At 41.1% G+C, this 125,213-nt stretch overlaps 3 protein-coding genes across 5 annotated transcripts; 2 read left to right on the top strand and 1 right to left on the bottom strand.

Moving 5' to 3' along the window:
* Window positions 1–11,433: 11,433 nt before the first annotated feature.
* LOC131233409 (uncharacterized) lies at window positions 11,434–13,980 on the top strand. Of its 2 annotated transcripts, none has more exons than XM_058230107.1 (6): window positions 11,434–12,005; window positions 12,113–12,248; window positions 12,347–12,464; window positions 12,564–12,600; window positions 12,707–12,938; window positions 13,025–13,980. In XM_058230107.1, the coding sequence occupies exons 1-6, from the start codon at window positions 11,790–11,792 to the stop codon at window positions 13,090–13,092; spliced, it is 807 nt and encodes a 268-aa protein (XP_058086090.1). In that variant the 5' UTR covers window positions 11,434–11,789; the 3' UTR covers window positions 13,093–13,980. The 2 variants fall into 2 exon arrangements, with proteins under 2 accessions (XP_058086090.1, XP_058086089.1); XM_058230106.1 differs by having other exon boundaries at window positions 11,437–12,005; window positions 13,045–13,980.
* A 9,488-nt stretch (window positions 13,981–23,468) lies between these two features.
* LOC131233587 (MAP3K epsilon protein kinase 1-like) lies at window positions 23,469–78,468 on the bottom strand. Of its 2 annotated transcripts, none has more exons than XM_058230360.1 (25): window positions 78,212–78,468; window positions 78,025–78,137; window positions 77,778–77,912; window positions 77,154–77,174; window positions 76,493–76,566; window positions 76,129–76,219; window positions 75,964–76,047; window positions 55,275–55,376; window positions 53,696–53,827; window positions 52,792–52,863; window positions 52,467–52,567; window positions 48,818–48,932; window positions 48,147–48,572; window positions 40,476–40,802; window positions 39,293–39,340; window positions 34,883–35,062; window positions 34,691–34,774; window positions 34,489–34,580; window positions 34,300–34,383; window positions 29,606–30,504; window positions 28,152–28,555; window positions 27,926–28,060; window positions 24,697–25,103; window positions 24,447–24,561; window positions 23,469–23,946 (listed from the first exon to the last, which is right to left on the bottom strand). In XM_058230360.1, the coding sequence occupies exons 2-25, from the start codon at window positions 78,082–78,084 to the stop codon at window positions 23,770–23,772; spliced, it is 4,365 nt and encodes a 1,454-aa protein (XP_058086343.1). In that variant the 5' UTR covers window positions 78,085–78,137; window positions 78,212–78,468; the 3' UTR covers window positions 23,469–23,769. The 2 variants fall into 2 exon arrangements, with proteins under 2 accessions (XP_058086343.1, XP_058086344.1); XM_058230361.1 differs by having other exon boundaries at window positions 39,293–39,337.
* A 43,495-nt stretch (window positions 78,469–121,963) lies between these two features.
* Window positions 121,964–122,536, top strand: LOC131232306 (uncharacterized). The gene has a single exon (XM_058228543.1). It carries the CDS (start codon window positions 121,964–121,966, stop codon window positions 122,534–122,536), a length of 573 nt encoding a protein of 190 aa, XP_058084526.1.
* Window positions 122,537–125,213: the final 2,677 nt, after the last annotated feature.

Below are 125,213 nucleotides of genomic sequence, written 5' to 3'. Positions count from 1 at the left end.
ATGATAGGGACGTCCAAAACCGGGAGGGATCATTGACGGTCGAAAGGGGTGGTGTACCGTTAATGGGTTGGCTTGACTGGTGGGGCCCACCTGAATTGGATATACTTTAAGGGGCGGCGAGTTCTGCATAATAGCCCATGTGACGCATATCTCTGTGGGGGACACGCGATGTACGTGTGTGACATCCAGAGCGTCCGTCAGATAGAAAACTCGAGTGGGCCACGCAATAGAAATGCCCACCTTTGAAACCTCCATGAGCCCAATGGTACTTTATATGCCATCCGACCTGTCTAATTCAAAACTTCTGTGGGCCCAAAAAGGTTTCAATGGTTCTTGTGGTGTGGTCCAGTTGAGTTTTTTATTAGCTTCTTTCATGATGGAACTGATGAATGGAGTGGATTCCGAGTGGACAGCGTAAGGTGTGTGTGACATCATTAATTTCCATCCATCATTTGGGCTAACTCATGATAAGATCTGGACCAAGAAAAAGGGGTCAATCTAGAACTCCAAGTGGGCCAAACGACAAAATAAATAACTTTTTAATTTACTAAGTTAACAAGTTACTCTTCTTCTTCTTCTTCTTCTTCTTTTTTTAATAAATTAGTTTGGCCGTTAAACTTAAATAAATACCTTTTTAAAAAAGGTAACTTATTTTTATTGCTTTTCAACTTTTAAAAGTAACTTATTTACTTCATTTTTATTTTTTTTTTGTGACCCGGCAACTTTTGAAATTATTTAAAGGAATATGGTTTATGTAGCTATGAACCTCTTCTAAGTTCAACTAATCGGAAAATCATCCAATGAATGAATGAATGGGTAGATGATCTAATGGGCCCTACATGATGATGGCCTATATTGAGGTGGTCTCGCATGATGGACGGTCCAAATCAAATGTTCACCTCTAATGATGAATGACCCACATACAAGGTGAGCCCGGCATAATGGATAACCCACATTGAAGGCATGGCCCACACGATGGGCAACCCACATTAGAGGTGGGCTCCACATGATGAGAAATTAATAATGGTGGGCCCCACATGATGGATAGTCTACATCAACGGTTGGCCAAATGATGAGTGCCCAATATCTAAGGTGGGTCCTGCATGATGAACAGTCCACATTAAAGGTGGGCTCCACATGATGGCCAATAACATTAATGGTGGGCCCCACATGATGAGTGACTAACATCAAAGGCGGGTTGCCCCTAATGATGAATGTCTCACAATTAAGGTGGGCCCTGCATGATAGATGACCCATGTCAAAGGTAGGGCTCACGCAATGAATGATCCAAATCAAAGATTGCCTCACACCATGGAAGGTAGATGTGAAGGGGAGCAAACTGACTTTCAAGATAATTACTTATATGTTGGAAATCAAATATATTTTTTTACATTTTGAATGTTAAGTATTAGGGTTGAAAGTCAAGTTGGTTTAACTGGACTAACCTGAAATTGGGTTGGGCTCGGGTAGGATGTATCAGGTTTAGTCCCGCGCTTGGGTTGTACAAACACTAACCCGATAAAACATGGGTCAAGCTTGGGTTGAGGTATTGGGTTGCCTACCCAACCCAAACTCAATTGATATATAAGTTACTTATAAAATATAATTGAGTGTGGATTGTTTGTATTGAAGGAACAAGAAATTCTAGTGGCGTTGAGTTTCATTGTTCCATATCATTTCTGAAAACTCAAGCTAACAAGATAAGCCAGATTTCTCTCTCGCAAATAGATTATGTGCTACACAGTAGGGTTTTTAGAGTACTTGTCATATATTTTAGCTTATTGGTTTATAAAAAAATGAAGTTCAATTTTTGATAAATAACTACGTATATAATTGATAAAATTATAAATATGAAAAATAAGGTGTGTATTGAAAATATAATACACAATGTAATAACGAAAATATTAACGTGTATTGACCCGACTAACCCGAGCAACCTGACCAAGCCTACTTGGATTAAGCTTGTGTTGAGAATTCTTAACCTGAGGTTGGGTTGGGTTAGAGTTGAGGTATAGGATCCTTGGGTTGAGCTAGGATTGTTGTGCATCAACCCACCCTAATAAGTATATTATTTACCAAACATGTCTATCATATTAAGTAAAAACTAAGATAAGCTACTTATGGCATAAGAGCTTATCTAAAGTAACTTACGGTCCAAACACCCCTAAGAGAAACCATTTACGCCGTGCATTTGTTAAATAGGAATACAAATGTGTGATCTAATCCATCCATTCATGTGGGGCTGACCAAGAAAATGCTGTTTTCTATGGTGTACCCGACTTGAAATGTGACAAAACTCGAAACCATCATCAGGGCCCACCCATGGATGGGCCATATCCCAAAAATCATGCCACTTTGACCATCTTAGTAGCCAGGGACTTTTGAGAGGCACTAAGCCGATATAGAGAAGCCAACACCAATAGATCGGAAGGAAAGGCCGGCGTTATTTAAATAAAACAAAAAAAAGAAAAAAAAAGAAAAGCAACATGTGAGAGAGAGAGAGAGAGAGAGAGAGAAGTTTGACCGATCTCTCAACAGTCCAACCCGCTCTGTGGTAGCGACAGTCATGATTCAGTTTCAGGGTCTTTAATAAGAAGAGTTCTAGGATCCACGACCAGAGCCCAGAGACTCTACGCATCATGCTCGGCTTTTCAGTTTTGAAAAGTGTGGTCCACCGGTTTATAATCTATACCCATTCACATGTTGACCGTGGAAGGATCATTACCCAACAATCATAACCTTTCCATTTTCGGCCTAAGAGTTGGACGGTTCATCAGAGAAATTCAATATTGGTCCACGTTCAACTGATTGAATCCCAACAACGTTGGCTACGATTTTCCAGACGGTGGCAGACGCAACGGTCTGGATTTATGATCGCTGGGTCCTACCGTTGGAACTCTATTCGCATATATATGTATATATTTAGGATCCTATAATTCCTCTTTTAATAATTTAGAGTGGGAAGGAACTTGCTCTCATTGGCTGCCTCGAGACATCCCGACGTACTGCAACATGATACGTCGGGACTTTACCCTTTGAATATGAGTCATCTTCCATTGATCTTACATAGAGGTGGGCATCGAGCCGAGTCGAGTCAAGGTGGGCCAAGCTTGGCTTGGCTTGTCCGTGATGTACTTGAGTTTGAGCTTGAGCTTGGCCTCGAGCTCAACATTGAAGCTTGGCTTGTTTGCTAAAGCTGTCGAGTCAAGTTAGTGGTTTGAGTCAAGTCGCGTTTATCTTGAGTCGAGTTCGAGCTTGTTGGGTGAGAGAGTAATGGATTCTATTTTTGATCCTCCTCCATTGATGAAAAATTCAAAAATCTTAAGAGAATCAAAACAAAACCCAATGAAAAAATGAAACAAAACTTCAAATCAGATGAGGAAACTTGTAAGAATCGATTTGTTCTTGATCTTCTTCCACGAGCAGAAATCCAAGTACTAGAAAAGAAACAGAGCAGAACACATATCAGAAATCCAAGTAAAGAGCTCTAATCAATCAGATCATTAGATTTCCTTGAAGCTCTAACAAATCTAAGAATAACCTATCTCGAATTTCTTGGATTTCTCGCCTAAGAAGTAGATCTTAAGATATTGAAATCATATTATTGTGGAGCTGAAATGAAAACTGATGGTGGTGGTCGGGGCGGGCGTGCGGCTGGCAGTGGGTAGAGAAAGAAAAGAAAGGGAAAGGAAAGGGGGTGCATGCAGTCGAGTAAAGACTCTAGGGTTTGTTTTTTATTTTTTTATTTTTAAATTTAAACTTAAAACTTATATTAATATTATATATATATATATATATATATATATATATATATATATATATATATATATATAATATATATAATATATTTATTAATTGAGCCGAGTCAAGCTCGAGTTTGAGCTTTGAGTCGAGTCGAGTTCGAGTTGAAATGCCCTCTGGTCGAACTTGGCTTCAACTCAACTCGAGCTTCAAATAATTAGCTTGGCTGGGCTCGAATCGACCATTTAAGCCGAGTCAATTCGAGCTAACTCGAGCCGAGTCGAGCGAGCTTTTCGAGCTAACTTGAATCATGAACAGCCCTAATCTTACATGACGACTCTCACTTTGCGCGGTGGGAAACAATAAATAAAAGTTCTCAGTTCGATTATATCAATGCTTTGTTAATTCGGCTCTTTTGATGAACGGCCATCGTAGACTTTGTACAACCAAAAGTGTCCAAATATTCAAAAGAAGATTCGTTTTGGGCATCCCAAATCCAAGGGGAGCCCTACCAAATAAACGGCTTAGGTCATCGGATAAAAAACCGATATCCAACGGCTATGATTCCCCAGGTATCATAAAGAGATGCGGAAAAGGGCGGGTAAGTCCGCTGTAATACCGAAATTTTTGGTTCTCAAGACGTCCACCTTCGATTATTGTAACTGGTTATCAGGTGGGCCCCACCTTTTATGATTTATTGGACATCACCGTGATCTGCGAAAGTGAAAAAAGAAAAAGAAAAAAAGCAAGTGCGATGGATGAAGATGTGTACGTACTTGTAATTAGTTAGAAATTGCACTCATGGCATATAAATAAGTCAAAATAAACGATTATTAAATCATTTGACCAAAGATGGGTGGACATTCATCGGACGGTCGGAAATAACAGATGGAAATTGTAAACACCTCCTCCGTTGCTAATGACAATTGAAAACATTTCCCTCTGTTTTTTTTTATAATCGTAAACATCTCCCCTCTCGTTAACGACCATTGTAAACATTTCCCTTTATTTTTGATAAATTGTAACTACCTCCCTTCAAATTTTATTTTATTTTCTTTTTTCTTTATCTTCATTTTCTTGCCGTAATCATAGATTTAATAGCAAGTTTTGTTTAGAATGACATAGGTACGGCCCGCTTGGAAACTACGAAATAATTTTTCTACTTGCAATAATAGATAAGTTACTTGCTTCAGATGACTAAGTTCGGTTTATGATTAGTTATAAGTAACTTTTTTACTTAGAAATACTTAATCATTTTAGTTAATTTTTTAGCTTTTCTATTTTTCATAAGTTGTTGAAAAGAGCCATAAGGAGGGAGATGGCTGATAGGTATGTTGTTTGCCAAATAGACTTATCTTCTTAATAAATAGAAATTAAGATAAGTTACTTGTAGAATAAGTAACTTATCTTAAGCAATTTAAGATAAAATGCATGGTAGCCCAACCTTTATGTGGGACCCCACCTGAAGAGGTGTTCTGTCTGTATCTTTCTTCTTTTAATAAAATTAGGTGGCGAGCTTCCACCCTAAAAAAAAAAGAAAAAAAAAAAGGCAACTTATGATCCCAACGGGCACTTAACTTACAAAAGGTGACTTCTTGTTGATGTATGTCATATGGTGGACCTCGCTTGACTTGTACACATGGCATGTGGGTGAATATGAGGGGCCTTTGCTTGTACATGTGATCTGTAAATGCATGGTAGCCCAACCTTTCTTATACATATGGCATGTAAATCCAAATGGTGGGCATGTCTTATTTATCCACATATTACGTAATGCATGTATGAGCACATGGTAGACCTGCTATAGAGGACAGACACGTGCTTGGTGGGGTAGTTTTGAAACTTAATTTCTTCAAAAGAAACATAAGAGTAAAGCGAGAGAAGATAGCAATGAAAATAAATGAGTCTTTAGTAGGAATTTGAGGGGAGGTATTTATAAGAATGAGATCTAAGAAACTTGTTTGCAATTGTCATAAACCAAAAGGGAAATGGTTTCATTTTAACAAATAAGTGTTGAGGTTAGTATAGTTTCAACTAACTGATTTTGATTTTGGGACTGTATAGTGGATTGCACAATTTAATCTTTTTTATTTGAGGTAATGTATGCGATATGTACTATAATTATTGTTGATGCAGTTTTCCTATAGACCCTTCGCGCTCTACTCTCTTGTACCTGCACAGGTGTAAAAGAGAAATAAATGACTCTCTGGCTAGTGTAGGAGACTCTCTGATGCCTAAGTCAAGAACGGTGTTTTTTTGTAAGGTAGAGTCTTCAAAAAAGAAATGTCAGTCAAATGCTATGATTATAATGTGCGTACCTTTGATCGTTGGAGATACATCTATATATATATATATATATGAGAGTCCAATCGTATGAGGATTCGTCCTGATATCTTGGAGATTCGTCCAGATCCGGGATCTTTTACGAGATTACCGGATTCTGATGTTATTGGGATTTGATCTTATTCCCTTAAGATTTGGGGAGAGATGTTTGGGATTATAGGAGATTCCTTGAATATATAGCTTGGTTTTAGGTCGGCTCCCATAGGGGGGTGATGGCTCGAGAATAAGCAACTTCGATATTCTTGACGGAACAACATTCACCATCTTCGACTAATGGTTGGATTGGAGGGTCCGTGTTCCTTTCAACTGGGCGCTAATGGTCCTTGACCTTGTTATGGGACGTCGCAAACCTGTAACCGGATGTTGGCCAATCTACGGCTGTCTAATAGCCGAGCTATGACTGATCTATAACCGAGCAGTAGGCAATCTGGGGTTGATCTATGGTTGGGTTTTATCCGACCGATGACCATTCTAAGGTCGATTTGTAATTGACCTATTAGGTTGGAACATGGCTTATCCGAATGGGTTCGTAGCCATATTCTTAGAGTGTCCTTACAGTTGCATCGACCTCCTTGAAGGTCGGCCTATTTCTGAACGTAAAGGCCTCATCAGGCTCAAGTTTTACTGGGCCTGTGCTGATTAAGTAGAGTTGGTCCATTCAATAAGCCGACTTATAGACTTGTTAATTTTTTCTCCCAACAATTATCAAGTTTCATGCATTGCTCACCACGATGGGCTCCTCATGTGGAGGCCACCATAAGATGGTCTAATGTGTGATGTTTTTGCATTGAAGTCCTTTTGGGCCCATTTGAACTATTCCAACTTCCTGCCCCAACTTGGAGTTAGGTTGCATCTAGGTTGGACTAATGGGCATAAGCATGTTTGAGCCCAATGGTTGGTTTGATAGCTTATTTTTGAAATCAATTAGAATCTAAATCATAATTACAATGGAGTGGATGTGAAACCAATTCCTCAGTTGTGTTGGGTTGGAATGTGTTGGAATTCATACCTTCCATTTTGGAGCTTGTATTTGAAACGCATTGGAAGGCTTTAATATACTCATAAGACTTTTATTTGATTAACTAAATTTATTTTAATGTCTCAAATTAATATACGTATGTGATATTTGATAGAATGATTGTAATAAGCCCATTGAAATATATATATATATATATATATATATATATATATATATATACACACACACACACACACACACACACACACACACACACACACACTTTACACATAAATGAGGAAATTCTGTACCTTTAGTGGGCCACAAATGTTAGGATCACAAATGAGCAATTTACTAATGTTTTTTTAACCGTTAATAATGTTGCAGCTGATAATTTGATTATTTTAGGATATCACTAGCATGCCACATGTATAATAGATTAGTAGCCTAGTGACACATTTGTTATGTGTGTGACTCTCTTACCTTTAAAAGAGAGACAAAAAGTGCATATGCCCAGCTTAAGGGTACAAATTGAACTAAAGCCTCCAAAAATTATAATGTATGTGGTATACTTATCAAGTGGATTCATTTTCTTGGCTCATTTTTAAAATATGAGCCCAAACATAAGAAAAATTAATCCAAAGCTCAAGTGATCACACCATAGGAATAAAGTCAGCAATGGTCGAAACCTTGCTAGTACTGCCATGCAAGGGAAAGACAAATATTAGCTTGATTCAAAACTTTTGGCATTTTTGACCACGAGCTTTCAAATTTCACTGTTTTGTTCTAGTGTGGTCCACTTGAGCTTTATATCTACCTCATGTTTGGGGTTATTGACTAAGAGGTTTTGGCATGATGGATTTAGGGGGATTTCAAATCCCCTCGAAGAGAAGATTTAAAATCCAAGGTGGAAGCTAGATTGCATTTAAAATCCTTCCATGAATTGCATGTGTAACATGTGTGTCGCTAGGCTACTAATCTATTGGACATGTGACCCATTGTTGATATTGCAAAGTAATCATATTATCAACTGCATCACTAAAATTACTTCAATTGAATATTTTGCGCAATCCAAGTATTGTCAATATAAATCAATGGTTAAAAATTGTTGATTAGTTGCTCTAATGTGGTCCTATGCTAGTGGCCCATGTGAGACTTAGAATTTCATCATTTACAGTCAAAGTATATATTTCAAAGGACTTATTATAATAATTGTGTCACATTACATAAGTACACTAATTAAGAACATTAAAATTTATTTAGTAATAAAATTCAAATCACTGTATATATATTATGCATAGCTACTTTTAAATTTGACGCCGAACACTGCAAATTATCTGTTGAAATGGATGTACGAAGTGGATATGACACATACATCATGCATGATGGGTCCCATGGAGCTAGAGCTTGGAGCCGCAGAATCCTAGCAACTTAAGGAATCGGTAACCACAGTGAACGAGGTCCAATAGCCCGTGAGTGGGTTTGGCGTGGCCCGGCCTCACCCATGATAATGAGCTTACCTTGATGCATGTATTGTATATAAACTTCATCCATATGTTTTTCTAGACCATTTCAGTGCATAAGCCCCGAAATGAAGAAGATCCCAATCTCAGGTCCACCGTAATGTAAAAAACAGTAGTGAACGAACGTCTTACCATTAAAAACTTCCAACGCCCATAATGTAGTTATCTTAATTTTTATTTTTCATCCAACCCATTGATAATGTCACATAAACCTGTATGAAGGGGGAAAAAAAACAAATATCAGCTTCATCCAAAACTTGTATGATCTATTAATGTTCAGTCACCAGTGTTTCCTATGGTGTGGTCCACCTCAGAATTGGATCTGCTTCAATTTTAAACTCATGCCCTTAGATGATAAGGAAAAAAAACAGATGGACGGCATGGATATAGAATAAATACATCAAGGTGGGCCCCACAGTAAGGACCTCACGTGATCCGTTCCCTAGGACCAGCAGTGATAAATAAGTGGGGCCCACTGTACCAATCTGTCGCGCTTTAGGAAGACCTGACCATTGGTCAGACCCAGCCAGTAACATGACCCGCAGGTCTTTACATCAGGTCAGACGCAGCCATACTGCAATTTCGTTTAGCCCCCGTACCGGAAAACCGGACCTCACTTCATAGACTCGGTTTTGGAGGGGCCTTGGAAAGGCGAGAAGAAGAAGAGAGGTTTCCAACTTCCCAAAACGGCAACAAACAACCAGTATGTACAGACTCCAGAGAGTCTTTCGTCTCCTTTTTCCTTCCTTTAGATTATAATAATCTAATCTTCTTGGAAGAGCGAGCCTGGAGAGTTGAGTAGGCGAGCCGTTCATGCAAGACCCTTCACTCCCACTTTTTTCAGTTACGGGTGTAGCTGCTGCAGATACTGCACAGTCGGACGAGAGAGACATGAATTAATATATAAATAATTACAGGAAATTAATAAGTCGTGATACAGTCACATTATATTATCGTATCCATAGAAAATGTGTGCCATACCATGATTTTCACCTGGCATGAAAATCGAGCTTCTCTTTGACTGGACCACACCGGTACATATTCATTCCATCGGCCGTCCATTGATATTGATGGTGTGGCTTGCTTTAAGTGTGGATCGAACTGAATTTTTCACCAGGTGGTGATCATGATGTGACCCACCTTTTGTACGGATAGGATATTCTATACATTAATGCATTTGTAGGAATAAAACGGCTGTATCATAAGTTATGATACAGCCGTTGTATCCTGTACGAGTGTCAGGAGGTAGAGGGAGACGGTCAGGCTCGGACGCGGACCGGGTCCTGCGGGCTATGTAGGGCCACCGTGACGCACGTGTTTTATCCACACAGTCCGTTCATTTTACCAAGTCATTTTAGATCGAAACATCTGTGTCTGCGAGTAAGTTTTTAACGGTGGTCTCAGCGTGCCTTGGATCTACGTCGTTTTTGGGTTCAGCGTTAAAATGATATCCAAAATGGATAAAACACATACATTACAGTGGCCCCACAGATCCTCAATGCTATCTTATTACCTTCTTGCCACCGCACTACCACTGAACGCGGATTTCCTGCTAAAGCCCTTGTCAGGAAGTTCCTGTGCTGTAAACATAGGCAGGGCCTACTGTGATGTTTAAGAGAAATCTAACCTGTATATACGTTTTTCGAGATCATTTTAACAGTTGAGTCCAAAAATGAACAGACCCAAATCTCAAGTGGGCCGCAATAAAGGTACTGGTTAGGGAAATTCCTACCATTGAAACCTCCATGGGTCGAGAATAATATTTACATGACATCCATACCATTCATAACATCATTATTATTGAGATGAACTGAAAAAACAAATATTAGCCTGGTTCATAACTTCCGTGGCCCCATGAATATTTCAATTATGGACGCTAAATCCTCAGGTTTTCGGCCCACTTAAGTATTGGATCATCTCAGTTTTGGCTACATATCCTAAAATGATCTCAAAAAATGGATTAACGGGGTAGATTTATCAGAAACATCACGGTGGTTCCCACCTACGTTTCTAGCGTAGGAATTTCCTTCGAAGGCTTTCCCAGGAAATCCGCGTCCGTTGCTACTTACCAGTGATCTAAGTGTATAGAAATATTTACTTGCAACAAGTTGTGTTTAGACTTCTGGCGTCCACATCTTCTATCTGGACCGTCCATTAGATCTAGTCGGGAAAATCATACTGATGATCGAAACAGTAAATCAGAGGCACGTAAAAATGGATGGACAAGATCGCTTGCAAATTCTCTGTCCAGATACGAATGCTTACGACCTCTAATTGCTGCGATTTTTGGATGATATTAGCGAAGAGTGGACTGAACTTGACGGACGGTCCAGAAAGGTGATGTCGAAACCAACGTGTACAAATGCAACTAGATGCATGGAAAGGTTTCCATGCACTGGTTTTCTTTATCTTCTACCGTTCATCTTCTTCTTCGAGCGTGGCCCACCTGATAAGCGGATTGGCTTTATCAATGAACCAGGCCACATTTACAGTCAGTCCCACCTGATAAACAGATCGATTGTCCTACCATTGATAAGGTGGACCAGCCATCTTAAAAGATCTACTCACAAAGTCAACACCCATTTTTCTATGACCGTCAAACTTTTATGGCCTGTCTGGTGTAATGCATGAGTCGACCAACTGAGGACACGTTGACGGTGGACCCACGTAATAAAAGCTTACATAGCACATACGTGTGCTGCGAATATCTCTTGAATTTTTTCACGCGCGCGCATCTCCTTACCATTCTTTGGACCTACAGGCATACATGTTTATCTGGGGACCGTCTCTCTTTATAATAAATTCCAGGAAGAAAAAAGGGTGGTTGAAGCCAGCGAAGCAGATATCCAAACCAAAATATAAGTATAGAAAGTGCTTCGATTATAAGAGAGCGAAGAAAAAGAAAAGGACTAGTCTGATCATGTTGTCGTGGGCCTCACAACCTCTTCCCTTCTTTCAGTTCTTAGAAAATAAATAAATAAATCTCCTTTTCCTCCCTTTATTCCACTCCGCCTCTTCTTCTCCTCTTTTTCTCCCTTTCCACCCTCTACACCAGCAATCATTTCTTTCGTTATAGTTGTTACAGAATCTTCGTAAAAAGAGTAGAACATTGTTTCGTAGTAGTAGTTGTTGTTGTTGTTGTTGCTGGAAGAGAGAGAGAGAGGACTTTCCCTTCTTTTTCTTTGTTGGGTGTTTCACATCTCCTTCTTCTTTTGTGATTCTTCATGTCTCATCAGCACCGGCAATTCCAGATGAACAGCAGCGGAGGCAATGTCGGATACGGTGGCAGCGATACAACGCATACGAAGATCTTCGTAGGAGGTTTGGCTTGGGAGACGCAGAGAGATACCATGAAGCGGTATTTCGAGCAGTTTGGGGAGATTCAGGAAGCTGTAGTTATTACAGATAAGAACACTGGAAGATCCAAAGGCTATGGTTTTGTAATTCCTCTTCTCTTTTCTCTTCTTCTTCGCTTTTCTCACCTTCTTCAAATCTTCTTATTTTGATTTTATTTGTCTTTTTAAAATAAAATAAAAAAATCTTTTAGGTGACTTTCAAGGATCCAGACTCGGCAATGAGAGCTTGTCAAGATCCATCCCCTGTGATCGACGGAAGGCGGGCGAATTGCAATCTTGCATCTCTCGGTGTAACCCATCGCTCCCGCCCGTCCACCCCTCAACATGGTCTGTATTTTTATTTTATCTTCTTGATGATGGTGGTGAATCGAGGAAGCGAACTGTACGCAGCTAATCAATGGTTATCTTCTTTTGCAAATTTTCAGGAATTGGACGGTTTCGATCAGTACCTGGATCAGCTCCTTCCACCTACCATGGAACCCAATCGAAGACGGCCTACTTCAATCAATCTGCTCAATACCCATTTCATTATTCAGCATACGGGTAAGAGATTAGAGCAATTTGAAAAATAAAAACAACCCAAATCTTTTTTTTTTTATTCTGTATTTTCATTCCCCGCAAAACGATTCAATTCTTTCTCAGGTATTCTGGGTATTCTCAAGAAAACATGTATCCCATGGTATGCATTTTTCTCATTTATCATACAATTCAATTCGATACTATAACGCAATTCAACGGTAAAAATAAAAAATAAAAAATGAGAATTTGAGATTGTGTTGATACAGAACTACTACAGCATATATGGCGGACAGCAATTTTCGCCTTACTACGCTGCCGCTGCGGCTGCTGGGATGTATCAAAATTTCTATCCTTACTACGCCCAATACGGGCAGAGTAGTAGCCAGGCACAGAGCTTGGGAATTCAATATCCTCAAATGCTACAATACCCGTATTTGCCTCAGCAGCAATATGGTGCCGGGATTCTTTCTCTTCCGACTTCGACTGCATCGACTGCAGGTCAGATTTTCTAACTCAAAACTCATTACAATTTGCTGGGTTTGTGTTGCTGATGCAATCTACAGCAGCACTGAAATCAGTAACAGATGTTGGCCCATTGAAACAGGTGCGACGGTGGCAACAGGATCTGGTTCCTTACAAACTGGTCCTGTAACTGCAACAGAAGAGAATCGGGCTACTTAGTTTGGAAAATGAGAAAATTCCAGTTTGGGTCGATACTAACATAGTCGATAAACAAGAAAAAGGAAGGAAAAAAGAAAAGAGTAGACATCATAGATGGTGGTTCAAATGCACATGAGCAGTAGAGATCATGGGAGATTGCTCTGCTAATCATGTTCAGACCCTTGATCAAGGTCATTGTCATCACCAATCATCATATAAATATCAATAGATATCATCCATACATTGTTCTGCATCAGAATTAATAGGTGTTTAGTTTAGATGATTAGGATATTTAGGCTGTGTTTGGATGGTCTATCTAATTGAATTGCGATAATCACTTAAATTCAGCGGAAGTGATCAGATTGTAGTTAGCTTCCTTAGTATTCATATTGGGGAAAACTACTAAGACCGGATCGCAAATAGAGTTTACTCCAATTTGAATTTGAAAGGAATGGAACTGTGATTTTTGGGCCAACTTCCACCTCAGGATCCTGAGTAAGCTAAGTAAATTTTGATGATTTCCACTTAATTGAACTAGTTATTGCAATTCAATTGGATAGCACATCCAAACGCATGGAAACCATATTTGATCTAACCCGAGGTCGACAAACGGATAATTGGTGTCCAGTTCAACCTTTGAAACGACTTCTAGTGTCCCCAAATGGATTTGTGGACACCCATCTCTTGTATGATCGGAAATCGGAGAACGCTTTTAAATCTCCGAACCGACTAAATCTTTAAATTAGCAAGAAAGCTGAGCTTGGATAGCTCTGCTGATTAACATGTATTCTTTTCTTTTGTGTTCTTCTCATCATTCATGATTATTAATATATTTTAAAGTAGGATTGGTTAGGAAAAATGATCTCTCTTTCTTTCCTTTTCATCTATCTTTTCTTTGGGCTATCACTTTCAGTTGCTTTATTTTTCTTTTCATTTTTATAGTATTTTGCTTTTGGGTGTGGAGAGAATGTCTGGAATCCGAGGGTAGTAGAAGGTGATGGGCCTTGGATCCCTTTTCTTCTTGTAAAAGCAACTGCATGCGGGTGCTGTTGCATCGAGTCCTTTCCCATGCAACTGTGATGATAGAGAAAAGGATCCGAGGTGAGAAAAGCAGTATTTGAAAATCACCTTGTTATTTTCATGAGAGCTCCATCTAGCCCTTGGATTGTCTCCTCGGCCTTAGGATTTAGGATCCAGGCCGCTCATTGCCTGGACCATGTTGTGTGCATGCTGTGGTCCTGAGTCCAGGCTGGTCCAGTCATTTGGTGGGATGTAAATAGGGTTGAATGGACCTGGTTTGGCTCAGGCTTGGATTTTAAGCGTTGTGATGGCATTTTATGGAATTTTGATTTTTATTCGAAACTCTCCTGTCGACATCCCATGCCTGTATGGCAAACCAAACGACAGAACTGGCATGACTTTGGGCTGTCGTACTTGGTGGGTCGCAATTTCTTTTCCCTGGATGCATGATCATGTGAATAGCTTGGGAAGTGAAGGTCATAGCAGCGATCATCCCAGCCTATCATCATGAGCCCCTCGTAACGAAATTTCCTTTGGATTTGATATCTTAACCATCCAATAAATGGGTCTTTTCTCAATGGGAGCTGTTGCTGATTTTCTCTTTGATGGTTTGTATGCCACCTGGGGCTAGAATCGTCCCAACATTGTGATATTTGGGACATGGCCCATTTACCGGATTGGAAGTTGGCTGGTTCGATCTCATCCATGTGTACCACGTCTGCAAAATGGCATGGTTGCAAAGAAATCGCATCCACGAGGCATGAAATCTGCTCCCATATTCATCTCTACCATGCAAGATTAAAAGTACATTAGATAGATACAACTTAAAAGCATATCTGATAAGCCTGTTTGGGAGCGTAGGATCACGTCGAACTAACTGGAATGCTGTGCGACTTTTGCACACTCCATCTATCAAGAGGGCCCCAATATGCAACTCAGGTGGCAATATGGGAAGGTGTATGTAGGTGGCGCATGCAGGTTACACCACAGAAAACACCAACCGTTGAAAACTTCCAAAGTACTAAATTAGTTTTGGATCAAGATGATATTTTTGTTTTCCCTTCATCCATGTAGGTCGGATGACATATAAATACCACTGTGGGCCCTAGAAACGTTTCTTCACTGTTTCCTGTGGTGTGGTGTGGTCCACTTAAGTTTTGGATATACTTTAATTTTGAAGCTCGTGGCATAAAATGAGCTTGAAGAAACGGATTGATGGTGTGGATAAGACATATACATCACAAATAGGCCCCACAGTTTACTCAGCACGCTTTAGTGAGTACAAAATACGCATACGAGAAACCATATGATTCACCACCAACCATATGGAGAGTGATCCAGGCCGTTGGTCTAATGGAAGACCCTATCCCAATCTAGAGGACTTTCTTGTTTCATTATTTCTTTTCTTAACCGTCTTTTTGCCGCCCCCAAGTGCGTTCAACGGCCGTGATGCCTGTTTGACATCCACTCCGTCCATCAGTTGCACCCGCTAATATTAGGACGTGGGCTCAAAAGATAAAGTCAGAGTCAGGTAGGCCAAAGGAAAAAATGGGGATGAGACGCCACCGTTGCTTGGGCTAACCAAGTTTTGGATCGTGATGATATTAGGTTTTGCCTTCATCCCGTGGGTACTCATGCGGTTTATGCCTGCGTAGCAACATGGCCTGGCATAACTGATTGATGGACGGAGGTGGATATCTTGTAAACATGACGCCTGCCGCATGGCGTTTTCTTGCACTTGTCCTAACAAACGATACTAGGCGTTGGCTTCTTACATAAGAACACGTGTCATCTAAAAAGGAGGGTTTTGCTGGCACGGTCCATCCAGCTACCTTGGTCGGTACTCCTTGGTTTTATGTGGCCATTCATGCTTGTGTTTTATCACGCTGTATGTTTATTTCTCCAGCTTATTTTAACAGCATGAGACAAAAAATGAGGAAAATCCAAACTTGGCTGAACCACATCGTGAGGAAATCGTGGGGATTGAACGCCTACTGTTAAAACATCCTGAGGGCACAAAACTTATGGGTCGAGCTGATATTAATGTTTTCCGTTAATCTAGGTCTGTGTGACCCAAACAAAAGGTCGGAAGGTGAATGGACATCATAGTAAGCGCTATTAAGTTTTCAATGGTGAGCGTTCAATCATCAAAATTTTCCTGTGGTGTGGTCCACCTGAGATTTGTATCTGCCTTAGTTTTTGGAATTATGCCCTGGAATCAGCTGGAAAAATGGATGGACAGTGTGGATAAAACACATGCAAGATGACGAGAGTCTCGTATAACACTCATGGTTAGGGCGGCACACGAGCCAAGCTAGTTTGAAAAGCATCGGACCCACTTGTCAGAAGTGAAAAGTGGGCAGTTAGTCCAAGCGTGCACAAGTGGAGTCCAGCAGCAGCAGATGCTTGTGATAATTGACAAGAGCACCCCAGATTGTGACACGTGGTCCATCACCTTGGAGCTAATAGACATGGTGGTCAGATGATCCGGACCATTTATCTAGGGGATCTTCCTTTCCTTTAACATCTCTTTGGGGGGCTGAGAGGAATTATAACACAAGGGATTCTATGCATGTAGAATCACTTTTTGTTGATACGAAGCGTTGATTATGTGGAATTCATTGTTGATGAGGATAGCTCGAAAGCATCCAAGATAAAAGATTCTTAAATTTTGATTATTTGACAGTTTCCAGTCCCCCGCCCATCAGATCAAGCGTTTGGATAACAGAACCATGATTGTAAGAATTCTGCAGTATCAGATCAGACACGGCTGGGCCAACCGCGGAAGAGCACACAATTTGCAATGGCTCCTGTTTTGGAAAAGATGGTGAATTATCACAGTATGTTCTAGATATGTGGAGCCCACCGAGAATTCGTGAGTTCCATCTAATCCATCCAATAGATGCAGGCTCCCATTTTAGGCTAGAAATCAAAATTCCGGCCTGATCTATAAATCAGGTGGATCACACCAAAGGGAATAATGGAGGGTATTGGGAGTGGTGATGACGACCGTTGAAACTTTCAGATGGAATGTGGGTGTGTTTTTCATTATGTTGTCCACAATATTCTCCAGGTGTGGCCCAGCAGGATGAAGGGACAGCCAAACTCAAACCATTTCAAAAATTGGGTGGGCCACAACAAGTGAATATATAGATTTTTCAGGCGTGGCTGCACATTGATGCACGTGGTGTGTCCCACCTCCGTTTTGGATTTGGATGATTTTTGGGATGTACGGTAAACATGCGGAAGCACACCAGATGTACGATATGACACATGATAGGTGTGGCCCCCACAAATTCGAACGTAGGTTATATGTATAAATTGAATATTTGATTTTAGGGTTAGGTTGGAAGTGAGTTGGGTCCGGTTGCTAGGTTGAGTCAAGTGTCGGTTGGGAGCTGGCTCATCGACTCAATTCAAGGTAAGTTTATTTCAACTCCATCCACTAGCTCGCCTCGAGCTTGACTCAAAAGGTTTGGCAAACAAGCCAAGCTTGGCCTACCTTGACTCGAGTTGGCTTGACGTACAACCCTATTTGCGGTGACCTAACTCTATGCGCACACCTATTTATTTTAGGTATGAGCTTAAAATCCAATGCTCAAGTAGACGACACTCAAGGGAGAGCGGATTAGGTGAAATGAGCTTAAATTCCAACACTCAAGTTGACCACACTTGCAAGAGAACGTATTAGGTGAGACCCCACCTCACCGAAAGACATTGCAACCCTTACCGTGGGGTTACAGTGGGGCCCACATTGATGATGTATGTATTGTATATCCATGTTGTCCATCCATTTTTTTAAGATAATTTTAGGGCATTATTCTAAAAATGATGCAAAATCAATTATCAAGTGGGCCATACCATAAGAAACAGTGATGATTGACCATCCTACCATTAAAAACTTCTTAGGGTGCACCTTAATGTTTCTATAATGTTTATTTTTCATCAAATCTGTTGATAAGGTCACATAAGCCTAGATTAAGTTAAAAAGACAAATATTAGCTTGATCCGAAACTTTTGTGGCCCATTAATGGTCAATTACCATTGTTTCTTATGGTATGGTCCATCTAATAATTGGATCTGCTTCATTTTTGGAATAATCCCCTGAAATGATATGAAAAGACAGATGAACAACATGGAAACATAATATATACATCAATGTGGGCCCATTGTAAACCTATGGTAAGGGCCTCACCTTATTGGGTGAGGTCTTGGGTGTGGCTGAGGTCTAACCTAATTTGCTTTCTTTTCGCCAATTGTGGAAACCTTTTTAGGCTACCATGATGTTTAACATGTTCAAAGGAGGAAGCAGATTGGGTACTGAGTAAACTCTATGTTGTTCACCGTGATTTATGTATTTTATCCACTCTGTCCATTCATTTTATGAGATAATTCTAAGCCTTGAACCTAAAAACGAAGTGTATCTAAAGTTGAAGTGGACCACACCATAGGAAACAGTGTGAATTAAACATCTACCATTGAAATTTTCTTAATGGTTGTTTGGATGCCTATAAAATTATTAAATTGTAATCCAATTATAGATAATTTGATTACTAGTGTAGAGTGTTTACATGCAATCTTGTTTGGCTTTAAGTTATACTTTGATTCTATAAAAATAGTTGTCCGTGTTTGGATAACTTAAAACTTATTTACAACCTATAATTAGGTATTCACTCACAACAGAGCTTGGAGTGTAAATATTTTTAAAATAATCAAATGACATATAAAGTTTTTATGTAAAATAATTCATTGAGATAGACCCAACTCAATAAAGCTTGTAACTAATTTTTACAGTAAACAAATTATTTGGTGGGCCATAGAAGTGGGCCCACTAATTCAAACACAATACTAAGGCTTGATAACATTTAAACGTACAAGAAGTTTCAACCTCAGCAACAATATCGAAGAGAGAGAGGCCTGTATTCTTTTTTTCTTCTTTTATTTTTGGTCCTCATAGTCGTTGGAAGATGATACGTGAAACATGACTTTTTCTTTAAAAAATTATAGTGATTACATGAAATCTCTCTATCTATAATATGAAACATGACCTTTTCTCATGTTTCATATTACAACTAATCGGATTACCGTCTATAATCTGATTACACACAGATATAGCCATCCAAACACTCCCCGTAATCTAATTACCGGTAAATAGATTTCTACTTGAAGATTTTACAGGTATTCAAACACCCGCTAAGTAGTTATAAAATTTTTGGATCAAGTTGATATTTGTGTTTTTCTTTCGTTAATGTCCTATCTTAAGAACAGCTTGGATGACAAATAAACATCACTAGGGGCCCTACCAAGGTTTCAACAGTGGAAATAATCATTCCCACGGATTCCTTTGTGGTACAGTTAACCTTTTGATATACATCAATTTAGGGCTCAACCTCTAAAACGAACGAACAGCATGGATAAACCACATGTATTCACGGTGGGCCCAACAGAGTTCACTCAGTGCAATAAAAGCGTATTGAGTAACCCAATACGCAATCTGATTTCTTATCATAATAAAAAAGAACTAAACGAACGGAAGAAAGGTTTCGTGTGTTATGTCCACTTGAGCTTTGGAAGTCATGCCCTAAAATAAGCTAGCAAGACAGATGGGCAACATAGGCAAAGCACGTACACTACGGTGGGCTCGGTAAAAACTGTGGGGCCCACTTGTAAAAACTGAAAACCATAGTATATCGTACACACCCTCGGGCCCGAGGATGTGGAGAAGACAGGAACTCCTGGAAGAGATATATATATATAGAGAGAGAGAGAGAGAGAGAGGACAAAGCGACGGTTCATATTCAACCAAAAAAAGGAAGAATTCTTCTAGGCTAGGATTTTCAGTGAAAGGACCATCCACGGCGCGTCCCGTCACATCAGCGCTCAGAAGCACTGAACCGTTGGCCCACGAGGGAAGGGAAGGGGTTCCACGGCCCAAATCACGAGAATCGATGAAAGCCAAGACGAGAAAGCAATGTTGGGCATGAGTGACACGATGGTGGATGGAAAAGACAGGACCGATGCTTATGATGGGATATGTGGTAGGTCCCACCCTTGTATTGGGTGGAAGCGTTTGCACGTGAGCCCATCTAACAATCCGATCCGCTTCTGCATTTGAAGATAAGGACAACATCGAAGACTGTGTTGTTTGACTAAAAGGACGTTCATACCATTATATTTTTTGGCAACTGAACAAACGCAGACAAGCCGACGCGGATTGGGTGCTGTACCCGGCCTGTAACCCGCGGCAGCGCCTCTGAGTCTCTGAGGGGCGCACCGTGATGTTTGGGTTTATCCACACCGTCCATCCATTTTTTCCATATAGTTTAAGGTACAAGCTTAAAACTGAGGTAGGTCCAAGGCTCAAGTGGACCACACCAAAGGAGGCAGCACTGATAATGACGTCCACCGTTGAAACCTTTCTATGATCACCACGATGTTTATTTTCCATCTAACCTGTTAATAAGGTCACATAGACCTGGATGAAGGCAAAACAGGCAAAACACAAATATCAGCTTCATCCGAAACTTCTGCGACTTCAAGAAGTTTTTAATGGTGGACGTTTAATCCCCATTGTGCGGTCCACTTGAGCCTTGAATCTCCCTCATTTTTTCGATTATATCCTAAAATGATATGTAAAAACGGATGTACGGTGTGGATAAACCATACATCACGGTGGGCCCTTCAGAGCTCCAGCCTGTTCCGAGCACGGGACAGGCGGGGTAGTACCCAATCCACGTCTGAAGCAGAGTACCATACCCTTTCCCGCTAATGTAAGACAACAGTGCCATTAGAGCAGTGGACCCCACCACAATGATTACTTGTCACAGTACGTTCATCAGGTGGGCCCCACTAATAAAATAAACAGAAAGAGACAAATATGGCCGAGCTCGGGAGTGGATGGGCCTGATATTTGAGAAAGGTGGTCCTAATGGCAAGGCATATCGTTTTCATGGTATTGATGTGGGAACGATGTGAGGGTACGAAAAGTGGTCCGAATGGCTGTAATTCATCAGTTGTTATGTTTATTGAGAATGGGAAGTTGTCACACGTGCGCAAGTTCTCGCTATCTGCCCCTGAATTAGGTGGGCCAGAATGCAGGATGAATGTAGAATGTTCAGTCATCCCTTGTAGTGGAGTGAGGAGACTTGACTTCTGTGCAGTGCAGGTCATCTTCGACCGTAAAAGCCAGTCTTTTTTAACACACCACATGAGGTGCGGCTTCAGTGGATTCCTGACTGTGGGGCCCACCTTGGTGTATGTGACTTACATCTACGCCGTCCATCCGTTTTGAAAGCTCATTGTAGGGCATGATCCCAAAAAATGAAGCAGATTCAAATCTCAGGTGGACCACACCGCAGGAAACAGTGGTGATTGAATACCCACCATTAAAAACTTCTTCGGGTCCACCATCCGGCGTGTTGATAAAATCACAAAGATCCGGATGAAGGAAATATCAGATTGATGCCCATGACAAGTTTTAATAATGTGCAATCACCACAGTTTCCTGCGTCATGGATGTAAGGCACATATACATCACGGTGGGTCCAATAGTCAGGCATTCACTAAAGCCACGGCCTCCGCACCACATGGGCACTCTTGCCTGTAACCTAACCTGCTACCTAACCATTCGTTCCACCCCTATTCCTTCTTTTAGCCATTGTTAGCCCTTAGTTTGGACGAACCAGGAGTGAAAAGCAGAAATTCATTCTTCCAGCGCATACGGCCTTTATTGGGAATCAGTGCTATGCTGCCTATAGTCTATTGATGCGGATGGCGGCATTACTGCCAAAGACAAATCCCTGCATTCTCATTCTCAAGATTCAACGCTATTTCTTTTACACCCAGCTTGAATCTAGTTCAATCCATAAACACATGCAATATCCCATCTCTCTCCGGCCCTTCTAGTAAGCGCCTTCCATCAATATAAGAAATCTAATAGATGCCAGCTTCCAAGGTATGCCACGAGGTCCCTATGGACAAGGGGACAAGTGAAGGCGCAGGCAGCCCTCTACCATCCATCCCATTGCATTCTCGTATTGTACTGTACCGTGTCAGACCAGATACGTCTATTGAGAGAATGTTGAATTGAGAAAGAAATTCTACTTCTTTCAACGGCCTAGGAACGGATAGGGTGGGGTTGGGGAGAATAAGTTTACAGCTTATACATTCTGACTCCCATATTGATTTAATGACTGAAGGAAGGTTCTTATTCCCACCCACCGGAGCCCGTATGATGTGAGTGTCACATACGGTTCCTTTGAAAAGGGTGTGATAACACCACCTATCAGGCCCGACGAGCAGTCCAAGGAGCTGCATCCCTACTCACCTGGTCCATGCACTGTGTTGAAACGCACTTCAGTCTATCACTGAGCCATGGATTGGGAAGCCCGTAAAACCCAACTTATGCACACATGCAAAGGGTCAGCACGTATGAGGCAGCCAACACGTGCTAGGAAATCCATACCGTTCAAACCGTGGAAGTTCTGGCATGTAATCTGAACCTAACTAGTTCTAAATCAGGGCCATACGTTCAGAACGGATAGCCCGCCAGCATGCCCACCGGTGCTACATTCGTCTCATTTAAATGGGTAGGCCCATACAGATGGGGGGCAAGACACCGTTGGCATCAATGGACAACCACCGGTCAACTTCAAGATACAGGCCGTGGCCCACCTAATGTGAGATGAGAGATCTTTCTTCGTGATCGATGGAGCCCTACCAACAGGTGGCATGGCATGTGGGTCAGGTAGATAAATCTGCATGACTAGCTGTCATGCCTTCACCTGTAGTTGATCACTTCTCCAGGATGAGAAAGAAAAGCTTACATGAGGATATGCAACTAACTGTGCCAACAGAACCATCCCCTTGAACTTTCGGCTTGGTGGGCTGTCTCATATCTAAAATTATAGGTCATTCAGTGATCAGGCCACCTTCCAATCAAATAAATTTTAATTGGATTGGGGCATGGGCCTAGATTACCTAACCTTCCTGATTGTATATAGGGCCTAGTGAGATGTGGTTTAGACATCCAGCCCATGCATTGTGTGTTCCACTTGGATGAGGGGTCACAACAAATTTTGGGCCATTCTGAAACTCAGGTCGGCTCCACCAAGTGCTTTTAGATGTTTTAGGCATGATCTCCCGTGGCTTAAGATGGTGTGGTCCACCTGAGTTCTGTATACGGCTGATTTTTGGCACAACCCATAACCTAGAGGGGACATACCAAATGCACAACATGGATGTCCGTCACACATCACGGTGGAGCCCACAGAGCTCAACCTCATAGTACCATTTCCCTGTGTGTGTGTGTGTGTGTGTGTGTGTGTGTGTGTGTGTGAAAGAGAGAGAGAGGAGAATAAAAGCTCATTTTGAAATCAAATATACATGACAAAACCATGTTTTCGAAGAAGAAGACATCTGGGTTCTCGGCAAATCCGAGTTGCGAGATTTCTAGCAAAAAAGGCAAGGTAACAAACAGCCAACAATCAGGGAAAGGAACAGGCATTATATAATGTTCCTCCCAATTACAACACCAAAAGAGAAAGAAAACACTGAATTTTTGAAAAAGAAAAGGAGGAAAAAGAAAGAAAAGGCAAACCATAATTACAGTTTTCAGAGAGACAAAAATATACAAATGAGGGACCTGAATTTACAGAACGGTGTTGATATGGAGCGCTTTGAGTAGTGCTGTTGCCATCTGTTTCACCAAGACTTGGCCTCCAGAGCGCTGACCATCTCTGCGCTCCTCAATCAGATTCTGAAGCTTCTGAGGAAGATCATTCTCCACTATGAGCTGCTTTGGTCGAGGGTGGTGCTCATAGACAGCCTGCAAAAAATAAAAAAATTTTAAAAAAAATGTAAAAGCAGCATGAAGCCATGTAGCCTCAAGGGACCAAATCATATGAATGACAGAATTTCAACTCCCAATCATAACAGTCCTAACATGATCTTGCATGTGAATCAGCCTCCAGTTTAAGATCGACCAAGTTGGATGAAAATGACTTCAGACAACACTCAATCCTTGCATGGTGGAGACATTATCAGGAGTTCACCATCAAAAGATTGTTTCGGTATTGTCGGGATGCACTACTGAATTTTGATTTGCTTCACGTACAAGGCCAACGTAATGCACCTGGTATTCAAGAGGGCATGAAAACTGCAACCTGGATTGCGCAGGCTAGTTTTCCCAAAATTTTCCACTCTAAAACGGGGTTGAGATCAGAAAGGAGAGGTTCTGTGCTTATCCTACCATGATTTGGCACCAGCACATCTTGTCAGTTTTGGGAACCATGAATGCACAATAAAATGGAATATCTTCCACCTCACCTTAATTAATTTAAGCAGGTTGAGACGAGCAATAGCATCTTGATGGTCAAGTCTTGCAATGAGCAATGCTGTCAGACCATTAACAGCCAATGTAGTGTTTATTCGAGATGATTTCCTGCATTTGAAATTGCATCCATGAATTCCACAAAAGCATTAGAGAAATAAAAGGCATCCATCAATTAAAATAGAAGGGAATTTGCATGTGAGACATCTCAAGTGTTAAGGTGAGAAGAATGGAAGTGTCGCGTACGTAATGATCTTCAAGAAGGGCTCCAATATGTGCACAAAGTATTGTGCTGGACAGCACTGGAAGAACTTCACCAACTTCTGCACCGCTTCCTTTTTCAGCAGCGCTTGTTCCACTTTCCTGTGGTCATTATCATGTGCTAAGCAGATAGCGAGAGAATCCAATGCAGTCACTGACCAAATTTCATCATCCAAAAGGCTCAAGTACACATCCAACCCTCCATGCACCCTTAATTGTTCCCTTGAGTTACGGGATGCATGGGCCATATCACATAGTAGAGGCAATGCATACTGTTTCAGTGGTGAATCCGACATGATCAAGTGCATCAAGTGCGGAATAATTCCATTTTCAGCTGCTTGCTCCTGTCTTCTCTTGTTTATCTTGCAAAGGTTGTACAGTGCGTTGAGGACCTTCAACAGAAAAACAGTAAGAATGAATTTGAAAATGGATCTTTGGCTGAAATTCATAGTTCAGAAAAAAAAAAAAAATCAAGGCAGACAGGCAGATCCTTAGATCAGCTTCATAATTGAACTCAATTTTAATTAACCAAAATAAATTTTCGATTTTTTCATTGATATATACATGGATCTATGCATATCAGCGTAGTGCCAGGCTCTAGGCAAGGCATAGGAGTGGGAGATTGCTGAAACTGCCATTTTATTTTAATTTTTATTCAAATTATTGTCTCCATCATTTACCAGAACTTCACGAAGAGTCGACTTTTCCTCTTACCATGATGATTCTCATGTGCTTCCCTTTGCAACTGCATTGGGGCACAAGTCTAACACAACAACTGTGTAGGCATACATCACTGTTCAACTAAGGGGTCATTTGAATGCTGGAACTCTCCCCTTACAAACCATGAGTTCCATTGCACTTGAGGGTTCTGGCACCCTAGAGATCCATGAAACTCTTCACTTCAGTTCCAAGAAAACACCTAAAATAGAAAAGATGAGTTCTTCCAGATTCCACTATGGACTTGAAACTCAGCATTCATGGAACTTAGTAATTAGGTCATGCGTCCAAACGACCCCTAAATTTCCATTATTTCAGAAAATGGGGACCCTTCCTCATCTAACTTATGGCTGAAAGAGGGAAAACGGTGTTTTTAAAGGTAGCTGAGAGAGGAGAATCGCTAATGGCAGCTATAACTAAAGCTTTTGATTCATTTTATTCAAAAAGTTCATTCTGCATATAGATATGAAATTATTTGTATTCGGTCATCTACTCATGCATAAATACTTTTAAATTTACTGGTGGAACATCCAAGCCATGAAAAGGGTAGACCATACCAAAATTGGTAAAACCCACTCATCATGTGGTCAACACACATGTTGGTTGGACCATCAGCTATAAACTAATTTCAATGGTGTAGCCTGCCTGATAAATGGACCATCCTAGTTTGTCCCAGGTGTTTTTGTGATGCAGCACAACTTTTGCATGGCCCGTATGTTATATAGAAGTGAAAAATCAGCAGAAAATAAAAATGTTTAACATATAATGTCGTATATGGTCATTTCTGCTTTGGTCAATGGCACGTTTAAGGAAAGCTTATGATGAATTAATGGTTTGGATCATCATATACGTACGCCACATGTCAGTACAAAACTGGAGGAAGAAAAATTCATCCTCCCAGTCCCAGGTAGCTGGGCTCCTCCCACAGTTGATTCCTCTTAACTAAAGTAGCTCCAGAGGGACCCTCAATACTATGTAACTTTTTTTATAATTAAATAATGTTATATTAGAAGAAAGCCCACATGCCATCTAGAGGGTAAAGCATTACAAAAGAACCAACCAACAAGAGGCCACAATCTTGGAACTAACAGAGAGAAAAACCCAAAGCCTCTCTGCCCAGGAGTAGACAAGACGTTTAACTCAAGCAAAAACAGCAGAGACCGGTTCACTAATACTACTGAAGGTGAAGTCATTTCTTTCCTTCCAGATAGCCAAAAATATAGCCACGAGCAAAGTTTCCATAAAGCTCTTCCTTTCTGCCAGAAAGGACCCATACTCCAAGCCTCAAACAGTTACTGAATGGCATTTGGCATGGACCACACCATTTTTTTTTATATTGAAGAGTAGACCACAGCATGTTAAACAAATCTAAGCACCAACCATATACAATGGGCGTAAAAGAGCAGTGGATAAGGAGTACTTCTAGTATTTCTCAAACACAAGCAAAACCAATCAACTATTATCACGGTGTTTCAGTGGAGGTGACCAATCGTTACACCCACAAAGAATGAAATTGTGATATAGGCCTTGGAGGTGCCTTTAATTTCCACACCTAGCCCATAGGCTGAACTTCAGCAAGGATTTTGCATGGACCCCATATAAGACTCGCAGATCAAAAACTTCTTCAAGACTTTTGCCCCCTTGGGAATCAGAGCAATAAAAGAGGCTCCCATATCTACTTCACATTAGGACAGAGGTAAAGTTTCTGGATTTTTTCCAACAAAAGGGATAAGGAAATAAACTTGGGAAATTCACCAAATTTGATTTTACTCAATTTAGGAGCAGCCTCAAGGTAAGGACTTCTAATTACAGAGCAATCATCTTTCATGACTAGAGAAGAAATTAGATAATAATTTAACATTTAGGAATTACCTAATTTTTTTTTTTTCTTGATGGGTGCTTAGGACCTACTAATAATTCTCCAAAGTATTTTTTTTTGTTCATGTTCCTCGATTTACATAATCGATAACATGTTACTACTACCAGTGAAATTATTTGGTAGAATTTCATTAATTTCTAAACTTCTGCTTCATCGAAATGATGCACATCCTGAGAATATGAATAAATCAGCAAAAAAATGTAAGCAATCAAATCACTAAGAAAAGATGAGTCCAATAACAAAGTAAAAATGTATTGGATGGCAACAGAACAAGAGCAATCAAATTGAGAAGAAAAGGTAAGTCAAATAAAATGTTTCAAAAAAAAAGAGTATTGGATGGCAAAGGAACAAGAGCAACTAATCAGTAGGTCTCACGAAGATAGGTCTCACGAAGATACATCAACTGGCTTCATCAACACCATCAGTTTCCCAATTGCTATATATGGATCCTAAAACATTTGAAATTTGTATTCTTGTGCTTAAACTGAGAGAATTTATACAATCAGTTTCTCCACAGGAGGGCATTAACATGAAATATAGAATGTAATCGGTCTGTTCCCCCAGATAATCTTATAGCTGATATGTGAACATGAACAAATGCAAGTATGGAAGACTCACTTCAGTATGTATTTGAGAGATAAGAGGCTCTTCACGGAGTTCAAGATTTGGAATCAAATGCTTGATTGCATCAGCACGCTGAAGATTTTCTAAACAGTTTGGGTCAGTTGACAAATGATTGATGCACTTCAGAATCTACAAGGGACACAAGAACAGTATGAGTTGTTATTGGAACAAGAGCAAAAAAATGCAACTTTACTGTTACCTCCTGGATGGTCATACACACCTTCAGAAGAATAGGAGACTCAATCTTATTGAACATCTGGAAGAGACGACTGAGCAAGCTCTGGCTACACATGTACGATTTTACTGTTGTGTCCGCCCGGGCAAACTCTAGTAAAAGGTCCGCCACCTTCTCAAGATATTCCCTTGCTACATCAGCATTCATGGTTGCCACCATGTGTGAAAGTAGCCCTGATGATGTTGTACTTCCTGGTCTTGCATTTAGAACACCAGAGCCTGATAGAACTCCCGATGCTGTCTGAGATGCAATTCCAGATGTTGAAGCCGCACCATCATTATAAGTTGTTGACACCATGCCAGGCGCTCCAATCTTCTTATTTGCTGTTTTATGTGAAATCCTTGGACTAGAATCTAAATTTCCATTTTCTCTTCCATGTCTAGATACCTCTGTAATTTCAAGGGCAAATGATTACCAACACAGACAGCAATTGAACCAATTACCCAGTATTCTGTGAATTTAATGGAACCCAAGTCAGCATTAGTAGGAATAGTATCAGTATTATAAACTATCAGTGCTATTATTCTTCTTTCAAGTAGGGAAGCTGACCATAAATTAAATGATGGAAGTAGATCACACTTTCAGGATCCAAGATGTCAACAACAGCCACTAAAAAATGACAAGATATTTCGAAGCAAACACAGAATAACTAACAACAAATTTAAATAGTGGAAACTGCAACTAAATGGGATCAGAATCATTAGATTTAGAGAAATGAATAGCAAAAACATTTTAACTTCCAACGTGATGCAATGACGGCACTTATCCTCCATGTATAGTTTACATATTCGGGAAATGATAGTTCCCTGAATACTGAAGTATAGAGTCATAGATAAAACATCTGAACTAAATTCAACCAAAAAGAAATTCACGGTCCATTGTTTGGCAAAGAGAGAATGGATGTTAGCAACCAAGTTGAAAACCATAATTTACCAAGGAGATGGACTGTCGATATAGAAAACATCGCATAGATAAGTAAGCAGGACAGCACATGAAAAAATCGTTGAACTTCTTGTCGTTCAAATCCTCCTTGTATCGCATTCTTTGCTTGAGTAGCATCTCCTCGTCGGAAAGTTATGCTATGAAAATTTTTACTTTAATAAATCAATGAAAACCACCTAAGCAACCGTAAGTGACCAACTAACAATAAAAGAAGATGGATAATAGGAAGAAACCCATCATTAAGGAAAACCTAATAAAAGAGACAATAACACCAAGATCGAACGATAAATTCCAATGGTGGCCAAAGTAGAACCTCGCCTCAGAACTTAGGACATAATAGTTGCATGTTGAGATCGTGGGTTTGATACCTATCCCAGCTACCCGAGTACTAAGATTAAAAGTCACTCTTATTGCATGCCCCAGCCTCCCCAGGAAACTATTAGAATCCAACAAAAAAAAAAAAAAAGAGTTCAAAACAAAAGCACAGAGACATTCACCTGCAAACTCTGCCATCAGGAAATCAAGTTCACCATTGGTTTTCCTTTCTGTGGATCCATGTAAAAGTGGCACTATACTTTCATGCCTCTCCAATCCAGAGAGGTGGCGTACATACTCAAGCTGACCAGAGACATGTCGAGAAGGAGGTTCCTTTTCCAACAAGCTCAGGAGTGGACGGACCTGATCATGCTGAAAACCCAATGTACTAGCACCATTTGATGCCAGCTCTATCTGTTTCAGAGGCTTGTCAGAAGGACCTCTATTAGCAGAATTTGCGGTTCGCTGTGGCCTATGTAGGTCAATTTCTGCTCGGGAAGAATCAGGCTTCCGCAAATCCAAATGTTCCCCGTCTTTAGAGGTAACAGCTGAAGGTTCTTTCGCTGTTGAATTCCCAACATCTTCTGCACTTGCAGATTCTGGCAACTTGACAGCTATTGAGGCTTCCAATAGACTATGTGATGGATGAGATTTATCCATCTCTCCTGGAAAGTACCTGGAGTCTGGTTGGTTTACATCTAACCTTTGGGGATGGGAAGCCGAAGCACATGATGTTTCTACAGTACCCACCGGCAACGGATGATCACCAACTCCAAGCATAACCTTGGAGGGATCAAGTTGTCCAGATGAGGAAAGAGGTGTTTCACTCTGCGCTAACAAAGCAGTTCGGCTAGGATCGAGCGGACCAGATCGTGGACGAAGAGCTGAACCATCTGCTGGAGCAGATCCACCACCAGATAAAGAAGCAAGTCGAGCTGCCTCATTCAAACTGTGAAGGGTGTTCACTAGCCTAATAAGTATTCCATTCTTTGCAGCAATACGACAAAAATCATTTCTTGGTGTGGACCGCTGGAGCTTAAAAATCTGCCACATGCCATCAATAGCAAGATGTACCATTTCCCTGGAAATGTAGAAATCAATCAATATTCCGAGTAACAGGGGAAACTTTTATATATATATATATGGGAAAAGGTACTATGCGCTCGACCTCACGCTAAGCTCCCGTGAGGTCGAGCTGTGTGGGCCCCACCATGATGCGTGTCGACCATCAACACTGTGCATTTGATGGGTGCCCTCTAAATTATGGGATATCCCAAAAATCAGCAGTATACGGAACTCAGGTGGGCCATACCATCTAAAATCATGTGAAGACACCGTTAAAACATATAAAAGCACTTGGTGGGGCCCACCTGAGTTTTGAATGCTGCTGAAACTTGGTCTGAACCCTCATTCAAGTGGGACACACATAATGGATGGGCTGGATTTGTAAACCACATCTCGGTGGGCCCAAAAAATGATTATGAATATTTTAATGGTGCACGGCCCCTCCCCACTTCTGTATGTGGTGTGGCCCACAAAAGTCACGGATTGACTTGATTTTTGAGACCTAGGCCCACAATGGAATGGTGCATCTGACTGATGGGGTAGATGTTCGAAACGCATCACGGTGGGGCCCACACAGCTCGACCTCATGGGACGGACTCGTGAGGTCGAGCGCATAGTACCTTTTCCCTATATATATATATATATTGGTGTTGTCAAAATCCTACAATTTTATTATTCGAATCCTATGATTTAGGATTCAAATTATACTTTTTTTCTTCTATTTTAAGCTTCATTTGGCTTTCATTTTATGTTTTTAAATTATTGAGGGCTTTAAGAATCATTTAGAGAAAACCTTTCAAAAAAGAAGAAGAAGAAGACGAAGAATCGTTTAGAAAAGGTAAATTATTTTATTTTGTTATTTATTCATTTTGTTCTTTATAAGAAATTAAATGATATATATTCTCTTCAACATTTAATTATAGATTTTTTTTAAAATTATTTTTACTTCTCAAGTGGTCGAAACACCAAATTGATGCATGACGAATCTGGAATGTTTTTATAGATGGTTACGATCATGTTGACTTACATGTATTGTGGAATGATGGTCCAATGTGATTCTACATTCAAGAAAGGTAACAAGAACATAAATGATTAAAGGATCCTTAAGGGCATGTTTGGATTCATGAAAAGCATGAGAAAGGAAATAGTGCTCCTTAGGAAACCTTATTTCCAAGAAACTGTGGTAAGGAAAATATTGTTTTTCCTTATTTGTTTTCTAACAAGATTTTTGTAGAAATTTAGAATCTATTTTCAAGTTTGTTGTTTCGCAAAACAAAAACTTTTCTTGAAAAGATTTTAGGTAGTCACTAGCAGGTGCTAGATTAGCACATGTGGGATGGTTAGAGATGAATAGCGGCCCACGTGGCATACACGGCATATGTAGCCACTTGAAGCTGAATTGTGGCACACATGGTACATGTGAGGTGTTGGAAGTTGTATGGTGGCACACGTGGCACAAGACATGCATTGACACATTTGACATGTGAGAACTAAGGCTAAATGATGGCACTTGTGCATGTTGGCACCATTGGCACGTGGCATATTTGGAGAATTGATGATGGACAATGGCACGTGTGGCACATTGGTGCATGTAGAGTGCTTTGCGCATGGGGTATAAGTAAGATGAATGGTGGTACATGTGACACAATAGCACATGTGGGGCACAAGAGAAGATGGATGGTGACACATGTGGCACATTAGCACATTTGGGGGTCTCTTTACACATGCGGGGCATAAGAAAAGATGAATGGTGGCACATGTGGTATAGTGGCATGTGTGGGGCATGATTGAAGATGGACAATGTCTCATTTGGCACATGTGAGGCGATTGAACTTGTATGGTAGCGCATTTGCTCTTTAACCCTTGAGAAACCCATTTTCCTTACACCATGGGAAAATGCATTTCTTAGGGATGGAGGTGGGAAAATAAGTTCATTTAGTTTCCTACAAAAATAGGAAGTGGGAAATGGTATTTCCCACAATTTCACACAAATAAAGGCTTACCAAACAATGGAAAGTGAGTTTCATGGGAAACACTATTTCATTTCCCATACTTTCCATGAATCCAAACAGACCCTAAAAGTGTTTTAAGGAAAATTTCTTGAAAGACAAAAAGAAGGAAAGATAAGAATCCTTGAACACTATCATGACATTATATTACTTGGTGCATATTGATGCAAAAAGGATGATTGCCAAGTTTTTTTTTTCCCTGATTTATTTATATTTTTCATATTTATTAGAAAATTGTAAAAAAAAAATCTTGCGATAACGATTTTGATAGCACACGCACGCACATCGAGAGAGAGAGAGAGAGAGAGAGTCAAGTCCAAGAAGGGGTAATAAATATGCTTCGACAGTAAGGGGTCGTCAGCTTTGGTGGGCCTCACCTTGGTGTTTATGTGAAATCCACCCTCGTCCACCAAGTGTGTCACCCTATGTTGGGCCTCATCAATGATTCAAGTGGCCCAAACAATTGGAAACAGTGTACAGGGCAATACTCGCCCCTCCAAACTGTTTCCCTTGTTGTGGCCCACCAAAATCATGGATGGGCTTGAGTTTTGGGCCCCAAGCATATGTTTTGGTGTGGCATCTAATCATTGGAGTGGATTTCATATATCATCATGGTGAGCCCTATGAAATTCAAGGGTGGACGTGTCTCCCTCAACTGTTTCCCTTGATGTGGCCAACCTGAATCGCGGGTTAGCCTGATTTTTTGGCCCAAGGCCTAATGTGGGATTGCATGTCGAAAGGTCAGAGTATATTTCACATACACATCATGGTGGGTCCCAAAAAAATCAAGGGTAGGCATCCTAAAAAATTCCTTCTTCTTTTTTTTTTTTGTTTTTGAAATATAAGTGACTTTATTAGAAAGGGGGCAAAAAAAAAAAACCCATGAAAGAAGACAACTAGGAAGAGAGAGACAAAAAAAAAGAAAAAAAAGAGGGAGCCATTACACAGAAGAAGCTGACGAGAGGGGAAGAAAACAAAGGCTACACCTCAGCCTCATCCCGGGCAGCCAGCCCAATAACGGCGCCCAATCCCTGAATAGAATCAAGACTTGGGAGAAAATCGCCGCAGAAGACAGAGAGAGATTCTTGAATATTCGATTGTTTCTCTCTGCCCTTGAATTCCTTTTTAATATAATAGCGGCAACAAATCTGTCATAATTTCATGTTTCCTTTTTATAACGGGATGTCAGCCCTTGATTTTTTATGTGACCCAATGTGATGTATATGTGAAATCCACTTCAACCTTTCGACATGTAATCCAACATTAGGCTTGGGGCCAAAAAATCATGCTGGCCCGAGATTCAGGTGGGCCACGCCAAGGGAAACATTTGGGAGAGAAACATCCGCCTTGATTTTTATAGGACCCAATGTTTTGATTATATGAAACCCACTCCAACCATTAGATGCCACACCACAACTTAGGCTTGGGGCCCAAAACTCAAGCCCATCTGTGATTCTAGTGTGCCACACCAAGGGAAATATTTTGGAGGGTAAGCAGTGCCTTGTACACGGTTTCCACTCATGTGGCCCACCAGAATCACAGATGGCCCTGATTTTCCATGTGTCCCACCAGAATCACATGTCCCTGATTTTTGGGCTCTATGCCTAACATGGGGTGAGGACCTTGTCCTTTTGCTTCTCACCAAAACGTATTTATTACCATTAATTAATGGGCAATTTCCTAGATGGCTGGAAGTCCAACTGGTTGGACTCTCTCTCACACACACACGCACGCGCGCACGCGATACTAAGCATAAATAAAATTGGTATTGGAACTGCACATATATAATGTGAAGCACATACCTGTACTTTGCATAATCAGGCTCTAGGAAGCCCACCAAAACAGGTATTCCACGGCAAGCGATGAACATTTGCAACGTCAAGGAGCTGGATGGCAGACCAGTATCATGATTACCATTAGCAGAAGTATTTCACATCCAAAAGGATGTGCAACGAAAACAAAACCAAGATATCATGTGCAACAATCGACACCTGGACTGGCAAAGCTGCTGGAAAAAATAAGCTGCCTGCATACGAACTTCCCGTGGACGATCAGGAACTGCAAAGTTCATCACAACTGGAATCTGTGATTTAATTTTGCAATCAATTAGACATCTGTTCTCTGTGATGAAAATATGTTCCACTTCCACATGAATCTCAAGATATAAAATCAGTAGAATATGTTGATACTCACGAGGCCAATAAGACATGCATTTTCTTGAAAATCAGTGTTATCTTTGACTATCTGATTGATAATTTGGAGCACAGAACATATAACCTGAAGTGGTAATAAACCTTTGTATTATAATGTTTGGTTCAGCGAAATGTAAATGACTCATCAAGCAAATATGGAAACCTTAATAGAAGATCACGGGAGAGTACATACACGATGTTTAGGAACTTCAAGCAGTTCCATTAGAGGGAGCAAACCATGTTGGGTGACAAATACGATTTTCTGCTCTGGGCGTTCCTGGAAGAAAGCAATAAGCTTCTGACAAGATGACACAATCACATCTTCTGATTCTTCTGGCTTCAGAGATCCAACCAATTTGCTGAACTCGACAGCCTATTGGTGGCAAAAAACAGAAACAAGATTAAATGTCAGGGGAAAATATCAGGTAAATATTCAAAACACAGAAGAAAACAAGAGGCGTAGGATGGCATTGAGATAGTAGCAATAGCATCTATATCTATCTATACACATTTTGTCCACGACAATTTGATCAATTGGAAACACAACATGGACAATCCAGCAGCAGTGACATTAATTAAGCATTCAGTATACCCATGATACAATCAGAACCAGCATCCTCAATCAGTGCAAAGAATCAATATCCAATGAGGCATTCATGTATATATATCCATGACCATGTTTTGATGGCACGAACCAAAACCATGCCTACATTAATTTTCCAATATACATATATTGGCATCATAACCAATGTTTTAAGATCCAAACACAATCTAAACCTGTTACCGTCAGCAGTTCAGTCTCAAACGCTCCAACTGCCAGCCCAACCAGTCCACCCAGCCCTTGCATCTACCCAACCAATACAGCCCATGACATCTATTCAAGTAAACATATAAAATAACCCATAACTCACAACAAAAGCATGTGGTTGGAGCATGATTTCCTAAGTAGGAGGTCATTGGTTCAACTCCACCCAGCTCAATGACTTTTAAATATCGAACTTTAAAAACAAAGCAGTTTGAGCAGATAAATGAGGAAGTTGATTGGCTGGAAGCACCGACTGGGGAGAAGGAAATCAGCGCAGCTATGTCAAATTTGGGAAGAAAGCTCTGGGGCTGGATGATTACCTATTGACTTTCTTCAAGTTCTATGAGGAAGAAGTGAAAGGAGTTTTCTCATATCCATATTTGAATTCTACAGGAGTGACATTGTCCAAGGAGATTGTGGCGTCCTTCAAGAACGAAGGAGCTGAAAGCTTGAAGGAATACCAACCTATCAGCCTAATCGGTGGCCCATATAAAATTCTCACCAAAATTTCAGCATCCAGATAGGTCCTTCATAGTGTCATGTTGATCTTGCAAGGGGCATCTACACATGGGAGGCAGATTTTCGAAGATTCCATGGTCATACACTAGCGCATTGGTTTCAGAAACAATAAATGAAAACTAGGCATTATACGGAAGTTAGATATGGAAAGAGCATCTGATTACTGTTAATTGGAAACAAGCATCTCAAATACGGTGCACCGCAGACGCACACAAGGCAGTGTACACTAACAATTATGTTAATTGGAAGTTCTTGGGGAATATGCTAAGAAGATTGGATTTGGGTAAAGATGGATAGCCAAGTGGGTTGGTTCAGCTTGATACTTGGTCATGGTAAAAGGTTTGCCAAAGCACTCTTCAAGCGCCTTAGAGTTGTGTCAGCATGATCCTATGTCCCCCATTTTGTGTGGGTGTGACAATCATTGAGCATAATGGTTGAAAAGGCATCTTTCGAGGGTCTTTCCCATGGTTTTGAGGGGAAGAACATAGGATTTCGCACACACGTCCCTTTTGTACACAAACCATAAAAGTGGCAAACTTGAGAAAGATTCTAAGATGTTTTGAAGCAATATCCGTGCAGAAGATCAACTTGCAAAAGCAAAAGATTTTTTGGGTATTCGGTTGAAAACTTGAAATGGAACAAGATTTCTAATACAGGGGCATTTTCGCACCGGGCTCGAGTGGGGTGGCCTGTGGGATGCAGGGGCACACTCGAGGTGAACGGCCCATGTGAGGTGGGTGGCTCGTGTGAGGCGGGTGGCTCATGTGAAGCGGAACCCATGTGAAGTGGGGCCCACGAGGGGGGATAGGCTAAGGTCATAACCCATGGGATGTGGGGCCTGGGCTATGAGATAAAGGGATTGGTTTACCATGCTCTATGTTCAAGCTTTTAGAGCAAGTGGTTAATTGTACAAGTGGTATCAGAGCGGGAAGTCTCGTGTTCGAGACTCCTCATCGGGGGTGATTAATGCAGGAGCATTTTCACACCGGGCTCAAGTGGGGTGGCTTGTGGGATACAAGAGCACACTCAAGGTGAGCGGCCCTTGTGAGGCGGACCCCACCTGTGTAAGGTGGGTGGCTCATGTGAAGCGAAACTCATGGCCATGAGGGGGGTTCAGCCGAGGTCCTAACCCATGGGATGTGGGGCCTGTGCTATGAGATAAAGGGATTGATTCACTATGCTCTATCAGTTCGAGCTTTTAGAGCAAGTGGTTAATTGTCCTGCATGGCTGCATCAATTTCACCTTGTGAAATGGGGCAGAAAGGGAAGATTGCATCAAAAGCATAAGAGTTATGAACCATGCCCTTCTAGGCGAATGGATTTGGCACTGTTAGGAAGCAATGACAGCCAGTGGAAGAAAGTTATTGCTCACAAATACAATGAGAGGGAGGGGTGATTTTGTAGGTCATTCTCGTGATACAGCTTCTGACAGTTGGAAAGCAGTATATAAGGGGGAGGCAAATCTTCTCCAAAGGTGTGACATTTAAAGTAGGGAGTGGCTCCCAAATAAAGTTTTGGGAGGATCAGAGGTGCAGTGTTAACACATGTCACAATTTTCCAACACCATGGATTAGCTTCAACAAAGGAAGTTATAATAGATTTGGTGTTTCCTAAAGATTGGGGGAATCAGGGGAAGCAGTTGGGAACCCAAGATTCCAAAGAAATCTTAGGGAGGAAGGCACATATTCAAAGCATAAAGCCTTCTCTGTTAGGAAGGAACAGGAGGATATGAATGATCAATTCGTCAGGGATCCTTCCAATTTTATTTATGTATTTATTTTTATTTTTTTTGGGTTAGCTTGTTAGTACACACCCATGTCAGTACACACTGCACTGTTAGCCACCCCCACTAGGGATTGATACCAAGACCTCAAAGGGATCCTTTCAATTAAATTGTTTTACGCATACCAGTCCAGGGATACAGGAGTTGTCCTATAGCCTCCAATTGTTCATATTTGGTTCTGCTGAGGGTCATGGCATTTGGATGGCTCATTGTGAAGAAGACAAGGTTTTGACCATTAACCTTCTAAGGAGAAGAATAGGATGATTACTAATCATGCTGTCTTTGTTAAGAGACACAAAATTGGTGAACCACCTCTTTATCTATTGCTTGGTTGCCTTGCAATTTTGGAAAGGTTTCTTAGTCCTATTTGGGGCAGCATGAGCAATGCTAGGAACAACCAAAGATCTCTTCGACACATGAAACTAGGGGAGACAGGGAAAAAGGAGGCAGGTGTTATGGAATCTATCTCATGAAGCATGTCTTTGCTCAATATGGAAGGAGTTGTAACAGGTGGGACATTTTCAAAAAAATCAAATCAGCTGAAAGGGTCTTCCTTAGAGTTAAAGGAAAGGTGATAGAGTGGGCCATAGTTCTTAAGTAATTTGGTGATGTTGTGGAGACAACTTTGCTCGTCTCACCTCAGACTGGATGATTTCTCATAATCCTTAAGTTCACCTCGGACTGGATGATTTCTCATCATCCTTATTCTTTGTACTCTGAGCTTGTTTTTCTCTTTTGATTGGTTTTAATAAAGTTTCAGTTACCACTCTAAAATAAAATCGGTTAACTAGTTAACCTGCCCAGTCCAAAACATGACTCCCACAGTTGGACTTGGACCAGCTGAACCAGCCAGTCCCAACCAGTTTCAAACCCAAAACAGCCCTCTAAGCTACCCGATGCATCATCCTGCCCAATTCTGGTCCAAACTGGTCAGATCAACCAGTTCGGTCCAGGTTTTAAAACACTAATCATAACTCTTCATGAGGTCCATAATAAGCTATGATCGGCATCATCTTAGCCTTATTTATCCTTACTAGTGAATGGCACATGCCATGCCTGTGAGAATTCAGAGATGCAAACTCAAACCTGATTTTTGGGCCAACTTATGTAAACCATGGGTCCCACCTAATGAATGGTTTGCATCCAGCACATGCCATGTATTCACAAGTACTAAGGCATATGTTTCTGTGAGAGACGTGTGGGAAGGTGGGGTGTGGCCCGTGGGAGAGATAAGTCACCAGCTCCTAAAATAGGAAATTGCAAAAAAACAAAAAAACAAAAAACAAAAAACTCTGAAATGCAACCATCCTAAGTTATGTGATTATAGAAATTAAATATCAAAGGAAAATTTTTAGAAAAAGGCAATTGAAGTATTTTCATCATATATAGTATAGATTATATACCATCAAATCTCAGGCAGTCACAGATGTAGTCATTTCCTTCCAACGCATTAGCATAAGTTGCTTAGAAATCAAGTGAGGTAAAAGAATATGCACCTGTAGAGGGAAAAGGTTTTCTCCGGTCAACTTTTCATCAAAAACCTGCTGAACCAGAAAGTAAACAAACAACAAATTAATATTAGAAACATACGGTGTCCATCTGCATCCAGAAACTACAATCATTCTACTGGATGTAACATTAGCAACTCACAGGCATCTAGCCAGCATTCCAGTGTCAAACATAAAAATAAAAATAAAGGCCAGATTCAATCAATTAATTAAATACTTGTCCAAGCTATTAGGGGTGGTCTTCTTCTTCTTTTTTTTCCTTTTTCTTTTTCTTTTTTTAGAAAAGCAGGGGTGGACCTATTTTCATAAGAAAGAAAAGTTGAAAAAAAAGAGAGAGAGTTAATCAAGCTTCAAAAACAGGAATCTCATTTGGAGTCAGCATCAAGAATCACATTTCCGGAATCAAGATTCAAAACAGGAATTCACATGATTGCTTGGCAAAAGTTCAGTGACTGGCTGCCCACATGACATCAACCCTCCTTTACCTGGACTGCATAGCAGCTGCATCAACGTCGTTCAATCAATGAATAAAAATGCTAAAATGAACTCTTCCTCAAAAATCCCCATACTTTTGGCAAAACCGAATAGGCAAGTGACAACAAAGGCAACCAGGCAAATGAAGGGAAATAGTTACAATATTTTTTTTTTGCTTAAATGTTGTCCCTGTTTTCCACTACTAAGAAAAACATAAATGAATCATCCACTCACTGCTCATAATCTTCATCATTTTGCTAATCATCTCAAACACTCAGCTGAGATTATTAACTCAAGACAAGTTTAAGTCAACAATTTATAACTTGCCATGAAAATGTCCAGGACGTGACTAGAACCATGTGGAAGTAAGAAGACAATAAAACAATCAACGATCAGAATGCACTAAAACCATGATAAATAGAAGAGATTTTACAAAAAGGCAAGTTAACAATATAAACAATGTCATAAAAACATAAACATCAACAATAAATAGTAAACCGAAAAGGTTGAGGCACATCAGAGAATAAAATCTCAATTCAAAAACTTGGATCCTAGTTTCTGGAGGGGTGTCGTGCTCGAGGCTTATGCCTGGCAAGATGGAAGAAAAGGCATAAAGTCTACTTCAAGTCTATTCCTTGGGCTTAAACTATATATCAAAGATTCAATCAAGTATCTACAGCTATAAGATACAACATACCAAAGTGTTAATATCGATCACATCGTCCTTCAGAACGCCCATCATAAGTCGCAACAGGTCACCCCCATTTCTCTGCCCTGCTTCATTTTCTGTTCGTTTCTGAGCCATCCTATCCTTAAGTTTTGTTGCCAGGTCATTCTTAGCATCATGTGGAACTGCATTGCTTTGATTCATGTGGGAAGAAGAAGCGGATGTAGAAGCTTCAGCTGCTCGATCCTCCTGAATTCTGTACAATGGCTGAAATATATCCTCCAGGGATGCATCTCCCGGCGTGTCACTGAATCTACTGATATCATGATTTCCAGAAACAACTGATGGTTTCGCAGCCTTTAATAGAAGTGATTCCAAAAGTCAATGAGATTCACAGTTGGCTTAAAACATATTTATCTCCAAAAAAAAAAGTTCCTTTACAGGCATAACAGGCCAGCTCTAGTGTCTATAATGCACCAGTAAACATGGAAGCAATTGAAATGAACCACCCGTGCATACACAGTTGCCCCAAGAAAATTTCCAACAATATCTTAAGAAACACGTGTATTATGATTTTCAACAGTCAAGGCTGCCCTTCATGGCTTTATGTGAGGATGCTAAAAACATCACGCCTACATGCATAGTCAGCAAATATCAGTTCAATGAAGACATGATTGTCATTAGATGAGCCGGTGGAGACTGTATAGTGTGTGTGAGTGATCTAGGGTTCAATCCCTAGGAATGTTACCCCTCAAAAAATAAAAAATAAAAATCTCATATTCCTGTTCTTGAGAATCCAAACTATGGAAAAGAGTAAGAACTACTTGGTGGAATCCACCATTTTTTTTGCTTCTCCAAACAACACAAAAGGTGACATCAATGGAAAACCTTTTCCATTGCCCTGGATGTTCACGGTTTTCCTCATATCCAAACATGCCCTTAATGATATATAGGGGTGGAAAAGGATAGTTTTGGAAAAGCTAGAGAAGTCAATGTTGCTAAGAAACCTAGAAGAATTGCAAAATACCTTTTTCAGTCCAGCATACACAAACAAACAACCAGAAACCACACAAAAACCCACATAAGACCCTTTTTTCTTCTTTTTTTGAAGAGTAATGGAGAATTTTATTAAATGACTGCGAGCGGGGACAAGAATACAATGACAACATGATAATTTTAAAAGCAATGACAAAATATGATTTCTTTCAATTTATAATGACCACCGCCAAAGATGAGGAGTTGATAACCCATGATTCAATGTTACCTCCACATAATGAGGAAAAGGCCTGTTATAGAATTCAAGAAAATGCAAGAATTTGACAAAAGATAAACGAAGAGAAAGGATAAACAACGAAAAGAAAATGGTGTTTTTTAATGGATAATAAAATTTTCGTCAAGATGATGTTATGAACAACAGGTTGCTCCTGTGAATAAAAGATTTACCATTATGGTTTTCTTGTTTGGGGCTTCCTCAATTACCCTTACCAGAAGTTCTGCCTAGGTTTCCTCTAATCTAAACTGCGAAACATACGGTTTAGACTGAGAAATGTACGCTAGGGACTTCACCCAAGAGAGAGAGAGAGAGATTACGCTCGAGGGAGTCTTTGATTAGGATGGTGGTCAAGATCGACATCGAGATTGGGAGTCTATCAAGAAGATTACACTCTTGAGAAGAAGGCAGGAGCAGAAGGCAAGTGAGGCGTTCAAGGGGTGGGACTAGCAGAGAAACTCGAAGACGATTCCAACACAAGAAGATTGAAGTGTCAAGAGGCAGAGGCGGTAACCCTATTGCTCGAGGTAGTAAGGGATCTCTACGAAGAGGTAGGCCATCTTCGAAAGGTAAAGGTGTGGTGGTAGACCTAGGGGGTTCTTTGTCCAGTGGGGTTGGTGAGGGAGAGGAAGGGGACTAGGTTAGGGTAGATCATGGGAAGAAGAGGGGTTTTAGACGTAAGGGTACCATGAGACAAAGCTTATCAGGAACTCCCAACAATCTTTGTGGAGAATTTCTCGAAGGAATGGATGACTCTGAACTTCCCTAGAGTGTTTCGCCAGTTCAAAGAAGTTAGGTAGGTAGTTTACCTAGGGTTAGGGGTTCAACTGTTATCCATGGTTTTGCTTTCATGCGCATAAGCAACACGGAGGAGATGGTTAGGGCGGTAGAGAGGCTCGAGGGACAACAATTTGGTGAGAGAGAGATGTGAGTCCAGAAGGCCCACTACAGAACTAAGATTGCGACTCAGGAGAGGGTCAGGAAGCTAGGGGGAAGGTTAGAGGAGCAAAAGGTGGTGGAGAGAAAGAAGTCCTACCAAGATGCGGTGACACCGAAGAAGCTGGATGCAATGTCAGTTGACGGTCTCACAAACCCTCTGAAGGGTCAGGGTAGATGGGAGTGGAGGGAAGAAGCCTCATCTAGGCCGGAGATCAAGGTCCAACCCCTGGTCGTTGATAACAACTGGAAATCTCTACAATGAAGCCTGGTTGTTTCTCTTAAGGGGGCGATGGCGTCAAAGCTAGGGCAATGACTGGATGAGTGTTGCGAATTAGGAGAAAACGATTGTATCATGCATTTCCTTAGGCAATTGAAAATATGGGTTTCTCTATGTAAGTCTGAGAATGTAGATCGTTGCATCCTAGCAAGCCATGTTTCTCGGAATGGACTAGTTTCATCCATCTACATATGGGAAGATTGGTTTGTGTAGGTGATGGCAGCAGTGGTTTCCTGCATTGATGATGTAGCATCCATTGATCTGACGATGGAGGGGTGGAAAGACCTCAAGGCGACAAGAGTGGGCGTAGGGGTGACAAAATCAATAGTCATCTTGTATTTTATACTAGTGATGGTTGGCGAGAAGAAAATCCTTATCTACATATTTAGGGCGGGGAGGGAACACATTTAGGTTGGGGATTCCGTTGAAAAGTAGCAGAAAGAGGGCATGCAACAAGCTTCGAGGAGCAGAGCAATGGTGGACGGGTGAAGATGTACCACTTCGATGCTCCTACGGAACTCCGAATTCAGGGAGAAGGACATGGGCAAAAGGGTTAAGTTTGCATTGGGTAGGTGAAACCAGAGGGTCGGATGGTGGGATGTGTCCCATTACCTAGTAGGGTAGTAGTGGAGGTGGGTCAGACGAACAGCTGTCAGCCAGCCTATTGCCTGGGCCGCATAATTACTCTGAGCTCGCTTCTTGGTGGCACCACCATTGAGATGAGGTGACACGTGTGCATTCATAGCTTTTTGCGAGACGATGAAGCAAGAAAGGTATCAATTCAAGCGACGTGTGTTTTCCTCTCTCTGAGATGGGTGTCAAGATGAGGAGATAAGGGGTAGCTAGTGGCATTGATACGTGGACCAGTTGGATTATTCAACGTAGCACCGAAGAAGGCGAGGCAATAAACGTATCGACACTTGTCTCCTAAATTGACAGCGAGGAGACGTCAGCAACTAGAGGAGTGATTTTTTATTTTTCTTTTTTCTTTTTCTTTTTTTTCTTTTGGGGGGGTGGGGGGGAAGGCGTAGATATACAAGGGCTATAATGGTTGGCCATCTTGAGGTGCCATGTATACCTTTTCTCTCAGCATAGGGCAAGTGGATGGTAGAGGGTCCGTGTTAGAGGGAGTGACGTAGGAAGTGAAGAGAGTTTACCGTCAAAAAAGCTGCAATTGGGGTGCTCTAAGTGTTAGATATCAATTGACCCTCCTCTTTGATTGACGTGTGTATGCTTAGTCCATAGGATTGCCTAAGAGATGGTGGGATCAAGAAGGGGGGGAACACCTAGCCTTTTTATGTAAGTTGTACCTCCCCGTTTCCTTCTCATTTTATATGTCTCGAGATGATGGGCCTTGTTCCTTCCTTTCAATGGGTGGCTCCCCTAGACTTGGAAACTTCTCTTATTCAATCCTCAATGGGTGGGTCTTGGGGTCTTTGGGCCAATGAAGAGGAGGCTATCCCTAGAGGGGATAGAAGTGAAGAGGGTTTAGGATTGTTTCCCAATGAAGATCCTCAGTTGGAACGTGAGGGGTCTATGGAGTCAGCAAAAGAGGCTCTAGTTGAGGAAGGTATGTAAGAAATCTATAGCTGGGGTGATCATTATTCAAGAGACTAAGCTCAAGTAGGTTAATTAGGGTGTGATCAAGTCGATTTTTGGTATAAGGGTCTCAAGTGGGAGGTTTTTGAAGATGTGGGTTCAATGGGAGGTGTGTTAGTCCTGTGGGATTGCACAACTTGGGTTAGGGAAGATAGTTGATGTGGGAGGTTCTCAGTCTCATGGTCCTGAAAGATGTTGCGTCATCTTTCCGTTGGATTATCTCTAGGGTTTATAAGTCGAATCAACCATCTCTTCGCCCCTTGTTCTAGGAGTTGTTTGTTGCCTGAGGAAGGTGGCATCTCCTATGGTGTGTGGGAGGGGATGTCAATGTAGTCCGCTTTACGCACAAAAAGTATAAAGGAACGCATATTTCCAATAACATGCGTGGTTTTTCAAATTGGGATCAAAAGCACGAGCTTGTTGACTTGACAATGGGAGGGGTGACATTTACCTAGTCCAATAGGCAAGCGAATTTTGCAATGTCCAAGCTTGACTAGTTTCATGTCTCACCCTTGTGGGTGGATAGATTCCTTCTAGTGTTTCAAAGGAGCCTTCCCAAACCCGCTTTTGAACATTGTCCAATTCTTCTAGAAGTTCCTGAAGATAATCGGGGGCCCAAACCTTTCCGCTTCGAATTAGCCTAGCTTAAAGTGGAATGATTCACTGATCTGGTGTTGAATTGGTAGACATCTCTACAAGTTCAGGGCTTTGCTAGATTTAGGTGGTTGAAGAAGTTTAAAGCCTTGAAAAGTAAGTTAAAGGCCTAGAAGAAAGAGGTATATGGGCAAAGAGACAATGAGGTGGATAGTATCCTCAAGGCTATCCATGAGCTCGACCTCAAAGAGGAAGGGGGATACTGTTTGAAGCTGAGCAGGCAGAAGGGAAAAAAGCTATGCTTATCTTATAGTAGTCACTTGAAGGAGGCAGAGATTAAAAGGCGCCAGCGATCAAGGGTTATTTGGCTTAAAGAGGATAAGAACACGAAGTTCTTTCACGGCTAAAATTGTCTTGTTGGTTGATGGCAAGAGCATTTCAACGACGAAGATCAAATCTGCTCAGCCATAGTCAATTTTTATTTGAGGCTTCTTTCAAAAGAGGATTGGGCACATCCGAGTCTATATAAGTTGGACTTCGACATAATCTTGACCATTAAAGCGGAGGCTCTCAAGGAACTAGTTTTGGAAAAAGAAGCTAAGGATGCTATCGTGGCTCTCGAGAAAGATAAGGCCTCGGGGCCGAATGGGTTTCCCATTGCCTTCATTCAAATTTTCTAGGAATTTATAATAGGTGATTTGTTGAGCTTCTCACTAAGTTTTTTTCGCTTGGTCGATTGTCAAAAGAGAGGAGTTCGTTCTTAGCTCTCATCCCTAAGGTTGAGGGAGAAACATTAGTCTTATCAACAGTCCATATAAGATCATTGCAAAAATCTTGCCCCAAAGGTTCAAGTCAATCCTTTCAAAGGTAATATCTTCTTCTCAACGTGTGTTCATCTTTGACAGGCAAATTATTGATAGTGCACTAAACGCCCATAAATGTATTGATGTGTGACATCTAGATGGTAGGAAAGGGACAGTCAATAAGCTGGACTTAGAGAAGGCCTATGACCATGGAAACTAGGATTTTCTGGATTACATGTTGGGCAGGTTAGGGTGTAGGAAAAATGGGGGCTCTGGATCCATTATTGTGTTTCCTCAATCAACTTTTCAATACTCATCAATGGGTATCCTTTTGGTTTTTTGAAAGCTTCCATGGGTCTCCATCAGGGTGACCCCCTCTCCCCCTTTTTTGTTTGTGGTCGTGTCTGAGGCCCTTAGTAGAATGCTTAGTAAGTGGCAATCAGTGGGCTTGTTCAAGGGCTTCAAGATTGCGAACGTTGCCTATCATATTTCTTACCTCCAGTTCACATATGGCACGCTCATTTTTTTGTGAAGCGGCGAAGTCCAACTGTCCAAGGTGGACAATCTACGTAAAATCATTCAATGTTTTGGGGTGGTCTCAAGCCTAAAGGTTAAACTTTCCAAGAGCGAAATCCCGGAGGTCCATTTGGAGGTGAGGGAAGTTGACTCGTTGGTTGAGATTTTCACCTATCAACCAAGGCCCTTTTCGTCTTCTTGACTCAAGTTCCCTCCATTTATTGGAAAACCTACTAAACACCTTTGGGATGCGGTCATTGAAAAAATGGAGTGGAAGAAGTCGCCCTAGAAAGACTTATGTCTCTTCGAGTGGTAGAATTACTTTGATTAGGTCGGCACTCTCAAACCTTCCTCTTTCTTTTATGTCTTTATTCCACTATCCTAAGTTGGTTCTTTTAAGAATTGACAGGTTGCGAAGAGAGTTCCTTTGGCAAGGCAAAGCTCATAAAGGCAAGTTCCACATCTTGAATTGGGGGGAGGTTTGCAGGCCTTTCAAGGAGGGTGGGGCGAGAATTAAGAGGTTAGAGGATGTTAATTCTGCTTTACTAGGAAAATGGGTTTGGAGATTAGGGTGGATGAGGGGTGTCTGTACATATCCGTTATTACTAGAAAGTATGGGGTCTTCACTCTATAGAGCCTCCTTTTATTGAAAATCAATCACAAGGATGGCACCCAAATTTTTTCAGAGATTGGACTTGCAATTGGAGACGGGGAAAATATCATATTCTATGACGATATTTAGGTAGGGAAGACCACTCTCATATCTAAGTTCCCTAGTATTGTGAGGTTGTGTTCAATTGAGAACATCTCGGTTGCCAAGTGTTATTCTGGTCAGGATCAAGGTGGTGTGTGGCTTCCCCCTTGTCGTTGCAATCTTTTGGATGTCGAAGTCAAGGAGATGGCAAGGCTTCTCTCTCACCTAGGTGGCCTTTGCACCAATCTAGGTGAAAAAGATATGTTGATCTGGCTGAGGGATTGGTCAGGAGGTTTCTCAGCTTGCTACTTAGGAATCGATGGAGCATATCTTCATCCATTATCCTTTTGGGAAGAGGGTGTGGGACAACATACTCTCAGTCTTCAATGGTCCATGTGTTATGCCGAAGTCTATGGAGGCGTTGTTTCTGTCATGGCATGAAGGGGGTCCTCGATCCAAAGACGGGTCGAGATGGTGGCTTGCCTTGATTGTGGTCCTGTGGTCTATTTGGATGGAAAGAAACAGCAGGTGCTTTGGGAACAGCAGTGAATCCATAGTCATTATTGTTATGAAGGTTTTATCGTTGATTAAGGATTGGGATCCCTAACCCGTTGGGTGTTGAGCTTGTGCTATTCTTTGTGATTTTGTTTTTATTTCTCTTTCTCTTTTCTTGTTATCACTTATCTCTAGCCTTTTTTGTCTTCTTCAATAAAATTATTACTTTTCGAAAAAAAAAAACTAATAAGAAAAGAAGAAAACTAGGCAGCAAGAATACAACAACAGAAACAAAAACCAAATCCGAAAGGGACACCAAACATAGCTACAATAGCAAGAAAATGCAGCAAACAGCAAGAAAAAACAGACTGTTTCGGTCATGTAACTTTCTAGAGATCATCATCACCATCATCTGATCCTTGTCCCAACTAATTGAGGTAGGCTACATGAATCATAATCCACCTGAGTCATGTATTCATGAGCAAAGGAGAAGGCAAACAGGAAGAAGTTTTACCTTTTGAGGACTAGCTTCGTGAACCCTCAACCGAGGGCCAAGTAAATTACTTTCGCCAAGAACAGAACCCCACTTTCCTTCATTTTCTCCGGCTATAATGTTTTTCTTTCTTGACTTCGGAGTGTCCAACTCCCCATTCAACACCACATTATCTAGATCTATCACATTTGATAGCTCTTGAGATTCTGGTGGATTGCTATGAGCCTCTTCTCTAGCAGATGACTGCCTACCAGAAATTGATTTTATGGACCACTTTTCATGGGAAGCTAAGGTGTGATCTTGGTCAACAAACGCATCACCTTTTGGATTTTTGGAACTTGAGTTAGCATAGTTTTCCTGAACAACATTAACCTTTATATTCTGGTCCTTATCAGATCTGCCCATATCAAAAGCTTCTGTTGATAATAACTCTTTCTTAGAGGCTTCCTGAAGCATGAAAAAATAATAATAATAATAAGACACTAAATTTGAGACACAGGGAGACAAATAGAAGTCTGGTGCTTCAATCCACAATAAGATTTTGCGAATAAATGTTCGATCAGCAAAAAAAATAAAAATGAACAGAGAATGTTGAGCATGCAATCAGAATGCTTATTTCTCAGGAAGATTGTCGTGCTTATGCATTTAGCAAATCACATATAGTCATGGTAACAGACGTTCTCAGTTCTCACTGGTTCGAACTCAGAGGCATCTCTCTTTGCTTTCTCCCCAGAAGGGCTTTCACCATTGCTCTGATCATCCGCATTTGAGCTTTCTGTGGGCATTGAAACATCTTCCTGACTATTCCTGAAACAACTCGAATTGTTAGACTGATAATCGTTCAAGTTACAGAAGTGCCCAAATGGAAATTTGCAAGTCCCGCTTAACATAAACTATCAACAAGAAACAGAAAACAGAGTTAGATGTGCAAAATGATGTTGAAGTTGCTCTCAATAGTGAATCATGATGGTGTGTAACCAAGAAGAGAAATAAGAGAACCTTTAAACACAAAGTAAAATTTGAGAGACTGTTATAAACTTTAACAGGGCATCAGTGATAAGTAAAAAACACATACTACCAGTGTTTTAAATAGCTACGCTATGTAGCGCGTAACTTACACTACGTAGCGTAGCTTAGCCTTAATGCTATGTAACTCATGAAAATAGTTTAAGTTGCATGTAGCATACGCTAAATGATCATTTGCATACGCTACATGCCACATGAACTATGCTACACGCTACGTAGCTCACATTGCAAGTTATTTTTCACTACAACATTAAAATCAATTAATGTTTTCTTTTTTCTTTTTTTTTTTGAACAATGATGGTGTATTAAAAAAGGCCGAAGCCAAAGCATATAAATATACAAAAATACAACACCCCCCAAAAACTCCCCCAAAAGAACCAGGAGACAAGATTGAGCTATCCATGACTCTACCCAATCCTTTATATTAAGAATTGCCCTATTGAAAACTTGCACCGGTCCATTCACTTTGTTGTTGAAGCAGCATTGGTTCATTTCCCGACATAGAGCCCAAAGAGTCGCTAATAAACTTACACGCCACACCCTTCTCCCTCTTTTCCCTATTCCCCACCCTGGGGTGCTAGGCAATGAAAAAATCAATTAATGTTTTCAATCATTCTTTTTTTCTATTTTCAATAAAAATTAACTAAACCTTTCAATGCTTTTAATAAAATAGTACAAGTAACAGAATTAATTCAGTTTTGTTGCTCTTTCTTTACCTTTATACTTCATTGCCCTTTCTTATTACTTTAGTCACATTTGGTTGCCCCAAATATCATGAGATTTTGTTAAATTTTATTACTAATTAGTCTAATTTAGTGCAGAATATCATGAATTGGTGCAACCAAGCACAACTTTGAGAATTAAATCAGTTTTGTTGCTCTTTCTTTACCTTTATACTTCATTGCCCTCTCTTATTACTTTAGTTGCATTTGGTTGCACCAAATATCATGAGATTTTGTTAAATTTTATTACTAATTAGTCTAATTTAGTGCAGAATATCATGAATTGGTGCAACCAAGCACAACTTTGATTAAAAATCTAGAAGTAGCGTGTAGCTTATGTAGCTTACGCCTCATGCTTCAGAGGGTTGAACACCATGCTACACGCTATTCGCTATTTAAAACAATGACGCTTAGTAGCAGATGACATGTTAAACGATTCTCCAATGATCGCCAAAGGTGTGGAAGTATGCAGAAACCAGTAATAAAATGCACCAGATCTCCGGATGCTAAATTTTTATGCAAGTTATATTAGACACCTTGGGCTATCAAATTGGTGTTTTCTGGAATGGTATATATTTAAAGGAAGGTTAAAAAATCTTAACCATTTTCTGGACTAATTGGGTTGAAGTACTAACACTGGGCGAGATATGAGTGGCAGCATAAACACAAACGCTGGGAGGGATTGAAATTTTTATTTTCATCCTCATCGGAGGTTTTCATAATTAGTGAGAAATTCCCAGAATGTTATCAAGTGGACTTTTCCTATGGATATTGCAAATTAATTATAAAAGAAAAAGGGCCTAAAGTAGAAAGGCAGGAATTGAAATATACAACAATGAACACCCAACACCTTTAAGTAAAGTTATCAAGCGGAACCTGCCTCAATCTTCTAAGAATGAAAGAGCTCTTTAATCATCAAAGATATTTGAGATTTCACGGAACTGTTAAGCATTTCCCTGCTCAATGTTCAAAGGCGCTGTTTGGGCCTTAGAGTGAGGGATTTGGTTCAAGGATTTACAATTCCAAATCTCCCCTTTTGTTTTTTTGTTGGCAATTTGCCAAATCTGTGGATTTCCCAAATCCACAACTCCATAAACCATGGATTTGGGGCAAATCCAAATTCCCAGGAAAAACAAAGGACTTGGCAAATCCTTTAAATGAGACTCTTTTAAAAGCAAAAAAAGTAATGTGAAAGTCTCACACACTAGTTGTAGATGCAATTGGTTGTGGGTATCCCAGGCCGCCATCATGTATGTATGACATACAAAAGGTCCAACATGGTTGCCACATAATGAAAATGGGTGCCCCCGAAATTATGCCGATCCAACCAACAAATGGGCCACCATGTGAATTTCAAGGTTTTTGGGTGGTTTTCGATTGTTTTCCATCGTGTGGCCCACATGATGGTTGGATCGGCATGATTTTTGGCCCATCTCATTTTCATGATGAGGCAACCCTCCTGGATGGATTGGAAATCATACATGCACCACAGTGAGCTCCACATCCAGCTACTTGTATGTTTTCCATCCACAACATACATAAGAGACCTTCCTGTCATGGTATTTCCTTCCAATAAATGATCTGCCATTACAATAATTGCCCCCCAAATTCATGGATTTGTAGCTTTGATTCCCAAACAGTGGACTTTGGAATTTTCCAAATCCAAATCCAATGCAAAACCACAAGAGTGGGGAATAGGCGTTGTTTCCGGAATGTTTGTGAAAGAGTCAAGCAGGTTATTAGTAAAGTCAAAGGCCTCCTTATGAGTTGGGCTGTTCATGTTTCGGTCGCTTCAGCTGGCCTTTCGTTTCTTGCTTTTCATTTTTGTTGAATCCTTTCCTTGCTTTTGGCGGGTTTTCTTATAAAATTGCTTTTATCCCTCGAAAAAACACAAATCCATGAATTTGACAAGTTCAAGGATTTACCAGATTCACATTCTCATTTTCTTGATCCCAGACAGGGCCTAAGTCAAGAAAACGATATTGTCACTGCCCATGCTAAGGGGTGTCAAGATCATCTAGGTGCATTGGGAGTCTCTTCCTCATCCATGATACCTGCTACGAAGCTTGTGAGCTAACTTGTAATAAACGATGCTTTTCTAATACATACTATGTTCTTCAGATGTGCTGCAGGCTAAGCTGAAACCAGAGAAAAATCTTTTACACCAGATAAGTCAACGCCACAAAATAAACTTTTTTTTACAAAAAAAAAGGGGGGGGGGGCGCAAAAATAAACACACAACATTATACTGTGCTGTCAAAAATGAGTTTCTATGGCCAACATAAATAACCATCAAGACAAACTTGATACAATACAAGGCTTCTGAAATGTGTACACGCCACATCAATGTCTGAACATAGAACAAAAAATGAGGCACCATTTGATGGTAGTAAAATTTCACAGGCAGTGATAAATAAATAAGTACTTGCATCAACTACATGATTTGAATATTTTTCAATCAAGATGACTTATATTTGCCAATAGCAGGAACTATCAGGATCCTGTATAAAGGAGTGTGTAACTGATAAATGGATCCAGGTACAAAATACTTGTCATGCAATCAATGTCCATAACTATTTACCAAGATATATACCTTACACCCGTTTGGCGGAGAGAGGATTGCAAAGCAGGCCTGCAATTTTGTATCCAAGGATGCAACAGTAACGTCCTTGCATCTGGTCTCTGCATTGCATCCTGAAATATACAACCGATGTTAAGTCAGCAGTTGACTGGAAAATGATGAATTACAAATACAATTTCCAAATGAACATTCCATGAATGAGAGAAGAAAAACCTAGACAATAAGAAAATTAAAGTTAAAATCCTAAAGTTAAGGAATACGAGAAACTAAACCAAGCAATGAGGGAAAATGGGAAAAAGTGTTCAAAAATATGTAAAAGATATTTCTATTGCATTACCTTCTTGAAACACTGACATAAAAAATCTGTCATGCCAGATGATATGCCATCAGGTAAGGGAGGATGCTCATCCTGAAAATCACAATAAAATACGTCAGTGGTGTGTATTTAAGTCAAAAATAACATACAGTTCCCAAAATTGGGCAGCGGGAGATTCCTTGTGGTTGCTAATCTACATTCTTTTGCATGCTATTTAGGAAAATGTGACATCCAAAAGCATTTTATTCTTCGAAGAGCAGTCATGGCTATGTGACCTCTGCATTGTTGACTGATTAAAATGGCACTCCAATTTTTGTTGCTTTTTCTTGTTTCTCAGAGTGCACAGGAGTCGTCCTATACAGGTGCAAACTGTTAACACCATGCATCAGGTGTGACTTCATTCTACCTGGTGCTACTTTGAATGACTTTTGTAGGGATTGGCCGGTATCAGGCTTTTTGTGAGCCAAAGTTCATGGGTAAATCCCCCCAGTCCACAATAGACTTCATATATTGTGTGCCTCACAAGCACAACAGTAAAATGGGAGATGAGAACTGCATTCATATGCTTGCGATTGTAAGGTTGTGCATGGTCCCAAACATTGTGAGCTAGATGTGTTTTTGTACAACACTGGTCTAGGGATGAATGAGAATGACTTGTTGCTTTATTTAAATAATTAGTTGTTTCAATTCAATGTAGAGAGCATGGTAATTAAGAAGCATGCAGGTCCCCTTGAGTTAGGCAAAGGAGAAATAGTAAGGGAAAGCCCATCAGATTGCAGCTGGAGCAGTTCAAGATTCTGCTCAAGAGAAAGAAAACTGATAAAAATAAAAATAAAAAACACTTGTACCATCAATAACTCAGGAACTGTATTCTGAATAAAATCAAGATAACAAAATAAAAATGCAACAAGAATGGTGGAAAAACCTGAACAATCCGGAAGAGGGCTGGCATAGGCTGGAGGTCATAATAAGGAGGCACGCACGTGAGAAGCTCAATCACAGTGCAGCCAACACTCCAAATATCTGATGCAGCACAGACACCAGACATCTCAATCACCTGAAACCAGATAAATCAGTTCCCGTATGACGGTTATCATATTATAATTCTCTTATAAATAGAACTGGTTTAACAGTATATAAGGAACCAATACAAAGAGGTTAACAGGCACTGTAACGGAAATACCCAGTACACAACGATTCATTTTGCAAACTAAGCACTTGCTGAAAAACACAAACTTAAAACACATATATCACAAACATCTCAAAATTCATTGTTAAATATAGCATGGCATGGATTTGCTAACATACGCAGAGGATGTACAACTCCACCTGGTAACAACGCCAGTCCCCAGCCCGATTAAAGGAGGGTTGGTGTCAGGTATGCAAAGGTTGTCAAACTTTTTCCAAGTAATTATGAGAAAAGGCTGAAGCTGATCCCAAATAGCTGAGCTGGGAGCCTGGGACATGGATATGCTGAATCGCTGATGATGATGATGATGCACAACAATAGTTCAAAATACAAGTCACGAGACTGATTAAGCACCAACAACTGATTAAGAACCTGTTAACACTACCTCACCGATAAAAGCACCATGGTGAGGCTACTTTTGTTGTGAGCGAGAAGCTGCCACCAAAGTTTCAGTGTGGAAACACTGGGGAAACCCTTAGATCTGTCATTTTGAAAACTCTTTAGAAGATGATGCTGAACGTGGCTTACAGAGAAAAGGGGGCCACCATATTAGTCGAAACCCTTAAGTGGGGGGGTGTCTATGATCAGAGAGGAGATGAGGCCAAAGTTTTAATGCAAAATACACTCAGGAAACCAAGATCTATCATTTTGAAATCTTTCTGTTAGAAACCCTTCCTGCGCATACTATAGTCTCTGCATGGAAATGCTAATAACATCTAGTAGAAACGTAGAATGCAAAGAATGAAAAAGTAGCATGAACCTGATGAGCATGCGCGCACACGGGGGGGGGGGCTGTGCTTCCTAAATTCAGTGGCCTAGCAACTCAAACCCGGATCCTTACTCTTGCTCCGGTGGTAGACTCTCAGGAGTTTCAACACCCGGTCAAGGGTTCAAGTATCCATAGGTGGTGAAATCCCACTACAGCGTGAGTGTGTGGGGGTGTGTGTGCGTGTGTAAAATAAAATAAATAAAAAACTCAAACCCGAAAGAAATGAAGGCTCTCAGGTGTTTCTTTCCCAATAAATCACCAAAAAAATGTTCTCCACACTCCACAGGTACACTAAGAAATACGTAATAATGGAACTGTCAAGCACAAAATCAACTAGAATCCACATTACTCGTAAGACAAGATCCTCAGTTCCAAAAGAATGCACCCTTTCTGCAAATATATCTGCCATGCGTAGTTTGTATTTCTTATACACAATGCGTAGTTTGTATTTCTTATACACATGTTTTTCAACTAAAAACTTCAACACCACTGTAACGATAATAGGTAAAATTCCATCTTCAAGATATAGAAAACATTAGAGGGTACCTCAGGGGCCATCCAATATGGAGTTCCAACAACAGAATATGTGTTAACATCTGCTTCAGTTAGTTTTGTTGCAACTCCAAAATCAGCGAGTTTGACAAGACCCTGAAAATATAATTAGCATACGCAAATTAACTAGAAAATTAGTTTAAAAAATTAAGCGGGCTAAGCAGACGATTAGTGCAGATAAATTATCAAATGAAATGAACAAATAGATCAAGTTCACATTTTAAAATGGACTTGAGCACTTTACAGAAGCAAAGATTCCTTCCACAATGTTAGAAAGGCGTGGTATACCACAGGAATTGAAGTTTCCAATTCTTATTCTTCATCATCATCGAAGCCTTATCCCAACTAACTGAGGTTGGCTAAACAAATCCTTTTCCACTATTCCACTCTATCAAGGACCATATCAAGCAGTTAAAACATGGGTCATCGAATCTTTTCTTACCATATCCACCCACATCCTTATGTGCCATCCCCTTGCCCTTTTAGAGCCTTCAACTTGAACTCACTCTAATTAAAGGGAGCTAAAAGAAAATGGTTATTATCACACTCATTTGTCTAGGTTTTTTTGAGAGATCTCATCTGTCTAGGTCACAAGCAATCCAACTTATATTGATGAACAGACGTAGGATGCATTTGCTTGAAGTTATGAATGCCTGGTCTGTGGTATATTGTGACCCCCAATTGTGTACACAGCTAGCTCTAACACTTGCTAAATTAGACATCCATCCAAAAATCTGGTTAAGACTTTTAATTCCATATGTAATATCCAGAATAAAAATACCAAGTGATAATTTCATAGTCTATAACTTTGTCCAGAGTCTTGACAGCTGCCAAGATATTATTGCTTCACTGTTGCTTGGATTTTCATTTATTAATCAGTTTGCAGCAATCAAGACAAAACATTTGCTAGAAACCTAGACTGATTTTGTGACTATCGTGATAACCTCTTCAGTTTGGAAGTGACAAAACAAAAATTATACTGGAAATTGGTGTGGTCTCTTCAGTGATCTTGCTCAGAACTGGTGCAGAGCGAGCGCTGCTCTTTCACAACACTTTCTGATACACTATTGCACAATCAATATAAGCCAATACATGACAGTGCAGAGTCCAAAATCATGCCAACATCACTTACATGCCATGATGTTGTACCCAGTGTTCTAAATATCGGTATCGCACAATGTACCACACCCTTGGGATACAGATACATATCGGTTATCGCATGGGATATATCATTTGTATCGCATAATTTATTGCACTTTTTGGGAAACATGGGGAAACATTAGAAAAATGATTGAATTTTTCAATAGAACTTCAGATATTCTTAAAAAAAGATATTAATACACACTTTTAAATCATAACATCTTAAAAACAAGTGCACACAATATGTTTCCTTTGTATAGGATCTTAAGTTTGCGTTGTCTGATTGAACTAAGGCAACTATATTCAAATATAATGCATAACATTTATAAATGTATTAAGACATGTATATCCACACCGTCCAACTATTTTGCCACCTTAATCTACGGTACCATCCCAAAAATGAAGCAGATCCAATTATCTAGTGGACCATGCCATAAGAAAGAGTATTGATTAAAGTCCCTACCATTAAAACCTTCTTACTGCTCACCTTAATGTTTTTGTAGTGTTAATTACCATCCACTATGTTGGTAAGTTCACATGAGCTGGATGAAAGGAAAAAACAAATATACGATTGATCCAAAACTTTCGTGGCTTATTAATAGTCAATCACCACTTTTTCCTCTAGCATGGTTCACTCGATAATTGAATGTACTTTATTATTATTATTTTTTTTTATAATACACACGTCTTTACTTTTTTATTGGTCTTGGCACAAAAAAAGAGGCAGATTGTGTGGGCCCCATCCGTTGTATCCATGTTGTCCATTCATTTTTTCGGATAATTTTAAAGCATAAGCCAAAAAATGGGGCAGATCCAGAGATCAAGTGGACCACATCACGACAAAACAGTGGGAATAAAGATGCCACCATTGAAACCACTGTTTTCTTTGGTGTGGTCCATTTGAGCCACATATCTGGCTACACTTTGGGATCATGCACTAAATGACCTATAAAAAATGGATGGATGGTGTAGATAAAACACATCTATCATGGTGGGCCATATAGAGCCCCTGACAGGACCGTCATCTATCTCTAGCTCCCAATCCGTGCCGGAAGCGGATTTCCTGCCAACCAAAATGCTCAGTTGCGCACGGGTTATCATGAGAACTTTCTGATAATTTATCATAAGTGATACTATTCCAAAATCTGAACGGTTCACGTGATTCAGTACCCCATGAAACCCCTATGTCCCAACTTTTACTTTAATCTAAAACTTTGGTTGGCCATGGAAAAAGAAAACAGTTTACTCCCTTGATTTACATCTTTCTTTGCTATGGCCTACCAGAGTTTTATATCAAGGTGAAAATTGGTCCTTGTAAGTTTCATGAGATGCCGCATCACATGGATTGTTCAGATTGGAGGCCCATGACAGGTGTGCAAAGGTGCGCACGTGCCTAGATGCGTAGGTGAGGATGCCTCTTCTTGCGAAAGGCTTTTGCAAGAAGTTCCTGCGCTGGGATGCAATATGGGGCCCACTGTGATGTTTTTCAGAAATCCACCCCGTCCATCCATTCTGTAAGCTCATTTTAGGATATGCGACTGAAAATGACGTAGATCCAAAAATCAAATGGGCCATACGAGAGGGAAACTGGGGAAAGAGTTTCCTACTGTTGAAACTTTCCTAGGCTCCAACTTGATGTTTATATGACATCCAAACCCTTTATAAGGTCATTCCCTTGGGATGAAGTGAAAACACGAAAAAATTATCCTGGTATTAAACTGTTGTGGCCATAAAAATGTTTCAACGGTCTCACCGACTCCCTATTGTTTCCTCTTGTGCGGCCCACCTGAGCTTTCGATCAACCTCATTTTCGGTCACATGTCTTAAAATGAGCTCGCAAAACAGATGGACATGGCGGATTTCTAACAAACAACACGGTGGCCCCACCTATCATCCCAACGCAGAAACTTCATGCGCGCGTGTTTAGCCCAATAAAAAAAGGCTCGAAAGCCATTTTTAAAAAAAAAATTGCAGAGAGGTTCCGGAAAGAGGGTTCCGGCCTTCCAGAACACTAAAACCCCGAAATTCTCTCCCTAAATCTCCGGATTTCTCTGATTTTTTTCAGATTTTCTTCCAAAATCACTTCCACTTCCATTTTCAAGCAAAAATCTATTCAAGGAAAAAAAAAAAGGACTCGGAGATTTTCTTTACCCTAACCTACAAATGGAGAGCTTCAATTCGAATGGCCCACCAAATGTGGCTTCCAATCAAGGAAATCTCCTCTACAGGTACGGAAATCCACCCTCTTGAAAGTTTCTCCATTTTTTTTTCCGATTTTTTCGGAACATTTACGCACAACAAAAAAATTTCTTACTTTCTTCGGACGAGTTTCGTATCGTTGGACTGCGATACCGATAATATCGGTGATATCGACGTTGTATCGCAGATATCGACGATATATCGCACGATATTGACGATAAAATCATGCGATATCTGAAGTTTTGGATTTTTGGTATCTTCCGGGGGTTATCGGAGGAGTTTCGTCTCGCAGTGGTGCGACACCAATAATATCGGCCGATAGTATCGATATTTCGATCACTGGTTGTACCTATGGAAATGTGCTTCTAAAGGCATGCACCCGATTCTTGAGAAGGTACCAAATTTTAGTCCCTTGTGCCTCACATTTTCATTGCTCGAGATATTGGCCTTTTTTCATGCCAAACAATTTCAAAATGCCAAGTAATCGTTACCATTGGAGAACTCACCAAATTATCTTTTCAACGGATCTAATTATATGTATAATGTTTGTGTAGCATCGTCATAGCATTGTCCCAACTATTCCAGGACTCCTCTATGAATCATGCTTGGCATCCCCATCTTCGATAAGTGAAGAAATCCACCATGTCTCTTTCCGCCACCTTGATTCAAGTATAATAAAATATGTATAGTATATTAGCAAGTGTGTCAAAATGTGCACGATCATTTACCTGATTAAAGTAGGAATATATATGCACTTAAAAAAAAAGTAGGAATACATATATATATCATATATATCCATGGTTTTGTTGGACTTCGCAATTCAAGGTTTGTAAGGTATCCTCACGCAAAAAACCGAAACTTCACAGCAAGATATGTCATGCCTGTACAATATTTCAAGAAGATGTGTCTTCTCTCTCCCCTCTTTTTTTTTTTTTTTTTGGTTTCTGTCAACAAATAAGACGTCAGGGAAGGGTTACGATGCTAGGGCGAAAAAGACTTTTTCAAACCATTGGGTCACAACATTTCCTTCGCACATGTGAAAGGCCAACCATGTATGGTGCTGCTCACACAAGGGAGAAATACGCTCATGTTAAAGCTAACACATGTGGGAGACCGCTTTAGTGATGGCGCGTGTTTCAATCGACACTATAACTTTCTGCTCCTATGTCTTTTTCTCTATTTCGCCAATTTCGGTCTGCTTCATTAGCAAAAGCAGAGAGAGCTGTGACTGAGCTAGTGCACTTCAGCAAGCGAAAGATCAAATGAATCCGGCATCCAAGAAGAGGACCTCACAGATTGCCGGCCATCAAGTTCTGATCACCTACAAAAGCATAATGATTCTAATGAGAACTCATTGTGGTTACCAAAGCAGCCGCAGGACATTCACGAAGAGATGTCAGAACTGGGGTTGAAAGCTTTGTGGGAGCAGGATAGAGGTGCGTCAGGTGGGTCTCATCCCGCTGGGCCATCAACAATTGACGGCATGACAGAAGGTTTCTCTCACAGGCAGTTTCTCGTAGACTCCCAGCCCCGACAGAGAACGGTAAGCAAAACCACAGTGGCAGAGGGGAGGAAGACAGTTAAAAGGGTGGGGGTTCAGATTGCACATGTGGTTGGTGTCACTTTTGGAGACAGACCACAGGACTATGTGGAATTATTTGAATTTGTGGTAGCTAGAGGTAGAGCAGCAGTGGAAGATCAGGGTTCTATTCCTAGAAGGTTGTCAGAAAGCAAAGCTCCCAAAGATAATCAGATGCGGCAGAAGGCAGAAGAAAGACAAGTCAGTTGTGATAGGGAAAAGGGCAGGCAAAGTTACTAAATGAAGATTATCGACTGCAATGTTTGGGGTTTGGGTAGCCTTCAAAAGAGGCTGCAAGTGAAAGAAATATGTAAACGCTACAGAGCACAAATGGTTGCTTTTCAGGAAACAAAGCTACAAGTAGTGGAACAAGGAACGGTGAATTCTTTGTGGGGAGGGAAATTTGAAGGCTGGCTAACAAGGCAGAGGGCTCTGCTAGAGGGATCTTAATAATCTGGAACTCAAAGCTATGGACAAAGGTAGATAGCTGGGAGGGACAATTCTCCTTGTCAGTAGCGTTGAAAGATTTAGCATCTAATTTCGGGTGGGTTTTAATGGCAGTATATGGACCAAACAAATTGAGTTTACAATAGTCATTATGGGCTGAGCTGGATCTATGTGAAAGCAAGTGGCAATGGCTGTGGATATTAGGATGCGATTTCAATGCAGTTAGATTTTCTTACGAGAAATCTACTGGCCGGCAATGTACTAAAAGTAATGGATAGCAAAACATGAGCTGGCAGATATACCAATGGGAGATGTTAAATATACATGGTCGAATGGGCAGTCAACAGCGGTCAAGTCAAAACTGGACAGGTTTCTATTATCACCAGAGTGGTTGGAGAAATATCCATTACTTTCTCAAAGAGGCTTACCGAAACCGGTATCCGATCACTATCCAATTCTCCTCAATACAAAAGAAGATTGGGAGCCACTTTCGTAGCACCAATACCAAAAAAGGAAGGGGCAGAAAGCCTAAAAGATTTCAGGCCGATGAGTTTATTGGGAAGTCCATACAAGATTTTGGCCAAACCTTTACCTTCCAGATTCAGGGCGTTGATAGGACAGGTAATATCCAAATCACGAGTGTTTCTAGATGGTCAGCAAATAGTGGCTACGGCACTGATTGCACAGGAAGCTGTGGACTCTTTATCACAGAAAATGTAGGAAGGAGTCATCTGAAAACTGGACAATGAAAAGGCATATGATTGCGTTGATTGAGAATTCTTGGATTACATGTTGGGCTGATTGGGGTGTTTGGAAAAATGGCGATTGTGGATTCGAACGTGTCAAATCGGAAAAATTCTCTATTCTGATAAATGGATCTCCAAATGGCTTCTTTCAAGCATCTAGAGGACTACGTCAAGGTGATCCTCTATCACCATATTTGTTTGTGGTGATTATGGAAGCTCTGAGTAAAATGATTGACAAAGGCATTGCAGTGGGTTTAGTTTGGGGTTTCAGAGTGGGCAATTCTCAATTCCAAATTTCACATTTGCAATATGCAGATGATACATTGCTATTGTGCGTGGCAGGTGCGGTGGAGGTAGACAACCTTTGAATAATCATCCATAGTTTCGAGGCAATATCAGGCCTAGTCTAAAGGTGAATTCCAGAAAAAGTGAGCTACTTGGAGTACGTCTATCAAGGGAAGAGGTGGCCTCTTTTGCAGTGATTGTCGGATGCAGGGAAGGCTCTTTTCCAACCACATATCTAGGTTTACCACTGTGTATAGGGAAACCGGCCAAACATCCTTGGGACAAAGTCATTGAAAGATTTGAGAGTAGACTCTCATGTTGGAAAAGAAGACACTTGTCGATGGGAGGAAGGCTTACACTTTCAAAGGCAGTCATGTACCATATGTCTCTATTTAGATGTCCTAAAGAGGTGGTGGATGGGTTAGAAAAGTCTAAGAGGGACATTTTGTGGAGAGGGGGGAAAGAGAAACACAAATTTCATCTTATGAAATGGGAGAAAGTATGTAAACTACAAGAGGGGGAGCCAGTCTTAGGAGAGATAAATCTAGCATTATTGGGCAAGTGGATGCGGAGGTACGGGGTGGAAGAGAATAGCCTATGGAGGGAGGTAGTGGGGAGAAAATATGGGTGGCAAAAGGGCTCGTAGTGCATCAAGGAATCATCCTTGTATAGTGATGGGGACCTTAAAGTCTCCTTTTCCCTGAAGAACCCTAGCCCTACTGCATCCTTGAATTTCATATTTATTTGTCTTTGTTTTTCCGTGTTGCCCGTCCGCTTTCAAATTGGTATCAGAACCCTAAGTTTGCCAATGTCGACTCACATAGGCAGATCCTACCGTGGGAGATTTACAGATGAATGACGAGATGACATGCTCGCCATGCATGGCGAATCATATCGACTACTTCGTGGGTCGCATGGATGCATTAGAGATGCGAGTGGAGCGATTGGAATCAAGGTGTGATGGAAATTGTGTACCATCAAACCCCACATAGGACACGAGAGATGGTGAGACTTTCGAACAGCATGTGGCAGAGGAAGAAGATGAGGTCGATGATCTTCCTCGAGAGCATCTTGTGGCACCTACTAATTTAACCACTGATAGGACTGCTTGAGAGTGAACTATTCCTCCATGAGGTACGTTCATGGAGACTTTACCAAGGTATTTTGGAGGGGACCGACCGGAAAGCAACTATGTGGCCGATGACATTATGAAGAAGATGAAAATAGACATACCTGACTTCATTGGCAAGCTAGAGCCGAAAGTAGAGGTGGGCACGGGACAACCCGATCCGGCTAACTCGACTTGTCTGACTCGGTCCGATCCGACTCAACCCGAACCGAATGGGTGAGTGGGTCCGAACCGATTAAGTTTCGCCCAATCCGAACTCCAACCAAGTCGAGTTCAAGTTACCCAATAACTCGATCCGGTTAGACTCGACTCGATTCGAAACCCTACTCGACCCGACTCTCTAACCCTACCCTAACCCAATCCCAACCTCTCTCTCTCCCTCCCTCATCCTCCTCTTCCAAGCCCGCCAACCACCCACCACCATCACCCTCCTCCTCCTCTCTCTCCTCTCCACTCCCTCCCTCATCTCTCAATCCAACTCGGTGCCAACTCGACCCGACTCAATACTTCTAACCGGATTGTACTCGGTCCAGGCCAGACCGAACTCGGATCGAGTCAGGCATGCTAGACTCGGTATCAAGTCGGATCTAGTTCGAGTCAGGCCTATTTCAAAACCGGATCGAGTCGACTCAGCCCTAACTTGGTCTGACTCAACTCAATGCCCAGCTCTAGCGGAAAGTGTGTAAGACTGAATGCATCGACTTGACCAACCACCTATTATTCATTAGGAAGAGATGAAATTGAAGTTAACAGAGAAGTATCTTCCTCTTAATCATGGGGATATGCTTTACGAACAGCTGGTGAAACTTTAGCAAGGGAACATGATTGTGGAGAATAAATGGAGCGCTTCAACGAACTCACAGTCTGTTGTTGAATCAATGAGGAAGAACATCAAGTTCTCTCTCGTTTCAGATGAGGCCTTAGGTCTGAAATCCAAAGAGAGATGATTACTGAGAGACTTTATGGGATAGATGATGCCTTCCAATTAGCTCTGAAAATTGAGCAACTTAAATTGCCTATTGGGAGAAGATTTGGCATCGTTACTGAGGAGTTGTTGCTTCGAAGAGGTGCTGAAATTAATCGGATGGCAAGGGCTCTTGATAATGCAACAAACAGCAAGCCTGCAAATTCAAAGCCACCTCGTTTGGCGGAGAATAAAGGCAAGGCTCCTACAGTAAGTGATTCGCGCAGGGACATGAAAGACGTAGATTGCTATAGTTGCGGCAGAAAGGGGCATTATGCAGCATGTTGCCCCCGAAAAGTTAATGTTATTTGTGCGAAAGAAGAGGATAATGACTCTGAAAGGGGAAAAAGATCCATGTGAGGCTGATGATCTGCAGGAGACACCTATGAATGCGGCCCAAAAGATGGAATCAGTGTTCTACAGTATGTAGTGTGTAACTTACGCTACGTAGCATAGCTTAGCGTTACCACTACGTAGCTCATGAAAATAGCTTAAGTCGCGTGTAGCCTACATTATATGATTAATTTGCATATGTTTTACGCAATATAGACTACGATACACACTACATAGCTCAAATTACAAGTTATTTTTCACTACAACATTAAAATCAATTAATGTTTTCAATGATTTTTTATATTTTTCTATTTTCAATAAAAATTACTTAATCTTTTCAATGCCTTTAATTAATTTGTTAAATTTAATTAATTTAACAAATTACTTAAATTAGTTTCTTTGCTCTTTCTTTACCTTTATATGTAATCATTACCCTTTCCTATTACTTCACGTTGTGTTTGATTGCACCAAATAACATGAAATTTTGTTAAATTTCATTATTAATCAATCTAATTTGGTGCATAATATCATGAAATTGGTGAAACCAAGCGCAACCTTTATTAAAAATCTAGAAGTAGCATAGAGCTTACAATGCATGTTTTGTAGCTTACGCCTCATGCTTTAGATAAGTGAACACTACGCTACACGCTATTCGCTATTTAAAACATTGGATGGAATATTAACTGTTGTTCGGAAAGTGCTTGTAGCCCTTAAGAAGGAAGAGACTAAGGATTGGCGACAGATCTCTTCCAAACTAAAGTTAGGTGTGGTGATAAGGTATGCAACCTGATTATTGATGGAGGAAGTTGTTCAAATGTGGTATCGCAAGAGCTGATTAGGAAGATATATTTACCAGTGGAGACACACCCACAACCCTGCAAGATTGCATGGGTCAAGGACACAACCATTCTAGTATCGAAGAGGTGCTTGGTGAACTTCAAGATAGGCCACTATTAAGATTCCATTTGGTGCGATGTAGTTCCCATGAACATTGCTCATATACTTCTTGGGAGGCCTTGGCTTTATGACCGAAAGGTGTTTAGTGACGGAGAGGCCAACACATTTACCTTCAAATTCAATGGCAAGAAGATTCTCCTCATCCTATGAAAGCAAGTGAATCAATGAAAAAGAGAGTCGAGCCACAGAAGTCATCTAATGTCTTACCTACGAGACAATTTGAGGAAGAGAGCAAAGACGAAGGTGTTATGCATGCTCTAGTGATGCAATAGTTTAAAGACAAGGTCTCAAGAAAGGGGCAAGTGATGGATCCTTCGAGAGTAGAGAGCTTGCCGTCTAAATTTTCAAATCTAGTACCTGATGAATTGCTAGATGAACTACCACCTATAAGGGACATCCAGCATGTTATCAACCTCATCTCGGGGTCCGTGCTTCCTAATCTATCAGCCTACAGGATGAATCCAACCGAGTATGCAGAGTTAAAGAAGCAGATTGGTGAATTGTTGCAAAAAGGTTTTATCAAAGAAAGCCTTATTCCGTGCATTGTCCCGGTGTTGTTAACGCCAAAGAAGGACAAGAATTGGCAAATATGTGTATGGACAGTCGTGCCATAAATAAAATAACCATCAAGTATTGTTTTCCAATACTGCGACTTAATGATATGCTCGACATGTTGGTTGGTTCCAAAGTCTTTTCGAAGATTGATTTGAGAAGCGGCTACCACCAGATACGGAATAGACCTGGGGATGAGTAGAAGACAACATTCAAAACAAAGGATGGGCTCTACGAATGGTTAGTTATGCCTTTCGGGCTGACCAATGCTCCTAGCATGGGTCGCTTCATTGCTGTCTATTTTGATGATATACTTGTGTATAGCAAAGGGACTTCCAAACACATTGATCACCTTCGACAATTATTATTTTTTTTGACAAGTAACGTAAAATTTTATTGATGCAAAAAAGCAGGAAAAACAGAGGGAGAGCTTAACTGCTGAGATAGCCACTCCGTTACTCCCCTAAAAAGAGAAGATTACAACCCTTTAGCTTATCGACAACAAAGGCCCACCCAACTATAAAGTGAATCACCCTATTGACAGTGGCCTCTACGGACTTCGAAATGTCATTAAAACACCTCCCATTTCTTTCTTCCCACACAGCCCACCAGACGGCCAAAAGAGACATTCTCCAAAGCTTTATCCTTTGCTTTCCACACCTTATACCATGCCAAGCCTGCAGCAAACCGCAAACAGAATTTGGAGAGGTCCAGTGGATCTGAAAGCGGGACAGAATTTGTCCAGATCCAATATGTGAATGCACAATGAACAAAGAGATGGTCCATCGTTTCTTCATTTGTCATGCAACATAGGCAGATATTAGTAATACACATCACCTTCGACAGGTTATGAGAGTTCTCGGAAAAGAAAAACTCCACATTAACTTAAAGAAGTGCACTTTCATGAGTGCAAGTGTGATCTTTCTTGACTTTGTGGTCTCTTCACGTGGGGTAGAAGCTGACTCAGATAAAGTAAAAGCAATGTTGGACTAGTAATGCAGAGCCATTTTCACACTTGGCTCGAGTGGGGTGGCTTGTGGGATTCATAGAGAATGTTAGTGTATTGTGTATGTGGTTAGTGCCCGTGGTTAGTGGCCCTTTTAGTCCCTTTTAGCGTAAGTGCATGTGCACACTTCCCTCTTCTCCTGCGGTGTACTATATGCTTTATTATAATAAAACATTATGTGTTAGGGCAAGTAGCCTAACACAACATCTCTCCCAAACTCTCCTCATCTCTCAATATTCACCTCTTTTCTTCACATTATTATCATCAAATCATTCTCTACTTAGGATCAGAGCATAGATCCAGGCATTCCGCATCCAACAAATTGAGAGGCAACACGTCACCTTGCTGATGTCAGCGTTGTACGAACATATGGACTCCGTTTGAATTAAAAGTTTAGGGGTTTGATAGATCTTGTTTTTAGAAGATTTGTCATGATTTTTTCAAAATTTTTTGGACCTCCTTTCATGTATTTTGGGCGAAATAGAGAAATTCGAAAATCGGGTCCATCTTCCGTTTTTCTTCAATTTACCTCAAATCAGTAAGCTTTTCTTTGGTTTCTTTGCTCAAGATGGACCGAAATCTCCCACCCAAGCTACCCATGGAGATTTTTTACTTAAGATCAATGTTTGAGAGGTTTTTAAACTCAAACGGACGTGCGGCTGGGCCGTTTTTCACTCGGTTGGGCCTTTTTTGACTGAGTTTCATGGTATTTTGGATGATTGATATTTGTTTGAGGTTTATCTCTTATTATCTTGAAGGATTGAGGGAGATAGAGTTGTTTGAATCAATCCTTCTTGGCGTATGGCCTCTCTTGGCATAGGTTTATCTCTCTTGGACTCTCCTATGGCTGACAACGGGCCCTCATCTATTGGCATAGGGTCTCTTGAATCCAACCCCTTGCAGATTACCTCCACTAAGTTGAATAGTGACAACTATCTTCAATGAGCACAATCTGTAAAAGTATTTTGAGGAGCACGTGAGAAGTTGTCGTATATTTTGGATGATCCCCCAAGCTCTACAGATGTTACCCACAAGTCTTGGACAAAGGAGAATTATCTAGTTATTGCATGGTTGTTGAATAGTATGGATTCCTCGATTAACCACTTGATGATGTTTTTATCCTCGGCTAAAGGCATTTGGGATACGCTTCATGATATGTTCTCGGAATCTCAAAATTTTTCACGGGTATTCCAGCTTATTCAAGAAATTGGTAGGTTCCAACAAAACTCCAGATCATTAAAAGATTACCATTCGACGCTTCGAGGTATGTGCGATGAGTTGGATATGTATCAGCCTCTTCCTTCCAAATGTAAAGAGGATCATGAACATGTTCATAAGCAGCGGGATGATACTCGTATCATGCAGTTCCTAACTGGATTGAATTCTGATTATCTTCATGTTCGAGATCAGGTTGTTATGCAGGATCCTCTTTCCCTATTGACGACAGTCTATGCCATGTGTCAGCATGCTACTGTCTCTACTCTTCCTTCTCATTCATTTATGCCACTCGAGCGTTCGGCACATCTTGTTAGCAATCAGTCCTCTCTTGGTCTTCGGGTACCATCCTTGAGTTCAGGGCGCATTTCTGGTTTTAGTGGTCGTAGTAGAGGCCGCGAGGGAGATCGCAGTCATGGCAGTCGTAGTCTTCATGGACGAGGACGTGATGGTTCCCGCATTTATTCACATTGTGGTGGAACTAATCACACCGTTGATTATTGCTGGCAGATACATGGTCGTCCTACGTATACTGTTGCTTCTGTTGCATCCATAGTTGCTCCTGAGACACAGTCTTCCACCCCGACAACTGAACTTTAGGGGAGTCTCTTATCATTTCTCGAGCATATGATGCCCTTAAGTGACTTCACATTCGTGATATTCCAGAGCCATCTCACGCAGCTTCGGCCCAGTCAAGTACTGCCCTTCTGGCGTCATCCTCTCCTAACCTCCTGGGTCAAACTCTGGAGCTTCCTCCCATATGACTGGTAAGTTTCAATTCTTTTCTTCTTATTCTCCTTCTCCTCACACTCAGTATGTCACAATCGCAGATGGAACCCAAACTCCCATCTCTGGGATTGGTTCCATCCCTCTTTCTTCTTCCTTGTCTTTGTCCTCAGTCTTGCATGTGCCTCGTTTTCCATTAAACTTATTGTCTGTTAGCTCTCTTACTAAATCATTAAATTGTTTCATTACCCTCTTCCCTTCTTATTGTTTGTTTCAGGACCTACAAACGAAGAGAGAGATTGGTGGGGGGCATGAGCGAGGAGGCGTTTATCTTCTCAATGATACACTCATTGCTGCTTCTAGTATCCTTTCTCTGGATCGAGTCCATGACTCGGTAGCATTGCCACTTAGGCCACCCATCCATAGCTAGATTGAGAATTTTCTTTCCGTCCTTATCTGTCACTAAACCATTATGCTGTAATATTTGTGAATTGTCTAAACATCACCGTACTACGTTTCTTCCTAACTCTTCTGGGAGGAAATCTCAACCTTTTTTTCTGGTTCACTCGGATGTCTGGGGACCAGCTCCGGTTACCTTCACTTTTGGATTTAGATATTTCGTTACCTTTATTGATGATTATTCACGGATGACTTGGATTTATATTTTGAATTTTAAAAGTGAAGTGTTTAATGCGTTTAAGGTGTTTTATCATGAAATGGGCACTTAATTTCAATGTTCCATCAAAACCCTCCATTCTGATAATGGGGGGGAATACATGTCTACTGCCTTTCTGTCCTTCTTGCAGGAACGTGGTATTTTGTCTAAGACGTCGTGTGCTCGCACACCTCAACAAAATGGTATTGCAGAACGAAAGAATCATCATCTTCTTGAAGTTGCTCGCACCCTTCTGCTTGGTATGCATCTACCTAAACATTTTTGAAGTGATGCTCTTCTAACTGCTACTTTTCTTATTAATCGTATACCCTCAGGTATCCTGTCTTATAAATCTTCATTTACTATATTGTATCCTCATGATAATTCATTTCCTCTACCGCCTAAAGTTTTTTGTTGTACATGCTTTGTTCACATTTTGGATGGAAGTAATGATAAACTTAGCCTCAGGGCAATTAAATGTGTCTTTCTAGGGTATACTCGGAGTCAGAAATGGTATAAATGTTTTGACCCATTGATTCGCAAGAAATATGTCTCTGCCGATGTCACCTTCTTTGAGGATATTTCTTTTTTCTCAGCTCCAGGCAGATCCCTCTGTGATCCTCTTGCGAGTCAGGGGGAGTATGACTCTTATCCTCTTTCCACTAGTGATCATAGGAAAACTCTTCTCCCCTCTATTCAGCATCCTGTTGGTGATTTGTGTGAACCTAAGCCTCTGTGGGTGTATCATCGTTGAGATAAATCTTCACACGCTCAGTCATCCACTGTTCCGCTCACATTGGATGTTGGCTCAGGCGACTCTCCTACCTCGTGTTTAGATCTTCCCATTGCCTTACGCAAAGGGTCACGATCTTGTACTCAATACCCCATTTGTAATTTCGTTTTATATGATCATCTTTCACCGTCTTTTTAGTCGTTTGCAACTTCCCTTTCATCACAGACTATTCCTCGATCTCTCTCACATACTCTTCGAAGTCCTGACTAGACAAAGGCGATGATAGAAGAAATGTCTGCTCTTGAGAAGAATCATACTTGGGATCTTGTGCCACTTCCTTTAGGGCATAAACTTGTTAAATATCGATGGGTTTATACGATCAACTTTCTTCTAGATGGCTCCATTGATCACTATAAAGCCCGTCTTTTTGCTAAGGGTAACACACAAACTCATGGTGTGAATTACTTCAAGACATTCTTTCTGGTGCCTACGCTTAATTCGATTCGCGTTGCGATATCCTTGGCCGTTAATTTATCATGGCCCTTCTTTTAACTTGATGTTAAGAATGCATTTCTCCATGGGGACCTTGCAGAGGAAGTTTACATACATCAACCTCCTGGCTTTGTTGCTTCTCACAACCTTGCACTTGTATGCCGGTTGAAGAAGGCTCTTTATGGACTCAAACAATCCCCACGTGCATGGTTCAAAAAATTTAGTCAGGCTCTCTTGGAGTTCGGCTTTGTTCGTAGTCATGCCGATCATTCTCTCTTTACATGTCGTCGATCGACGGGCATCATGGTTGTCATTGTCTATGTGGATGATATTGTTGTCTGGTAGTGATTCTGCTGGAATGAGGAAGGTCAAAGATTTTTTGAAGACTAAGTTTGAGATCAAGGATCTTGGTCATCTTCGCTACTTCCTCGGAATTAAAGTTGGTCACTCATCATCCAGATTGGTCTTGTCACAACAAAAATATGCGCTCGGTCTTCTCATGGAGACCGGTATGCTAGGGTGCAAGCTTGCTAACACTCTCATGGATACTTCACAGAAGCTTCGACCAGATGATGGTGCTCTCCGTACTGATCCCGGGATGTATTGACGACTTGTAGGCCAGCTTTTTTACCTAACTATTACTCGCCCAGATCTCTCATTTGCGGTGGGCGTTGTTAGCCAATTCATACAAGCTCCCCATACTTCCCATCTCACGGCTGTCTACCGCATACTTCGGTATCTAAAATCGGCCCCAAGTCTTGGCCTTTGCTTTCAGTTGCATGGTCATCTTTATCTTTCTAGCTATTCCGATGCTGATTGTGCAGGTAGTATTTTTTTATCGCCGCTCTACATCCAGCTTTTGTACCTTCCTAGGTGGCAATCTTATAACATGGAAGAGCAAAAAGCAGTCAGTTGTTGCCCGGTCCTCGACTGAAGCAAAATATCGTGCTATAGCTCATGCGACGTGTGAACTCGTGTGGCTTCGCAGCCTTCTTAAAAAACTTAGCTATCCTCCTTCGGATCCTGTTCCTCTTCACTGTGACAACTAAGCGGCTATCCATATTGCTCGTAACCCGGTTTTCCACGAGCAAACCAAGCATATTGAGGTCGACTGTCACTTTATTCGGGAGAAAGCGGCTTCTAAGGAAATCACCACTCCTTTTGTTTGATCTAGGGATCAACTTGTTGATGTTCTTACAAAGTCCTTGAATCGAGATGCTCTTCATCGTGTTCATGACAAGTTGGGCATGATCAACATCTATGCTCCAACTTGAGGGGGAGTATAGAGAATGCTAGTGTATTGTCTATGTGGTTAGTGGCCCTTTTAGTGTAAGTGCATGTGCACACTTTCCTCTTCTCCTGCAGTGTACTATATGCTTTATTATAATAAAACATTATGTGTTAGGGCAAGCAACCTAACACAACATCTCTTCCAAACTCTCCTCCTCCTCTCTCAATATTCTCCTCTTTTCTTCACATTATTATCATCGAATCATTCTCTACTGGATTCAGGGGCACACTCGGGGTAGGCGGCTCGTATGAGGTGGGTGGCTCGTGTGAGGCGGAACCCATGTGATTTGGGGCCCATGAGGGGGGTTTGCCTGAGCAGGTAGCTCATGTGAGGCAGAACCCATATGATTTGGGGCCCACGAGGGGGGCTTATTCGAGTACCTAACTCATGCGATGTGGGGCCTGGGCTATGAGATAAAGGAATTGATTCACCAAGCTCTATCAGTTTAAGCTTTTAAAGCAAGTGGTTAGTTGTCCTACATCAACTAGCTTATTCCTACTATTATGCACAAAGTGCGAAGTTTCAATGAACTAGCTACCTTCTACAGGAGATTTATCAAAAATTTAAGCAGCATTATGGCACTGATTACTCCATGCTTGAAAGGGGGACAGTTCCAGTGGACTAAGGCAGCTACTAAAGCTTTTGAAGATATAAAAGCCAAGATTACTACAGCCCCAATTCTTCAATTGTTGGACTTCCACGAAGTCTTCGAAGTTGCTTATGATGCCTCTCACGTCGGTATTGGAGGGATACTTAGTCAAGATGGGCACTCGGTGGCTTAGTTTAGTGAAAAGTTGAACAAAGCCAAGCAAAAGTACTCAACATATGATGTGTAATTTTACGCAGTGGTGCAAGCACTAAGGCATTGACGACATTACCTCATTGGCAAAGAGTTTGTTCTTTACTTTGACAATGAAGCACTCAAGTACCTCAATTCCCAGAAGAAGTTAAGTCATAGGCATGCCAAATGAAGTGCTTATCTCCAAGAGTTCACCTTTGTGTTGAGGCATTGGTCGGGAGTTGAAAACAAAGTATCTAATGCATTGAACAGGCGAACCCACTTGTTGACAACAATGTCAGTAGAAGTGATCGACTTCGATCAGATAAAGCGTGATTACGGGGGCGATGGTGATTTTGGTCAAACCTACGCAGATTTTCATACCAGGCAACAAGCAAGTCACCTAAAGTTCAGCGTACATGATGGGTATCTCTTCTTTGGAACTCATCTATGTATACCCAGCACTTCTCCAAGAGCATGTGATGCGAGAATTACACTGGGGTGGCCTCGGCGGTCATTTTGGGAGTGATAAAACTATTGCTCTAGTAGAAGATAGGTTTTATTAGCCTTCATTGAAGCGAGATGTGGCGAGGTGGGTGTAGCAATGTTGCATTTGCCAACATGCCAAAGGACGGAAGCAAAATAACCTATGCTCGTGCCTCAAGAACCATGGCAAGATATCAGTATGGATTTTGTTTTGGGTTTGCCGAAGACTATATGAGGAAATGATTCCATCTTCGCCATAGTAGATCGCTTTTCTAAAATGGCTCACTTTATTCATTGCTCTAAGGCCTCAGATGCTCTGAAGATAGCCCACTTTGTTCTTCTGGGAGATGGTTCGCTTACAGGAGGTACCAAAATCTATTGTATCTGATAGGGATGTGAAGTTTATGAGCTACTTCTAGAAAACTTTATGGAAGATTATGAGCACCAAACTCAACTTTTCGGTTGCATAACGTCCTCAAACAGATGGTCAAACAGAGGTAGCTAATCAAAGTTTACAAAATCTACTATGGTGCTTAGTCGACGACCATGTTTCAAAGTGGAACCAGAATCTGTCAACGGTTGAATTTGCTTGTAACAATTCATTTAATCGGTCAACTAGATCGTCACCATTAGAGGTAGTGTTGGGGATGAAACCAAGGCAGCCCATTGATTTAATTGCCCTGCCTTTAGATGCGCGACCGAGCAAGGAGGCTGAAACTTTTGCCTAACATATGCGCGACATCCGTGAAGAGGTAAGGAAGAAGATAGCAACCAGCAATGAAAGATATAAAGCGCAAGCTGATTTGCATCATCGCTTCATGGAATTCAAGGAAGGTGACCAAGTGATGGTACATCTCCAACCAAAAAGATTTCGTAAAGGGAAGTATCAAAAGCTTCACTCTAAGAGTGTAGATCCTTTCAAAATATTGAAGAAAATCAGCATTAATGCCAGAAGATTTGCACATCGGCACGACGTTCAATGTTGAAAACTTAATTATTTATCATGGCCATCATAAAGATGAAGAATGTGAAGAGCAATGTCGAAGGTTGCCTCCCATGCCTCCTATAAGCGAAGAAATTAAAGAAGTGTATGACAATCAATTGGTGTCTACTCAGGATGGCGAATATCACAAGTTCCTTGTCAAATAAAAGGGTAGACCAATTTCACATGGATCACGGCTTTTTATTTTCAGTGTCTTAATCTGAAGTTTTATGAGAGGTATCAAGCTACCAACTCGTTGAGGTTGAGCTGCAAGATGGAGAGAGATTATGGGGGCCTTAAAGTCTGTAAGCAGAGAAGTAACGATGGGGTGGGGCCCACAAGTCTCCTCTAGGCCCCGCAGGTCAGGCAGCAACTTAAAAGCCCATATAGGTGATGCAGTTGGGCCCCCTTGAGCCCAACAAGTGCACATGTGCTTTTTGTTAATAAAAGTTATTGCAAGGGGTATTTTGTAGTAAGTATTTTAAGTTGGCCTGGTGGCTTTATTTTGAGGTTTTCTTTGGGAAAAAGGGGGGCAGATTGTAACATGGCTTTGAAGAAAAGAAAGGGAACTTTTTTTGGACTTGCATAGGTATCAATTCCTCTTCTTCATCTTGGTGTTGATTCTGGTGAATCCTATCTCCTTTCCTTCCTCTAATCTCCTAGAATCTTCTTTTTCTCTTCTTATCTTCACATCTCCCATTTTAAACTATTGAATCCCACTTTTTTCCCTTATTGCTCCTTTTCCTTGAACCCTAGCCTTGCTGCATCCTTGAATTTCAGATTTCTTTTTCTTTGTTGTTCTGTGTTGCCCATCCGCTATCATATAGGGCCTCATCAATATGGAGGGTAGTGGCTTCATTAAAGGGGAAGGTATAGGTAGGGGTTGGTTTCCAACTGGGTAATGGCGAGGGGATTAGATTCCGGTATGACATCTGGGCTAGGAAATAGTAGTTTAAAGGTCAGTTTTCCACTTTTAGCCAAGCTAGGACAAGAAGTCGGCATGCCTGTACTGTAGCTAGATGTTGTTCCGAAATTGGTGAGGAGGTGGTTTGGGCTCCCCCCTATAAAAGGAATTTAAATGAGGCAAAGCCAGAAGTAGAGGAATTGTTTTCTTTATTGAAGCAGTTGGAGAAGATCAAGCCGCAAATACTTCAAAAAGACTCCCTTAGGTGGCTTCCACAAAAATCCGGCCAGCTTACAGTTAAATCTTTCAATCAATTGATTGCTAGAGGATCTACAAGTGCGGAAATCAGTCACACGTCATACATCTGGAGTTATGGCGATCCTTCAAAAGTGGTGATGTTTGCATGGTTGGTGGGTAGTTGCAGAGTTCTGACATTTGACAACTTGCGCAAAAGAGGATTGATCCTTCCACACGCGTCTTATGTGCTATCAAGCTGAGGAATCAGCTGACCGTCTATTTATTCATTGTTCTTATGCATCGTGGATCTAGTCGAATATATTACCCAACTTCAGAATCGGGTGGGTCATGCAGGTGTCTATTGAAGCCCTATTCCAATGTTGGCAGGGAGGGAGAAAAGGTAAAAAAGAAAGCAAAGATAGGGATTGTGCCTACTTGCCAGAATATGGGCTTTATGGCTGGAAAGAAACAATCGTGCCTTAAGAAATCGGGAAAGTTTCTCAAAGACAATTCACTTTCTCGTAAAAGAACTTGTTAGAGAATGGGTTATGGAAGTAATAGGAACTGGGGCAGACCAGCTCTGTGAATGCTGGGCTGATTTGTAATTTTAGTTGTTCGCCTTTTTATTTTTTTTGTTTTTCGTCTCCTTTTTGTAATTCTTATGGCCCTTGGCCTTCTTGGAATAAACTTGATCACCATTTCAAAAAAAGAACAAAGATTTTTATTTTTTTTAAAGGTTGATAAAAAACTGAGAAAAGAAAATGAATCAGGTCATCTTAAAGACTCACAACTAGAAGATGTATAGGAAAACTGTCACTGAGAGCGATGTGTCTCTAATTGAGATTACCTCTTTTGTTGTCAATATGTTTGCACCCTTGATATCTCGATGAATTACACCTTGTTCATGTAGATAGACCAAACCCTCCAAAACCTGCTCATCAAGCTAGTAGTTTTAATCTATCAAGAAGTAACCTCAAGAATCCTCCATACACTTGCTGACTTATATACAAACCTGAGCAATATAAAATGCCACCAATTGTTCGGGGAAAGGCCCAAATTTGGTTGGCTTGATAATATTAGCAAGTGAGCCATTTTCCACATACCTGTAATGAAATCCATACACTGTTACTACGCTTTCTTTTTTTTTTTGGAAAGTAAGATCACTTCACCAACTTATCCACACACACAGACATACAAGCAAATATGTGTGTGCACGCGCAGGCATGCATGTGTGGGTGTGCACGCACATGTGTGCATGCGTGGAGAGAGAGAGAGAGAGAGAGAGAGGGCAGAGCAGAGCAAAGCAAAAAGGGAAGAAGATCCTATGTAGAAAAAGAAAGAACGGAACATTGATTACGATGCCGAAGGTTACTTACTCAAGAATTATGTGCAAGTGAGTCTTTGTCTTCAGGGATCCAAGATATTTCACAATGTTCTTATGGTTCAAATTCTGTAAAAGGAATAATTAACTAACTGTGATGAGAACAAGAGACCAAGGTGCAAATATAATTCAGTTGACTAGACCAACTAAATCCATCTTTTGGCTGCATTTGGATGTCCCAACTTTTGGGCAGGTGGGATACTTCCACACAAATGGCTGTCAGAGATATCTCAGGTCCTATATAAAATATAAAAAAAAATGCATCGGGCATTTTGTGATAGAAGAGGTGGAAAATTGTGATCCCATGGTGTTGTTCCTGAAGTCTGCACTGCCTCAAAACACATAGCAAAATGATAGTCATTCAGCCAAGATATTCTACTTGCTTGCAATTTGGGGCACATCCAAATGCACCCTCGACATCATTTCAGCAGGCAAGAATGTTCACTTCACAGACACGATAAAAAAATTACTCAGTGATCGAGGATATGTTCGCTGATCACCATGCATTCAAAAACATATATCACAGCAGTATGCAATAGCCAAAGAGTGAAAAACAAATGCAATTGCCAGCAGAGGGAGTAGTACAAAGCATGAAAGATGAGAACTATCTCAAACATGTAAGAAAGCATCAACAGCAAGAGGGAGAAAAATAGTACCTTTAGGAGATCAATCTCTTGCTGAGACACGGAACACGTCCACCAATGATAAAGAATGTTGTGAAAAGAAAAAGAGAAACTTGTGAGACACATTAAATGGCATTTGGAGGCTCAATTAAACTCAACTGCAAAATCCAATTCAGCTTAGGTGAAATGAAAAAATGGGAGGTGCCCACCCTCTCAAGTCATAACAATTACAAAACCACGAATTGCAATCTGCTGTGTTTCAATTGTAATATCAATGTAGGTGTGAGTCCCTCGTTACATATGCAATGCAACTAGTCAGACTATGGTAATTTACATCAAGCCCAACTGGTAAACACACTCACCTTTTCCAACTCTGGTGATACAATAGCAAAAAGCCTGACTAATGCCTTACCATAAGTTGAAATGAAAGGGTGTCTTTATCAGTCAGGGTCAGTGCTAATAACAATTCACTACAGTAAAATGCAAATTCAATTCAATTGAGCATCCAAACACACCCAAAAACAATCAAAACAAACCGGTAATTCTAAATACATCCAAATAAAATAATATCAAACAATAGACAACACAAAATAATAGAAAACTGCAAATTCAAATGACAGAGAGAGAGAGAGAGAGAGAGAGAGAGAGGAAACAGACCATGATAATGTTGAGATCCTCCTGAGCTATATTTTCCAACGAGACCTGTTTAATCGCGACAAAATCTCCATTCTCCAAATCCAAGCCTTTATAGACACGGCCGTAAGCTCCCTTCCCGATCTCATCTCCAAGCATCTACCAAAGAAAAGGTCTGAATGAGCCAGAATTCCCTATTTCACTAAGAAAAAGCTCAAAATCGAACCCGATTTCGATAGAACTGGATAAAGCGGCACTGTTATACACTCACATATTTATTATCTAGCGTCTTCGACTTGTGGAAATGCGCCGTAGCCGAATGCCGAGACATCTTGTAACGGACCGAATTGTGCAGAAAACGCTACAATCGGTCGCCTCGTCGACCTAGAAAATAGCCGCGTAAGGAATCTGACGGTCGGGATCAGAGAAGGAAAGGGAGGGAGTACATGGAAACGCACCTGCATTGCGGCTCTTCATTCCCATTTGCGAGAATTCAGTGGACCTAACAGGAAGGAAGGAGAACGGCGGGGTGGCGTAGGTTAAGGTGGGGGTAGTGTAGGTTAAGAGGAGGCTGGTCGTACGTTAAAAACCCTAGGTTGGGAGTGAGGATGAATTGAAGGAGATTTGGGAGTTTTTTCTTTTTCTTCTTCTCCTCGTTCGGTTAATTGCGAAGGTCGAGAGGAGATGCCATGCTTCGATTTGCTTTCCTCGTCGTTCGGCAGGTGAGGTTGCGGGACTACTAGAACCCTGCTCAGGCTACTTGCACGAGTACAACTTTGATTCGTACACCCCCCACGCTTGATCCTGGCCGTTCATCTGGTGGCCGAGAATCAGGCCGTTCCAATAATCATACACGCTTCTCAGATAGTTATTGGATTTCTCTAACCGTTGGGAATTTAACATGTGAGAAGAATTATCTTGACTTCACGTCCCTGATGTGACACGTGTCACGCGTGATTGCATCCAACTGCTTATCCGGCAGGCCACATCATAGTCATTAACTTAAAAATCAATTCCCACGGTGGAGATTTGTGGGCCAAATGGATTAGCGACGCAGATGCTACCACCTTGTGCCATGGGAGCCGCTCGAGTGCATGCGCTAAGGAATGTTGAGTGGGAGTGCACTTTTCGACACCCACCTCTCGCACATGGCAACGTGCCATTCGTGTTGAAGATCCAAGCCTCTTATCAGGTGGGTGCCACCTTTAAATACCTTTATTTAAATTAAAAAAAATACACAAATCCAATCATCAAGTAGGCCACAAGTATAAATATAAATGGATGGTTGTGAGAAACTGAGCAACTGTACTCGTGATGATTTTCATACAATGACAGTAGCACCGTCCAGATGAGAGGTTTAAATCGCATACGCAAATTAAATAAATGTTTGGTAAAAGAGTCATTGTTACAGTTCACAAGCATTTCCCAATCACGGACATAGCATAATGGGTTTTTGATAGGATACAGTGCCATATATGGCAGCTACGGTGGGGGCTACTTTTCCCTTATTAAATGCTAATCTCAACCGTTCATGTCTTAGATTCCATCTTGCAGTGCCTCTGCAAGAAACAATCATCGAACAATCGATTATCTATGAAGATTCATTTGAAACATTAAAAGGAAAATTCATATTGTGCGGTGCTCAAGTCCGAATGTCAATGACTGGTTCATTAAAAAAACATGATCATAAGATCCTAGCTTCAATGCATTATGATCGTGGCTTGCATATGTTAGTAGTGGGAATATGAACGGTTAAGATCATCTAAGATGTGTCTACCTAAAAACCCACCGTACAAGCGCCTTAGTATCGGGTGTTTGTATCTAACAAAACAGCAGGATATCGTCCTGTCGATGAGCCGACCAAAAAAGGACGAGATAGGGCAACATCTCGGTGTGTGTTGTATATCCACCCCATTTATCTGATTTTCCAACTCATTTTAAGTGTATGGTCTCAAAAATAAGGTAGATCAAATCTTACGTGGATTACACCCTAGGCAGACGACGGGTATAACATACACAGCGGCGTGATCCAAAACTTTTTTCCCCAATAAATTTTTAATGGTGGTAATTCAATCCTTACGGTATGGTCCACTTTATATTTAGATTTAACTCATTTTTTCTACGGTCCCTTGAAAAGATTTGGCAAAGTAGACATACAACCCATGCAATGTCAGGACTCACCCACTAAGCTGTTATCCGTTTCTTACCTAATCTGCGATCAGTTGGAATAACAAGCACGCTTCGGCAAAAACGTGGAAGAATGATTGGAAGATGGAAAGGGAAGCAGGTTGCATGTAGCACTATGGGTCCACCCTGATGTAAGTATCTTATCCATGCCCTTCATCGTTTTTGCCGGTTTATTTTAAAACATGAGTTCAAAAATCATCAGAAACAAAGCTCAAGCAGACCACACCGTAAAAAACAATGGAAATTGAATACCCACCATTGAAAGCTTCCTTAGGGCTACCAAAGTTTTGGGCCAAACTTTTATTTCTTGTTTCCCTTAGGAACCTTATGAACAGGTGGGCCCTAAGAAGTTTTCAATCGTTCAATCTTCACTTTTGTTTTGCTGTGGTCACTTAACTTTTTTATCATAACAAATGTTGGCTTATGTCTTAAAATGTGGCCTATGTCTTAAAATGAGCCGTCAAAACAGATGGATAATGTGGATAAAACTCATATGGTGGGCTCCCACTTCATGGAGCTTTAGCCATGTCGTGCCACTTCGATAACCCTGTGTGGGGGAGCCCAACCTTCCGTGACCAATACCGGAATGTGGATCAGACCCCTGACCATAGGGCCCACCACGAGGTATGCATTGTGTGTCTGCACGTCCATCTATTTTGACTACTTATTTTAGGTCATGGTAAAAAAAAATGAATAAAATTTCAGGTAGGCCACATCACAGGAAATAATGGTCATTAAATGCATGCTAATAAAAAAATTTAAAGTCTAACATAATGTTTATGACCAGCCAAACCTACCGATGAGGTCACGGTGACCCGAATGAAAGGGAAAAAAATAAATATCAACTTGATACAAAACTTGTGGCCAACAGTAGGTTTTTAATAGTTAATAATTATTTTTTCCTTGATGGGTCCACTTAAAATTTGTATTGCTTCATTTTTAGTACTATGCCATAAAATAAGTTGGCAAAATAGATGGCTGACGTGGATATAAAATGCATACACGTATCGAGTTGTGAGAAGGTTCGAATCCTAACCGTCAAACATATATTGGCCCATAAATCACTTGGTGGGCCTAATCGAAAACATGTCCCATGACTGATACTGATAATAAGAATCGTCATGCAACTCGACCGAGGATGTATTAGAGAGATGAGCTGAGCAGTCATGCAACGTTTCTGTATCAAGGGATCCTGACCGCAAACAAATACCAGCTAATAAATCAGAAAAATCAACTCATCAGATGGGTCATACTCACGTGGCGAAAATGGTTGGACAGAGAGAAAATTCCAGCAGCCTATAGTAAATGTACAGCTGTGAGCAAGCTGGACGAAGAATATTGAAGTTGGGGCCCATCCGCACCATGGGTCTGGATACCGTTGCCGTCTCCTTAGTTGGCACGCAATTCACTGCGACTTTTGCATTAGAAGAGCTATTATTATAGGATCTTCATGCGTCGAAATATATACAGCAGGTGATCCATCGCTACTCTCAAGTGGGGCCCACAGTTTGGTGTCCAGATAATTGATATGATTGGCATCCCGGTGTCAGGAAAATCGCCCCATTGAAGGCAAACAACCCGAGGCCTACAGCTTGGCAAGTGCTCGACTGAAGAGGTACGAAACCGGCACGTATCGCCCGCTGCGAAGATGATATGGGTGTATCGGACTGTTACGATGCGATAAAGCCAATTTTTTACGCGTTGCGCCTTCTCCCAGGAGAGACCCAGTTTCAAGTATCTGCGAAACCAAAACACAAAAAACGGTAAGTGATTTTTGGTTAGAGAACCATAGAGCATATAAAAACCAATCAACTAATTGCACAATCAAGTTCAACCACTAACAAATTTAATTTTACATTGAAAGAGCATTTCGAAAAAAATCACGACATAAGGTAACAATAATATATTATAAAAGTAAAAAATTATAAACAATAGAGATTGCCGAATCGAACAAGCCTTGAATCTCCCTTCTTGAAACTCTAAATGAATTAGAAAACCCTCATCTCCTCCCAAAACCCTATTACACCCATATATATTCCTATATTGAACAATTGGAATCGGAAAGTAATTTCACACTTACGTGGTTATACACATATACACATGGCACATTCGATGAGACCATCTTCGATGGCATCAACTAAAACACCAAAATATTCAAGTAATAAAACATAAATTTCTCAAAATTTTTTGATGGCATTGAGCTATTTGTCAATGGTATCGACAAATCTTGTTTGTTTACATATTTAAGACATCAACAACAATTTTAACAATTTTATGGCCAGGATCTTAAGTTTGATCTGGAACTTTTTTAACTTTTGGAATCTCCCATCCTCTATTGGGTCCATTAAATCAATGGTCATAATAGTCAAACATGGACCCGAATTTTATAATTAAGCGGAAACCAACACGACAAACAATCTAATGTCATGTGTGGACAATATCTACGCGAGTCAATGGGTGGGTTAGACCAAGTGCATTCCCTGACCCAAAAATCGAGCCAATTCACTCATTCATCACTTTCTTTGCATTCCGCCAAACAAACAGGCTCTTAGAAGAAAATTACCAACCATACACGTTCTATGCTGGTGTGGACCACCTACTGAGCAGATAAGGCTAGAGCTTGGGAAGGTGCCCAATCACGCAGACGCCCACTCGGTGCATGGCCCAAACCTGCACACATATGCCACATTGACATGCGTACTGCAGTTCACCTGTTCAAGTGGAACTTATTCTTGGGAGGGTGGGTGCACCTTGCGCAAAACTCTGGAATGCACGAATGATCCTAACCATTGATTTTGCAAGGGAAAAAAGAAGGGGGGCGGGGGTGACGTTGACCAGCAGCTCTTATCTAATGTTTAAATCTACGCTTAAGATTACCCAACTAGCCTGAATTCAAGGCAATGCACATCCACTGTAGGGCCCACCTCATGAACCATCCAGGATGTCATTCAACCGTGCCATTATATCACGTATGTTTGCAATTTCTGAGCCACTTGTGGTCCACCCAAATGGAGTTGGTTTTGCATTTAAACATTCCTAGTAGAGGTGGGCATCAAGTCGAGTCGGACCGAGTTAGGTCCAACTCGACTTGATCTAGTTTCATCAAATCCTTGACTCCCAACTCGATCCGACTCGAGACCGAGTCCAACAAGCTTGACTCGATTTGAACCGAATCTTGGCTGGGCTGACCCGAACCGAATCTAACTTGGTCAAAGATACTGAGTCGGATCGAGTTGGCTACGATTCGGATCAGATCAATGGCAAGCGCCCGGACCACCACAAAGATAAAAAAAAAAAAAACATTTTACCTAAAATGGGCAGATTGCCACCAGACGGGGGGATTGCTGCCGTCGAACTGGTGGATTGTTGTGTTGCCAGACGGGTGGATTTTTGCCGCTGGACGGGTGGAGGGAGGAAGTGGATTGGGGAGGAGAGAGAGAGAGAGAGAGAGAGAGAGAGAGAGAGAGACGGGACAACTGTTCGGTTTCGATAGGGTGCAACGCGGGTAGGGTCAGGGTAAAGATGAAAAGTAGAAAAGTTACCTTATATGATACTCGATACGGATTGAGTCGGGTTTCGGATCGAGTTTTGGTTTGAGTCGGGTCAAGTTACTATGAAACCCAAACTTGATTCGGTCAAGATTCGGATCTAGATGGGGCTACTCAATCCGAACCTGAATCTGCCTTTCGGTTTGGGTCGAGTTGAGTCTGACTGAGTCGGACGTGTCGGATCCGCCAAGTCAGGTCGGGTCCTGCCCACCTATACTTCCTTGCATTTGTGTGGATGGGGAAACACAAATACACGAGCCACTCTTCACAATCATAGTTTTAAGACTGGATGACTCCAACGTGACTTGTTTGAGTCGACGCAAACTTAGTTAAACCCAATCTGGTTCAATACAGCAAGTCACCTCCAAATCAAGTGAGTCAACTGGATTCACCCCCGACTCGGTGAGTCACAACTCGACATGCTACGAAATGAGTCAGCCCGAATCATGAATCTTAAACCTATATTCCCAATTCCTGTAATTTCTGCTTGAAATCAAATGGGTTCAATTTATTCCACTTGTTAAACATGGCTGTAATCGCTCCAGGTCGTGATATAAATAATTCCATTTTTATGGAACGTCTGTTTCAATTTTTTTAAAAAAGGAAGAACTCGGGATGCAGCTTGGTCAATCAATGAGTGAAGAGTGGATGAGTCAACTCAGTGACTCAGCTTGATCTCGCAAACTTTCACCAGGTCTATTACATTACATTTTTAGTTTTTTATTTTTTATTTTTATTTATTTATTTTAAAGATAGAATTACATATATAGTGGGGTTGCCATGATTAAATATAAGAGATGGGGTTACCTTTATTCACATTTAAGTGATTCTTCTGATGTGGCCCATAATTAGCAAGGCCCACCAGATGGATGATCTTGTTTAGTGGGTCATCATTCACATATTCAGTGGTAAGTGCCAGTTACAACAAATATATCATCATTAGATAGAAATACTTCAATTGGTGGATAAGATGGGAAGAAACAGTAGATGGATGATCATTTTAGTCAAAATGAAAGATTTTGAATATATGTATCTTTCTGGACTTGCTGTTCCATATATGTAGCTTCAATTGCGTTTGAATGGAGTGAATAAAACAATTGCATTGTGGGTTTATTAAAAGGAGAGAGAGAGAGAGAGAGAGCATGATTTGGGAAGGAGTAAAAGATTAATTTAACAATAAAATGGATTAAATTTTAATCAAGTAGATTAATTGATATGCAATTGATTTTAAAAGGTAAAACATAAAATTATTATTAATGGAAGTAAAGAAAAACAGTTAAAGATTAACATTACTACTTGATTTAGCATTTTCATCAATGACTCAAGTCGTTTCAAGTTTCATGACTCAGTGGATCAGCCGAGTCAGATTAAACTCAGTCAAGTTGCTTAAAACTTCAGCAAGTTTTGTATAAAAATGATCCATAGAATGGATCAGCAGCCAATTTTAAGGTCGATCTGAGTCAATTCGGGCAATTCCATAGGGACCCATTTGGATGGTAAGTTATTTTACATCAGCTAATTATGCCTAAAGTGGCTTATCTTAGTTTCTACTTAATAAGTATATAAGTATGTTTGGTGAGTGTTTTATTTCTTAACAACTCAATGGAAAAAAGAAAAAGAAAAAAAGAAGTCTTATATTGCATTGTTGAAGCACCCAATCAGTTAATGATGTGATTGTGAGGCCCACCTTGATGTATGTGTTATATATCCACTCCTTCCATTTGTTTTGCCAGCTCATTTATTGGCCTAAAAAATAAACCAGATCCAAATCTCAACCACACTACAAGAAATAGTGGTGATTGAATGCCTGCCATTTAAAACTTCCTAGGGCCTACCACAATGTTTATTTTCCATCCAACCTGTTGATGGGGTCACATAAACTGGGATGAAGGGAAAACACAAGTATAAGCTTGATCCAAAACTTTTATCACCCCTAGAGAAGTTTTTAATGATACAAGTTCAATCACCATGCTTCTTATGGTGTGGCCTACCATAGATTTGGATCTCCTTCATTTTTTGGGCTTATGCTGTAAAATGAGCTAGCCAAACAGATGGACGCCATGGATATATAACACATACATCAGGGTGGGCCATGGTCAGGCCTAATTAAAGAGGCTATCATGACTGGATCAAATCTACTGCGCTCCTATCACTCCAGCTGACTGCAACATGAACCCAACGTGCCCAGGGCCGATAGTGGTTTTTCTTAGAAATCCACCCATCCCATCCATTTTACTAAGTTAGGAGCTGTCCCAATAAATGAGGAGATCCAAAGCTTACATGGGCCTCAAAGAAGAAATAATGAAGATTGGATTACCACTATTAAAATCTTCACAGAGCCACTGTGTTGATTATGTGCCATCCACACCAATCATAAGGTCATTCCAACCCAATAGGATCATATGAAGAAACCAGGTGGATGGGTGGATATTTCAAAAAATCAATGCAAGCCTCATGGCTATTTCAATGGTGGATATATAAACAACTTATTTGATGGTATCCAAACGGGCTGTATTAAATTTCAAACATTATTTTTAATAAAAATTCTAAAAAATCATGAAATGGTACTTGTGTGGATGAGAAAGATCTTTCCAACCCAACACAAAATAACCACATTTGCATTTTTTTTAAGGATTGCATTTGTGAAATTATTAAAACCAATATTTTGAATTGTACCACAATTGCATTTTTTTAAAAAATTATTTTAAAGATGCCACTTGTGAAATTATAAATCCGAACTTTTAAATCGTCCTCTTTTATGTTGTGCTCTAGACTCAATGGAATAGTTTAGGCTAGTCGAATGAGCTGTCCAACTGTCGAGATGCAACTAGGCGTACTATAACTTGCAGTGTGCCTATAAAACCAGTTCACACCTCATGCAGGGGAACGATCCCACACATTCAGATGCATAATAATTATCACACAATATTCAAGCTGCATGGGTCCCCGTGAAGTTTGAGTGTCATCCAACACATCCATTAGAATGCCCCCCAATGTTAAAGCATATATCCCAAAATCCGGCTCGATCCATAACTCAAGTGGACCACATTAAATCGATCAATGGAGGACATTAGGGAGGGGAAGTCCACCGTAGAAACTTTCAGATGGAATGTGGGGTCCACCATGTTCTTTATATATCATCCAACTGAGGAACAGGTGCGCCCCACCATGACTAAGGGATAGATGGAATTCGGACCATTCTGCCTAAGAAAAAAAATGATGAATATAATATATATATATATATATATATATATATATAGAGAGAGAGAGAGAGAGAGAGAGAGAGAGAGAGAGAGAGAGAGAGAGAGAGAGAGAGAGTCATGCTCACCTGCACACGTGTGTCATGGGCATTTTATCCAAATAGTCCATGTGATGCGTGACATAATAAAATCTCAAGGGACAAATTTTCAGACTGATCTAAATTTCTAATGACCATTTAGCTGTTGAAGTCACATCATGTACAATGAATTCTCAACCCAGTTCACACGAGTTCGTTGAGAACTGGTGCGCAGCTAAACATTTGGATATATATACACACGCGCGATGTCGTTGTGATTATCAAAGTATGGTAATGACAATGCATATATATATGAAACGCATGTGATCTTTTTTATTTTTTATTTTTTATAGCATTTGAATCAAGTCCAATCGTACCGACGCTGTCAGTACAACAGCTATTCTCTTTCTTTAAGCTTATATACTACTAAACGTAGCAGATGATGGATTATGGAGTAAGGGAATTACTAACTTTGAATATACGTAAAGCATGGTTTGGCTCTCGATTTTTCTTTTTTTTGCAGTAATTCAGGGAAGCGGATTGAGTATTGAATAACTCAGTACACTAATCGTACTGAGTAAACTTTGTGAGGTCCACCATGATTTATATATTTTATTTGCTCCGTCCATCCATTTTCCAAGATAATTTTCTGGCTTGAGCTCAAAAATAAAGCATATACCATGTTCAAATGGGCCACACCACAAGAAACAGTTGAATTGAACTTCTACCGTTGAAAATTTCTCTGGGGACACCAAAGTTTTGGATCAAGCTTATATTTGTGTTTTCCATTCATCCATGTTTGTATGATATTATGAACAGGTTGGATGACAAATAAAAATTACCATGGGGCCTAAAAAGATTTTAACGGTAAAAATCACTATCCCCACTGTTCCCGTGGTATGATCCACTTTATATTTAGATATGCTTCAATTTTGGGCTCAACCCCTTAAATTAGATGAAAAAAGAGATGGACAGCATGGATAGACCACATACATTCAAGGTAGGCCCAACTCAGTTTACTCAGCATGATAAGAGCTTACTGAGTAACTCATTACGCAATCCGATTTTGTAATTCAGACCCTTATTTGAAAGGGCCCTACCATGGATGGACAATGTCCCGTAATGATTTACGAGGGTAAGTCCTACCCCTTCTATCAGCATTATGGAGATGAGTCGTTAAAAAATACAATGGTTCATGTTTCATTTAATAAAGAAAAAGGCAAAAAAAAAAAAAAAAACCTAAGGATCAATGTCAAATATTCCAATCTAGGTTATTCTTGTGCATGGCCCATTATAACATCAATACTCTGATTACGTAGACCAGGGCCCACTTGTATCATAGGTACTACATACATCCTAAGCAGTCGATTGGATACGGGTAAAGTTGTGTCAGGGACAAGTCTGGACAAAATACATGGGCCTGTCAATGGGCCTGGGCTGTAGTGTGTCCAAGCACCACCAGCAAACCAAAACCTAAGCCCAGCCCTTAATGATACTGCACATCTCGACTCCAGCTGGAGCTCTGCCTACATTTGTGCAACGTCTGGGTTGTTAATTAAATGTGCTTCATCTACCATGATGTATGACAAAAATGTCCTTGAAATTTTAAATGGATCGGAGTAGACCAGGCATGGATTGTGCTGATGGTCTCTTAAATGAAGCCCTATCCTAGCTTAATTACTAAACATGCTTAAATTTCAGGTCTAACCCTTAAGCCCAGCATTTTAATTTGAGCTCCACAAAGAGCAAGTAATTAGGAGAACAGCTTGGTGAAGTCAAATAGGACACTTGCTACTTTTGGCCGAAAACCTTGCGCATTAGTAGACATCACGGCCGTCTACAAAATAGTAAGTATACTATTTATAGTAAGATGCCAATTCTAAGAGTTTTAGTTGTATTATGATTTTGAAATTTCTCTTATTGCTTGATATCTCTATTTAAAAGGTTATAAACGCATTTATTTCATTCATCAATTAATTTTGAATTTTATAGAATTTACTTTCTATTTTCTTGTTCTTTTCCTCATAGATTTGAGGAGTCTTTGTAAGGAGTCCAGAGAAGTTCTATGGATTCTGCTCGACCTCACGTCCTTCCTTACGTGAGTTTCATAAGTCAATTGAACACCCTAACACCTTTAAATTTACATGTCTATGGTTTGTCAACCCTTCTTATGTACAAAAACATATAAATTTTGTCTCTATGCAAAAGATATTAATTATTCAATGAATATAAATAACACTCTATCACAAGCATAACATGTTCCAAATATATTATACATGCAATCGGTGAAGTTCAAGCACACAATGCGTACACAGGTACCGTTATTAATCTTCAAGCACTAAAAAACATAGTAAATACATCAACCTACCACCATTCCTCTTAAGCTCCACACATGTGTCATAACCCATCATTCTTCTTTATTTTAGGAAAATTAGCAAACAAGGAATAGAATAACTAAAAGGAGTGCGGATCCTCTGTATCCTGGAAACAACGAGCAGTTGAATCCAATATTATTATTGGTCCACGTCACTTTAAGTGCCACTTCACCGTTATTTTAAATATATTAAAAATAATTACATTTCACGAGAAGTCTAACGCCGTTGGACGGTTTCGTTTGGAAATTAGATTGCATACCGAGTACAGTAGGCTCTTGTTCTTACCATACCGACTAAACTTAGTTAGGCCCACCTTGTATGTATGTGGTCTATCAAGGCCATCCATCCGTTTTTCCATCTAATTCAAGGGATTGAGCCCAAAATTGAAGTATATCCAAATATCAAGTGGATCATACCATAGTAAACAGTGAGGATAATGATTTCCACCGTTGAAACCTTACTAGGCCCCACAGTAATGTTTATTTGTCATCCAACCCGTTCATAAGATCATACAGACATGGATGAAGAGAAAAGACAAATATAAGCTTGATCCAAAACTTTTGTAGCCTCCAAAAATTTTTTAACGGTAAACATTCAATTCAACTGTTTCATATGGCGTGGTTGATTTGAACATTGCATATACTTCATTTTGTCTCAAGCCCTAAATTATTTGGTAAAATTGATGGATGGAGCGGATAAAATACATAAGTCATTGTGGACCCCACAAAATTTACTCAGTACTAGTGAGTTACTACGCAATCTCTGCTTCCTTCTATTTGGGGATTCAGGGCACGGGTTGAGTTGTGAGACTCCTTGCTAAAGTCGCGCCACCTAGTTATGTGGGTCTTACCATGATGTATGTTTTATATCCACACTGTCCATCCATTTGGAGAGATCATTTTAGGGCATGATCAATAATGAGGCGAATCCAAAGTCGGAGTTGACCCCACCATAGAAAATAGTGAGGAGAGTGATGTCCACCGCTGAAGCCTTCCTAAGGTCTACTATGCTTTTTATTTGAGATCCAACCTATTCATAAGTTAACATGGTCATTAAAGAAGCGGAAACACAGATATCAGCTTGATCGAAAGCTTTTGTGGCCCTTCGAGGTTTTTAATTGTGAGCATACTTTCTTCATTGTTTTCTGTGGTGGAGTCTACTTGAGTTTTGGATATGATTCATTCTTTGGCTCATGCCTTAAAATGATCTCTCCAAATGGATGGACTGTGTGGATACAAAACATATATCGTGGTGGGACTGACATAACCAGGTGACATCATTTTAAAAGTGAGTCTTGCTACTCAAATGGAAACTTAAATAAAAATCATGGTGGTCCTTAAGTTAACATAGACATTAAAGAAGGGAAAACACAGTTATCAACTTGATCGGAAACTTTTGTGACCCTTAAAAGTTTTCAATGGTGGGCGTGACTCTCTTCACTTTTTTCTATGGTGGGGTCCACTCGAGTTTTGGATCTAATTCATTCTTTGGCTCATTCCCTAAAATGATCTCTCCAAATGGATGTACGGTGCGGATACAAAACACATATCATAGTGGGACCTACATAACTAGGTGACGTCACTTTAAAGTCTCGCTACTCAACCCGCCCGCTGGATCCGTGTCTGGCAGGAAGCTGATTGCGAACCCCAAATGTTAGGAAGCGGATTGCGCAGGAGTAACTCGCTTACCGTACTGAGTAAACTCTGTGGGGTTCACCATGATTTATGTATTTTATCCGCTCGGTCCATCAATTTTACCAGATAATTTTAGAGCTTGGTACCAAAAATGAAGCATACAATGTTCAAATGGACCACACCATAGGAAACAGTTGAATTAAATGTTTACCGTTGAAAATTTCTTGGGGGCTACAAAAGTTATGGGATCTTGCTTATATTTGTTTTTTCCCTTCATCCATGTCTATATGATCTTATGAACAGATTAGATGACAAATAAATATCACTGTGGGGCCTAGAAAGGTTTCAACGGTGGAAATCATTATCCCCACTGTTTACTGTACTATGATCCACTTGATATTTGGATATACTTCAATTTTGGGCTCAACCCCCTAAATTAGATGGAAAAACAGATGGACGGAGTAGATAGACGACATACATACAAGGTGGGCCCAACTGAGTTTACTGAGTACAATAAAAGCGTACTGTACTAAGTATGCAATCCGATTTCCAAATGGAAACCGTCTAAGTTCTGACGTTTCCGTTAGACTTCTCCTTAAATGTATTTTTTTAAATATATTTTAAAAATCTAATGACATGGCACTTACAGTGACCTGGACCAATAATAAAGCTGGATTCAGGTTCTCCCTGATCCCACGAAATCCGCGCTCCTAAAAGAGATAGCATTTTCACAAATAACCAATCTTCACAATGTGTTCATGGCACAACTTAGAAACTACGCAGGCCCTAAGGTCAATATGGCATGATTCCTCAATGGAAATAAATGATCGCTTTAATTCTACTTCCGTCAATCCCATGGACTTGCACACATTTCTACACCCAAACCACATGCTTATAGAAAAAATCAAATCAACCATTCCAATTAGGAAAGGATGATTATAATCGGCTTTGTTGACATAGCACAGCACCATTGGCTGTTTTAATCAAACCAATCTACAAATTAAAGAAGAAAAGTGAGGGAAATGCTGTATTGGAGTGTGAGAACCTTTTAGCACTAGCCTTTCACACGTGATATGATAGCATGAGGGTAAGAGAACTAAGCTGCTAATCAGGCAGGTCTTTCTTAACCTTGTCTAAAAAATAGGTGGGATTTCTAACCCAATACTCTTCTTTTGGCCCAAATGCATATTAGACGATTTAATTTTTTGAAAAACATATACAAGATTAGACCAACATGATTTAATTTTAGCTAATGGTAGTTATGTATTAAAAATCATATGTTGTTTTGACAAGCACTAAAAGTAATTTTGACAGCCAACAATGCGCAATCTCTAATATATAATTACTATTAACTAGAATGATATTGTTTGGTTGTGAACTCCATCTGGTGGGGCTCATTGGAGTACCTACACACCTAGGGAGTTCAAGATTGGTTTAATGGTTTGTATGTTTTGGATTTTACATATAGCACCTAAGATATCAATTGGGAGATAAATTGTTGCCTTAATATTGAGTAAGATCTTTTGTCCAAAATATTAGTTGATCTCATGGGTGGGGCTATATTTGGAATTAGATGGCATATACTGCATTTGTATGTTCGAAAACAATCCTCCCTTTTTAGGGGTCATTTGGCACCATAGATTTGGAGGGATTTGAGGAGGTTTCAAATCATCTGCTTGTTTGACACCATAAAGCAACCGGGGGTTTGAAATCCCCTCAAATAAGGGAGTTTGAAATCCACGGTCAAAGCTTGGATTACATCTAAAATCTTTAGAAGAGTTGCATGTGTAACATGTGTCACTAGATTGTTAATCTATTGGACACATGACCCACTAATGATATCCCAAAATAATTAGATTATCAATTGCATCACTATAATTACTTTAATACGATGATCAGCGCCATCCAAATATTGCCCATGTAAATTAACTGTTAAAAATAGTTGGTTAGCCGCCCGAACGTGATCTTGTGCTTGTGACCCATTCGAGACTTGAAATTTCATCATTTTTGGGCAAAGTATATATTTCTGCAAAGCTTATTACAACCTTTATTTCAAATATTATATATGTTCACTAATTAGAGATATTAAAGTTAATTTAGTAATTAAATTCAAACCCCTATAAATATATCTTGGGTAGCTACTTTTAGATTAAAGTTATTTTGAATCAAGGGTGCCAAACACCATAAGAGGATTTCAAATCCAAGGGGATTTTGAATCAAGGGGGTACCAAATCCACGGTCCCAAATGGGCCTTTAGGTTTTCCTTTAGTACGGGGTTCAATCACTTTTACACCATCATAAACATAGGTTGGTTGGCATCTATTCATCATTGTGTGAGTTTCCATTATAGCCGAAGTTGCTAAATACACGATAAATGCATAAATTATTTCAATTTCTCTCATAGAAGATGTGTATGAGAAGTTTGATCAGGTCATCACTGCAAAACGTAACATAATATATCATCCTAGTTGAGTTCGCATCAAACTCCGAATGTACCACATCAATAGAGATGAACTTATCTTTAAGTGGGACCCACATAGGCCCTTTAAATTCCTCATATATATATATATATATATATATATATATATATATATATATATATATATATATATATATATATATATATATATATATATATATTCCAAACTTATCTTCAAATGGGGAGTCGCATTCACAATGTTTGCTACAGTTATTGAATTTCAACAATGGTGATGAACTACAAGCATGTTTTTCAGATGGACATAGGTCATTGACAATCAATGAATTTATTGTAAACTTAGACCACTAGGACAATCCGTACAACCATTGACAAATGTGATATGACACGGTGGACCATGAAGAACTTGCATATGGTAGATCCATGGCCTCGAATCAACGGTGAAAGAAACGTTTAATCGTCAACATTGAGCAGGAGAAGGGAAAAGAGGTGATGTCTACGATTCCTTACAAGGCGTGAACTTTGGAACATAGGCAATGCACGTATTTCCCTTCATATGAACGGTCTACATTGGTACGTCACGCTTCTATGTGCCTTACATATCATCTCCCTTGAAAAATGGCCTAATACAGTCTTACGTCTCAAGCAAGAGTTCTTTGCGGGGCCCACATGCAGAGATAGCTGGATAATCTGATAATAGCCGTGAAGTTCAATCCACCTACAATAACTTACCAATTGATGGTCCAGATCATCCATCCAGATTGAATTTTGGACCGTGGACCATCTCTAATGTGGTATGGATGATGTGGCACTACATGTTGGATGGGTAAAGGTCAGAAATTACAGAAGTAAAATCATTTTCAAAGCATATGTCATTACCACACGTATGTGATACAACAATCTTCAAATTCGTTTCAAGAAACTAAATAAGAATTACTGTCCATCTGACGTAGTTTGAAATTAATCTCGAACATCAATTTCTCCAACCGAATACAGATGTAACGTATCTTAATTTTTACTTTTTTTGAAAACATATCATTAATCATAATTCACATTGAACACGCGTGGGAGATCCAATCCATTCATTGGATGAATGACAGTATATGAATGCTGTGGCCTAAGAATAAGATCGGTGCACCCGTCAGGGCGGCCACCGTTTATAAAGTAAATGTACGGATGTGAGAAACCATGGCTGAAGTTTTCTAACCTATCGACCTGATCACTAGAATTTATTTCTGAGCATAGATATCTAAACGGTGGACCCACCTGATGTATGGCTTTGATTTTGCACCTATCTAAACGGTGGACCCACCTGATGCACTTGCGTGTGGACTTATCAAAGGTTTCGGTCTCGATGCTCATAGGAAGCGGATTGCGTACGACCCGTGGCTGTTTGGGGCCCACAGAGATGTCCGTGAAAAATCCTATCTGTCAATCTGTTTTGCAAGACCACAAGAACTCATGCGGGCCATTTCACACTAAACAGTGTGGATGGAAAGCCTGGCGGTGACAGGAATTTTCTTTCTTTTTTATCAGTAGGATGACATTTGTGCCTACCGTTTATTTGTGGTAATAACCCTATGAACGGTTTGGATGGCATATAAACATCAGGGTCAGCTCCAGGAATGTTTCAATGGTGAACGTTTCGGTTCCCATTGTTTCCTTCGGTGTGGCCCACATGAGTTTTGGATGTGACTGATTTTTGGATTCTTTTCATGTTGTGGTCTTTCAAAACAGATGGACGGAGTGGATTTTTCACGTACATCTACATGGATCCCACACAGCCCCGGGCACAGGTCAATCCATGTTCCTGTTTAGCTCTCAGCTTTGCGAAGCGTACACGTGATGCGCACGCCCTACATGTGACCGGATCTCTCATACGTGCCAGATCCAATCCATCCAGCAAGTTGGTTCTATCTTCTTCATGCTTTTGCAAAATTTAATCCGGTCCGCTCAGCATCTAGGCCCAGATTTTGGAAACAGGTGGATGGGTTAGGAAACGTCAGTCAGGTTTTTCAGATCTGTGCTTGTTTTGAAAGTTGTGGCCTACTTGGCAGGTTGATCATCCTGATTCTTGGAATAATGCATCAGTGTATTGGTTAATTTCTGACGGATGAATTGGATCTAGGCCTATCATTCCATGTTAGCACATGTGTGGCGTGCACACGAGCTATACTTCACACGAGGGTGCGCTTAGCAAAGTCCAATACATCTTGCGGAAGCTGATTGTCTGTGATTCCGGGTACACAGAAATATACCTGATGCCGGGGCTCTGTGGGGTCAACAGAGATGTAAGTGATTTATCCACTCCGTCAATCTGTTTTGAAAGACGAAATAGTACCACACCGACGAAACAGTGGGAATGGAAATGTCCACAAATAAACCTTCCTGAAGCTGACCATGATATATATATGCCATCCAAACCGTTCATAGGCTTATTACCACTCAGATAAACTGTATTAAAAAATATCATCCCGATATAAAACTTCTGTTACCCCCACGGTTCAATCCCCTCTGTTTCGGATGGTATGGCTCATATGAGTTTTGGAACTTCCTGGATTTTAGAATCCTATCCTATTTGGTCTTGAAAAACAGATGGACAGAGAGGATTTATCATAGACACCTCTGTGGGCCCCACGAAATCCTGGGCACATGGATATCTCCGTGCCCTTGGTCACTGGCATTCCCCTTCCACAGCCAAAGTGCAAAAATTACCGAACGTGGTCACTTCTGATAATCCGAACGTGGCAAGAGTTGGCACTTATTTATTATTATTTTTTAATTTTTTGGGGGCCAGCCTTTTTCCAAGCTATGGATGAGCTAATGGGAATCATCTTATGAATATGAATGTTAATATTCGCGGGTGCCATTAATCCATGATGGTCCCCATCAAAATGGATGGTGATAAGGAAGAATCCTCTTCCGATTCTCCCCTTGATTTCAGATGATTTGTTAGTTTGTATATAATTTTCTTTTCCTCATTTATAGGATAATCCCAATTAAATATATTTTGTTTATTTATTTCCTATATTATGTAGGGCCTTTTAACTGGACATATATTTTATATAATGAGAATCGATCACCTCAAGATTCATCGAGGATTCCAGCCACTCTATTTGCATGTCTTTGAATCTCTGTAGATGATTTGAGTCGTGGATTAAATCTATTTTCTAAAACAACCTTGGCCATCTATCCATTTTGTCAGGTATCAGTTGTATCCATCTGGTGTGAATTTTGCGTTGTGGCCTAAAAATTGTGAGCTAGATGGAATGGACACATCAGATTGATTAATTGGATTTCCTAATAAGATCTGTGATAGCAAGAGAAAACTGTGACCAGCATTAATGGTGACCGTTAAACATATTGTTAATATTTATTTACGGTCAAAGCTGTTAATCTCGACTTAATGGGCCAGCCATTGTGAGTCTGTCAAGGCTGTGCCTCATCCACTGTACACATGAAATGCATTTAGGAGTAGTTTGGCACCATAGGTTTGGGAGGATTTGTGGGGATGTGAGGGTATTTCAAACGGCCTCGTTGTTTGGTACCATAGAGTTCGCAGGGATAAGTAACTGTATTGCATCTAAAAGCCTTTTAGGAATTAAATGTGTGACACGTGCCTGAGTGGACTATTAAGCTACTGGGCACATGTCCCACTAATGATATCCTAAAACAATAAGATTATCAATTACATTAGTATATTTACTTTAATATGATGATCAGCGCTGGCTAAACATTATCCATTTAAATCAAAGGTTAAAAATTGTTGGTTAATCACTTGAACATGATTTTATGCTTGTAGCTCATTTGAGATTTGAAATTTCATCATTTTGAGGAACAGTATATATTTCAATGGGCTTATTAAAACTATTGTGTCAAATGTAACATATATTCAGTAATTAAAGGTATTAAAGTTGATTTAGTAATTAAATTCAAGCCCTTGAATACAACATGAATAGCTACTTTTGGATTAAAGTTATTCCGAATCCAGGTGCCAGACATAATAGGAAGATTGGGTTCCGGATCCAGGGGTTCCAAATCCATGCTCCCAAACTGGCCCTTAGATTTATTGGGACTGTCCGAATTGTTGGCCCCATTCTAAGGAACAGTCCCAGTTGTCCGATGGGCGTCCACCGATCATATGGTTAAGATCATAACAAGGGTATGATTTGAGATTTATGATCCATCCAAAACAACGACCACGACCTAGACGGTCAAAATCAAATATATAATCACCACGGCATGGACCGGTTTCATAGGAAAAATACAAACAAGTCTCTAAAGCTATGTTGCTTTAACACAGTACGACACGGGTATCTCGACACCGACCCGCAGGGCCCACAGAGAGGGATGATTTCATGATATTATTACGCGCGGTATGGAAGCTCTGTGCAGTTCCTTCCTCATCTGTATGCAATTGAAAATAGATATGGCGATCGGAACCGTTCATCATCTGTGAAACCACGTTCGTGTTCCGCTGAAAACCGCAATAATCAGGCAAACCTTGACCATCCAATTGTTGTGAATTTTTCCCATTGAACATGGACCGCTGCTCTGTTCATAGGTAACCGTCCCCTTTCCAGGCCCCCTAATCTGATCGCTACCATGGTTATATCCATTTATCTTTTGGGCATGGGCCATCCATGTGATGCGCCATACATCAACATTCAGATCACCGTACACTAGCGCCACGTGTACAGTAGAGAGAAAAACAGTAGTTGGCAGAGAGTATAGCAATCGAATGGAGTGCGAAATCGTAAATTAACCGAGCACTGATTCAATATCTATCCTTTTCTATACTTTAATTAGAGAATTATCCATGGATAAAACTAACAAGCTTTATACAATCCAACAAAACTTCTATATAAAGACTGTATGTGAAATTTCAAATACATCCCCATCTTTTCTATACTGACAAGTGTTGTACAATCCAACAAAACTTTAACACTCTATATAAAGACTGTATATGAAATTTCAAATACATCCCCATTTTTTCTATACTGACAAGTGTTATACAATCCAACAAAACTTTAATACTCTATATAAAGACTGTATGTGAAATTTCAAATACATCCCCATTTTTTCTATACTGACAAGTGTTATACAATCCAACAAAACTTTAATACTCTATATAAAGACTGTATGTGAAATTTCAAATACATCCCCATCTTTTCGGTCAACCTGTCCTTGTATATTACATCTGAACCGTGCAAAAAGTTTACTAGAGTACGAAGATAAAATGATATGAAAATCAAGCTGATACACTCTTTACATAGGGTATATCTATACTCAAGTAAGATAAACGGTGGACCATTAATCTTGAGGCTGTTACACTCTATATGAGCAAATATGTCTGATTTTCACTTATGGTGATCTTCATCGCGTGTCTGACCTTCTGAACGGCTCCGATGTCCTACACGAGTGACATGTTTGCAGAAAACAAGACTGGTCCATGTGTGAAAGTTCACATACACTGGCTGCCTGTATATGATCATTTCTCTAGAATACATGGGTAGGGTTGCTTTGTAAAATATCCTAAAGCTAAAGTACCCAATTGAAGAAAATCTCAGTTTTCTTCTTCTGTGATGGTATGTAGATGCCTCACCTTTCCATCGTCCTGATCGCTTTTGACGGGGCCTATGACGCGGGCATGACAGTTCCCTCTCAGGCATTCACGAAGGACGAGGTGGCCGATATCGCCGTCGCCTTTGCCGGGATTCGCCTTGGTGAGTAACTCATTGAATTCTCTTGCGGTCATGCGGACCTTGACCCGAAAGGTGCCTGGTGAACGGGTCCGGTCATTGAGCAGATGGCTCAGCTGATGGGGGTCGGAGGGGTGCACCAGAGGGCTCTTCCTGGCTAAGAAGTTGCCCATCTCTTCTTCTTTCTTCCTACTTCAAAGGCCCTTTGTTATTGCCTTGAGAGATGTATGTAAAGAAGATGTATCTAGCAACAAATAAATATACAACTACCCAATTTAAATTGGGTGGGGTCCTTAAATATGAGATAGAGAGAGAGAGAGAGATTGAAAAGGTCTTCGTTTACAGCTGGGCTTGTTTAAATGATGGAGAGGTTGATCGTTAGCCGTCCAGGAATAGCTTACGTGTGGAGTTTAACGGGTGGCGTTTATGCTACGTATAGAAACGTGGTATCTTTTTTATCTTGAATGTCGGGAGCATACAAAATGGAGAATGGAATATTGTGATCGAGAGGATTATGGGAGTGTGTACAACAATCTAACCGTTCAAGACGTTTTCTGCGTGTTATAAAATCCATGCACCAAAGATCAGAAGATATTATGATCCTAACCATTAATAAAATGGACAGGAGAAACAAAATATCCAATGGTTTGCATTCAACAAAAATAAATAAATCGATTGTGATAATCCAAACGGATACACTTTCTACTTGTAGCCAACTCATTGTGGTGTGCACATCTTGATCGGTTCTAATCACTATAAAACTGAGCAAAGATGTAGTGGGGCCTCTGTTTTGGTGATCCCAAGGTGCACCTGACTAGCACCGATTTGTCCATAAAGGTCGCGGATTGCGTCCTGCGCCCGCTGGACGGATTGCCGTCCTGGCAGATCCGTGGAGGGATCCACCGTAATGTATCTGTTTATCCACGCCGTCCATCCATTTTCTAGAATCATTTGAAGATATGATACAAGGAATGAAGCAGATCAAATGCTAAAGCACCAAATTGAGCGCTTGGGTTGCATTAACTGTGGTCGATATGTCTCATTTTTGGACACATACCTTAAAATTACCCAAGAAAATGGATGGACGGCGTGGATAAACAGATAAATTACAGTGGGCCCTCTACAGATCTGCCTGGACAGTAATCCGTCAAGGCGGGGGCAGGACGCAATCCGCGTTGTCTTGCCAACACCAGGTAGCTCGGTCCTGTGAAGACTCTGTGGCGCTCACCGTGATGTATTTGTCTTATCCATGCCGTCCATCACTTTTATCATTTCTTATTAAGCGATGTGTACCAAAATAAGCTGGATAAAAGATCAAGAGGACCACACCAAAGGGAAAATGGGATGATGACTCTCATTGTTGAAAACTTTCTAAGTCCCACCATGATGATGTTTATTTTCCATCTCACCTGTAAATAAGCTCACACAGACCTGAACGAAGAGAATTACAAATATAAGCTTGATCCAAAACTTTTGTTGCCCCAAAGAAGTTTTCAACAGCAGCTCTTCAATCCCCACTATTTTTTTATAGTGTGGTCTACTTTAACTTTCGATCTACCTAATTTTTGTATTCATGCCGTAAAATGATCTTCCAAAACGTATGCACGGCGTGGATAAAACAAATACATCATGGTGGGCCTCACAGAATCTTCACACCACCGAGCTGCGTGGTGTTGGCAACACCGCGCAATCTGCTTGCGCAAAACAAACCAGAGTCTGTCTGTTTATCAACAGCGCATGCACATGTATGGCGTAATCTAACTATCTGGGACACCATCGATCGATGCCAACCACATTAAAACGTCAGCCGTTGTTGTATTTATTTCTATTTCGTGATGCACGTAGATACGACCAGCAACGGTCTTGGCTGGCCGACACTCTCCCTGCCGTCTCCGCCACCTCCATTGAAGATGAAACACGTGTATGTAATCAGGGCGTAGATCCAATGTCACACCTCATCAATGAGAACGGTTAAAATGGTTTGCTGAAATTTATTTTGACGATCTAAATGCTCTCATAGTCTCCCGCCAAACAGTAATGGTGGGCGGGAATCTTAAGAAATCTCAAAATGGGATTTTGAAATTTTACATTTTTGAAATGCTTGCTGTTGGCTAACCTACTTGGGGGTCACTAGATCAACGGCCCTAGTTAACATACGCACGGAGTATGATCATGCACGGGGATTCTCTCTTTTCCAGGGGAGTCATTTTATACTCTTTCAGAGTTCGAGGCTTGATACGCTGGCAGCCAAGAATTATGTGTGTATATTAAATCAAATTAACACGACCAAATTGTAGACCCTGCTGTTGATTCGTGGACATTTGTTGGTTGAAATAGAACCTTCGAATGTTTTTATTTTTAACCGTTCAAATGATGTCCACAATTTAGTAGTGGTATAATCAAATAAGCGTAATTTTTGGTTCATGATATATCTAAATTGGTACAGATAAGCTGAATTACTTGTTATGCCACGTATGCAATTTGAAAGCAAAATTTAAATGCCTGTGTATCATCCATCACACTCCACCAGAGTATTAAATCTTCTATCCTCACTTTAAATTCTAACCATGTCTAATACGCCAGTGTAGCATTCCTCGCCGAGAATCACGTCTATCACTAGCTGCCGAATTAGGGGCACGTTGGCCCCATTTGGAGCTGAATCACCTTTTCCGGAACGAGTCACCTTCTTGACTTGGCTTGACTCAGACTCAGTCAAGTGAAGTGACACTGCCCTGTTAACGCCGTGTGCAAACACGGCACATGAGTGTAAGATCCAAGCCGTCCATCAGACCGGTCTCACTAGATCCACTAGCCCAAAAACCAAGCTGCCCCACTTATTCAGGCAGGCCATATATAGTACATGAAACAAATAGACTGCTTAACAGAAATCCTGTCCCCATATATTTAAGTTGTCCATTGAAGTCGATGAAATACCATCTGCATGATGGGACCCACCTGATGGACGGCTTAGATTTGGCACCATGTAGTGGTGTTGAATCGTGCATGCAAGTGGGATTGGCAAATAAAATCAACTGAAAGACAATCCTTATCTACTGTCCTCTGGATGCAAAGCTTCTTCATATAGTATATGGTTAATTAATTCAGACCAATCATCTGTTGTGTCCTACATTGGATGGACCATATCCCGGAGATCTCAGCTACATATCAGATATTTTCCAATTGAATGTAGCCAGTTGTCTCTTCTAAACTGCTATTTTTAGGCCACAAATGGATATGTGTATATTGTCCCAATGAGGGCATTGTGGGGCACAGGCCATGGACGGTGGATCACAGTAGACTAACTGTCTAAATTATTAATCATGGAACATATTTACCAAAATTGAAATTAAAATTTTGATTGGATGACAGACTACCGTTAGAGACGGGGTCAATTGAATATATACTTGGCTAAATAACTTTCAAACGCGCTTTGCATGGGTTACCATCCAATTAAATTCTATCACGTCAAACACAGATGAACCTTATCTATGCAGGCACTACGGCATCCCCTTGTCTAGTGGTTTGACAAGTCAATTTGTAATTTCTTAATTAATTTTGAAAGCAACTTCGACAACAACGTGTGCTAACTTGACTTCCATAGGTCTCACCTATGCTGATGAACCACTACTTGAGAAAAAAGATGTGCATCTCTATTTTAACTATAGGTTTTAAAATCACTTAAATTCATGATTTATGTGGTTGACGACTATAGGAAATAATGTAAGATCATGCTTAAAACCTATAAATTAGATGGTGTGCCTATATGCTTCTTGAAATTATTTTCAAGGAATCCATCCATCATAATATGGCGAGATATGAGTGGATTGAGTAGAATAAATAGATCACGGTGGACCCCACACACGATTTGAACGATTTTTTAAGGTGAGAGTAAGACTTCTAATCTCAACTATTTCCTATCTTACAATGATTATTGAATCAGCCTGATTTTGGACCTCTATTGTAAAACACAGTGGCCCACCTGATAGAAGGGGTAGATCTCATCCATATGAGATAGTTATGTCCACATCAGCAAAAGTCACGCTTCCATTTGAAAGTTCCACAAGCCTTTTCCTTTTGAGAAGGTTCAAGTCTTAGAGAAGGTAGCCCTTTCTTGGTCATTGGTTGGCCCACCTCGAATTTTCTTATAAGCTACGGAGGAGTGCTACGGAGATCTGAAACACATGTTTCTTATAAGCTAACCTCAATTTTTCTCTAGATGCCAGGGCCCACTTGAAAACATAGACCTGGTCATTTTTGGAACTGAATAAAGAGGGGTCCAGAGAGTCACATTCAGGTCATGCTCCTGGATGGGATATGTCTCATTCGAGCTAGACTCAAGAGGATGCCGACGTTTTGGCGAACATATAGAAGAGGATAAAGGCAATGGCAATACGTGGGATGTTAATAGTATCAACTGGTCCATGATTCACTAATCTAGACCATTAATCTGTCGTATCCCACTAAATATGGAACATGGCTCAAAAATATCGCTAACTGGACACAACCATTTTACAGTGGGGTCCACATATCTACGCCGTCTATCCATGCTTCAGGTGGGACCGTAGTCCGGATCATCTTAAATCGTATGGACAACCGTGACAAAAATACACAATCAAGTGATGAACGGTAGAAACTTAACTAGTTTTGTTTATAACCGTCCATTGTCTTCATGCAAGTGCAAACTACTGAGTTTTGGACCAGAGAATGCACATGGTGTGACCCACTTGATATGGCCTCGAAGGTCCTGTCTATGCGTCACGTTGGCATGCTGGGGATCCTTACACTTTATACGGTCGAGCTTAAGAGCTTTCTCAGCACCCATCAATACGGACGACGGTGCTGGAGGGGTCACTACTCACCACCGAATCTGAGTCCCTTCTTCACGTCAGTCAATACAAAGAGCCCCACTCATTTGGAGGGTCTCATAAAGCAACAAAAATGCAAAATGATTGAAGGAGAAATGATTACATACAGTCTTTTTTTATTATCTGCTTATGTGTCACTTCACCGGAACATCTGAGCCGTGTACAGAGTGGACCGTACAATGAAAATCACCAGGAGTGATGATCGGAACAATCCACTAATCAGGTGGGCCATACATATTTTGTGTCAGGCCATTGGATGTAAATTGATTTCAATGGTGCATCATTCCCGATGAATGGACCCGATCAATGCGGTTTTTGCTTCAGGTGATCTTTATGATATGGCCCACCTTCTGCACAGCTGCGATGTCATACACAAGGGACACGTCACCTTCTGGACAGCTGGGATGTTATACGCGAAATCCGATTGAGCATTGAGTTCCGCTCTCATCGTACTGAGTAATCGCTGTTGGGCCCACCACCGTGAATGTATGTGGTTTATCCACGCCGTCCATCCGTTTTTCCAGCTCATTTTAGGGCCTGTTTGGCCGGGCAGATCCCATGGTATTAGGAGGGATGGGATCAAATTTAAGGTAATGATGGTGGTGTCAGTGGACTGCTGGGAATCCCTTGGGATGGACCAATCCTAGGACGGAAATGGAGGGTCTGTTTGGGTCGTCCGTGGGATGTGGGCCATATCCCACGGAATGTACACATCAGGCCTGTTTGGTTAGCCGTGGGATCTCACATGTGTAGCTGGAATTAAAACAAGCATTTTTCATCGCACGGATCTCACATGTGTACTTTTGGCAAGGCATGAAAACCGTTGTGGTTGAATCCCACATGGTGAATCCACACCATTCATCCATTTTTAAATACCATTTTAGGCCATGAACAAAAAATGGGGCAGATCCAAAGCTCAAGTGAATCCACCATAAAAAGCAACTGTGTTGATGACACCCATGTTGAAACCTTCCTGAGGCTCACCGTTACGTTTACTTGCCATCCAACCTGTTCACAAGGTTATGAAGGGAAAACACAAATATCAGACTGATAAAAAAATTCTGTGCGCCCCACGTTCAATGGTGGCCATTCAATCTCCACTGCTTTATGTGGTGTGGTTTACTTTAACTTAGGATCTTCATCATCTATGAGGTTTTCCATGAAATGATCTCACAGGATGGATGAGCGGTATGGTATAACACATACATCATGGTGGGCCCCACGGAAGTTAAATAAAAAATAAAAAAAATCCCACTCCTCCCCCTTACTCTCCAACAACACCATCGTCTTTGGCAAAAGGTTCCACCAGCGCTAGTAATCAGGTCAGCTCCTTGTGATCTCAGTCTGTCTCTCTATCTCTCGATCTCTAGTTCTATGTCTCTGCCTAACTGCCAGGAATATCTCCTTTAAAGAGGAGAGAGGCAACGGTAAAAAATGGGGCTTGCATTACATGGGATGGGCTCAAGGTCGCAGCGCAGGATGACAGAGCATCCCGAGAGCAATTTCACATTCCCTCTTCAATCCGGCAAAAAATGCATTCGCCGTGGAATACATGTTGCCCCAAACAGCCGCGTGGGATCAACTATGGGATTACGGTGATCTCATCCCTCCTAATACCATGGGATCTGCCCAGCCAAACAGGCCCTGAAGAAATTAATCACCAGCTTTGAGTCGAATTCAATGATTATCTGGTGAAGACCATGATTTAGCCCGTAGATAATACCGTCATGAACTGCTCTGAGTTCGGCGAAGGTGTTGGAGCCCGTACTATAGCCATGAGAAAAAGCGAACAGAACATGGCCAATTTTGCTTCTACAAATTCCTCCACCACCCAATCTCCTGGGGTTTCCAAGCGACGTACCGTCACCGCTGTCGCCGCGTCTTACATACCGATCCGATACCCTGTCAGGAAGATGTGGGCCGGCGTTTATTTCGAAGAAACACCGCGCGTTTGCAATCCCAAGAAAATCTCTACATCATGTCCCATCAATCAATCAATTAATCACTTCATGTCAAGTACACATCACCTTTCACCCCATTCCCAAGCAACCACCAAGTCAACTCTCTCTCACCCTCTCTCTTACACACCCACATATGTCAAGTACACCATCACCTCACCCATCACTCACATCCATCACTCTCTCTCCTTACAACACTCTCTCTCTCTCTCTCATTTCTCAACACAACTCCCAAGCTAGCAAGAGGTGCACATGTCCAAGCCTTTCCCATGGAGAGAAAAAAATGACTTTGTGTGGCCCACCTTTCCCATCCCAAAAACCTTCATCCTAGCCATTCAAACCTCATCTCCCTCCATCAAAGTGAAGCACAAGGAGATCGGCTTTCCAACGGACCAAGAAGATCGACGGTGAGTGCTTTTAAGGATAGGTTTTTTTCATGTTTTGATGATGGGCCAAGTGAGGCCGATCGATTTTGGACCCTAGGTGTGGCCGATGGCCCACCTTGATTCTCATGATCATTCCATGATGGGGCCATTCTCCATGGACCCCATCATGATGTTTACTTTCCTAGCTTAAATAGGGGTCATCTGAACCGTCTATTTTAGTGGAGAAGAAATCTCCACTGTTGGATTTTGATTTAATGGGCCTACATGTATTGGAACCCACTTGATGTATGATCAATTTCAAGGGAGGGCCCACAGTGTCGGGGTCCCTCCATCATGCGTGTCCCACTCTCTTTCTCTCTCTCTCCCTCTTTTTCATTTTCTTTTCATGTGATGATGATGTGGTTGTGTGGCCCATCAAGATGAACCCCACCATGAGGCATGACTTTTATCCAAGCCATCTATAAGTGGGGCCCACTTTATATGCATTGTACCCACACCATCCATCATGTGGTGGCCCACCTGAGCAGGGCCCACCTCACCTACGTCTGTACCCAACCCGTCCAGCGTCCAGGGACGCTGGACGTGAACTAGGAAAAAACAAATATTAGCTTGTTTCCAAGCTTATGGGATGGCCCACTCATATAGGCCCCACCTTGATGTATGTATTCAATCCACGCTGTCCATCCTTTTTGCCTTTAGGCATTGAGTAGAAAAATGGGGCCAATCCGATCTTCTGGCGGGCATAGCATAGAAAACAGTGGTTTTTACCTTTGAAATCCACCTGCTGTTTCTATACACCGAAAAATATAAGATATTGGGCTTGTTGACTTGTTTTGAACCATGGAAGCCAGTGGGCGGGGTGGATTTTGTCGATGTGGATCCCACCTACGAAAAGGTATGCTTCTTATGATATAAATGTACATACCGAAAATCCTCCTTGTAGGATCCCGTGATTGGAACTTGCCTATGAGTGCCATAATCCGAGAATGGGATTAAGAGGGATAGGATGGATTTTAAGGTGATGATGGTGGTGCCGTGGACTGGTTTAAGATCCATGGGATTGCCATATCACGGGACGAGTTCACCGAGTTTGTTTGGCATGCCGGGCATATCTCGGGATTTTACCTTCCAATCCGTCCAACCAAATACACTCCAGGCACGATTGAATGGGATTAAGAGGGATGAGATCACTTTTAAGGTAATGATAGTGATGTCAGGGGATTGGTTTAAGATCCATGGGTTTGCTATATCCCGGGATTTTACCATCACATCCCTCCTAATCCCATGGGATCCGCCCAACCAAACACGCCCTAAGTATATACAAAGCTCAAGTGAACCATCCCAAAAGAAAAAGTGGAACTAACGTTGAAACCCTGTTGGGAAAACACAAATAGAAGCTTGATCCAAAACTTCTAAGGACCATAAGAAATTTTCAATGGTAGAAGTTCAATTCACACTCTTTCTAATGGTGTGGTCCATTTGAGCTTTGATTATGCTTCTATTTTTGGGATAAGCCCTAAAATTATCTGGTAAAATGAATGGACGGAATGGATAAAATACATAAATCACGGTGGACCCCACAGTGTTTACTCAGCACGCTTAACGTACTGAGTTACCCAGTACACAATTCGCTTCCATTATATACAGGGGTGTACATCCGGCCGAACCGAGTCGAACTGGGCTCAACCCGGCTCGGCTCGGTCACTACCCAAACCAGCCCGAACCCGGCCCGGCCTGGCCACTGGGCTAACATGTCCAGCCCGAACTCGGCCCGGTAAGCAATCGGGCGAATTCGGGCCGGACCTAACAGTAAGTTCATGGGTCGGGCGACGTTCTCACTTCTCTGTTTCAAATAGTTAGGGTAAAGATTTATGATATATATATATATATATATATGACCGAGTCAGGCCAAGTCGAGTCAGGTTTCAGACCGAGTTGGGCCAAACTGGGACCTGTTCAAACTCAGCCCGAACTCAGTTTCGAGCTGAAGAAAATGGATCGTCCTGGACGGAACTCAGTTCCAAATCAGGCCGAGTCGAGCTTTTTCGAGCCGAGTCGAGCGAGTTAACCGGGCTAGCCCAATTTGTGTACAGCCCTAGTTATACACAAGGGACAAGTCAGGTGAGCGTGCATGAAACAGCGCACACATGTCATCATGCCAGAATGTCCAAATTGTGGACCCCACTGTGAATGGAGCGTAGCAGGAAATACAATGGTGATATGATCATCTCAACAATCTTCTTCCGTTTAGTGTAGTTGAAGTTTTGAACCACTGATCGTTTTCTTTTTGAAGTCCATCTGGTGGCAACGATCAGACTGTTAGGATTGTCCGGTGGGATTTTGAACTAGGGTTTATTTAAAAAAGAAAAAAGAACAAAGAGATGACCCATAACCCAAAAATCAGCACCCGATTACTGAGTCAGCTCGACTCGAAACGTTTGCTGAGTCGACTCTGATTAACTTAGGCATGTGTTTTTCAGAGTGTTTTTAACAGGGAGAAATGCTCCGGTGCTCTATAGCAAAATTAGTTATAGTGCTCCTAGTCATATCCTTTCACTTGCACAGTCCAATCAATTGATCTTAACTGTCTATTAACTCAGAACACATTCCTTCGACCATTATTTTAAAATCGCACCAATCACATCTTCCAATTCACCCTTGATCTGGCCTTATTTTCTTTGGACATTCCTTTCCAAATTCATGGATGAGATGATTTTGAGTACCTAACAAAAGTGATTCTTTTGAATATAAGCAATCCATCTTATGCCCTAACAAATAGATGGATCGTATTGTTGATTGGACATTTTGTGTGAACAATCCTGACCATCCATATCAAAGAATATTCATCAAGTGGCTGATATTCCCCGTATTGATGTGATGTTCGTTTTGAGTCCTTTGAAATGTTTTTGATCAATGTGTGGACTATCTTAGTGCCCTTAAGAAATTAGAAGCACTGTAACTTATGATGCCGGGCAAGCATTAAAGAATTTCTTTTCAACAATGATTAATATTTAAAATAGCATGGGATCATTCCATCCTATATAAATAGGTAAGTGAAAAATGGAATTGAAGGTAAATGAATTAAGAATTTATGATTTACTTATTTGTGTTTGGATGGGAGTAACTTAAATGTATTTCAAATCTAAATGTTTTGTTTGGATGAGAACAAACAAGATGAATTGAAATACATTAGAATTTTTTAATATATTCCTAAGATATTTCAAATCAATTTTAATAATGCAAATTAATATAAGTTTGTTATATGTAATAAAATGGTTGTAGTAAATTCATTGAAATATATACTTCTGTTAAAAATTAGAAATTTTGAGCACCAGATGGACCACAAACATAATGATTGCAAACAAACAACATGCTAATGTTTTTTAACCATCTATTTAGATATCCCACTTTTAGATTAGTTGGATCATTATATTGGTGTTATTTTGGTGTTGTAACTAATAATTGATTTGTTTTAAAGTATCATCAACATACCACGTGTATAGCGGACATGTGTATAGCTGTTATGGGTAAAAATGGACTGGTTATAGAGAAGATTGTAGCTCAGACATCTCTGCAGGACACGAGGTCAGTCAGCACTGGTCATAACCAAAATGCTCCTCAATGGCTAAGGAAGAGAAGTCGGTCACCTATCACATATGAAGGCAGGTTGGCAAGTCGACCATCCACCCAACAATAAGGAGAAGCTCGAAGCTCATTCGAGTATCCAGGTTAGCCAAGACTACCTTGGACTCTTGAGGCAGGTCGGTCATCTACCCAACAATAAGGAGAGGCTTGAAGCTCATCCGAGTATTCAGGTCAGCCAAGACCACCTTGGACTCCTGATGCAGGTTGACAGGTCGGCCATCTACCCAACAATAGGGGGAGGCTCAAAGCTCATCTGAGTAGGGGTGTAGATGAACTGAGCTAGCTCGGTTAGCTCGCTCGAATTGACTCGAAAAAGCTCAATTTGACTCGGTTCGAAGCTGAGTTCGAGCCGAGTTGAGCTAAAATGAGTTCGAGTCGAGTTCGAGCAGGCCCAGCTCGACTTGACTCAGATCGAATCTAACTCGAATCGAACTCGGATCGAACCAGTTTGGTGACTCGGTTAATTTGCCAATGATGTTGCTCACCAACTGTTTGATAAAATGACTCAACGAGATGTGGCTGGTGGAAAGGAAGGTTTGGCTAGTGGCAAGAAAGGTTTGGCCAGTGGCAAGCAAGGTATGTACATTAAACAAATACCTTTTTTCTCTTTTTGGTTTTTATATTACTTAAAAGGTGTTTGATAAAACACCTGTAAAACCATTGCCTCTGTTTGTAAAACAGTGGGTTTTTGAAGTTGCAGTTCAGGTATTTGTGCAAATGTCTTAATGGCGAACTCGGCCGGAGCTGGCCCAAGCTGCTGACCGAACCGAGCCAAGCTGGCCAGTCAGGCTTGAGGAAAGAGTTGAGCCGAGTTTGAGCTAAGGTTAGCCAGTGTTCGAAATGAGGTCAGCTCGACTCGGTTCGACTCGATGTACACCCCTACATCTGAGTATGCAGGTCGACCAAGACCACATCGGACTCTTGAGCTCGACCCCCCACAACATATGTCATCCAAATTCTACTAAAGAAAGGAGCTTGGCCTCATTGCCCTAAACACAAAGTATAAGGGTAAGTTGGCAGGTCGACAATTTACATGGCATTGAGAGAAGGGTCGGGGCTTGCCAGAGAATCTAGGTCGACAGATTACCCCCAGTTCAGGTTGGCAGACTACCCCCAGGTCAGGTCGACATATTACGCCCAGATCAAGTCGACATACTACCCTCAGGTCAGGTCAGCCAAGAGTACCTCAACTTCCTACTGCACATCTCCGCTGATTCCGAATAATAAAATATTATCTAAGAAAGATCCACTCGAGATCTTCTCCAAAGATCTCATAAGATATCCGCGACACGCTCGTGATCCAGAGATCTTCGCCAAAGATCTCGGAAGATTACCCATGTGTTCGGGATCTGAATCCCTCTAAAGTACATCCCTACTAAATAGGGAGATCTCCTTTACACCACCACTTCTCCTCAGTTATAAATAGAAGCATCTCTAATGGTGAAAAGTACATACAATCTCTAGCCCTAAATCCTCGACACTCAAACTAAACCTAGATTCCTAACTTAGTCATCTGAGGGTCCCTGGCACAAGCCAGGGTCTTCTTTGTCCGTTCTTTATGCAGGTTCGCGAGCCCCGGGACGACTAACTAGATTTCTGTATCAATAGTTTGGCACCGTCTGTGGGAAACGAAATCAAAGTCATTTCTACTTTACCATAAAACCACAATGGCAAAATGATAGAAGAAAGTTCTAGCTGTCATTGCTGCAACCATTCTAGCTATTCTTGAATCATCTGCTGCAGCCATTCCAGCTCTTCCTAAACATCTACTGCAATCATTCCAGCTTTTCCTAAATCATCTGCTACAGCCATCCCAGCTCTTCCTGAATCATCAACCGAGTAGGGTGCCTAGCCCTACTGGTAGCGAGCCGACTCTACTCACGTAACAACCATTCCTCAATCCCGCACCCGGGGCGGTCAATTAGTCTCCTTGGAGAACCGAGTTGAAGACATGAATAAAAACATGGATCGACTCATGCAATTCCGGGAGAGACATAATTCACCTCTCAGTTGCGATGCAGAGGAGGGTGCTACCACTACGCCTTAAGCACCGATCAACTTGCATAGAAACAAGCAACCTCCTGAGTTGCCATCCCGGGCTCTTTTCCACACTTCAGGAGCAACCACGCTCGTAAACTCCAACATGCGCCCCAAGCTAGAGAGGAAGAGCTGTGGAAAAGGCCCCGAAGCAGTGGACGAGAATGAGGGCCATTGAGAGGGAGAGCTCAAGAAAATTCGAGGGCAGATCAGTGACATCAGAAGTCAAGCTGAGCAAGGAAACATGATGACCGAGCTGAACCAATTAATCAAGCTCGGTAATAAGGATCGTCGGCCAACTCCGACCTCGACATTAAATACTGATGGATGTATCGACTAGAAGACATGGGGGGCTCTTATCTCACCCACGGAATGCTGACCACTTGAAGATCTACTACTCCTTAGGACTCAAGAAGTCCTCCGACTAGGAGCACGTCGACTGGCCGACCTACTCGATAAGGGTGACCTCCTTTTCTAAAAGGGAAAAAGGTGCTCATGACACTACCGCCATGTTTCTACCATCCAACGATTTCTACAATAAAAGAACTTCCATGTGCTAGGGGAAGAGAACTTCTTTCAAAATTTCGACTATCCGAGCTAAAAATTTAACTACGAGGACTTCCCTTAGTGCAAGAGAAAAAAATTCTCTACCAAGAATTCTACTATGGAAGAGTTTCCTTAGATCGGGAAGAAAATCTCTTTTTACAATCCAAGCTACTGAAGACTTCCCTTAATGCAAGAGGACAATAGTCTTTACTAGTCGTCTGGCCTTTAAAGAAGAGGTCGGACCACTAATTGGTAACGCCAATCGGATCGCACAATCTACAATGAAGATCTCTTAGTGTAATAGAAAATAATCCCTCCTAAGTAAACTGCTTGGCTGCTCACGAAGGGGTCATTGCAGCTAACCTATTTGTTCGACAAAAGTAGAATTCCCCTAATAAAAGGAAGAGTTCAAGAGCTTATCCCAACGCTCCTACTTAGCAAAAATGCCTGACTTCACAAAAACCAACTTATTTTCCAAGCTTACTGTGCGAGGTCGAAAGTAGGGGAGGCTTACTATTATGAGTAAAAATGGACGGGCTATAGAGAAGATGTTAGCTCGGACATCTTTATGAGACACGAGGTCAGCCAGCGCTAGCAATAACCAAAAAGCTCTTCAATGACCAAGGAAGAGAGGTCGGTCACCTACTATATATGAAGACAGGTCGGTAGGTCGCCCATCTACCCAACGATAATAAGAGGCTCGAAGCTTATCCGAGTATCTAGGCCGGCCAAGATCACTTCGAACTCTTGAGGTAGGTCAACCATCTACCCAACGATAAGGGGAGGCTCGAAGCTCATCCGAGTATCCAAGTCAGCTAAGACCACCTTGGACTCTTGAGGCAGGTCGGTAGGTCAGCCATCTACCCAACGATAGAGGGAGGCTCAAAGCTCATTCAAGTATGCAGGTCAGCCAAGACCGACCCCCACAACATATGTCATCTGAATTCTATTAAGAAAAGGAGCTTGGTCTCACCATCCTAAACACAAAGTATAAGGGCAGGTTGGCAGGTCAACAATCTATATGGCACTAAGAGAAGGGTCGGGGCTCACTAGAGACTCCAGGTCGGCAAATTACCCCCAGGTCAAGTCGGCCAAGACCCCCTTGGCTTCCTACTGCACATCTATGCTGATTCCGAATAATCAGATCTTATGTGAGAAATATTCACCCGAGATCTTCTCTAAAGATCTCGTAAGATATCCGCAACACGCTCGTGATCTTCGCTAAAGATCTTATTTGGATTGTGAATCTTGATGGTTCGCATGGTGGGTCCTACCATTGATTGCCTAACCAACTAGAGAGCCCTAGCCACCCAATTAAAAGGCTTGCCATTCTGAGTTGGACTTTTCTACTCTAACATGAACACTGTTATTTGGTTCCGAATCTTAACCATTCTTGTAAGGCTACAATGTATTGTATGATATCTTGGGCCAGGCTGGACCCACAACTAGCCCAACCTATTTTAACTTGGGTTGTGTTCGGTTCACATCCAGGTTGAATCACAATCAGACCCGAACCAACTCATCCCCTGCCAACTGATCCAACACCAACCTATCACTGTTTTGGGTCACCGACCGCGGCCACCTTTGTACCCGCTGGTTTTGGATCAACCCTCATTACCCGATTCGAGAAATTCGGGTCGGGTTCGGGTTCGGGTTGGACAGTATGAGGATGGTTGGGCTTGATTCTAAGAGGTCTGGTTGACAATTGGGTCGGGTCGAATTCGGGTTAACATATGAGTCTTCTCTTCTGGTTCGGGTTGACCCTAACCAGAACCGGGCCGGGCTCAACTAGGCCCAAGTTCCGGTCAGCTCAGAATTCGGCCCGACACCGCCCAAACAAGTTGCCCTGGCTCAGCCTTCCCACATGGGATTTTGATAGAATGTGGAGCCCACGATCGGATACGTGTGATCTATCTGAACCGTTTAGTACACACTAAGGCCATGCCACGTCGCAGAAATAAAGGCAGTACACTTATTAAGTGAGCCAGATATTATTTATTTTTGTCCATAGCATTTTGGCAGTGTACACTCCCTGATCAATGGTTTGGATTTCTAACACGCGTTCCATTCAATGGTGAAATGAGGCCGGGAATAGTATCTATGGTTCGGGGCCATGCATTCTACGGAAACACGGCCGTACGATTGAAGGTCAGAGTAGCTGATGCGAGAATAATAAAGGCTATTTGATAATGCCCTCGTTCATGCTATTCATTGCGTGATGTACCATCGAAGAGATGTTTCTCAATTGGGCCCCGTCTCTTTTTAGCCGTCCACGACAATATCAAGATGATGGGCCACACAGAAGTACGGATTCCATCAATTTTCATGGGACCGTCCCTCAATTTCCAAAGACCATATTCCTCGCCGAACTATCCGTTACTTTGCGAAGCTTAGGCCCGTCTCAAGGTTTGTCGAGACTTGAACGTGGAAATGATCACGACCGTTAGAATGAACGGTAACTACCATCTGTGTGAGGCCCACCCTTCATGTGTATGTAGAATCCAAACCATGAATCTGGAGATACACCTCATGTCCTATAAATATAAACAATATTTATCTCTGTCAAAAACTCAAGCGAGACACAACCACAGGGATTAATGTACAATCACGCGTAGAACCCATGTAGTAGTTGTTGTGGCCACACGAATTTTGGAATCTCTTCTATTTTGATGTCTCTTCATCTCTCTGGGCCACACTTTGTGAGTGGATTAGATGGTATATATGCAACAATGGTGGACCATCCATTCCATCTGAAAGTTTCTATGGTGGACATCTCCTCCCTAATGTCCCCAAATTGTTCCCTTTTGTGTGGCCCACCTGAGTAATGGATCTGGTGAATTTCAAAACCTAGGGTTAACATTTTGGGGCGCATATGGTGGACGAATTGGATGGTCTCCACACATCAAGATGGAGACCACACAGCTCGAATCTATGCAATTACCATACACGTATGCGATTATTCCCAGTTTATCGATAGTCGGAGCAAATCTCCAACAGGAGGAACTGCGTCATACATGATACCCAACGCGAGGACCGGTACAATTTCCTCGAGTTTTTAAAAGTTCGTACAAGTTGGGGGGCAGTGGTCAGTAATCAAGGACGTTGATCTCATACTACCTACCCTTATATGGACCATTGTTCCAGCAATATCCAGATTGGAAGATCCTAGCCATCCATTTTAGCAATTTTCTCAGTTGAATGTGGACCATTCCTGTATTTCTTTCATTGGCCATAAATTTGAAGGGCTAGGCTTCTCCCATTAGGAGAGTTTTGGGACCCGCTCCATCCATGGTCGGGGCCCATCATATCAATTGTTCGAAGTTAGAAAGGCCGAGGATACTATACCTATCCTCGTGCGGAGGATTGTACGTTACTCCAGCCTTACAACCAGGAATCAACGGCTAGACAAAATGAGTGCAGGTGTGCGTATCTCGGCATTGGGCGCATTGAAGGTCGAGACGTTGTGGTGGTAAAAAAAATGATGTCTAATGACACCGTTGAAAATCAATCCATTCAAACCGTCCAATTATTACCAACGCATGATCATTAAGGACACATGGGCCCCATCATCATCCAAAAGAAAATCTCTAGCCGAGCATATGACACGTGGACTGTACCAAACTGTTCAAGTTTGATCTGTTTTGTCCGAATGAAAAGTATAGTGATTGATCAGAACTGTTCATTTAGTGGGCCTTTTGTTGTACTGCAGTGAAAAAAAAAAAAAAAAACTTAGTTTTTTTAATGTAGTGAGCAAGTGGTTGGCTATGTGCTACTTCATGTTTGGTCCACTGAATGGATGATGCAAATGATGTTCTGAAAGTCCATGTGTCCTACTACAAGTTAACAATTATTTAGATGGGATCATTTCCTCTCTGACGAATCATCCGATCTAAACAAAACGTGCTATTATGTTTGGCCCACATCTTTGTACGGTATGATCATGTTTCAAGGTGGATTATGTAATCTTGAACAATGGTATCTAATGTTATGGAAAAATATAGGTATACGATTGATGCCGGGGAAGCAAAACTTTTAAAACAAGAGCTAAACTAAAATCTAAAAATACAAAGGAAAAATATACAAGGTAAAAAGTGTGGAGATTTACATTGTTATATATATATATATATATATATATATATCATGAATAGTAATTAAGAGTTATATTATTATTAGACTAAGAAAACCAGAATCACAAAGCTTTTGTTAAAAAATATTGTAAAAGAATGCACTTCCAACATATGTTTCTCTTATATAAACAATATTATAGCAGAGCCATACAAAAGACTTGGGTAATTAGCTAGGTTTCATCACTATTCATACGATGTCCTCTGTTGACAATGCTTACAAAACATATGAAGTGGCATGGAATGGTGGAACATGAGAATAAATCAATCTGAGAAACCTCAAATGGACTATTATTGTATGTCTTTTCTTAACTCTCCGTCAAAGAAGAATATAAAATTTAGTGCTATTAGTCTATCCACAGTTGTCACAGGGGACAAACTAACAATCTAGATTAATTAACTAGCCATGAAACCACTTGCTAGAAATGAAAACCAGCGCATAATGGACGTGGATTGCCTCCTACCCCACCTGTCTGTACCCACAAACGGGGAGGTGTTGAGGGGCGCACTGTAATGTATCTGTTAATTCACGTCATCTATCCTTTCTATTGTATCATTTTAAGGTACTAGCACATGCAGATTCAAGGCTCAAGGGACCACACTATAGATAACTCTTGCATTTAATATTTTGTGCATTTGTTGCAACCCAAGTTCACTATCTTATGAGTGGGGTTTTTTTTTTCTCTCTTTTTTGGTTAGCTTGTTAGTACACCCCACTGCCAGATCATCCTTCACTGATAGCCACCCCCACTAGGGATCGATACCAAGTCCTCAGTGTTGAGTGGGGTCCTTTCTCTTGCTAGACTTCCTGGAGTTTCGACACTTGGTTAACGGTTCGAGTGCCCATAGGTGGTGAAATCCCACTACTGCGTGTGAGTGTGTGGCGATGTGTGTGTGTTTGTTATAAAAATTCAAAAAAAAAAAAAAAAAAATCTATTTTATGAGTGCTCGTTCCCCCTCATTTTTGAGTTCTTTTCTTAAAACTGATGAGAAAAAGGATGAATGACATGGATAAACATATACATCATGCTGACCCCCATAAATCTGCCCATGCCTGGCAATACGCCGGTAATGTATTATATAATTCATGAGATCTGATCACTGGTAGCACCTGTACAGCTCCTTGTGGTACACTGCATTTTCAGCCATTGAATGTATTAAACAATTTTAACTTATTTTATTTGTATCTCCCCCGTTACATCCGATGGCTGAAAACGCCGGTACCACAATGCATCCAATGGCTGAAAACGCCATGTAGCACAACGAGTGGTGCAGGTGCTCCAGGGGATCCTACTCTCATTATCATATTATCGCCCGTTTGCTTTTTCTTCCGGCAAAGAAACAGTTGCATCCCGTGATACGCATGTTTGCTTTTGTTTTTTTAAATAAGCAATGCATCACAAGGACAGCCTCATGATCAGTCTTTACTGGATTAGGTGATCAGATTAACATGTATGGCCCCCAATATTGTGGACCGTACACAAAGCTGTCCCAGATTGAAATCCAATCCACTTCTTCAGTTGAATCTGGACAGTTGCAATGTTTCCCTTCTTAACCACCTAGTAGCAGACCACAAATTCAAAGGATAGGATTGTCCAATCGAGGAGATTATGGGGGAATATTCTATCCACGGTGGATCCCAGCAAAGGGACGCGGATTGCGTCCTACCCCGCCTGGACGTTAATCCGTCCGGGCGGGGCTCTGTGGGGCCCAACGTGATGTAAGTGTTTTATCCACGCCATTCATCGATTTTCGAAGATCATTTTAAGGTCTGCCTAAAAAAACGAAGCAGGTAGACAGCTCCAGCGGACCACACCAAGGGAAGCTGATGATACCCACCGTTGAAACCTTTATAAGGGCCACCGTGATGTTGTTTTACCATCCAACCTATTCATAAGGTCATCTAGACGTGGATTAAGTGAAAACACAAATATCAGCTTGATTAGAAACTTCTCCGGCTCCCAAGAATTTATTAATGGTGGACATTCAATCCCAAATTTATGGTCCACTTAAGACCTGTACCGGCCTCATTTTTTCATTTACATCTTAAAATCATCTGAGAAAATCGATGAATGACGTGGATAAAACACTTACATCACGGTGGGCCCCACAGAGGTGGTCGACGAGTACAATCCGCGTCCCCGGCAAAGATGGTCGACGAGTACAAACTTACAACACAGACGCGGATCAGGTGGTGTTGCCCACAACAGTGGGGTGGTGATGTGCTGGGCGTTGGGGGGGGGGGGGGGGGGCATCGTAATCTAAGTGTTTTATATCCACGCCGTCCATCAGTTTTCGGCTCATTTTAGGGCAGGAATCCAAAAATTAAGGAGATTCAAATATAAAGAGGACCACACCACAGGAAACGGTGGTGATTGAACGCCCACCATAAAAAAAAATAAAATAAAATTCCTGGGGGCCGGATCAAGCTGATATTTATGTTTTGGCTTCATCCAGGTCTGTGTGACCCTATCAAGAAGTTTGGTGGCAAATAAACATTACGGTGGGCCCTGAGAAGGTTTCAACGGTGGATGTCATTATCCTCACTGTTTCCTGTATTCTGAGCGGAGGATCTGCTTAATTTTTCGGTTTATGCTTTAAAATGAGCTTGCAAAACAGATGGACCGCGTGGATATAAGATACGTACACCACGGTGAGTCCCACAGCACCCAACACATCACCCAGACAAATGGGGGTGATGTGGCAACACCACCTAATCCGCGAGTTTGGCCATGCATATAACGACGGGTCAAGGATCACGTGACTACTCTGTTCTTCCAACACCAAATCAGGGTACGAACTACGGACAATGGAGACGATGGACAGTGTGGGCAAGGGACGTGAATCGTCTACACCCTCTGTTTGAACCAGCTGCGTCAAACACCCAAGATCTATGGCCCCCATTATTATATGTAAATCTAATCCGTCTATCAGATAAGATCCATTATTTTAACCGTACAAAAAGAATATCATCCCAATAAAAGCTCTGATGGATCATAAAACCGCTAAGTTCACACGTTGTGGCCCGCATTTTATTTGAATGAGCCTGAGTTTTTTTGCATTTTCACCTATCCTTGTGACTTAAACCTAATTAACGGGTTCATGAAAGATATACACGGTTTTGGCCCCACACAAAAGCTTTGGTGGATCTCTCTCATTGTTTCTCCCATACCTAGAATGTAGGATAGAACATGATATACGGAATGGATATCACATGTACAACATGATGGGGCCCACAAGCTTGGGTGTTTTAAGAACTGCGTAAATCACACAGGTATTGTACCGTAGAGAATTCCGGTCCTGCGTAAGGCCCCAGGTTCGAAATACCGAGATTGCCCTTATGCCGGAGCCGACACGGTCAGGCAAGATGAATAAAAATGCTTTGATCCTCGGGCAGATTGTGTTGGTTAATACGCAGGCATTAAGAAATCTTACACGTGGCATATTCGAGCTCAAATAGAACCGTGAAATCGTGTACTTAAAATGTAGATGTATTATAAGCAAAAAATTTACACTCGTTGAATAGTTTAAGCGGCCTATTTGTGGACATTTGATGGACAGTTGAAATGAAAATAGCCAATGGTGAAAATTCAGAAAAGAGGTGTCCATGAATCAAAGGTCACGATTGCTCATATCTAATTTTGTGATTGCTATCTATCTACACTGGATCCCACAATTTAGATGTTTTAGATTTGAGTTAAAATGTAAGACGTGCAAACTGTCTTAGTTGCTGAGCATCAACATCCCATTGGTCCAGAGTACCAAATAACTCCCCAGTCCCAAGTCAAGCCAAGGCGAGTGGGCATGCGTATTGAGATGAGTTCGTCTTGCCTCTATCGCGACTCAGACTGGCTAGCACGGTGTCCTCCCATTGGGGCCCACATGCTCAGATAATCCCAAGATTTGAGCTGTCCATCTTGTCTGCATTATCTTAATAAGCCACAATCTCATAATCACGCTTCATTTGATGATCTTGAACTACGATTTCTGAAGAAGAACGTGAACCATTGAAATTCCTGTTTTCAATGTCCGAATTTTATCTAATTATAATGAATTTTTCAGAACTAGCATAGATAGAAAACATGGACGGTTTTGATCATGAGACCTTCTCAGTATGTGGGCCCAAATGGGGCGACACTCGCTTGTGATAGTTAATCGCGACGGAGACAAGACCGAGTCCCCTAAAATATCCTCCACTTTCTCCTTTCGCCTTCGGACATTCTTTCACTTCAGGGCATCTCTTTGACTCTTTTCTTATCTTTAGTTACCTTTTCTGTCGTATAATATTATAATATTCAAAGATCTACAGACGTATCAGATCAACGGCCCACAAACTCCTCCCCCTTCCCTCCTTTTCAGGCGACGAGTCTCCATCAATGGACCCCACCAGTGAGAAAAAACCACGAGTGAGTCCCACCCTACCAGAAAAATATACCCGACTGGGGCCCGATTCATGAGGCTTTCGGATAGTCGGATAAGCTGAAAGATCCTGTGTCGGTTGAGAAACTCCAGCGAAACAACCCACCGACGCCTCATTCCTGAAGAATTATCGGATCCTCTCTCTTAAGATATACTCGGGTTTCCATGCTGTACGAGTGGGACCCATGTTTCAGTGATCCAGAAGGTGGATCTTTTTGGTCCCACCAGGGATGGACCATGGCTCCGATTATGTCCTGGATAGCACAAGCTTTATCTCTCATCTTGTTTTTCTTCAAATTACACGGCCAGGATTAGAAATGCACTAATGTTCCCTATGTTTGGCGGCTAAGATATTCCAATCTTGGAGAACCCGAGAACAATAGATCAAGGATCTAGATTGCTCATCCATGGGCCTCACTTGTTGAAATTAAAAACCCGAGCACGGTTCGCATATCCTCAGTTTCGTGCCATAGAAATGATGAAGAGATTCACGCGAAAGACAGCGAAGAGATGAATCACAGCACATGTGGCCACGTGGCACAACTAGTGAGATCCCAGCCATGTATCAGGCGGGGTGCAACGTGCATGTATCCTGTTTCTAAATTTAACCTCCTCCGCTTATTAGGTGGGCCACAATTCTCCGTTTAATACAACAACCAAGGATTTTCTATCTAATCTTCCATATTCTTCATGCAAACATGTCCCAACTGACGAATGGTTTGGACTGATTTACGAGCTAATACATGTTAACATCAGCCCCACCTAATGAATGGACCAGATCTTGAACAACAGTGACACATCGGCAATTCCAAATCTATTCACCTCCGCAACCGACGAATCGCCCTCCCATTTCTCCTAAATCCTTTGCTTTGCACCATATCTTACCCTTTCTGCTTCTTGAAGAAGAGAATGAATACCTACACATATATATAAACCAAACATCTTGTTTGTTATAGGACCACTCTCTCTCTCTCTCTCTCTCTCTCTCTCTCTCTCTCTCTCTCTCTCTTCCTTGAATTGGACCCATATACAAATAGTCTACTACTATTAGCGAGGGCATTGATACAGTCATGGGAAACTGCATGTTTAGAGGCTTTGCTGAGGTTAACGAAGTTATAAAGGTAGTCACATCCAACGGTGGTGTAATGGAGCTCTACGGTCCGATCACCGCCGAATGCATCACCAACGAATTCCCGGGCCACGGCATTTTCCGTGGTCCTGATCACTTCTCGCCGCGTCTCCTCCACAGCGACGAGCTAGCCATAGGTGAATTGTACTATCTCCTTCCAATCAGACACCAACGTTCCCGAATTGCACCAGACAACGAAGGTGACACCGTCCGCATGCAAGGGGTCCGATCGGTTGTTGCACCGTATCGGATGTCATTCGATAACAACGGTATCTTCAGACGGGCCGAAACGGAGGTACTTACAAGGTATAACAATGCCGGGGTGTGGAAGGTGAAGCTTGTTATCAGCCCGGAGCAGTTGACGGAGATCCTCTCGCAAGAGGCTCGGACCGAGGCCTTGATCGAAAGCGTTCGGACGGTCGCGAAATGCGGAAGCGGATACCCGTCATCATCGAGTTCTGATCAGTGGAGCATGGCCAGTAGTTGGAAGGGTACGTCTGAGAACGTGGGGTAGAGATCATAGCAAAAGGGAAGTTCTTCTTTCCTTGGTTAGTGCTAATCTGGTATTTTCACATTGCATTTGTTCCTGACAGTAATGTAATTTTGCATGAACATGCGTGGGCATTTCTGTCTTTTGTAATATAGTCATATGATTATGCCATGCATGATGAAATTTCTTCTTCTTCTTTTTTAATCTACTGAGAGATGGGATTGTGTTCAAAGGAAGAGTTGGGTGCTTGAAATGATTATTATTGTTATTTTGAAGCGGATTCCAATTTTGTGATGTTGATCTACTCCTGGTCAATCCGTGATGGAGCCAACTTGGATCTATGGATGGATGATCTTGACCGTTGATCTAGCGTACAGAAGTTTGTGGGCAATACGCAAAAATCATTATAGTTGAAAATCTTATCCATCTGGCCAACCAACGGCCCTAAATCAACCCTAAAAGGTGGGCTCGTAGGATTTTCCCACGGGTGTAATTTATTTGATGAGTTTGTTTTGCCTCTGTCGGGGCTCAGCATCCAGTGGGGACCACATGCTGAGTGGTCCGATTATGGGTCGTTCATCTTGTGGAATCTATGCTTCATGGGCCACTGGAAGAAATTTAGGTGAACGATGGTTGTTACCATCGCCATCTGTAGATGAATTTAGAACAATGAGATGAAGATTTTCATTGGCTCGGCGGCTCAAATCATAGCGACCATCTCAGTACAGTGGCTGGCCACACGCACTAGCCCAATAAAGTTAAATTAGTCGGGCAGGGCGGCCGATCCACCGTCCATCCTTACCGGCCTTTGAAGGACTGGTGCTCAGGATGGTTAGCTGTTAGACCCGAGAACTGAGACCCGAACCTGCAGGCCTTCAGCCATCTAAAAATGCGCCGGGCCCGTTCTGCGCTCCCGACGGTCTACTGAAAAAGCAGGGCAACAGTCTACCGAGTTGTTTTGCCTCTGGCGACGCAGGATCCGGCGCGTGTGGCCAACCACTGGGGCCTACATAATTAGACGGTCCGATGACACGTGTCAATGATGATCATAACCTTCATCTTTCAAAGTTGAATGTCAGCCATTGAAAATTTTCTTTCCAGTGTTCTAAATTTATATTTAGATAGTGATGGTTACAATAATTATTTTCTCCTAGTTTTATGAATGGACGGTTCTGATCTTCAGACAACTCGGCATGTGGGTTACCCGCTGGAGACTGAGTAGCAACGGAGGCAAAATGAGCTTTAAGTCCACTGTAGGTGAATTCCAAAAGCTAGTAGTGGGCCATGGGACCTTTTTGTTTTGTTGCTTTGTTTGGTGCGATCCGCTTTGTCTTTAGTATTGTTTAATCACAGTATTTAGTGGATGTTTAGTACCAAACCCAAACGTCCTATCTTTAAACGACTCACACATGCAAGGCGGCACACGTATTCCATCCAGGACGTTCTTAGATGGTCCCTCATAGTTCACTTGTCAAAAGATCAGGCGGGGCCTGTTTATCAGGTGAGCGGCTATCGTGGACGACCAATGGGTATCATTTTTCTTCATGTACATGTAGCTAGCTTGATGAACGGACCAACCTGAATTCTGAAGAACTTCGGGGTTCAGTACCCATCAATGGCCCTGATCTAGCTAGCATGTGCCATGTAAACACGTGCCATATATGTTTTGTGCTGGCGAGTGGGCCGGACTGGTAAAAGATTGATGCCATGAAAAGATGAGCGAAACTATGAAATCGCGTTATGGATGAGACCGACCCTCTCAAAAGTAACTCAAAAATTACATACATAGCATACACTTAAATCAAAATATCCAAATGATAAACGCAGATTGCCTAATGAGCTGTTATGTAAGTAGTCAGTGGCTACTGGACGATGTTTTTTAGTCCTACCCACCATTATGTATGTGTTTTATCTAATCGGTCCATTTATATTTTTAGATTATTTTATAGTATAAGCTCAAAAATAAGGTAGATTCAAATCTCATGTAAACTACACTACATAAGAAAATAACAGCGTTTATAGTTACAAACTTCTTGAGGCCACAAAAGTTTTGATTGTGGCTGATATTGTGTTTTTCCTTCATTCAAGTTGTTGTGATCTAATTAACAAGTTAAATGGCAAATAAGCATTTTAGTGGGCCTAAGAAGTTTTTAACAGTGGACATTTCATCACCATTGTTTTCTTGTGGTGTACCCATTTACTAGTCTGACAGTCGGATTGGTGGACTTTCATTGGACAGTTAGGAAAAAAATCCAGCAGCCCTGTTCTTAGAAAAAAAAAAACACCCACACACACTCAGGCCATCGTGGGATTTCACCACCACCGATTGAAACTCGAACCCCTGACCGGGTGTTGAAACTCCTAAGAGTCTACCACCGGAGCAAGAGTAAGGATCCAGGCCCTGTTTCAAAGAATAAGTGTCCATGAAATCACGTTTAGGAGATTCATTCCGTGAAAAGTGCTCAAGCTCTTAGCTTGGACGTTTATTAACTCAAAGTTAGATTCTTTCTTTAGGCCAGTTGTCCAACCAATCTGGGTTTTGAGATAATGACTTAACAAGAGGGGCTCCACAATTTTGAAGTAACACATGCCATGTGTACTTTTCTTGAGTGGTACGTATCAAGCGTTGTACAATGCCAGAGCATCAAATAACTCGACTGGAAAGGTGCCTTGGTAAAAGAAAATGACCACTGTAGACAAA

This window comes from Magnolia sinica, chromosome 18 (genome assembly GCF_029962835.1).
Source record: "Magnolia sinica isolate HGM2019 chromosome 18, MsV1, whole genome shotgun sequence".
NCBI lineage: Eukaryota > Viridiplantae > Streptophyta > Magnoliopsida > Magnoliales > Magnoliaceae > Magnolia > Magnolia sinica.
This window is presented reverse-complemented; position numbering and strand designations above follow the sequence as displayed.

Coding starts and splice junctions, on each gene's coding strand:
- LOC131232306 (XM_058228543.1), top strand. CDS start 121,964: ATGGGAAACTGCATGTTTAGAGGCTTTGCTGAGGTTAACGAAGTTATA.
- LOC131233409 (XM_058230106.1), top strand. CDS start 11,790: ATGTCTCATCAGCACCGGCAATTCCAGATGAACAGCAGCGGAGGCAAT. Junction 12,249..12,346: donor CCCGTCCACCCCTCAACATG/GTCTGTATTTTT, acceptor GCAAATTTTCAG/GAATTGGACGGTTTCGATCA. Junction 12,939..13,044: donor TTCGACTGCATCGACTGCAG/GTCAGATTTTCT, acceptor CCATTGAAACAG/GTGCGACGGTGGCAACAGGA.
- LOC131233587 (XM_058230360.1), bottom strand. CDS start 78,084: ATGTCTCGGCATTCGGCTACGGCGCATTTCCACAAGTCGAAGACGCTA. Junction 30,505..34,299: donor CCTGATTATGCAAAGTACAG/GTATGTGCTTCA, acceptor CTACATTTCCAG/GGAAATGGTACATCTTGCTA. Junction 23,947..24,446: donor ACCTGCTTAAATTAATTAAG/GTGAGGTGGAAG, acceptor TATTTTTTGCAG/GCTGTCTATGAGCACCACCC.